Source organism: Patella vulgata, chromosome 2 (assembly GCF_932274485.2).
Source record: "Patella vulgata chromosome 2, xgPatVulg1.2, whole genome shotgun sequence".
Classification (NCBI taxonomy): Eukaryota; Metazoa; Mollusca; class Gastropoda; family Patellidae; genus Patella; species Patella vulgata.
In genome coordinates, this window is record NC_065880.2 from 43,646,482 (window position 1) to 43,790,660 (window position 144,179).

Genomic DNA, 144,179 nt, shown 5'->3' on the forward strand with positions numbered 1-144,179 from the left:
CGAGATGATACCTTAAGAAATTCGGCCTGTGGACGACAAACACATACAAGAAATCGGCGTGGCTCTGTCCCTGTGGATCGGGCATGCACCAAAAACAATAGGGATCATCCTTAGGGTATAAGGAATAAGTATGTAAAAATTCAAGATGATCACTTAAAAATTGTGGCCTGTAGGCGACACACAAAAAGAAAATGGGCGTGGGTCTGCCCCTGGGATTTGGGCATGCACCCCAAACGATGAGGATACTTAGGGTACAAAGAATAAGTATGCAAAGTTTCAAGATGATATGTTAAGAAAATGCGGCCTGTAGACAACAAACAAATACCAAAAATGGGCGTGGCTCTGCCCCTGGGAGGCGGGCATGCACCAAAAACAATAGGAATCATCCTTAGGGTATAAAAAATAAGTATGTAAAATTTCAAGATGATCACTTAAGAATTGTGGCCTGTAGGCGACACACCCACACGCACACAGACAGGAGCGATGGCAATATATGTCCACATGAATGGGGAGGTATAAAAATGATGAAATAAATCTGCTTTATAATTAGTTAGATTTGTACAGTATCACAGACACTATAGCATGTATTACGAATTAAGTAGAAAGTATACTTCCTTAATAATTATTAATGGTATAATAAGATGTTAATGGATAACAAATATTAACTAAAAGCTTTATAAAATGAAAGGACCTTCAAACAAAGAAATACTCAGAACATTCAAGCTTTAAATTATTGAAATCAACAGTCGGCAAATTACAGTGATCAATAAAAGAGGCACGAAGCAAGCCATTTATTTTAGTCGTCCATAATTATACGTTTTATGGGTTCACAAAGATCATATTTTTGTACTTTTTATTCTGTGAGCTTATGTAAGAGCTAATATATGTAAGAGCGTGTTACTCTGTCTGAAAAATGGCACCAAAAAGAATAGGTAGTAATGTCCTTCGTCACGGCCGATAACTCTTTGCTTCACATTGTGCTTCAATGCTTCTGAAAACGCTACATACTGTTCCAAGGAACTGCAAATGATAACTCTTTGCTTCACATTGTGCTTCAATGCTTCTGAAAACGCTACATACTGTTCCAAGGAACTGCAAATGATTTTAATTAGATTCTGGCTCACTGGTTTCTTTCATATTCATGATTTTTGATTATTTGATTGGTTAAATTATTTCAGAAATATGCATGGTATGCATGCCTTTTACGGAGATGGAGAGAGACTGACTAACTAAAGTACTAATAAATCTTCTACTTAGCACTTTGGTAAGAAATACAAATATCACACTATTGTATCTCAAGAAAAAGTAGACTTGTACATAGTATCTATTATTTAGAAAAAATATTGTTTCTGGTAATTATCCACACTATCATTCTTAATGCAGCACTAGAATGATACAAATTTATAAACAGTGTTGATTCAGGGTACTGTGGACAAGTCCCCCACCAACTGAGGCTTTGTCCCTGCTTCCAGGTAGCATTGGTGTCACCAAGGACCAATTCCACTTTCCCTCAAGGTCTTACTGAGCGATATAATTCTAATCCGTACTGCATTACCAAAAAAGTGCATTTTAAGAATTCTACAGATAAAAAGGAAAAAGCTTATGACTAATTAATAAATAGTTTTAATAACTGAATAGGTATAAATTACAGACATATTTCACATAAATGTAACAACACAGAATTTAGATCTGATAATGGTTCAATTTAAAAATGATGAAATAAATCTGCTTTATATTTAGCTAGATTTGTACAGTATCACAGACAATATATATATATAACAATATAAAAAACAAACTTTTATATAAAACAAATATACAACATAATATACTCTTACTTACAGGGTCCGATTTCTTCCTAAAATATTCAAGCCATATCAAGTTTTAACACTCCAAAACAAAATTAATTGGTCCAAAATTATCAATTTAATAATGTGCAAAATAATTTTGATTAACCCTTCGTTTTTCTTATCTAATTTGAAGATAATAATATAGACAGTTGTAATAAATGATTATGTTTCTTCTTCTGTGGGGACGCTACGAGTGCTTAAAGCTATAGTGACTTTACGTAATGCTGGTTGAGCATGAGGATATTCTTGATTTAATCTATCAACAATAGCATTAAGAGTATGAAGTCGGTCTACTTGTTTTTCATATTCCACATTCAAACTGGTCTCGGACTTACACATCATAGTATATTTGCCATCTTTAGCTTGATGGTAGTATTTGGTTTTCTGTTGGCGAGACAACAAATCTGTCATATTCTGAAAGATAAAAAAATTAAACAGATTTTGAGAATGTTCTAAATTTAATTAAATCTAATTTTAATAACCTATTTAAATGTAAAATATTTATTGTATTAGGAAAAGAAATTTTACCAATTCAAACTTTAATCAAGACATGTTTTTTACTTAAAAGCATACACAAAAGTTAGTTAATATTTTGTTACAAGTTTCACCTTTATGAATATTTTGCCATAAATTTTACTAAATATCTTGTAATAAATTTTATCAAATATCTTGTAATAAATTCTATTATATAACTTTTGTATATTTCGTTTTAAATTATAAATTTTTAAAATCTGTACAGATTTAATGCAATAGGATAATTTACCCAATAAAAATGTCTATATTTCCTTGCTTAATTTAGTACTTGAAATTATTTGTTTTAAAATGGTACCATTAAGGAACTTTACATATTAAAATATGTATGCAGATGTATTTAGTCCTAAAATATATAATCTCTATTTTATTTTTTTATAACGTTTTTTTTTTTCAAAGTTTTATAACTTGCAAAATATATTCTTAATTTTCATAAACTAAATAAATTTACCTATTTCATATTTATTAATTACTTTCTCAAAATTGAATTTGTAAAATGATCATTTTTCTAGTTTTTTTATGATTAACATTAACAATGGTAAAGTAATATTAAGTTTCAAACATTAAACATGCATTATGCAAGAGCAAGATCTGCTTATTACAAGTCTTTCTTTAGGCCTGAAATGTTATCTAAATTATCAATTAGACATTAATTAACTTATCCAGACCATAATAAACTCTCGATGTCAAGGCTAGCCTTCGATGTTGGCTTGATTAGATTCCTATTTGCCGCTTAACGGCCATTGATAATTAAATCAAAACAGTGGATAATCGAGACTATGCTGTTTATATTAATGATTTTAGTAATGATGACCGAGACTATGCAAAAATTTCACCCGCTTCGTTCTCGGCTCATAGTGGATCAATTTGACTGAAATTTTCAGCAAATTACCTTTACACTATCTAGTTTTTAACTATTATAGCGAGAACTGCCATCTCTTTATCTTATCTCCCATAATGTATCTTTAAAATTGTTATATTTTGTAAAAATAGATAATAATTACCCTTTGTTTCATTTCTGCCAGTCTTTCTATATCACCATCCATACTATCAGCTGAACCTTGTAGTTGTTGACAGTTAAGTTGTTTATCCTCCAGTTGATGACTCAATATCTGTTGATGTTGATGAAGTTGTCTAATTTCGTCCTCACAGGCATTTGCATCCTAATGTAGGAATGATAAAGAGAATAATATAGTATATAAGAGATTTAGAAATAAATAACAAGTGGATAAGGCAGAACACTACCTAAGAATTTCACACTGATAACAGAAACTTACCATTTAGTAAAATATTAGAAAATGCTGTCCCAAATCAAGATTTGATAATCTGAGCATAAAATGTTAATTGGTTGCCATGGAAATGGTGGCCATGTTGGATTTTTTTTTATATATTCACAGTGGGTATGTTAGGAAATCAAAACCTTTACCAATTTTATTGAAACAAACTATTTGTAATTTGGAATAACATATATAGGCCTAGACATTAAAGACACATTATGTAAGATTTAGATAAAGAACTAGCCATTCTTGCGATAATAGTTCGAAAATAAATAATGTAAAATGAATTATTTGAAAATTTCATTCAAATTACTCTATTGTGAACGAAAATATTAGCCTTTGAAGGTTAGACAAGACGTGTGCAATAATTTTAACCACCGCACTGGTTGTTCGAAGCTAAGTCTCGCTCCTCCATTTTTAGCTTAAATCAAAATATGGCTGAACTGTTCTAATATATTTAATATTTGAGAAATTTGATGGCATCAAGAGTTGATTATGGCCTGGATAAGTTAATTAATGTCTAATTAATAATTTAGATAACAGTTTTGAATTACCTATATAAATCACTATATATTATATATTATTGAAATTCAGCAAATTTTGACATTATTGGACAATTTTAGCTGATATCAAAATTTGACAGATCGATCTATACAGATTGTTTTATAAGGTCACTAGTGTCCTGCTTTGAATAGAAGATCAAAAAATATTGTCCACTTGACACAAACTAGGTCGTTTCAAGACTAACATAATATAGTTCAATTTTATTTCAAAAATTTGCATGCACTTAGGGGTATATAGTGATGGAATGAAACCGGAGAAAAGCCATGAAGTTCGGTAGGCTATCCTACTCTTTATCACATACCTTGGAATCAAACCATGCCACATGACTCAAACACCCAACCCCACTTATTCAAGAAGCCACCAAACAAAACTTTATTTTTTGGATACAATACCTGTATAGTTGTCTTAATTTTTTTCCTGGTTTCTGCCATCTGACGTTCAAATGTTCCTTTAGTTAGTGGTTTTGATTTCATTTTAGTTTGAGCATCTCCTCTTGTTACTATGGTATCACGCCTGTTGAACAGAAAAGATTAAATTGAAATGGCGAATTTTAAATTTTCATTAGATTACGGGCTGTAAAATATGTTTACAAGAAAATTACTTGAAAATTACTTAGATTTTGATCTAAAAATTAACCAAAAATGAGGCTTCTTTAGCCACCATTTTTACATACCTAGAAACAGCCTTTTCCATTTCCTGTATCATTTTTTCTTGTTGCTTCATTAGTTGTGAGTATCGAACCTGCATGCGATGTATTTCAGATTTCATAGCTGCCACCTCACCCTGACCGACCTCTGAATCGACTGCTGCTCGAGTTTCTCTAGCTAGCTGTGTTTTCTTCTCCCATAACATAATCTGACGTCTGAGATAATACAAAGAAAAATTATTGATGATTGAGAATAAAATTTGATGGTATCAATATATCAGCTGTTATTAGTAGGACAAATGGTCCAACATGTATGCTTTAGATCATCAGGTCTGTCACTGAGTCAAGTGGCCAACCTGTTATCACTTAACAGCTTGTAAGTCCAAGGAGTATCTTCGCCTGTCCAACCTCATTGGATTTTTAAGGGTACTCCGATTTCCTCCCAAATCACCTAGTTGAGTTCTCTGTATAGTTAGTAGGCCAAATTAGCAATGGGACTTCCTTATAAACAGCTGTTCTTCTTTTGTAGTTTGACATAAAACTATAACAAAAACTTGAAAAGCATATGAAGAGTAGAGAACTTACTCTGCCTCTACCAGACTATTGAGTAATCTTTCCTTCTCTTCTTTAATGGCATCAAGGCTGTCTTGCAGTTTTATAGATTCATTTTCTGCTTCCTAAAGGAAAAGAATCTAAATTATTATAAAAATAAATTTATAAAAAAGGTATATAATACAGGATTAATATTATCAAAGCAAAACAGACATTTCCAAAGTTTGTTCTATAAAGTGTGTCAGTTAGCATCAAATGTTTTTTATGGCGCTAAGTAAACAAACAGAAAAACAAAAACTTATATATCCATTTACTGTCAACTTATTTTGAAATAATAGAGAGAGAGACAGAGAGAGAGTAAGAGGGAGAGAGAGAGAGTTGGGGTTTAACCTCCACCTGACACAAACTAGGTAATTTCAGGATTAAAATATGGTTCGTTTTTAGCAGTGCGAGAGACCCGGAGAAAACCCATGAGGTTAGACAGGTGACCCTACTCCTTGTCACATTCAAGAGTGGAACTGTAACCAAGCCACTTGACTCAATGACAGACCTTTTGTTAAACCATTCAGCCACCCCCCCCCCCCTTTTGACAATAACAACTTTATTTTAAGAACTCACTCTTAGTTTAGACAGGAATTCACTCTCTTGTAATATATTAGTTTGTTCTATACTATCTGCTGCACCCTTTTGTTTAAATAACAAAGTATTCAGTTTTAACATGTCATTCTGCATGAGTTTTATATTCCTCTCAATATCATACTGTTCACGGTTATGTTGATCTATATGCTCTGTAAACAAATAAAATCAAATCATTACATAAATAAATAACACAGCATTGCAAGGCAACAGATGTATGTCCACACCAGCATTGACGTGCAATTTAAATTTTCAAACTTACAATCTGGTTAAAACACAGATCCTATTTCTTTTCGTTTTTATAGTTCAAAATTTTGTTTTACTTGTCTTTACTACACTTGGATTTGGAAGGAAGAGTTGTTATTTAACTCGTGTTCTGAATGGTGTCAGGGATAAGCCAATGAAACGGTCTGTTACGGCGAGCTTTAGGCGTGTTTTTCACAGAACTATGGGTAATCCACTAGTAACATCAATGCTGATTGGTTAATCATAGGGTCATAATTCGGTCTTTTGACCCCTGACGTGACCTATCGCTATAACTTGTCAGATCTTCATGTAGTGTAGGCCATCAAAAGTATAAAAAAACGAAACGAAATATAGATCTGTATTTTAATCAGATTGTCAAACTTAATAACCCAAGTTGATTGGAAAGTCTGAATTTTGATAATGTTCCTTAGGATTAGCCCAACAATACAAACAAGTTTGTACAAGAAATCTCAAAAACAAGAGCGAAACAGTACACTTCCACATGAAGTATGTCCATATACAAATGGGTTTTTAACTGAATAATATTTATCTTTACCATTGCAATAATTCTGAGTTTAAACAAATTGATAAGAGTTCAACAAATTTTTTGTGAATGAAATGACCTTAAAGATGCATTTTGAACCATTTAAAGAGCCGTCTGGTCTTCCTATAATAGTTAAAAAATGGGTAATGAGAAATTACTTTATTCTGAGCAAAGTTATGAGTGTTTGAAGTTTTGACAAGATATAGCATAAATAATCTTGATTGTCAAGTACCATTGCTACAACAATAAAAGTAGCAAGTATCCATTTCAACATTAAATTGTTAAATATCATGACTATTGATGCTCTAGAGTGTCGATTATTGGCTTGTCATGTGAATAAATGTCTAAATAATAATTTATAATCCAAATAGTGTGCATCTAAACACAGAGTGCTCGATGAATAAATCCAGAGCAAATATAAATAATTAAAAATAGCTTTTGCATAATGCATCTTTAGAGTAGGTGGATGTTATGACTTTTATTTACTAAATAACAATTGTATGTATGCTTTCAACAATTAAAATTTGTTACAATTGCGAATAAGAAGCTTACTTCTACACACTTACTTTCAGTTCTGATTTTTTTCTGTGAAAGAATGGTGATTTGTTTTTTAAGTTGAATAACATCCTGTGATTGTTGTGATTTTTCTCCAAGAAGTTTAACCAATTCGCTTTCTTGTCGGAGCCATTGCTGTTGTAGTTCTGCTGTTGACTGTGACTCGGCATCAATTGACTTAGACAGAGAATTGATCTGAATCTCCAATGGACCAAGTTCCACTCCCTGAAATAGACAAATAAAATCATCAAATACACAGATCATTTTCTAAGGTAAAGATAAGAAAACTATTTGATTAACTGTGGATCAAGAAATGATTATGTGATGCAAAATTGCCCATAGATAGACAAGACAATTCATTAGAATTTTCCTAACAATATATTTTGAGCGACCATTTAAAGGAATTAAATACAGTTGATTTCCTTGTTTATTGTGGCTTAATCTAGTTCAGTATTTACTGATATTGCATTTTTAGCCAGATTAACTGTAGTTATTTACATCTGGACATTTACTTTTTAATGATAGTAATATTGAAATATCTATAAAAGAGAAAAACCCATAATAAATTAGGTGTTTGCAATGTCTCTTTAAGGTAGAATTATATACAATGTAGATATCAAGTCATTTTTATGCGGCCACATTTCAAACTTTACTGATTCTGTCCCTGAAACCTTGTAAACAGTCTACTGATCAGAATTTTGAGAAAATATTTTCAACTTGATGATAAACGCTATGTTTTATTTAAACATTTGTTGTAAAAAACAAAACAAAAAAAAACAAGTGAAGGGAAAATTCTTTATTGAATGTTCTCATCAAATTAAAAAGATAAAGACTAGTTGTTGAATTGTATCTTAAAAACCGTATTAAACTTACCCCTGCTGAACTGATCATATGTTCTAATCTCTTATTATACTGATCAATCAAATTCTGTTTTCGTTCAATCAGAGCATTTCGTTTGGTTATTTCATTATTACTACGAGAAATTATATCATTCCTTGCAGCAATGTCATCATCCAGTCTTACAAGGACTTTCTTGAGGCGTTCTGTTCTAGCTTTAATATTAGATGCTTCCAGTACATCTTTGGCAATATGATTTTCTACTTCTGCCATTTGCGTTTCCTGTCATATAAAAATATAGAAAATTGAATCATTAAAATATAACAAAAACATCTGTTTTTTTCATAAAAACCAAATTAATCTATGAAGAAACAAAAGTCACATCAGGAGTGCGTATGGGTTGGAATTGAAATTTCGAAAACTACAGTTGCAACACTTGAAACATACATCATAATGGGTCCTTTAAGTATCAATTAGAGTAAACAAGTGAAATCAGGTTGTATGTGATGTGTAATGCAAATAACATGATTAATATTTATATTTTACTTTATGTTATTGTTAACAGATCTATAATACTTACCAAATGTTTAGTGGTATCTCTCATTTTATTTGTTAATTTTTTAGAATATTGAGAAGCTTTATCCATAGTAAGTTGTGTTCTCATTCTTTCCATGATTTCATCTTCTAATTTAACTTTTTCTAAATATTCTTTCTCTATCTGTTGTCTTAAGGCATTTAATTCGTTCATTCTTAAAGTCTTATCCTGAAATAGAAAATTAAAATGGGGTTAGCTCAATGAAACAAATTAATTATAAGTGGGGAAAAATTTAGAAATGGAATAAAAGATTTCTGTAAATATTATCCTGATATCATTGCCACATAAACATCCTACTCTCCTGCACCGACTGGGATAATCAAGACAGGCAAACTCCATGCAGTGTCATCCTATGAGGCAAATTTTGCCCGGACAGCAGAGCTATGACCTACTCTTATCACGAATTCCAACTGTCAAAGGTTCTTTTATGTGCATGCTAACGCGCACAGAGTACTTTGTTATTTCATCCATCTGAATGACTAGCCACTGTTCCTAGCTAGGCCGTCTGTCCTACACCACTAACAAGAGGGAAACCATGTCAGAAAATCCCAGGGAACTTTCTAGGACAGCACCAGGATCGAACCTGGACCTCCTTACACACTGAGCCACAGAAAACATAAAGCTGATGAAAACCAAGATTATAATACAAATTAGAATTTATGTGAAAAAGATTTTCAATTATTTCTGTATCATTATCAAAATGATAAGCAATGTATTAACTAAATTGTCTTTAAACTTACAGTCATAGCTCTATGTAAAGCCTGTTCTGTTTCATGTAACATACGAGTGTAAGTGGTATATTCGGATTTCAAGGCATCATGTTTAGCTTGACATATGTTTAATTGTTTTCTAACTGTTTCAATATCTCGTTCTGTTTTAGCTAATATCATACACAGTTTCTCATTCTGTTCTTGTTCTTTTGAAATGTTTTTCTTAAAGCCATCAATTTCTGTTTCTAACGATAAAATCTTCTGATGTTGTTGACTGCAAATAAAAAATATTAAATAAAGTGAATTTTTTTATTGTTCAGATTTACTAACAGTTCTTTTTACCATAGCTATAAAATGAATAAATGGTTAAATATTTCACAAACTAATCATTTTTACCTTAGTGCCTCTTGCATGGCTGAATGAGCTTCATCTCTTCTTCTCATACCAATAAGACTGCTGTTCCATTGTTGAAAAAGTTGTTTCTTTTCAAAATCTATTACCTGTGGAGAATAATTGAGAAATATAGTGTTATTAATTTTAAACCTCAAGTAATATATCTACACAATAATAATACATCTACACAAATAATTTGTGTTTTTTAAATTTTTTATTTTTTTTTTACGATAATAAAAAGGGAAATTGATCAATTATTGAAATAATATTAACTAACCTCAATTTCCATATAAGCTTCAGTTAAGGCTTCCTTGGCTGCTTTAGTTTCTTCTGATTGAGCTGTTATCTGAGCTTCATACATGGCCATTTCTTCTTTTAATTTATCAACTCGCTCAACTAATCTATCAACATACAAATCCTATAAAACAAAATTATATACATCAAATTTACATTTCACAATACAGAACGACAGATAACTATGTAAATTAATTTAATCTTTCCTCATCTATATGTTAAGTTATCACTGGAATTGTTTTCTATGCATTGCCTTGCATCCAGACTAGACTTTTTTTTTATCTTAACGAATGTTGCTTAATTGAATGAAAAGCTTGGACTTACTTGTCTCTGTTTTTCAATCTCAGCTTTAGAAACTTCAGATTCAGCCTTTTCTGCTGCTCTTCTCATCACATTAATATCAGATCGTACGTCCTCTTTAGCATTTTTCATATAGAATAATCGTAGAGCTAAATTTTCCACTTCTGCTTGTAGCTCTGATGCTAAAATATGAATTTAATAAAGTTTTAAAATATTACATTTTATAAAATAATTTATGTGTACTTAAAACTTCACCATCATATTAAAGGCAATACATAAACAGAGAAATTTAAACTTTCAATTTCTAGTTTGATAACTGAATATATATATTAATTCTTTATATATCAACACAAATTATTATAATCACTATTTCCACATTCAGCTCAAATAGATTATTCAAATAGATTATGTTTGACAAAGTATCATTTATCATACATTTTTTCTTTTCTTTGTTGACTGTAATCTGGGTATTTTTATACATATTTCTAATTTCATTCAATTCTTGTTCATTTTTCAATCGTTCTTGGTTTATTGTTGCAAAATCATCATGGTTCCTCTCCAAGATCATTTGATATCTTGCTAATTCTTGCTGGACTCCATATAATTCCACACCCAAATCTTCACGATTTCTACGTTTAGTCTTCAATGATTCTTCCTAAAATATTTATTTAGATATATCTTTATCAAAATTTTAAATATATCACCAACTATCACGCTTTTGAAAATGTTTAAAATACCTGTACATGTTTGTTTATGCTGTGTTGTTTGTTTTGTCTACATTTACATGAATTGTATATTACAACATGAGTTTTATTTATAAATTGTTTCTCATAAATAACTAACAGTATAATCAATTAAAACCGTATTTAATAATATCCAGTGAATACTTACCAGCTCTCTTAGTTCTAATGTTACGGTTTCATTCTGTTTCTCTAAATGTTTTTTCAATGCATTTTGGAATCTCCTCATCAAGGGCTGTAAATGGGTTAAAAAGAATAATAGAAAAATAAATCAAATGAACAGTTTGCACCATTTTATTAGTTAATGTAGATAAACATAATCATTTAAACATCTGTCTACAAAACATTTCTGAGTTAAAATACCAGCTTAAAAATACCAGTTGTTATATTAAAACTGCTGATGATCATTTGAGGGATTCTGAATTGTTTACAAACTATAATATAATGGAAGTTGAATCTATTATAAAAGGAATATCAGTTCAAAAATGATTCAGTTCTGTTCAGGGTATTAACAAATAGACAATGAACTGAAAATTTTGCTACATTCTGCAGACAATATAAACCAGCCAACGCCATCTTTAAATTTTGGGTAAAATCTTTCGATGGACATCTTTTTATTTCGAATGAAGTGTAATTTAGCATAGATTAGGATATTGTCCAAAAGATGCTCGGCCTGGATTGGCTACTTTAAAGCAAAACTGAATTAATGCAAAATAAACAGATAAGTTAAAAATCTTACATGATCTGGGTCTAATACAACCAAATCTGCTTCATTATCACTGTCTTCATCACTATATCCTGTTACTTCTCTGTTATAATCATCTCCATCACTATCCCCTCCATCTCCATCACTATCCCCTCCATCTCCTCCTCCTGGAGGACCTGCAGGAGGTTGTCTTGATACATCAGTTTCACCAACATATTCATTCTCATCGTAACCTCCATCATCTATAATAGATTTTAAATAATATTTATCTTGTTAACTAATTTTGAAAGTTTGTATTTTGGATTGTGATCTTTCTAGAACACACATTGAACTATAAGGAATAGACCATTTTATGGTTTCTGGCTCTTCAGTGAATGACGCAGAGAAGTGCATCTGTAACTCTTTTTTATATGTCCTACATCAATAGCCATTTTTCTATGGTTACATGTCCACTGCTAGAGAAGAGAATCTTTCCTGAACATTGGGTTTCCACCTTCTCTTCTTTGAACCCAACTATCATGGAGTCTTTATTTTATGTGTAATACCAATTTGTAAATGGTACATCACTTTTAACCATTCAATCCTAACGTCTAGACACTTTGCTTAGAAACAGGGCCTGAAAAATTCTTTCAAGATTCTTCTTGGTTTATGTCCGGTACATTTTAGTTGCGAGATCAGTGCCCATACACACTATCCGCCAAAAACATTTGAGTAACCCCTGCCTCCCCTTGATACCAGTACAAAATTCAGTAACTGTGATATAGTCAATTTATTTACAAACAGGATTTAGTAAATGGATTGAAGAAAACACTTATTACCGATTAGAAAAGTGCTTCAAAGAGTTCAATGTTCAATCTTATTGAACTTTATGTTCTGAAAAAATAAAACTATTTTGTAAATCTGTAGGACTCACCTGTTGGCATCAAAGCCATTTCAGTATTTTCTTGTGTCTCCTCCCTTTTATCTACAAAACATATTACCAGTACTTTAAATGACAATTCTTCAACATATATACAAAAGAAACCTACACTAAGTCTTTCATCATGTTTTATAAGCCTACAGTAAAGTATTATTTAACTATACCTTTGATATCTGGTGTTCCTTTTCGTGCAGATTCACCATTTACAGCAGACGTAGGCCTTTTAACTGCTGATCCTGGGCGACTTCCAGATTTTACTGCTGACACTGGTCTAGTTGCTGATGGTGGTCTTTCTTCTGCAGAGGATGGGACAACAATTGCAATATCTTTTGCTGATGGTGACCTTTGATCTTCAGCTGATGGTGATTTAGAAGCTGATGGTGATTTAGCTACTTTTGCAGATGTTGGTCTTGAGGTTTTTGATGATGGTGGCCTAGAGCTTTTACCAGATGTTGGTCTTGATTCTTTCGCTGATGGGGGCCTTCCTTTAGCCGATGCTGGTCTTGAACCACTGATAGACAATGGATTATCTTCTGTTTCCTTTTCAGCTGCTACTGGTGATGTCTTTTCACCTGCAGTTGACGTTCGTGATGATGATCTTGCTGCTGATGGAGGACGTTCACCAGAAATTGAAAGTTGGTCTGCTACAGATGCTGGTCTAGATGGGGTTTTAATAGCAGCTGAACCTGGCCGAGAAGATTTCTGAACAGCAGAAGTAGGTCTTGATCCTGCTAAAGGTAGAATTATCATAAGTAAATATACTTTAAGTTTACAAAGTAAGAAAGCCTACAGCAAGACCCTACACGAAAATACAATGTTAAAATAGCAACAAACTTTTAAAGATAGACAACAACCAGCAACAATGTCTTCCATGCCAAGAGCATGTTTAAAAGTATCTGTTTTTACTCTCTGTTAAGCTTTAAATGTAAGAATGTAAACAGAAAAATAACATGTTTAAAATTTACAATCTGAAAATTAAGAAATTCTGTAAGGTTCTGCTTTCATAAATTCAAAGGGTAGAAAATGTGAACGTAATTCGTCGTATGGGTAACCTATTATTTAAAACACATTTAAAAAATTACAATCCAAAAATTTTGAAATTTGATAAGCGTCTTATGTAAACTGAGCAATCTCACAGAGTTTAAATAGGCTCCAGGATTTGCAGCTTAAAAAATTCTAAACTTTGATAGGGTTTCTCTTTAGCCCCAAATGAACAATATTGTCAAATTTAAAACTCTTATGTATAATGCCACCAAGATTTTAAAATTTTGGTATCGCATTCACAAAAGCAAAAATTTTGAACCTTTTAAATTTAAAACCAGCGGCTGCCAGGCAGGATCGCCCACATTTTCGAGAGATGGATAGAGAACAAGCTAAAAAGAAAGTGATTTTTCGTACAATCAGGGGCCATTTTAAGTTTCAACAAAATCGGATAAAAATTTGAGAACGAGGGGCGGCCATTTTGTCTGTCAGTTTTGGGCCGATTTTCACAAAATTCGAACTCAGCCGTCCTTAGGGTGTAACAGTGATATAATAATACGTTTTTTCAAATCGGATAAAAATTATGACCTCTATAGGGTCCACAAGCTAAAAACGCAATTTTTCCTACAATCAGGGGCCATAATTCAGGAAGTTACGGTCCGATATGCGCGAACATCGAAAGGAACCACAATCTTTGGGTTTTAAACTTACATTTCAAGTTTCAACAAAATCGGATAAAAATTGTTACCTCTATAGGGTCCACAACCTTCATATACCATATTTTTACGCTATTTGAGAACGAACGGCGGCCATTTTGTATGTGAGTTTTGGGCCGATTTTCACGAAATTCACTCAGCCAATCTTAGGGTTTAAAGGTGATATAATAATACGTTTTTTTAAATCGGATAAAAATTATGACTTCTATTGGGTCCACAAGCTAAAAACACGATTTTTCGTACAATCAGGGGCCATAATTCAGGAAGTTACGTTGCGATATGCACGAATATCGAAAGGAACCGAGATCTTTGGGTTATAATCATATATTTCAAGTTTAAACTAAATCGGATAAAAATTGTGACCTCTACAGTGTTCACAAGCTAAAAACGTGATTTTGCGTACAATCAGGGGCCATAATCCATGAAGTTACAGTCCGATACATGCCAATATCGAAAGGAACTGAGATCTTAGGGTGATAAACCTATATTTGAAGTTTCATTGAAATCGGATAAAAATTGTGACCTGTAGACTGTTCACAAACAATTGTGGACGGACAGGGGCGACGACAATATACGTCCACATGAAAATGTGGGCGTATAAAAACCCAACAAGAACTATATGTGGGTTACGATTTAATTTTTTATGACTTAAAGATGCATTGGGTATTAGATAAGGAGCTGACAGTTCTTGCTATAATAATTAAAAAACAGATAATGAAATGAAAATTTCTGTCATATTACTTCTCTCTGAACAGAGTTATCGACGTACGAAGAACGTCAGTGTAGTCTTGATTGTTATTGCTACTGTACGATAATAAACAAAGTCTTAATTAAGCTTATCCATTTTTTAATTCAATCATTAACCGGCAATCGTGTTTAAATCTGATGTTGTAGAGAGTTGATTATGGGCTTGGCATGTGAATAAATGTTTAATTAATGATTTATAATTATATAATATTTGAGGCCAAACAAGAGATCTGCATTAGATAGATTTAGCTCTTACATAATGAGAGAGAGAGAAATGAAAGTACTAGAGTAGGTTAAACAGATTATAAATAAACTTTCTGTACTGGTACCTGATTTTGGAGTCGGTGGTTTTGACTCTCGACCAGTTGTAGGTTCTGGTGATGCACTGCCTGTCTGTTCGGGATCCATATCTCCAGTATCAAACTGTTACAAAGACAGACATTCATTTTAATAAAATAAATTTCATCTTAATATCAGAGACAGACTATTCCAAATTTTTATATTTTAAGCAAACGTCGTCTTACATAAATGTCAATTTTGTAATTAATTTTACTGTAGTAAAAATTTTAGAAACTTAGCCTATTTGATTTCTATAAATCTTTACAGTGCAAAACTTAGCTTTAGTAGTGGCTTGTCTTGTTACAATTATCTTATTTTTAAGATGTTATGCATTAATAAAGAAAATGAGTTTGCCACTTGGAACAAAAGGCACCCAATGACAATCATAGCTAAAACCAAGCACATCAGTTACCAGTATCAGTAATGTCTCAGTATATCTCAACGTTTTTAGCTACGTTCTCGTAGTCGTAGCTAATCAAGTTTATGAAAATTATCTGAAAACATACTAACCTGTTGAAGGGCTTTTAATGTGACTTCTGACACAACTCCTGATAACCTAGAACTACTTGGACTATATAATAAAGATATGATAATGATAATAAATTAAAGGTATATCAATCAGGCAATATTAATATCATCATCACGTAGGCCTACGTCGTAGTACGTACAAAATCTAAGCGTGCTATAACCCATGAGCTTTAGGTCTTTTCCACAAATATCGGTAATCTAAAAGTTGAATTATTCCGTAATGCATAGCATTTGAATATAATAGTAAAATTATATCATAATTTCAATACAAATTAACGTCTTTTTAGGAGGATATATCTTTTTCTTACCGTGCTTCTTTGTCGGCCATGTTGTAAATACTTTGTTGCCAAGTGAACACGATAACTCTATCGACAGGTTAATAGTAAAAATTGACCAATCAAATTTAGAATTGGCCATGGGGACACGAATAGTTCACTTTTGGATTAGTTTACTTTGAAATTAATAATTTTGGGGGATTTTTGGGTTGTTTTTTTTTGTAAATAATGATGATGGGGGAAAATAATCAAAAATGTTTATCACAACCATAAATTCAACTATGTTATCTTATGAAATGAAAATGGTGTATTAATATACTTCAAACAGGTGTCGCAAATACTAAAGACAAGCTCTGGTTATTGCAAAGAGATACTCGGGTTAATATGCACGATATTGCTAAACAAGATAATTAGTACATTTTCATTTGACACCGATAGTGGGGAGTAATTGTTTAGTTATTATTTATTAAGTATGTTTGTGTGGTATATAACACATATTTCATTTATTTTTTTAGAATTGAATTTTAAGATAAATTCGTGTTTTTAATCTTTAAAGAGAGTTATGTCCCCTAGAAAAAATATTTTATAACCATTATTCTTTTGCGCGAAGGTCAGAACAGTCCACGATATCGTGTATCATCATCGATTTTGGTGTTTACAATTTTGACCGAGGCGAAGGGTTAGTGCGTATTATTTTTCAGCCCATTTGAACTATTTTGACAATGTTCAGCTCAGTTACTAGTTGGTTGGGCGTTGGCGAAAGACCAAAAGATGATTCTGACGTATCTGATGAAAATAAGGAGAATGTTAACCACCAGGAAATAAAGTCGAAAGAAACAGACCATAACAAAACGGAGATCCCTCAAAGTGAGTCGACGTCAGCTGACAAACCGACAAAAGAGACAACCAACAGTGAAAACAAGGAAAATGATGATAGTGAAGGACCAACAGCACAGCAGACTTTAGAAGATGTGTCAGCAAAGGCTCTAAATACTGCCAAGGAATGGGGGAGTAAGTAAAACGCCATGACACCATAGTCTTAATTAATTAAAGGAGCTAAATCGCTAACATTTGGGACCTAGAAATTGACAAAAGTGGGTCGCAACGCATATATTACTGTAATATAAATGTAATATGAATGTAATATGAATGATTTACATTCAATGGTTTCCGTTTTTACTCCAATTTCAAATCAGTTATGTTCGGCGAAATAAGCCAGCAGTCTCAATCGAATGCAAATTTCTAGCGCCTGGTTATTCCAGTCTACATACGCCGTTTGGTTTGGTGCATTATGTCTAGCCTCGTTCATCGAGTCTCTTGCTAGAACTGGGGCTGAAACGCATTATGGTACACGATTCGTGTACCAATGGCAAAATGTTTATTTTGTCTTAAATATTGGATATTAAAAGCTCATATTTTTCCGGGAAAGATCACAACATCAATGTTGATTTAATTTGACAAATAAATCGTGCTTTCAATGTTGAAGATTTTGGATGATATTGAGTTAGAGACTTAGCTACTTTAATTGTTAAAATGTTTATAATACTTCATTCTAAAAATAGGCCTGACACCATCTGTAGGGACCCATGGCCACCAGATAGAAAGGGGTCTAGCATAAATTCATAAAAGCTTTAATATTAATGAAATTGTCAATATCATAATATCACAATTAGGGCTGCATGTTTTGCATTCAGTTGTGTACTGTAAAATCATAAGAAAAGGAATGGTTGATCATTTCATCTATAAATAAAATGATAACAGCTACTCAAGCCATTTTAGAGAAGAAGCTATTAGTAATTAGGCACCTTGGTAAATTTCTAAGATTACCATCAATTATACCAAGGAATGTGTCTGTGACATCATTGGTGCCACAGACATATATCAATATGTCATTTGGTAGTAGATGCCATGGTACATGTAGTTCCAACAGTAGCGAATTACAATAGTCCAATAGAGGTGTAATAATGAATGCAATCACTTTTGCACTAGATTTTCACACAGATGAAACATGATTTGTCACATCCATGGAGCTATTGAAATTTCTTACAGACTGAGCAGGATGAATTTCAATGTCGCCAACATTTACAACAAGTCAGATTGCTGACAGATACATGTACTTCAAAAGTCAGAAATGTGTACTTTTTGATGTAAACCAAGTGCCGGTAGTTTTAAAAAGCTTTCTGGAAATTTGGGTGTGGCTTGTATGAAAAGAATTATTATTACTTTGTAAAAACCAGCGTATATTTCAAATTTCCGTAAGATAACTTAAAGTGACCGATTTGAATAATTTTTGGACCAAATTGTGTTTGTTGTAGAAGTACTTTTGGTTGTGGATGTTCATTTAAAAAATTCATGGGTAAAAAAATTCATTGTTGACATTCTTTATGCCAATGATTATTCTTTATGAGTATTTCTTATCATAATCTCTTCAATATGTTGACCTATATCTGACACTTTGACCTGTTCGAATTTAGAGGATTAATTTTTTGGCAATGAAATTGCTACTTAGCTGTTACAATTAGCCTTTCAATATTTATCATATATCAGTACATACATGCAAATGTTTTTTTAAGGATAATGGAGGTCCAGTCCATCAACATAGATAAATATGTATTATGTAAATCTGCCTATTGTAGGGTCTTTATTTAGGTCTCAAATGTTATAAAACTATTATTTAGACATTTATTAACATGACAAGCCTATAATCAACTCTCTAAGGCATTGGATAGCCGAGATTTAAATGGATTAGAACAGCCATGAGATTTAAAAAAGTTGCAAAAAATTAGCTTCATAACATTAGCCTACATGTCCGTAAAACATTAGATTAAAATTATTTAAAAACATACTTAGATATTTTAATTTTGTTATTCATGTTTGTAGGTTATTTGTATAGTTTTGGGAAGATTGCTGGACAGACAGTTGCTGATACAGCCAAACAAATTAAATCGACTGTAGAAGAAAAGGTAACAACAGCCTATATTCATAAATTCTGTTTGGGCTTTGTTTTATATTCTTGAAATTTACATGTACATGTACCTTGAAGACTTATATGTATTAGTCTCTGTGAAGATAACCATTCCCTTTTCTGGTATTACATTATTGTTTTGTATAAGTTTATAAACTGTTAAACTGGTACCGGGCATGTTGTTGCTTTATGATAAGTAATTTGAATATTTTGTGAATCCTAAATCTAAACTACATGTAGCTTATAATATGATATTATTTACTTTGGAACTTTCTGGTATTTTAGACTATAATTGGTGATTTTACCAAAGAACAAAATAAGTTTGTAGCAGAAAAGAAAGAGGTTAAGAGACATCAAGAGGCAGCAGTAGCACCATGGGTTGGTTATAATGAAGAGGAGACAATGAGACAACAAATCATGGCTTTGTCACAGGTAAGCATGTTCAAAACTTTCCATAAATTTTCAGTTCCTGTGAAATTACATTTGTTTAAATTTGGGTAACCATTGGGTTAAGCATATCATATGCAATTCTGGGTATTGTTTAAAATCATCATTCTCATAAACAAATATGTTTCTGGCTCTAAAAGTCTTTCTTTGGATGCAAAATGTCTTATCTTGATCAAAAATAGAAGCATTGAATCTCTGTTATGGTTAATTAATATGAATTAAGACTTTGGATTGAAAATAATATAGAACTAAAACAACTTTTCCACCTATTTAATAAATTAAGCTTGCAAAATTTCTAAAAGTACATACCAACTGAAATGGGGTACATAACTGGATTTTTAGAAGTGTGTTTGAAATCAATATTCATCTTACCTAATAGGCCATCTGTGCATTTGTGTAACATGTTATGTGAAATATTTATTGCTATCCATTTTTATAAAATACTAATCTATATTATTAGACTTGATTTTCACAGTTTTGAATTTTTAGAATAATTGACTTTTTTAAAGAATTTATTGATTCGTTATCTGAATTGTGGTGTAAATATTATGTTGTTTATAACATTGTGTAACAAATATTCACATCAAGTTTTATAACCTGTTGTGACACTTCATTTTATGTCAAGTAAGCCATTACTGAAATGACCCGGCATAGACCTTTATTAAAAGAAATTAACCATTAACCTAAACATGACATAGATATACATGTATGATATTAAAAAAAAGCAGTTATCTGATTTACCCATCTTACCCTCAAGAAATGATCTTTTCTTTCTTTTGAAGAAAATTTATTTCACAATAACTCTGATTCCTTGATACCACTATAAATATGTAGAACTGTGTATTATATTAGTTGAAGTCTGTCATTTATTTGTATTATATAATAGATTTGTTTATGTATGTGATTTCTACAATGATGTATTTTATTATTAAACCATTATACCAGATTTTAAAAATCGCACATGACATCAATTATATGGCATTTACAAGCTAAATTGAATAAACATTGTTGCAAATTAAATATGTGCAGTTAAAGTTTACCGAATCCATACTCAAACATATTCAAATGGATTATTTAAAGGGGCATTATGTAAGATTGGATAAAGAGCTGATAGTTCTCACTATAATAGTTAGAAATTAGATAATGAAAAGGGAATATGTTGAAAATTTCAGTCAAAGAACAGTGTAACCTTGATTGTCATTGCTACAGTTGTTAAGATAATAAACAAAGTCTCAATTATCCATTAAATGGCCAAACCGTCCTACCATTCTACTTAAAATCGGAGCCACCCGATGGCATCAAGAGTAGATTATGTCTAATTAATAATCTAAGGCCTAAAGAAAGACCTGCAATAAGCAGATTTAGCTCTTGCATAATGCCTGTTTAACATTTATGTATGAAAACAAAACCAAAATTTAAATGGAAGATAATCTCCCGGCTTGGATTCATTTGGATTAGAAAGGGAGTCTGTCAACAGATTTTACTTAACGCTTATAGGTGGCGCTGGCTTGTTTATACCATTCTGAATGTTAAAATTTTTTCAGTTAATCTGATCATAACTTTATAAATTTGGCTGATGTTTCTTTTTTTAGAGATTCAACTTTTCATAATATTTTAGATTCTCATAAAAATATTTTACCATCTACCTGCTATAAAGACTAATGAACAATACTATAATATAGCACTATAAAATATACATTATAATTAAAGGTTAAGGGCATTGAGCAGTCTAAGATACGCATTAACTTTACATCACCAATCTTATTAAGACTTTGCATACTTCCATCTGTAAAATAACCCAGAGGACACATAACCAGTGATGAAAGTCTTCCGGATTTTCCCGGAATTCCGGATTTTGAGATTTTAGTGAAAATTCCGTAGGATTTTTTTTAAAAAATCAATCTTTCAAAATTAAAAAAACGGATATTCTAAAGAGAAAAATAATGCCCGAAGACGCATACTGTCAATCAAGGTTCCATAATGAGAAATGACACGTGACATCAAAAAGAAACCGATTGACAGAACATAGACGCCCCTTCAACAACAAACTGTTACCTTGTTGTAGTCGTGTGGACAATCTGACTTTTATTGTTAATTGTCAGTAGTAATAATTACAAATTTTCAAAAGAGATGTCGATGTATTTTCGATTATACATGTAGCTTCAATCCATTCAATTACCTGTATTTATTACTCAAATGGTTACTCAATTAGCAGAATGTCAAAATAAAGAAAACACAGTTACACTTACAATATGACTAACTAAGAAGTTATTCGTCGTGATTTCACGTAGTTGTTAGGATTTGGCCGGCCCCCCACCCCACCCGCTACATGTAATACCAATTTGTAACAAGTAATTGTGATTACTGTGTTACGGTAAAACTCGTGTTTGTAGGAATGTGGATTGGATTGTTCATTTTTTTTTAAATCGGTACAGACTTGAAGGTTTGCGCATGCAGAGCGTCTTATGAACAAAATGATGTTTAGTAATCGTATTTGCAGGTGACATATATTGTCAATAAAATCATTCCTTACACCGGTGGTAATTATTTTATGGTATTGTGCACTAACGTCATTCCTTAAATAGCCCCACGCCCCTTTAACAACTTATAAAGCATGATATGATAACAGTCAGACCGTTTGTTGTGTAATGATGGAGTATAGGTGGGAAAAAAAAAATATTTAAAGCAAATGAGGTTTTCCCCAACCTAGATCAGTTCTTGAATAAATTATGACGTCATGGTACATACCAGTCACGTCATCCACAGTAAACTATCCTGGCTGTCTCCAGCAACAGTTTTACTCTGACAATTAACGTCTATCTATATATGATGTCAGAAGGAATTCCGTCTAAAACGCAATTATCCATGTCTGCCATCTATCGCGACTGGAGCATGGCTGAATTTCATTTTTTGATGGTCGAAGACTATCTTTTTTGAATGTATAAAATGATTTTGAGACCGATGGAGTAGTGCATTGAAGTACTTACCTTTTACCTTTTATATCCGAATTGTTGTATTTTAAAACTTGTTGTGGACGTATTCAAAGAATTTACCGAAAATCACAAAATCTTGTTTGAAGGTAAATAATGAACAAAGATTTTAAAATACTTTGAGTAGATATTATTTTAATGTTTTTGGTGTCGAAATGTCGCTTATATTAGTTATAACCTCTACTTTTGATATTAGGGAGGGATTATCGATATCTCTTTTTAGCATGAACTTAAAGAATTTCCAAGATAATTCATCAGCTTTTGGCATTTCCATGGATACCAGACAAACCATGGTTTATACCCAAAAAGTGTCTCTTAAATTTCTTGGACTTGCATTTAGCATTGTTCATGCCAAATTTGATGAAAATCCAAGCAGGCATAACTGAGAAAATTCGACTTTTGTTGTCATCAGCACTCTTTATTATCATGCTTTTGAGTCAAGTTTGGAACATAGTTGATAAATAAAATTGGTATTTTTGTGGTGATTAATATGTAGTTTATCATCCCAAATAACACAATATGTCATATCTTATGAACAAAATTTACAGTGCTAGTTTTAAAATGTGTATTTTAATTTTAGAGTACTCAATGCTCTTAATTCAAATCAAATCAATCATTTCTGTCCTCTAAATAACTGTAAATCTTATTTCTTTATTTAATGCAGGATAAACGAAACTTCCTCAGAAATCCTCCACCAGGTGTTCAGTTCCAATTTGATTTTGAGGCCATGTATCCTATTGCCCTGGCAACTCTTCAAGAAGATTTGAATCTAAAAGAAAAAAGATTTGATTTAGTTCCCAAACAGTAAGTTATAAAACTAATGAGTGTCGATGTGAATTGAAAAAAAGATACGTTTTGCAAAATTTTGATAAATAAAAATGAATAATTTTATGATAATTGTCAAAAGCTGGATTTCTATTAATACTTCAGAATAGTAAAAGGTGATTGTGTGTTGACTGTATTCTTTGATCAAATTTTAATGTAGGCAGATAATTACTGTCATAATTTTGTATGCCCAGTGTCACAGTTTGTATCAGTACTTTGTTTGACTGGACTCGTTATTATGTTTTTAGTAAATAGAAATAGTCTTTAGGCTTTACATTCTTGCAAGTAAAATGGTATGTATATATCAAAAATACAATATAGTACTCAATAGACCAAAGTAGATCTAATTATAAGTAAAACAGAAAAAAAAACCCCTCAAAATGAAACATTTATTATACTAATTATAAACTGTTAGGTTATGGAAAAATTCTCTATCAGAATGTTTCATAAAGACAATGACAATATCGGTGCACAACAGGATTAGTAAACTTTCAATTGTAAACTGATGCTGTTTTACTCAAGTCCCATGCACAAAGAATCGAGTAAAAACATGATATTGGTTCTTTCCTACCCCAAGTATGGGATGGCATATACAAGATGACAAGTTGTAGAGATGAAATGAAAATTTAAAGTACTGTTCACAAATAGGTAGTTTAAAATTTCCTATATCAGTTAGAATATTCATTTGTGTTGCAATACATTTATATCAGTACCCAGATTAAAACTATAAACCTTTCAAATGGTATAACATTTTTTTTTTTTCTCACTATTTAGGGTATCAGAAGAAACATTCTGGAGGAATTATTTTTATCGAGTTTCATTAATCAAGCAGTCCACACAACTGACATCTCTTGCTCAACAAACAGGTTAGTTATTGCATGAATATCCAGTAATTTATAGAACAACTGATTTCTCCCAATGTCTTTGATGATGCACAAACCACATGTACATCGTCCACAATCGTGATGTAATTGTCATTTTGACATATCTCTATGGTTACCATACAGCTCATTCCTGCCACTTTCCAAACCAATTATGATGTTTTTGGTTTATTTAACTGATATAACATGTTAATTAGAATACATAATTTTGAATATCTATACATCAGTACCTCACACGAAGGGGAGTAAGTCTGTTTGGCACATTGAGATACCAAATATTGGATGAAAAACAAACAAGTCATTTCTTAATTGAGTAGCTTTGATCATTGAGGACGAATACATACATATATACATGTTTATCTCCCAATAACACATTCTCAGGAGATATATATTTTTACATGAATTTGCTGGGTCAATATAAAGGATTTTGCAATGGTTGAATTGATGTATCACTATCCCGTAATATAATCAGGTTCAGTGAAAGTGAAATCTATAGCAAAGAATTATATTTATCTATTTGTGCATGAAGGAAAGGATTGGGTGATAAATAGAATCTCCTACTCGTCTTTTTTGATATCAAAAAATATCAACACAAGTTGATAAAGTAAAAAAATGAGGCTTCGTCGAGTAGAAGACACACTGATTTGTGTATTCATGATTTGGTTAGTGATAATGCAACCTCTGTACAAGAAAAAGTACCGGTAGATATTATTATATTTGAAACATCAACAAAATCCTGGCTGGATTGAATTATATTTATTGTATCAAATTATGATTGATCAACAAGCATTTAATTTAACAACTTCTGTGTAATAAATTAAAAAGGGATTTACGAGAGAGCCATAAATTATAGTAACTATTTATATCATTGACAACTGCAACTACATGTAAGTGTGTCACTACTGAGAGCTAACCGGTTTGTTGTGTTCTATATTGAGGGAATCTTGTGCATCAAGATTATACTACAATACGTATAGGTTTGGGGCTGTTTCGTTCTCAATTATCCTAAAAGTAAATTAGTCTCTAAATCAGATGAGGTTTTTCAACATGTGTGTTTATTTCCAGGGTGAATATTGCACTCTGCTTGTAATTGAGTTCATAATATATGCATATTAATTATTAGTAACCAGGTCTGATTTAGAGAGGTTTAAGATTAGCTTATTAAACAATTAACACAATAGCTTTAATTAGACAGCTGGACCAGGTCCACACATTAATTATAATGTGGGAGTTTTCATTTTTTTGAAAATCCCTGTATCACAAAACTAGCAAACGACATGCTTCGAAACTACTTGTATATATACTCTTCAAAAAAAGTAGGGGATATTGAAATGAAAATACCTATGCAGGTTGTGATATGATAAATAGTCATGCACACTTGACATGCTTTGAGAGTATGTTCACAGATGAAAAACTTATCGCCCCAACAGAACCACTGAGCTGCAAGTGCCATACGAAATAGTGCCATACACGTGGGAGGGGTTCATTGTCAAATTTGACACTTCAAGGAAGGGTTGATGAAAACTGCTGTGTGCTGGTTTATCCTATCCATGTTTGCTTTCGTATTGGTTCTTGCATGATTTACTGTTTAGCATATCTTTGCTTTAGTGTGTTACGTTTAATTTGCAATGAGACGTCTTCAACATGATGAACGTCTACGTGCTATTGACATGCTTCAAATGGGTTCTACACAGCGAGCAGTCGCCAACATGCTTAATGTGTCACAGTCTGTGATCAGCAGACCAACAAACACACAATGTTGGTAGACCTCGTTCAGGTCGTACTAGAGCCACTACACAAGCCCAGGAACGATACATTCGTACATAGGTCCTACAAAATCGAGGACAAACGGCCAATCAGCTTTCTATAAACTTGTACCAAGTTACAGGAATTCGAGTTACAAATGATTAGAAATCGGCTACATGCAGCCCATTTGCATGCGTGACGACCGTGTGTTGTGCCTCCATTAACTCGCCAGCACATGGCAAACAGGTGTCAATGGATTTCACCGATAAGCGTGCTCGCGTTTGGAGGCGTGTAAATGAGCGTCATGCTAACGTTAACATCAGACAGCATGGTGTGGGGAGGAATCCCCATGACTGGCAGAACAGAGTTGCATATTGTTCAAGGAAGGGTCACTGGTGTGTACTACCGTGACCACATCCTGGCACAGATAGTTCTGCCCTTTCCTCAACGTGCAGGTCGACGTTTCATCTTTCAAGATGATAATGCCCATGAGTCCTGACCTTTCCCCTATAGAGCATGTCTGGAAATGATCGGAACACGTGTTCGTCAACATCAACTGACAACACTGCAAGAATTGGCCGTTGCACTGCAAGAGGAGTGGGTAGGATCGCCCCAAATTGTGATTGGGCGGTTGATTAGGAGCATGCCACGGCGAATTGCTGAATAACTGAGGATTGGTCGAGCAATTACTCATTATTAAGACAAAAATCAAAAACGTCCATTTTCACTTTTGAGGGTATATAAGCAGCCGAATTCATCACTTGTCCTTGTACCCGGCCCAAAAGCAATATAAGTATGGGAATAGTAACTATTCCGATTATTAGCCGGGAAAAGTAGCTTTTCCGCCATGCTAATAAACTATATTTAATTTTGGTTTTTATTTATCGATAATTTAAGAAGTATTTAAATGTTGTGATTCAGTTATGAATTTTAGGGGCTTATATAGTTAGCATTTAAAGTGGCTTTCTGCATTTTCAAATATTACTGCACTTTTGGTTCGATTTGTTTTGTACCCGTCGATCATTGGTGTGGACCACTCTCGCGAAGTGATTCTGCAGAGTTTTTTTTTACTTTGTGGACTTTTGTCTGCATTCAGCTGATTCGGTTTTTCATGTCATTTTTATTGTGCGGACTTAGTGCAAACCGATTCGTATGTAATGACTGCCTCCCGTCTGAATTTTTTCTTGCGTGGCGCGAAATCAAGCATTTAGGACGTGGCCTTGGAACTTGAAGCCCATTTAAGTTGTTGGGGATAAACTCCTTTATTTATTCATCTATGTATTTATTTATTTATTATACAGTTGTCAGAGGTTACAATTTGTTAAATAAAACTTTTTGAATAATAAATAAGCGTTTTGTTTTCTCTGAATTGACGTTTGGGGCAAATCATTGAGCATCCAGTATACGAATCCCTGCTTCTTCTGAACCTACATTTTTGTTTATAAGTCCCAAGACACAACTTTTTTTGTTGGGCTTGCCCTCATACTACATATTGGCGAGCCTCGTAAGATACATTTTTGCCAGACATAAGCCCCTTCTACTACAATAACATAAGAGTATAGTTTAAATGAGCTTAGATATATATCTCTAGCTAGACGTTTAGGTAATTGAAACAATGAAATTAATTTACAAGCAGTCAATCAAGCTTGAGGGTTAGTTAACGTCTATAAGTTAATAACGAATGAACATGGTGTAGTAATAATAAAATATATACTAAACTTTAAATACTTATAATTATTTCACAATTAATGTTGTATGTGCATTCGTAGAGTTATAATTTACTCTATCACACTACACATATATCTGATTATATATGTGAATATGTAACTTTTAGTCTAAGTCATTATTGACTTTTAAGTTTTGATCAATATTCAGTTCTTTATTTCTGTAAGTCTACTGACTCATCAGATAACATGCATACATATTACAGCTACATACAAACAATATATTACAAGTAAATACAAACAAACGTACAAAAGAAGGGCCAGGGGTGGGGCTGGTTGAATAAGTTATATTAAAAACATACTGTAGTCAAGGTTAGATAATAAATACAACACAAACATTGAGATGAAATGAAATGGGGTTTAACATCCTACTGTTCTGTTCTGACTGGGGTAATGAAGATGGGCATGCATACACCATACAATCTGCTATGAGGGGAATTTTGCCCAGGCACTACAACCTACTCCTATATCGAATTCCTGTTGCCAAGGGATCTTTTACATGCCAATTGCCAATCTGTACACAGGACTTTGGTTTGCCGTCCAATACGAACGACTATACGTTGTCCCATGATCAGAACCTGAACTTTCTCGGCCAACACAGGACCTCCAGTTTAGCAAGCCAACGCCTTACTCACTGAACCACCATTGGCTCAAAAAAACAGACATGACATAAAACATCAGTATACAAACATGATAATATAAATGGTATTACATGTATTATACACTTTTACGGCATTTATTATAGTAACAAGTAACATTACATTTGGTGTTACGGCTCATTTGATATAGTGGTTCTTTTCCTATATGCAGAAATGAGAAATTGTGAATACTTTGATGAAATGTTTCCCTGAATCATAAATTATCAATTAATATTATTTTGTAGGAAGTACTGGTGAGAGTCGTTCATCTAGTAGTTCAAGAAGATCATCAACTGGAAGTGAAAATAAAGGTCAGTATATTCATAGTTGAATTAAAGATCGACTCTAAATTAAAAACAGTGTTTGACATAGCGCCAGCTTGTAGACCAATAGCCAGTTGTAGAATAAAGAACACATTTCTTTCGCATTTGAGATTGTTTAATATGTGCATGCGCTAAATACAGTTGCAGAGGTGGCAAGTCGACTTCAATTTTGGCAAGAATATTGAAAGGAAATGAACAATAATTACCTAACAATGACAATGTTGTAATTTATAAGTAACTGAGTTGATAAATTCACTTCAAGTTCTTTATAATTAATACTGTGTATATAAGCAGGTGGTGATATATAAACAAATAAACTGTCTTGTGGCAATTATGAACTTCTTTTAGAACTGTATTAAATGCATTTTGTTAACATTAACATGATAAAGAGGGTGATAATACATGTGTATTGTAATTGTTAACAAATCATTATAGCATAAATGAGAACACACTGCTGTGTTGAAGGACCTGTGCTGACCATGCAAAAGACTTCTATACTTGATAGTCTAACATCATTGCTTACAGACCAGATGTTGGTTTCCAGACTAACAAGACTGATTTTACAGAGCTTGTTCCATGACAAATAAAAAAACATTGGTTCAATACAATTCAACATTTTATTTCAACCTAAATCAAATTGCTCTTTGAAATCAATTTAAAAAAAATTCTGCAATCTTTGCAATTTTAATACTATTGTTTGTTAAGATCTACAACGTTTAATTTTCTCACAATCATCAATCTGACTAGATCTTAAATTCTTCCTAGAAGTATACACAGCTTTATTCATAATAGACAAGTAGTCTTTTGAAGATATAATTATTGGAAAAATTGGAAAATACAACAATTCGACTTGTTTGCTGTCTTTACTTAAACAATATAAAATATGGCAACTCTGTTCTGAAGCAGGCCCCATTACTTTTCTTTTTCAAGAGGGATTCTTTTGCTATGTAATTTCAATATCATACAGTTAAAGGACAATATTGGTGTCAGTCATTATATAATATGTGATAGAGCTTGTTAAATACATCCCAAATTTAATTTTAACACAGAGATCATTGCTACGGGAGTTGTGTAACAAGCACGTGAAGAAACGGGAAGTGACGTAACATGACAAACACGAGTTGTCCTTCTATATAACTGACTGAAGTAACGAACGGTAACAGACAAGCGATCGAATTTCATTTCACTGATAATTCCGTTGAAGATGAAAAGTTGTTATATGAGACGATGAGAGGATATCTGACAATTCAAAAAAAGAATTGTCTGTCAGTAGATAAAAGATAACGAACAAAAATTAGAAAAAGTCTGTGCATTACCATGTTTTTTATTAAGAACAGAATGAATAAAAACGGGGGAATGCACAGGATTTTTCTACTTTTTCTCGTGTCCCTTATCTAGTGATAGCCAATTCTATTTTTGAATTGTGAGATACTCTCTCACAGTCCCATATAATAACTTTTCAACTTCAATGGAATTATCAGTGAAATGAAATTCGATCGTTTGTCTCTTACCGCTTGGTACTTCAGTCTGTTATAGAAGGACAACTCGTGTTTGTCATGTTTGGCGTCACTTCCCATTTCTTCAAGTACTTGTTACACGTCTCCCGTAGCAATGATCTCTGTGTTAAAATTATATTTGGAATGTATTTAACCAGTTCTATCACATATGTAATAATGACTGACACCAATATTGTCCTTTAAGAGTGACAGTTATGAGCTGAATCTATATAGACTGGTTTGGTTTTCATGTATATGTATGTATGAGTGTCATCCTATATGGCTGTCTAATTCTTCTGGTCTTTAATAAGCCACTTAATCTTAGCCTCTATATTCCAACTTTGTAATATTTAATTTAAGTATAGCATAAGAATTCAGTTACAAAATAAAATATTTTAAAACCATTCTATACTTACAGAAAACATAACCACATCCTTTTTGGTCATCTGTTAACTAGCAATTACCTAGTTATCAAATTTCAATACAATCTAATACAAAGTTATTTATTAAAGAGATCGGATCAAAAAAACTTTTTCACTATAATACTAATAGTTTAACAATCAACCTATTTCATTGTTGTTTTTAGGACAAAATATTAATAATCCTGCTGCATAATGTTATGTTAAAGAAGAATTATGCTAGATTTAGAGAAAGATCTGGCTGTTCTTCCTACAGTAGTTATAAAATAGATAATGAAAATTGTATTGAAAATTTCAGTCACATTACTTTATTCTGAGCGAAGTTATGAATGGCTGCTTTTATCGGGTTTCAGACAGCGAATGTAATGTAATCTGTATTACTTTCAATCCAAATAAGACTTGTAATTTATAAGAATAGAAAGCTGTGTATAACTCTTTATGTCAGGCCTTTTATTGTCTTGCGTGGTCAAACAAGTGCTTAATGCAGGTAAAGCTGACATTGTCTATTCCACTTAATAATCCAAGCCATCCGATGATCTAGAGAGTTGATCATGGTGAATAAATGTCTAACTAAATGATAATTTATATAACATTTGAAGCCAGGAAAACACTCTGTCATAGGCAAATTTAGCTCTAACATAATGCCTTTATATCTGTTTAATAGGCTGGGTAGATTTAAAAGGTAAACTATTTTGAATGCTTATAGTTGTAGTATAAGTAATGTTGGGTTTATTGGATTATTTTTATATATTTCTACAAGTTTTTATTACGTGTATTATAGACTGGCTGTTGGATATATTAAATTTATTAGAGTACTATGTTATCTATTCTATATGCTTTAATACATAGAACTGCATGCCATAAGAAGCTTGAATCTAACTATTAATCTATCTGCCTTCAGTTACTTTTGTTTTTAAGATTACTATTGTTAATAATCTTGCTTTCTAATGCAGTAGTAGTACCTTTCTTGAATTGAATGGTGAAAGGTTTGCATTGCTAAGCTGTGAGTTCAATATCACATGGCAAGGAGTAGCCTTTTCTGCTTAACCTCTCAAGTCTTTTCCTCCAAAAAGGGCCCTTTGCATATTTATCAAATAAACATATTCCATAATATGTTAGTTTAGAAATTGCCTTATTGTGTGAAGTATATTAACGCTTGTTTCCTTTTTTTTTCTTTTTTTTTTTCATTTACGAGTAAATAATTATTCATATCCCTTTTATTTAATGGATAAAAGCAATAGCTTATCCATATCATCTGAGGTTTATGGTTAGACAGTCAAAATCCATGCTATAATAATTTTCTTCAAGAAGGCTTATGGATTTTGGATAAGCTTATATATATTTATTTAACTCTACTCATTAGTGTAGGTCTGTTTGCAGTATTTCATTTTTAAATGTTTGATCTCCCATTCTTACCTTTTATCAAATAACGTAGACAAAATGTTGGAAATGAATAAAACCAAATAAATTTTTAAGAAAATAGCTAAATTATCCCCCTTTGATTGAAAAATCGTTTAGACATTTGTATCTTTTGACAGAGTATAATCCAACAAAACCATTAACATCTATCATTCATTAATTCTAATGTATAAAAACTTTCTTTATCTTGTCTGTCTTACCGTAAATATATTTTTGAATGTGTCATCTTCCATTCTTTGATGACAAAATGTTGTTGGAGATGGATAAAACTAAAATATTTTGTAAGAAAGTAACTAAATTATCTCCCTTGGATTGAAAAATCGTTGAGAAGTTTGTATCTTTTGATAGAGTAGTTAATCCAACAATATCATTTTTGATATATTATGATGTGTAAAAACATTCTTTATCTTGTCTGTAAATATATATTTTTTTAAACTTGCCTATTCATTATGCCATGGTTGTGGAATCTGTTCTCTATAAGTAGGGAGTTGGATGGCCGAATGGTTAGTGCGTGCACGTTGTATCATAAGGTCTGTCATTGAGTCTACTCATGTGGTTTGGATTACCCGGTTGTACTTTTTTAAAAATATATTTTTTCTGTTTTTTTTAAATAAATTTCTCAATGTTCTATATACTGTATTCTCTGTGAATAGGTATCTAATTGTACTGTATCTCTCTGTATTATTTGTTCTGTTATTGTATTAATGTACCGTTATCCTTCACTGTCTGCAGAATCAAGTTGGCTTTATAATACGAGACAATGATAATGTTGCTTGAAATAATCAAAAATATTAAAGTAACACAACAACTTTTATTTACCATAGAAGAAATATGAATTTATTAATTGTTTATTAATATCAATTTTAGGCCATGCAATAAAAAATATTCTGGTTCTTGTACGTCTTGGTCTACGGACATTGGCACACATTTTGTAGTTCCATCGCAAAGTCCCACAGAGTATGATTTCTTTCTCATTACAACACGTAGAATGCACTAGAAATTAAGCAGATGAATTTATAGTAGCCATTTCCTGGTAATTATGCATCTTTTTATGATTATCCAGTGTCATATCATATATATAATTGTCGATAACATTTATTGAGTTTTGTAGTTGATAACTGAGCCCACTGTATGCATGTACTTTCAACTGGAAATATTTTTATAGTGTTACTTCTGCCCTTTACTGCATGAAGTATGAACATGTGTAATTATTGAGAACGTTTATTTTTTTAGATTTTGCTATTTATTTACCCAAACATTCATGATGAGACAGCCCTTATTGTTTATTTAGCATTTGAAATATAATACATAAGAGAATGGAAGACATCCTTTAAATCTTTTGTTTTCTCAGCCATAGATCACCTTTGCTTACAATTAAACTAGAGCTAGGACACCTGATATGCACTTTTAATAACAGATAATTATCAATTACATACAGCTATAGAATATATTAAAACACTTCTATTACACATATTATTCACATTTCTTCGTTGTCTGATTCACATAGTGTACTTTTAGTAGCTTATATTATTTAAGGTGGCAATCCCTGCCGTGCATGTTTCAGATAATATCTAATTTTTCACGGGTTAATCCATGCTAAAATCTACTTAGTTTGATTATTTAACTTAGAATTTAAAAAAACAAATTATCAATGGTAGATAATCCACCAGCTTGGAATCAGTTGGATTTAAAAGAGGCCCATCAAAATATTATACCCAAAACTTATAGGTAACACTGGCTTGTTTATATTGAGTGCAGATTAATATGCCAAATGTTACCGAATTTTCAATTTATCCTGAATTTGTACATACTGAACTATTTTTGGACTGGTATACTACAATATCGGTACTCAAATTATGATCAGCAACTTTTAAGAGAGATATTGAGTCAAGAAATACTGGACAATTTGGTTTTAAAATTTAAGAGTTGTTATCTGATGCAGACATGACCTAAGACCATTAGCATCGAGGATGATTTCGGTGAACCGGGTTTTGAAGTGTTTTGTTTATTTCCAAACATTGATAGGGTATAGTGAATCTCGAAAGCAGGGGTCTATTAAAATGGGTCTTTACAGCTGTCTGTCTGTCCCTCACAATTTTTGGGAAACAATAACTCTACTTCTAATTGAGCTAGAATGTTCAAACCTGGTGTAGTTTGGAGTCAGACATATCAACTACCAAAGATGTAATTATAATTCAGAAATTTCTGTTTTGAGTTCCAATAAATATATACAATACATAATGTTTGTGTTCATGAGGCAAGTAATCCGATCATGTTAGTCGAGTGGTTAGTACACTGGACTCCCACAACAAGAATATCTCTGGTTGAATCAAGGTGTTGGTCTAGAAGATCCATGGGAAATTTTGTCAGGGGTGTGGCATGCGAGGGGTTTTCAAGAAAAGTATGTCTATTCCTTCGGATATGACGAAAATCCAAGGTCCATATATTTTAATATTGGGGTGCAAATAAAAGAACCCTTGACAGTTGGAAATGGATGAAGAAAAGACAGAAATGTTGCTCTCTGGGCAAAATTAATTTCATAGTGCACATAATATAAACATAGAAAAAAAAATATATGTTATTCACAAAATGGCCAAAGTATTGTGTCCTATCGTGTCCTGGTCTTTATAGGTTGGGCTTAGTAAATGTAATTTTATTATAATGAGTTGTCAGATTTGATTGTTAAATATATAGTTCTCCCACAGCCTCCATCTTTGCTGATTTGAAGTAGGTAGTAGGCCTACTGTTCATTTGATTTGTTGAATTTTTCACATTCTATTGGCGGGGAGATGTTATTTATGTTTGTCATTTGAAATGTCAGTAATGTCACCCGAGTTAAATAAAGCAGAATTAGACTTGTGTGTTAAATATCACGTAGTCTACCGTTAATTGAATATGCCAGTGTTCCATAGAGATCGACTGTCTATCCCCTACAAAAATCAATGATGTGAAACTGTACATGTAGTAGACCCAACTGGTTACATTTAATAATGCTGTGTTGCTGATGTAAACCTACGCACTGTGTGTATCATTACTATTTATTCAGATTGCTGATTATACACAAAATATTCCACGGTTTATACACAACAAAATATTCCACGGTTATACCCACTTTTTAAATGTCATGACAAAGAAATGCATGACATTGTTCATGTTAACTGAGCCATACTGTCAATTCAATTATAAAGTCTTGGAGCCGCTAGGAGTATAGTGTGCCTATTGGCTGACATTTAGGTGAATTAAGTCGATAAATCTATTTATATATTATAGGTCAGTAAGACATTATTTGTTGTTGTTTTGGACTTGAGAGGGTCAAGGTCACAATAAATTTATAAATTAAAAGTATCTTTGCCAGATTTTCTTACTATTATATAATGTAATCCAGCTAAGCTTATCTGACATTGATCTGTTTATATTAACATTTTTATTCATGGCTGATTATCTTCTTTCATGTTACAAAAATATTTCTGTCTATTCTGTCATTATTTATGTATCGCAGCACAACGAAAGCCTTAGTAGATTATGAAGGTGAAATACAAGTAACAATTTCTGCTGATAGTTTAAAGTTATACGTCCACATGAAAATGTGGGCGTATAGGTCTATCTCCCAAAGATCTCGGCTCATTTCGATATTGGCATGTTTTGGACCATAACTTCATGGATTATGCCCCCTGATTGTGCGAAAAATCACGTTTTTAGCTTGTGGACACTCTAGATGTCACAATTTACATCCGATTTTGATGAAACTTGAAATGCATGTTTATAACCCGAAGATCTTGGTTCCTTTTGTTATTCGTCCATATTAGATCGTAACGTCCTGAATTATGGTCCTTGATTGTATGCAAAATCAAGTTTTTTGCTTGTGGCCCCTCCAGAGGTCACAATTATTATCCGATTTAAAAAAAAAAGCATTCAAATATATCACCGTTACACGGTAGTGGTGGGTGAGTTTGAACGCAAATAGTGTAAATATATGAAATATCATGGTTGTGGATCCGATTTTGATAAAACCTTAAATTTATATCACAACTATCTTGGTTCCTTTTGATAATCGCGCATATCCGAACGTAACTTTCTGGATTATGGCCCCCGATTGTTCGAAAATCGCTTCTTTTTTTTAGCTTGTTCTCTATCCATCTCTTGCAAAATGTGGGTGTATCTTGACTGACAACTGCTGTTTAGATTTGTGTACAGCCCATGATAAGATGGGTCTGTCTGTCTGTCGGTCCGTCCGTCACACTCTTTCAGACACAATAACTCCCCTTCTAATTGAGCTAGAAGAATGCTCAAACTTGGTGTAGGTGTTAATTAGGTCAATGCCTGGATGGAGTTCGAAGATGAGCAATTTCTGCTTAGGGTAAGCAGAGATAAGCAATTTGATTGGTTGATGCTTTGGGACACGATAACTTTAGTTCTAATTAAGTGAGAGTGATGAAACCTGGTGTATAGTTTCATTACATCAATACCTTGACTAAGTTCGATAATGAGCATTTTTTGCTAAGGGTAGACAGAGCGATAAGCAATTTGAGTGGCCGAGATTTTGGAACACAATAACTCTCCTTCGAATTGAGGTAGAATGTTCAAACTTGGTGTAGGCGTTCATTAGGTGAATGCCTTGATTTAGTTTGATGATAAACATTGTCTGCTTACGGTAAGCAGAGATAAGCAATCTGATCGTTTGATGCTTTGGGGACGATAACTTTGGTTATAATTGAGTGAGAGTGATGAAACTCTGATTATAGATTCATTGCATTATTACCTTGACTAAGTTTGATGATGAGAATTTTCTGCTTAGGCTTTTAATTGGGGTAGAATGATTAAACTTGATGTAGATGTTCATTAGGTGAATGTCTTGACTGAGTTCAATGATTAACATTTCGAGCTAAAGCTAAGCAGAGCTAAGCAATTTCATTGGTCGATGCTTTAGAACAAGATAACTTTGATTCTATCTGATAGGGCGTGATGAAACTTAGTGTATAATTGATAATCTGTTTGATTGCTTGATACTTTTGAAAAAAATAAATTTGCGATAAATTAATTAGTGTCATCTATATGCATGACTGTTGGGTTGTTAGTTTAATATTTGATATGTCAGCACTGGTACATAAATACTAAGTGCAAAATCATTAGTGATACCATTTTTGCGGGGAGAAAAAACCCAATGGTTTTAACAGGACCTCTCTTTGTTGGCTTGTTGACATTACTTCTTTCGTTAAAGAAAAATCAAGAGCTGAAATGGCCATAGGAAGACCATTCCCATCTAGCCCACACTTCATACCACCTGCTCTAGAAAACACACTGACCATGATAATTTTGAGTTTTATTACAATTACTTTGAAATAGAAAGGAAACAAATGGTTGCCATGCAAGATGCACCCACATTTTACAAGAGATGGATAGAGAACAATCTAAATAAGCGATTTTTGATACAATCAGGGGCTATAATCCAGGATGTTAAGGTCTGAAATGCGTCAATATGGAAAGGAACATGATCTTTTAGACATAAACATATATTTTAACTTTAAGTTTCATCAAAAACATTTGTGACATCTAAAGGGTCTACAAGCTAAAAACATGATTTTTCGTACAATCGGGGACAATAATCCATGAAGTTGCGGTAAGATATATGCCTAAATATTGGAACCATCCAAGATCTTTTGAATATTAACATCTATTTTATGTTTTGTCAAAATCAGATAAAAATTGTGAACTGTAGATAGTCCAAAAACAACTGTAAATGGACTGTCACCCAGTTGGGGGGGGGGGGGGCGGCGTTATACGTTCACATGAAAATGTGGGCGTATAAAAATTGGTATTCATAACATATTTCTCACATCGGTTTTAAACAATCTCTTGCGGCATTTATGATTTGAAATCCATTTAAAATAGTTCTGGATAACAAAATACATAAATTCACTGGTAGTTTTGACATGTTGGCCACTTTTAGTTCAGTATGATACGTATGTACTGATCCCATAGCCAATTGAACATGGCCATGGCCAAAAGTTGAAGTACCATAAGAGTAAAGTTTCTGCTGCACAGTTTCACCAAATATAGATGTATTTTGTTTACAAGTAGATGTACATAATATGATGTATGTAATAACTTTTATTATTTGGCAAAGATCCAGGTTACCACATACAATGAGCTCTTGTGTCGTTTTTGACAGTAAATATGCATGCATTATACTTATCATATCTAGATTAGTTTTTGTCATGTACTATTATTATAATGGTCAACTTGACAATAAAATCAATGTCAAGGTTTTCTTGCCCTATAAAAATGGTTGACATTTAAAAAATTAGCCACTTTAGAAACAGTCCTGCCACTATCATGTCATTTAAAATGTAAGAGCATCTATAGATTCAGAAATTGTTGGAAAGTCACTATTTCTATATGCTGTCCTGAGAAATTCAAAACCTCAAAATTGAAAACAAATGAGAGACCCTTTGCCTAACCTAAGTATTTTCCAAGGTTATAAGTGATTAGATAGCTAGATAAACATGGTATAACTCCTAAAACGAATAAAGTATTTATCTTCTAGTTTTAAACCATTAATAAAAATCGAGTTTAGAGCCACTTGTTCATTCAGAATTCATGGAATCATATACAGTTTAACAAACAAGAACATAAAATATTTTGTGGAACATCTTTATTGCTGCTATTTTTTTAAAATGGCTAATATAGCCATTGACATTTTTTGGACAATATCTAATTTTTCATGGCATAATGCATGCTAAGATGCACTCAAATTAAGAATTTGGAATATCAATGGTAAATAATCTTATAGCTTGGATTTTATCGGATTAAAAGGAGGCCCATGAAAGATTTTAGCGAAGATTATGCATTTCAGTGTATCATGTGTTTGTAAATACAGAATTTAGAGATTGAACTTTCATTGGTTTTTGTAGGTAATTTTTACGGTTATGAACCTTGATAATCTCAAAAAATTTATTGTCACAATTATGATCTGATGCATTGTCCATTGTGTGCATTGTGCACGGGAGGGGGATGGGGTGGCAGTTCCTCCCAGTACCACTGAGTAATGTTGGGCTGTGGTTAAGCATTATGACTATGATTATAACATTGAAAACTGCATTGAAACCGCTGGGTTTTTTTTGCCATTTGCGAGGGGGTGCAAAAACTCAAGGGGGCGCAAAAACTCAGAACCATGATGCATATCATATATTGATGTTTGTGAGATAATGAGCAAGGTGATTGTTTTTGGACCAGGAATTGTTCTCTAAGCGCTCACCTTGTTCATCTTCTTCTTGGGTTTGATGTTCTCCGAAAAACCCCTAAGGCTCCACCATTAAAGTATGATAGACATGAAACATGGCAGGCTTGTTTCTTAGATACTTGCACATCGATTTACAGACTTTGATTTTTAATATGACGTCACAATTCCAAGATGGCTACGATGATATCATGATCGGTTCCCTGTCCATATAGCATGCTCGTACTGGTTATGTGTAAATGCTTCTTATTTGCATTGTTATCAAACTCTTAATCAATGTCTTCATAAAACATTAGGCAAATTTGGGACAATTAGTAGAGCAACAAGCCGTCATGGATGATGTCTCTCACCTTGTACTCTTGCAGTGTTGTCATTGAGTTAGGTAGACTGTATAATGTGGGTCAGATTGTTTTGATAGAGGTAGACTATGAATTCCATTTTAAAAAAGCTAAGTGAATTGTGGTATCTCATTATTAGAAATGTAAGAAACTGTTGTCAGTTTACCATTATCAACAAAGCAAATTCCTTATCTCTGCTTCGCCTAAGCAAACAATGCTCTCCATCAATATCAGTCAAGATATTAAACTAATGAACATGTTCACGAAGTTCGAACATTCTACGGCAGTTAGAAGCAGTTATTGTGTTCCAAAAGGTGTGATAGACAGACCGCCGGACAACCACATTACTTAATGAACATCTGCACCAAGTTTGAACTCTCTACCTCACTTACTATAGAAGGAGAGTTATTGTGTTTTAAAAAGTTTGACAGCACAGACAAATGCATTTCAAGAGTCCCTTACTTTCTGTTAAAGGGTGGGGGGGGGCAAAACTAGTTAATATCACCTGATCATCTTCTAGTTGAAGCAAGAGTATTTATGGATAATGTCCTGCCACTGGAAGCCATAGATATGTCTGTAACTTGATGATTACAAACCTGACATGAAGTCTCTACTCTAATCAGCTCAGTGTTAGATACAATTTATGGGAACAATCTGATTAAAATCTACATTTCGGTTTTTTTTTTTTTTTTAAACTTTCGATGGCCTACACTACATGAAGATCTGACCAGTTGTTTTGGGAGATCGCGTCAGACATTTGATTAACCAATCAGCATTGATGTGTCAAGTGGATTACCCTCAGTTCCATGCCCCTCACACCAAAAGCTCGCTGTAACAGACTGTTTCATTGGCTAATCCCTCACATCGTCCAGAACACGTCAATGATAAGTCTTCCAGATCCTAGTGTAGTGAAGACAAGTAAAACAAAATTTTGGACTATAAAACTCGAAACGAAATAGGATCTGTGTTTTAATCAGATTATTATGGCAAGACAGATGCCGCATTGGGCTGACCCAAAATGTCAGTTTCTTTTACAGCTTACCATAGTTGTGCAAATTACAGTGTACATACTAAATACAGTAAAATTGTATCCATTTGATGGAAATTTTAATTTCATGATTGTCAGTGTATTAATTGATATCAACTTACTAGCACCAAGACCTAGTGTTGTGTTTGTTTTTCTGTATTATATTATACATGATCTCTTGTCAGTCTCGATGATTGGTTTGGTGACATAAAATTCCTGTTGATATCCGAAATAAGAAAAAAAATCTAGTAATGAGTATTGTTATAAGGTTTCTGTCTTCTACTGTTGATGTCATTGCACTTGTCGACTTCTGATGGATTAGAAAGACAAAACTGTATGTTGAAAATAAGAAAATTATACATTTATACCATTATTCACCAGTGACTCAGTATCATAGGATAGGTTTTAATATATTGCATGACTGCTGGCAACATATTTTACAAGACTAGAAAATATCAATTTAGCTGGCCTGCTCTAGTCTGATGCATGAATAATGTATGCCTGTGAGTCATAGAATTATATTTCATGTCAAGTTGTTTTTTGTTTTTTTACTAAAACAAAAACATTCAATTAATGTTATTGATCAGAAAGTTTTCATTTTCACAGTGTGTAGCGTTGACACAATTTAGCTGAATGCACAGTTCCAGTAAATAAATACCTCGGCTTATGTATATAATACTGTTTGTTCTCTTGTCTAATCTGGTTGCTCATGTCTTTAACAGAATATAAGTGTGGGTGGATGAGCTGTGCAGCTGAAGTCTGAGACATGCTGCCAGTTAGAAACTACATTATATTGAACAAACAGTTATAGTTAATAGACTAGCAGGCAATCTAATCAAACAATGAATAGGTCCGTGATGCTTTCATAGATACTCTCTATTCAAATGGGTTTGTTTGTTGGTCTGACTGTCTGACCGTCTCACTTTTTGGGACACAATAACTCCACTTCTAATTGAGGTAGAATGTTCAAGCCTGGTGTTTGTTAGGTGAATGCCTTGATGGAGTTCAGTGATGATTATTTCAGGCTAAGCTGAAAAAAAGCATTTGATTGTTATATGCTTTTGGACACGAAGATGTTGATCTAATTAAGTGATAAAACTTGGTGTTTGATGATGAGCATTTTCTGTTCAGATTAAGCAGTTTGATTAGTCCAGACTTCAAAGAATGATAACTTTGGTTCTAGCCGAGTGAGAATTATCAAAGTTAGTTAAGTGTTGATTAGGTAAATCCCTTGACCGAGTGTGATGGGCAATTTCTGCTAAGGCTTAAGCAGAGATAAACAATTTGATTGGTTGAGATTTGGGAACACAATTACTTTGACTCCAATTGGGTGAGAGTGATGAAACTCAAAGTATAGTTTCATTACGTCAATACGTTGACTTAGTTAGATCATGAGTATTATAAAGGCTAAGTAGAGTGATAAGCAATTTGATTGGTCAAGGCTTTGGAAAACAATAGCTAATTGAGTAAGAGTAGGCAGTAGTGAAGCTTGGTTTATAAATTTGATGATGAGCATTTTTCTGCTAAGGCTAAGTAGCGATGCCGATAAACAATATGATTTGTCAAGACTTTGGAACATAACAACTCTGCTTTTAATTGAGGTTGAATGTTCAAACTTGGTGTATATGTTCATTAGGTGAATATTTTGAGTGAGTTCGATGATAAGCATTTTCTGATTGGGGTAAGCAGAGATAAGCAATTTGATTGGGCGATGCTTTGGGACACCATAACTCTTAAGTTCGACCATGAGCATTTTCTTCTTAGGCTAAGAGAAGATGTTTGTTTCATTATCTGGCAACCTATCTTAGTCTAAATCATTGCATAGAACACACAGCTTCACTAGTTTCAGTCTGATCCATCATGCAGATCAAGACTTCCCTAGTTTATTTTATGAAACACTGCTGCACTAGTTCAATTCCAACCCATTGCAAGTACTGGTTTAACTTGTTGAAGTTCATTTAAAACTATTGGTTCACTTTAATTTTTTGGATGTAACATTATTGCAGTATTTGGTTTGTTTTATTGAATACCTTTGCACTGATGTGTCGCATGAAAATATATCTCTTGTGATACTGTACATTATAGACAATAGATCCTACATGTACTTAGAACATAATATCTGGCAAGCAAGAAATCAATAATAGCATGGTCTGAAGTATATGTTGCTGTAAGCTCGGTAAAGTTCCATTCCTCCCCTAATTGCATATATTACAAAAACAGTAAACATGTTTATGTTGGCATGAGCTATTTGTGAATAAAAAACAATTATTAACAAAAATCCAGTTTTGATGACCGACAAATAGTAAAGTGTTCTATTTCTTCTAATAAACTAAGCAGATTTACTGGGGATATTGATTTTAGCTGACGGTGAGACTGTCATCTATAGTCAGCATGATCTGATTATTATGATATTGCTTACAGTAAATAAACTATAAATAAGCCTTACTTAACATGATCACGTAGCAGCAAAAATAGAGGACTATTTTTACACAGGTATGCACTGTCTGGTCTTGAAACAAAATGCTGGGGGGAAAAAATGAAAATGAGATATAATTTTCTATTCTGTTCTATATGGTTGGGTTTAGTTTTTTCAGCATAATGACTAGTATTAGTAATCTTTAACAAATATTAATTACATAACCATCTGGTGTTGGTTTACTAGAAATGTAGAATCTCAAGTAATGTCTGGATACTATGCAAACTATTGTGTTTTGAGTTCGCTTAATCCACTTTATATGTTTTTATTCTTTTTTTTATCTTAAATCATGTAATAAAAATAACATATCGCAATATTAAAAACTTTTACTAAATGGAAAAGGAAAGTTTTACAGAACTTTGCGGTCCTTCACGTTTAAGGGGAGCTTTTGCTCATGCTCCTCTCGACGCGTGTCGGCTTTCCTTCAAAGGAGTTATTAAAGACTCCTGCATATTAGCTAAATCGCTCTCCTAAATATTGAGATTAATAAACTACTTTCAGTTTTTGTTTACTTTTAAACTGCATATATTACAGAATACAGATTACAGAAATTTTTCATCCCATGCATTCAGTACAAAGAAATGATAACTTGTAAATTTTGCAAACTTCAACATCCTCTGAAATGATATAAACAGAATATGGCCAAAACAAGCCAGAGCTATCTATATCTTCAATAAAATCTTTTGATGAGCCTCTTTTTAATCTGATTGAATCCAAGACAGGAGATTATCAACCATTGACATCATTTTGTTTTCTCAATTAAATGTAATATAATGAATTTGATTAAGCCATGAAATAATTAGTTATTGTTTGAAAAATGAAATGATCATATATGTGTGTGGTAAAATATTCATACAAACTCAATATAAGCATGATGATCTTTTAATAGCAGGATCTTATCAGTAAGGGACCAAGATGTTCAGGATGTATTGCTGGTGTATTTATATTTCCTAATGAACCAGTACTTCTTATTAAAGTAAAGATATATCTTTAGATCTGATGTTACCTTATCTGACTAAAATGCATTACATAGATTATGTAGGTGCACCTAGATGTAGCAAACCAGTATGTTAAAATTTCTCAGAATTTTGCACACTTAACAGAACTTTTTATCAAACCAACAAATATTTGTGTGTTATCAAAATCAGAAAAGCAATAAAAAAATCCAGATATTTTGAATGACATTCATTTATGTAATGACAAAATTAGAGTAAGTGAAAATCGATAAATAATGACAAATATGCAAAACATTATGAAAACAAATTCTGAATTAGTATTGGGCTAAAGTAAATTTCTCACTGCTTAATCCATGCGAATACTCAGGTTGGTTATTTAACATTTAATTAAGAAAACCAAATCATAATACCAATGCTAGATAAAATCCTGGCTTCGATTCAATCAGATTTAAAACAAGCCTATTATTTCTGTTCACCCAGGACAAAATTGTGGCAGGCTTATTACATAGCATAGATCGATGAAATATCATTTTAACAGATCTTTGTAAATACTGAATGGAATTGAACTGATAAATTCCTATTAGAGATTCATCTTTTACAATATTGTAGTTTGCAAGGTATTCCTATTGTGCTAAAATGATGTAATGAGACTTCAACAAAACAAGCATGAAAATTTTTTAAAAAAGCTTGAACTATAAAGAATGAAATAGGATCTGTTGGGATGTTCCCATAAGGAATCACAGGAAAACACCAATATTTATTTTCCCAGTTAGTTCTCAAATTAATAAACTAATTTACATCATCCTATTTAAATTCTTTTAGCTTTAATATAATGGTTTCTCAAATTATTATTTTAATTATATATAAAATAAAAAGCTCTATATAAAACAAACTTTTATAGAATGTGTTATATATGATTAGGAAATAACAAACACCATAAGAAACCTTGGATGAGGTCTGATGTTTCCATTTTTATACGCCCACATTGAAATGTGGTCGTATATTGTTGTCGGTCCGGCGTCCACAATTGCTTGTGGACGCTCTATAGGCTAAAGTTAATATCCGATTGACTTTAAATTTATACACAGTGTTTAGGGTCATGAGATGAAGTCTATTGATTTTCAGTGATTTTCGATATTTACTGCCAGAGTTATGGCCCTTGATCACTTTGAAAAATCTTGTGGACGCACTAGAGGCCAAAGTCAATATCTGGTTGACTTTAAATTTATACACAGTGTTTAAGGTCATGACACAAAGAAGTCTATTCATTTTCAGTGATTTTCGATAATTACTGTCGCAGTTATGGCCCTTGATCACTTTGAAAAATCTTGTGACGCTCTAGAGGCTAAAGTTATCATCCGATTGACTTCAGATTGATACACAGAGTTTAAGAGCTTGAGACAAACAAGTATATTGATTTTCAATGAATTTTTATGACTTGAACAGCTAAATCCATGATATTAAAAACCAAACAAATTCTAATGGTTTTCTGATAATTACTTCATGAGTGTATTATAAATGTTTCATTACCGAAAGAAGTAAAAATATGCGACAACACTTGTTGACTGCCCGGACGATTTAGCTGCTGTGGGCGTATGTTTTGTTGCCTGGCAACCTATCTTTACTTTTGACAGTGTATCTCTTACGAGTGAAATGGGGCCGTCAGATAAGCCGCCCATATGAACTGTTTATGTTCATGTATAGGCAATTGGCCTGTTATTAACATACACTGGTTACCTCTAATAAAAACAGCAGTTTTGTATTGTTTCTGAATATCCCCTACTTTTTTGGAAGAGTATATATATATATATATATAACAAGTCATAACTTACCACCTCACATTTATAGTCCCTAAATAAATGGCTGTGTTCTATTTAACAAGTTATAAGCATTTCAAATAATTAAAAAATTAGACTGAAAAAGTTGTCAAGCTGCAGCCATTAAATCCGGATATTTTTTGGTGCAAAATAGGTTATCTGCCCTTGATATGAAATTGGTCCCTCTTAACCATTGACAGGTCGGGATAATCAAAACTATTTTCTATGAAAGCTATATATTAGATCAATAAATCTAATTTAGAAACACGTACCTTAGGCAACTCAATGATTGTTTTGAGAACCTTGTAAAAACAAAAGGTAGATACTGCTAGTATGCTATTCTTCCCTAACGAAGGAGCTTCGGAGATATTAATTTTACTAAACCAAAAGATGCCGGTCCTAACGGTGTAGTTCATAATGTAGCAAATTAAAAAACAAAACGAACGTAATTTTCCAGAGCTGCTGTAACAATGAATCAGAAATATTATTGTTATTCGGAATCGTTAACAATAGATTTTTACGGCTTTAATAATCAATAGATGTGTTTAAAATTTCACGTGCGATGGCTATTTATAGCATCATTGACTATACCGCCTAATATTATTGCACTGCGTGACTAGCCAGAAATCAGTTTGGGACTAGTCACTGAAGCGTGCACATTCGCTGTGGCGTGTACAACTTTTAATAGAGAAAATTTTGGTTGTGTGGGGCACCCTAATTGTGTGTTTCGGCTTTTAGCAAGAAGGTAACACTAAAACAATACCTGATATTTTTAATCCAGATATGTTGCCAGGCAACAAAAGAAATGCTGACAGCAGCTAAGTCATCAGATGATAACTTTAGTCTGTAGAGTGTCCATAGTGTCGGCATATAAAAACGATAATTTCAATGAAAAGATTTTTTATTGTGCCATAAATTTGAAACAATACAAAAAAACACTACTGTAAGTCTGTCTGAAACACCTGTGGTTTCAGACAAATCTGCTTTGAATAGAACAAATCTACTTCGAAAGATACTTCAACTAGTCTGATACTACTGAGCCATAATCTGATTGAGGAGTTTGTACTTATTTCTTTGATCATGATTACGTTATCTATAAATCTTCTTGTCAATGACCGTCTCTTTGTTATAACATTAAATACTTAATATGTTTGGCAATATAAACCAACCTGCAACATTTTAAAGGGTGGCTTTTAAGTTAGCAGGGGCAATAACTATGGATATGGCAAGTCTGAATTTGGATAGGGTTCCTCCCTCCTCATACATTATTAGACAAGCAAGTTTGAAAAAAAAAACCAGCGGCTGCCAGGCAGGATACGCCCACATTTTCCAGAGATGGATAGAGAACAAGCTAACAAGAAAGAGATTTTTCCCTACTATCAAGGGCCATAATTCAGGAAATTACAATTCAATATGCGCGAATATCGAAAGGAACTGAGATCTTTGTGTTATAAACTTACATTTCAAGTTTCAACAAAATTGGATAAAAATTGTGACCTCTATAGGGTCCACAACCTTGATATACCATATTTTTACGCTATTTGAGAATGAACGGTGGCCATTTCGTCTGTCAATTTTGGGTTGATTTTCATGAAATTCGAATTCAGTCGTCCTTAGGGTGTAACAGTGATATAATAATACAGTTTTTTAAATTGGATAAAAATTATGACTTCTATAGGGTCCACAAGCTAAAAACGTGATATTTTCCGTACAATCAGGGGCCATAATTCAGGAAGTTATGGTCCGATATGCGTGAATATCGAAAGGAACCGAGATCTTTGGGTTATAAACTTACATTTCAAGTTTCAATAAAATCGGATAAAAATTGTGACCTCTATAGGGTCCACAAGCTAAAAACGTGATTTTTCGTACAAACAGGGGCCATAATCCATGAAGTTTCGATCCGATACATGCCAATATCGAAAGCAGCCGAGATCTTTTGGAGATAAACCTATATTTCAAGTTTCCTCAAAATCGGATAAGAATTGTGACCTCTAGAGTGTCCACAAACAAATTGTGGACGGACGGACAGGGGCGACGGCATAATACGTCCACATGAAAATGTGGGCGTATAAAAATGCATTTCAATAACTCTCACCAGTAGCGCATTTACTAGTGTTTTGTAATAGGGACAGTTGGCATGACTCTAGATTTTGATAGGGTTCCTCCTTAATTAGGACTAGCCAAACTAACCCAGTGAAATCTAGCTTTTACAAGTTCCTTCTAGACTGGCCTCGATTGTGATGCTGTACTAATTTGATCGGGTTAGACCAAACAGAGGAAGCAGAAATCAGATCCATTATGGAATGTTCCTCAATTATTGACATATAAAATGTGTCACTGACACAACCTACCGATTCAAGCCAGTTGCAATAGCTTGCCTTTTGTAGGTGATACTAAATCAACCAACCAAATTCTTTTGACCAAACAATAAATCCAACCATTGCGCAAAATGTGTTACTAATACTATCTGAAATATTTAATGCCTGATAAAAATGTTACAAAAATAAGAAATCGATAACATATTTTTATCAGTGGGTTCCTATTACTAAAAGAGCATCATGAAAATGATTATATTGTGTTTGTCTGAGAGGTGTGGGCTTGGTAACAAACAATAAATATGAATATTTTATTACAATGACTTATATTAATATTATTGTTAACATTAAGTGGACGGAAGTTGCATTATATTATTTCTGTTTTTAATTGTAATAGAAGTAGGTTGACATTCATGTTTATTGCGATATTATTTAAGGGCAAAAAAACTAACAATATGTAGGCATATTTGAACATAAATCAGTGTTGAATCATAAATATGAATACTGTGTTTAATTAAAGAGGCATACTTTTCCCAACTGATAGGAATCGATTTTAATATCTAATCAACACTAAACACAATGTATTAGCAGTTTTGACACTAACATTTGGATATTTTATGTGATCGGGTCTGCTAAACTAGGGAGAAAATTTTGACCTTACAGTGGCATTTATGACTCCTCTTCATCACATTCCAACTTTAAGGGGTTCTATTTGCATGCCAATGTGTACACTTTTGGGTCTTATATTTCAGAACTATCCAAATGACTAAGTGCTACCGTAACAGACTCAACACATTCAATTGTATTGACAATATACACAAGTCAATAGAATACAAAATAAATATACATGATGAAAGAAATTTTAAATATTGAAGTTAATACAAAACTTTTATGTACAAAAAGTAATCCTTACACAGATGAGCCTATGATAGGTATTATTACAAGAAAGCATACTCTTAGTTGTGTACAGCACTTGTAAAATCTTATTGCCATTATGCCATGAGACTAAATAAAACTGGACACAGTACCCATATCTGATTACATTTTACAAAATACAATACTAGCATAAGGAATAATATGATTTATGGTACATGTTTACAAGATAAGTGATTAGTAGACATGTTTTCTCAATAACAGTAGGTTGTGGTTATTCCTGAAGTGAATACCCAATGTCAAGGTAACCCACTGATAAGATCAAGTTTTATAGGATTAATCATACAAGTAATTAAAATGAATAGAATGAACAGTTGAAAGTTGTTTCTGACAATTTAGATCAGTTTTACATAGGGCTGGCAATCGATACCGATTTCAAATATTGATATCGGCAACCATTTAAGCGATATTGATAAATGTGAAAATTTGAAGTTGAAAGAAATGACTGTTTGTATGCTAATAATGCATTTAAATGTGTTATTGTTCAAATATAAAATAACTATAATCCTCAAACTATGTTTTCTAAATGTTTGTTTCGTTCACAGCTTATCTGATGGTGTTATTAAGAAATAGCGTGTTTTGAATGATGTGTTTTGAATGATATGACGGTGATTATTTGACACCAAACATTCTGTTAATTTCATTTAATAGAAGCTGCTTTATTTTTTAGACGAGTATCAATATCAAGAACTGAATATCAATATCAATATTTTGCCGTAGTTGCCGACGATTATCGGCTATATCGATATTTTTCACCAGTCCTAATTTCCCCCCATCCCCCTAAAAGTGAACAGCAAAAGAAAAAAAACCCAGCTTGGTTTAATACAGACATGAAAGTTTGAATTGAGCACTAATAGATGTAGAGTGTCTTTGATTTTCTGTTATTTATTCTAGTGGTTCTAGTGTGTTAAAATATATTTTGTAAAATTCTTGATCCTTGACTTAATTAATATAAAATGTTTTTTGAAAGCAGGAAATATTTTCAGTTAGTGACAAATTGTTATGCCCCAACCACCAGGCATTTTATGATTCATTAGAAAATATATTAATTTGGATGAGATGTTTCTGCCAGGCAGCATTCTTTAATGGGAATGTTAGGAATTATTATGATTCGTGTAAGCAGTCCAAGGTTTTTATGATGAAACACAAATAATGGTTTACAGATATTCCCATAGGCATAATTGGATAATTTGTTTATCCTTTGAGACTGATATATATCTGGATTCACAGCATGTGAATGCGTAATATTTTTAATGACAAAAAGTATAGACACAAATTGCTTAATAAGCCCAAAACAAATTATACAAATTACTTACTTAAATTTGTAGGTTGTCAAGAAAGCTTCCCTGAAAGTATCTTAAAGAGATGCAATGGTTTTTGGTAACAAATATATTTTTCTAGGTAGTTTTTGATATTTTTCAATGAAATGTAGAGGGAATATTTGGAAGAAACTTAATCCAACGCCGTTGTTTCTTCAGTTTATTTGATTTATTACAGGAGAAGTAACCAGCGCTAAAGCTGTACCTGCTGTAGATAAAGAACTGGAATCCCAACAACCTGACAGTCCTAATGAAAATGAGTTTGTAAGTGATGCTTTCTCTGAGAACCAGATGGATGAAGAAGCTCTGAAGAAAGAAATGGAACAATTAGCTGTAAGAGAAGGTAAATAAATGTGAAGTTTTAGCTCTTGTCTCCATCAGGAGAGTAGAACTTAGAAGCTCTGAGCACCATTTGGATGTCTCATTCTCCAAGGAAGTTTGTTTCATCACATTTTTTTCGTCTCCAGAGAGATATAAATTGACACTATTGGCATTGTTAGAAATGAAAGGGGTTTAATGTCCTACTATACTGCACCAACAAGACTAACGAAAGCTGAGGCAATGGTAGAAAGTAATTGAACTTTGAAGAACATAATACCAATTATTTGTTCCTTTTAGTTTTTAAAACTGTCAGTTTTGAAAGTAAAAATAAGGATTTTATATGGACAGAAGAGCATGGAGCACACAGTGTTACATGAAATAATATAAGCTTACTATTTAGAAACTTAAAACAGGGATAAAACAGTCTTCAAAGGATTATGAAGACAATCAGTCCCAACCAGCATATTTAACTGCTGTGAACTCCCAAGTTCTCCACCTTTCATTAGAACTCCTGGCGCAAGGATATGGACACTATAAACTGGTTGTTTTATGTGATCAGTTCGATTATTTCATTACTTTAACCACAAAAGTTGGTCTAGACTTCACCAATTTAATGGATTTTCTAATAATTAAGTGAAATCGATTTTGAATTATTCCTTTATTGTTATAACTATAACCAAACGATCCCAGATCTGTATGTAATAACACTTGACCCAAAACAAAAATGTCCTTATTTATAGTGTGATTGAAAAGCTATTGGCAAAATAACTAACAACATACATAGCAAATTAAATACGTTTTTGGGTGGGATATTTATGGGAATATTAGAATCTATGCGTACATATACAATGCATTTAAATAAAGGTTTAAGAAAAAATAAACATGTATCTCCATTCTCCAAAATAGAGGATGATGATGATGATAACACATCTGAGGAATGGGAAAAGGAACTTTTGGATGAATTGATGGAATTAGAGGACTAGGTAAGATGAGGGATACACTCAGGTGTGGTGATGGCTTCAAAAGTGGTGTCAAAAGATTTTATTGGGTTTTTATGAATTGTGTTTTAATAAAGTTAAATTTGCTGATCATCATTTGTATTTTTCAGACTATATGATATCTGATTTTTCACAAGTAATTTATCATTTAATGAAAAAAATAAAATAAAATAATATTGTAAGTTTGCAAAGGATTAAAAATCTCCCCCAGTGATGATCGAAGACTTTAATTAGAGTAGCTCACACCAAACAATAAAATCTCTTCAAATAAAAGCATCATAAACAAGATATTTATAGCAAATCGAGACATTTAATAAAATAAATGTTATGGATTTTGAAAATATTTCACATTCAAAATAATCTTCCCTGAAAACATGTTTATCTTAAATTTTGCATTCAGGCTTATTATCTGAACATACCATATTCCCAGTGTTATTTTATATTCAAATTACATCACACATACTCAAGTCACTTAGAGATTTGTAGTTCTGAACACTAGGAGTTAGTTTCAGAGATCAACGACAACATAAGCAAGTAATGAGGGAATGTTGCTAAATCCAGTTCAGTTTATTGAATAAAATATTGTTTAAGCAAGTAATGAGGGAATTTGCTTCTGATAATTAAAGAGTGGAATATACTGATGTTTTGTCGACAGTGGTTTTTAATTCTAACTCTAACCTTTTCACTAACTCTAATCAGTAACCTTATATTAGCACTAGTTTGCACCTATTTAACCTATTCATCGAAAAATAAAATCTCAAACAGATCTGTGTATAATAATTAGTGTAAAAATATAATAATACAGAATTTTAAAAATAGGGTATTTAAGTACATTCAATATATTCATTTATTCACGAACTATTATAGCAAGAACGTCCAGTTCTTTATCTTAATCTTACATAATGCATCTTTAATGTGGTGTAACTTTAAATTTTATCCTTCCCTTCCACCTGTAGTAGTACTGCTCTGAAAACTCACTATGACGCAGTTCGTATTATAAGGCAGGGTTCAAAGTCGTCACCGCCAACAACATTATAGTGGAACACTTCAGTCTAATAAACAAAGAAAATAATTAAACACCCCTGCGTATATTTTACAATGACCAGTTATTCAAGGGTTGGAATTGAAACCCTGATAACATAACCACAGGAAAATGAAAAGGAATGTGGTTTGCATGCAGAAGCCTTTAAGGTATTTATCATAATTTTGACTAAAACTCAATGGCACCGTTTTGTTCAAAGACGGTAGCCACAATAAGTATGGTGGTGCATAGTCAGGAACGCAATTTTCAGCCCAAAGATGAAATCAATAACGTGTAAGTCTGATGACAGCTTCCAACCTTAGTCTCTTCCATCAGTATATTGTCTGAATTGCTGAAATGGTCAACTGTAGGCATTCCCAAAAAGAGCTTCTTCCAATTATTCTAAAGTCTCTATAGGTGAGTCCAGTCCAGTGCCTGTAACAGACTCCCAAAGATGTCCCAAATATCCTTCATCAGGTTTATATGAGGAGTCGTGGGAGGTGAAAGCAGTGGCGTCATACTGGGGAAAAGCTGTCAAAGGTGTCACCTTGTAAACCACATTCATTTTCATTTGGATATGTTATCAGGGTTTCAATACAAAAACCAGTATTGGGGACTGCATTGGGGACTATTCAAATGGGTATGTCTGTCTGTCTATCACACATTTTGGGACACTATAACTCTTCTTATAACCCATCTATACATGTACTTCAGATGCCAGTTGTTATGACATAAATTAAACATGCATTATGCAAGAGCTAAATCTGCCTATTTCAGGTCTTTCTTTAGGCCTGAAATGTTATTTAAATTATTAATTAGACATTAATTAACCTATCCAGGCCATAATCAACTCTAGATGGCTGCGCTAGCCTGCGATCTTTAGTGGATTGTAAGCCGATTTACTGCATAACTTTCCTTCTCATTCAACGATTAAATGGATGATCGAGACTATGTAAATTAGACATTAATTAACCTATCCAGGCCATAATCAACTCTAGATGGCTGCGCTAGCCTGCGATCTTTAGTGGATTGTAAGCCGATTTACTGCATAACTTTCCTTCTCATTCAACGATTAAATGGATGATCGAGACTATGCTGTTTATCGTACTGACTTTAGTAATGATGACCGAGGCTTATGGGAATCTCAGTCGCTTAGTTCTCGTTTCATAGTGAATCAATTTGAATGAAATTTTCACCAAATTGCCTTCTACCTTATCTAGTTTTTAACTATTATAGTGAGAACTGCCAACTCGTTACCGAATCTCCCATAATGTATCTTTAATGTTCAAACACCTTGGATAATATAACAGCTGGTTTGCATATATTTCATTGCCTGGCACCCCATCTTTGTCTAAGTCTGTCAAAGTGTATTAAAAATAGTTATTAGTGGTATAGAAAGTTTTAATGGTGACTGGTAAAGTGCCAGTTGTTGGGTTGGTTGTCTAGGTGATAAGATGTAAACTAAACAAAATATAAACCTTGATATAATGTTAATTCCAGTCTACCCCTTTAACTTTAAACTGTAATAATAGAACATCAAAGTTTTAATACAAATAGCAAAAGTTTTACTTTATGACAACACTATTGATATTTATTTACTTATTACATATTCAGATATTTTTTTTGATATTTGGGATTTGATCAAAAAGTACCTCAGTCCTACTTGATTTGATATAAAAAGAAATGTTGTTTGTCTTGTCCACAGGTTTATATTGTTGGTTTTGTTTTGTGTGTAGTGCTGTTGTTTATATCTACACTGCATATCATTAAATACACAGGAAGAGAAGAAATGGAGTTGAACATGTTGTCAGCACAACAACAAAAGCGTTTCCAATTACTATTCATCAAATTGCTTCTGTGAAGGGTTCTTTTACTTACACAGCAATTATAGGCCTATATCCAAGTCAGAATGAAACAGAGATCTGATTTTAATTAGATTGGCCATGAAAGGAAGGTTTTAACTTTTTCATTTAAATCAATATTTTCAGAAGATGCATGGGAGAAGGAATTACAACAAGAATTACAGGATTATGAAATGGTTGATGAGGGTCCAGAACTTGAAGATGATTTAGAACAAGAAATCTTAAAACAAATAGAGCAAGAGGCCAATCTTATTTCATGAGACTAATGTACATTCTCATCATTTTAATCTAATTTCTTTGATAGCTCTATGTAAATATTAATATTCTGACATATAAATTAATAAACTAAGGTTATTTCAATTTTCTTTTGGTTTCAAGGCTCGTTTATTATCAATGAACAGTTTGTAGAATTGTATTATTGTTAATTCAATTGTTAAAATTTTTATGTACAAAGTATAAGTTGTTGTATTAATCTATGGTCTTCTGTATAATGTGGTGTATTTTGTGATTTTGCATCTTTTATTTTATTGTTTGAAGAAACGAGTGCACCAATTATACAGAGTCCGTTCCATTTTGTTTGTGTGCACATTGTTGCTTTCTTGATGTATTTTTGTTAAGTTCCACATATTATACTATTGTCAGTCAGGTATTTTATAAAAATATAATGCTGAGTCATCTAACATGGTCACTTGAGATCAAGTCTGCCTTGTTCGTGGCAAGGAGTAGGGTAGCCTGCTTAAACTTTAGGCTTCTTGCTGGGTCCTCTGGTTTCCTATCACTGCTAAAGACCCTTGTACAAGCAATTTATTGAAATGAAGACATACCACGTGTTAGTCCCAAAAATATCTGAATTTGGGCTTAGTGAACTTTTAATCTTATTTCTCTCCATCTTATGAAAATAACTAACTATGGGAATATCATAGTATTATTAAATATGGTTAATAGTTAGTACAGTATATATATGTTTGTAATAATCAGAAAACTGCTTATATCATTTTGTAAAGGTGTATATTTTCCTTTTGAAATCTGTTCTTATATTGTAATATAGAGATGTGTATTATTAGTGTAAATATTTTGTATATAGTGGAAATTTTGTCAGGCTGCAATATAAGCTTATATAATAATTGTTATAAATCTTTATGTTATATATATGCACCTGTGTTTTACTTTTTACAATACTAAAGGTTCTTAGTTTATTTACTCATGGCAAAAATTCTGGTTATTTAACATGTGTGGGAAAATACTTGGGCTTTTCTTTCCTTGATTATATTATTTATAGATATTTCACATTAATAATTTGTTAATTTTGATAACTTGCAGAAAAAGTAGCCATTATTTATAATTTGTCCATCTTAATACATGTATTGTGATATTTTCTTAATAATAATTGATGAATTTTGCTGAAGGACTAATTGATTTCAGAAAAGTTAGTGATGCAGGCTACACAATTATTATTAGAAGAGGAGAAATAAATAGATATTTAATTGACAATTGGAATATTCTTTTTTTATATGCCCACATATTCATGTGGACGTATTATGCCATCGCCCCTGTCCGTCCGTCCACCATTTGTTTGTGGACACTCTACAGGTCACAATTTTTATCCGATGATTTTGACGAAACTTAAAATATAGGTCTATCTCCCAAAGATCTTGGTTACCTTCGATATTGGCATGTATTGTGATACATAACTTCATGGATTATGACCCCTGATTATACGAAAAATCACGTTTTAGCTTGTGGGCATGCTAGAGGTCACAATTTTCTCCTGATTTTGATGTAACCTGAAATGCATGATTATAACCCAAAGATCTTGGATCCTTTCGATATTCGTGCATATCAGATCATAACTTCGTGAATTATGGCCCCCGAGTGTACGAAAAATCGCGTGTTTAGCTTGTGGTCCCTCAAGAGGTCACAATTATTATCCGATTTAAAAAAAAACACGTGTGAATATATCACCGTTACACACTAAGATCTTGGTTCCTTTTGATAATCGCGCATATGCGAACGTAACTTCCTGGATTATGGCCCCTGATTGTTCAAAAAATCGCATTTTTAGCTTGCGGATTCTCTAGAGGTCACATTTTTGTTTTCTGATTTTAAAAACCATTTAAATATACCATCATTCCACCATAATGAAGGTTGACTTTGAATTTCGGGAAAATTGAAATGAAACTGCCCAACAAAATGGCCGCTGTTTGTACACAAATTGTGTAAAAGTATGTAATACAAAGGTTGTGGACCCTCTAGAGGGCACAATTTTTATCCGATTTTGATGAAACTCAAAACATATCTTTATATCCCAAATATCTCAGTCCCTTTAGATATTTGTGCTTTCAGACCATAACTTTCTGGATTATTGCCCCTGATTGTACACAAAATCGAGTTTGTTGTTATCTTGTTCTCTATCCATGTCTTGCAAAATGTGAGCGTATCCTGCCTGGCAGCGGCAGGTTTTGTATTTTTCTAGCATTAACTGTCTGTTAATAATCACTGATCCAGGATTATTCGTTTGAAGAATTAAGAAAATGCACTTGTGTTTGCGGCTGAGCATAGTGAAATGAACCATGACAGATTTTTGGTAAATACTTGATCATTTTATTGCTAAGTTGCCTTTGTTTTTCTCAGAGTGGATAAAATGATTGCACAAAACATGAGTTCTAACTAGTGCACATGACAAGTTACAACATAAACTATTATTGCTGCTAATCAGGCAAATATATTTATCTAATTATATATGTTACAATACCTAGTAAAATAAATGTACACATAACCATTTATGAATAAAATTGACACCATGCCCATTTTTCTCAAGAGAACGTCATTATACATAATTAACAGTATTTGTATTTTTGGCATATGGTCCATTTAGTAGCAGTCGTCTAGAAATCTATTTACCACTTCATTAAATAGGCATTATGTAAGAGCTAAATCTGCCTATTGCAGGTCTTTTTTGGGGCCTTAAATGTTATATAAATTATTAATTAGACATTTATTAACATGACCAGACCATAATCAACTCTCAATGTCATCGAATGCCTCAGATTTTAAGTAGATTAGAATGGTTTGGCCATTTAATGATTTAATTTAAAATGGATAAGCCAGACTAAGACCCGAATGACCAGTACGGTAGTTATGACCAATGCACACACATGTCAAAACTACAACCATTGATAAATTTGCTAAAAAAAAAAGTAATTTCAATGAAATTCTCAATATATTCGTTTTGCATTAACTATTTTTGAGCCATTTTTGTTTGCCAGAGATTCTTTTCGGTGGATCTACAATATTATTATAGGTAGAGCCACACCAAAACATTGAGGATTCCTAATTTGCACACCCAAATAATGGTCCAATATAAAGCACAAAAACAATCAAATTCATAGTGAAGATATTTGGCATTAGAATTTAAACTTCTAAGTTAATATATAATTAAAACATGATACAGCTTCTACATTTAAAGACACTTTCCCACAAAAGTATTTATAAGGTGGTTATTTTGGCATATATGGAAAGTAGAGACACCCAATCTTACTAGAAAAATACTGGATTCCTTGAAAAACAACCACAGGGCAAACATGAGAGGGTGTTACTAATAATTGGCAGCGTGAAGATTAAGGGCTGTCTGCTAGAGTGACGTCAAGGTTGAACGCGTAGATTGTCCAACATCATGACTTTTAGGGAGCGCTTGATGGTGAGCGGACGTGGAAAAGTGAGAGACTGAAACGTACAACTGTTTATGAAATAAAAACCACAGAAAAAGACATGGTCAGGGGATAATCTGAGAATTTACTTAGGCTTTAAAATTTATGATAAATGGACAGCGATTAAAGACAACATCAGTGTCTGATAAGAGACCGTTCCTAAAGGAATTATCAGAGTTTGACTTCGAACTGTCCATAACAAGAATGCAACAGACACTGTAGGTAACGGAAAACAATAAGTGGTGAGTGATGAATACCACAGAAATTTCAAGGTCACAGCGAATCTACTATTTTTTATGAATATTTTACCTAAATATGCTACCTCTCCTCTCTCAAATAATACCAAAGGTGTGTGATTTTCGCTTCACAACGACCATCAGTATTTCCCCACTGCTTCTCTACTTTCTTACAAAGCAGTGGGTCAATTTTTATCAGAAGTGGTGCATTTGCCCACTACTTAACTTTATTTAAAAATTCCCTGGCTCATAAGTGTTTTCAGCACTAACAATTTTGAAGTGCATACACAACATTAGACAATACGATTTAAATTATAGAAAATTTGTTTTAGTCAACATGAAAGCAGTTCTTGAAATCTTTTCTCTGCACTGGAACTTCAGGTTTATCAATTCAACCGTTTAGTTAACTATATCAACCGATCTTTGCTTTACATCTGTTTAATGCTTTTAAAATGAAATTACATTTGAAAATATTTTCAAAATTATGAGAAATGCTGTCACACTTTGAAAGACACCCTACCAAAATGAACACAAGACATTTATTTTCTTAAGATATAGACGTTTTTGTTCAACATGTGGCAGTTTCAATGTAAGAGACATAACTTTTCAGTTGGGAATAAATGGCGAGGGGGTCCTTACTGGGGATATTAACAAAAGGAGACCCCATGGGTCGGTATGCTATTATAAAAGTGCAGGAATCTCATAACAAATATGTAGGGATCTGTTATTATCATCTCCAACAACAATATGATTTAAACTTAGAAAAAAATATGAGCAGGTTGGATGTGAGGGTCTTTTGTGGCGGTAGTTTGTGGCAATATTAAGGCAGCATGGGGCTGCCTAAATTTATTTTCAAATGGTGATAGTCACACAAAGCTTCCCCTGTAAAAAGTTCCACCCCCCCCCCCCCCCCCCCCTGTGGAAAAAAATTTTAGACCATAAAAAAAAAGATATACTTGTCCGTCAATATTTCAGCACCCCCCAGCTGTATTGGATTATTAATCACTGATTAGTAATATACTGATATGCCACTTCTCAGACAAAATTGACACCAAGATTAAATTGATTTGAGCAATTTGGAATGGCAGTTATGTTAGTCTATAGCCCGGTTCACTTAAATCTGATCTATTGTTTCTGGTTCATCGTCTTGTTTGTAAAACCTGTGCACAGTTCGCCAGTGATCTTGACCTTACGGAATATGCCGACATACCGTGCGGCATGTGTGATGTTTATAATATCAAATATAATTGAGTCTTGCCAACCTCGTATTTGATCATTTCTGTGAAAGAACGCCGCTGAAAATATTCCAAAACGAAAGGCGCTTAGCCACGATTAATCTTTAAATAAATAATGGATGTTTTAAATTATGTTCAATGGGAATAATACAACAGTTTCACTTCAACTTCCTTTGTGTGTCTTTATTTTATGGGCCAATGTCAGCAAAAACGACCTTGACATTGTTCAACAAGTCGAGGTATTTCTGTTATCGACTAAAATGTAGTACTTGTTGTAAACAGCTTTATAAACAGGTATGGAATATGGCTCTTTTGTCTGACCTGTGTTCTGCTAAATGAACTTTTGGACAATTTATTGTAATCATCGTATAGAGAAAATTGATGTTCAAATTAAACTAGAGTCACAGCACCTTACCCTGCAGGCTTAATAAAATACATTATAACCGTTTTTTTTAAAAAAAAAAATAGAACACATAATAAATTATTTAGGCCTACTATACCCTGTACATGTTATGATATTGAAAACGATCCTATACCCATATTATGTCCAAAAAAATCTCCATTCAGGTTGATATATATATATATATATTACAAAGCAGACGGTTGCCTGGGTTGGTCTAATATATTATTGCATTGAAAAAAGTTGTTTTCTGTCAGGGCATCGCAGAATAAAACACGGCGCTTGACACAGTTGTATCTTTCCACGAAAACATTACTGCTTGAAATTTCCGACAGTGGCAATGATTGTAGTATGGGGTTGAATTGTTCATGCCAAAGGGGGGGGGGGGGGTACACCCAATTAGGACCCCAAGCTAGAGCGCTAAAAAAAATTATCGTAGTAACGTATCATTCTAACACCAACTGTAAAGCCTATTAGAATTTTCAAGAGGTTTAGTCATTGCACTGTATATAGACCGAGTTTCACGTCGATACATGGTTATTTTCAAACGCCCACATGTCATGGGTGGGATATATCTATTTTGTCGCCATCCCGGTCCTTCCATAATTATTATTCGCCACAGAGATACCGAGAATGCTTTTTAACTCGGTTGGGGATCGGGGGAGGGGACCTCTTTTGAGTAACTGCGCTTGTCACCCTTACCCTGTAAGGGCTCGGCAAATCAGAGATTTTGATATATTTTTATCCAAACACAATTGCTATAAATATATGTATGAATAAGAAGTGCGCTTCCTTATTTTTCAAATACAGTTTTTCTAAAGAAATTAAAGCAGATATAATGTTGTTTTTTTTAAATTTTATTTTCCTTGTAAACTAACAAACAAGTAAAAATCTTATATCGTTGTTTACGTTTAACGGAAAAAAACAAACGTGTGTGTATGCACTTTGCGTTGTTTACAAAGATTTATTGCGTGACTGGCTACATGGTTGTAGGATATACTACCCCTAGATATTACATAGTTTTATTTGTTCCGTGCTATTTATAGCATATAATATGTAATAATACTCTTAAATACATATTATTGTGATAAACTTCTTGTTATAAAGTAATTCAATAACACAGTATTACACGGCTGAACTAAGTTCTATAAGACCCGAAGTTTCTATATCTATAAATAATGCATTCGGATCTATTTATAGATATGAAAATTCAGGTCGATGTTGAATAATAGGTACATATTGCATTCACATTTCATAGATTATTTTTTATGGGATCGTGTGGCCCAGAGTGTTGGGAACTAGCTCACTATAACCAGGGGGTCTGGGGTTCAATCACATTGTTAGCCGAGAAAGTTCCTAGGCTTTACAGCGTTCTTTTCCCCTGGCCAGTATGGTGCAATGCGAATTTTTTTAAGGGTCTGGCAGTGAACAGCGTCTTGTCGTTCGGATTGTACGCAAAATCAAGGTCGCGTGTACACATTGGCGCGAACGTAAAAGAACCTTTGATAGTTGGACAGGCCTGACGAGAGGGGGGGGGGCAGCCGGTGCGCCGCGCCAGGGCCCATAAGAGTCTATGGGGCCCATGAATATCAAAGTTTAAAATTGAAATGGGCAATTATGGTCCACAATTGCTTTTAAATAGACCTTTGATACCTCAAAACTGAATCATCTAGATATGACTAGTGTTGGAAAGGAGGGGGGGGGGCAAAAAAGGTCTCGCCCCAGCACATTTTATTCCCTCTTAAGGGCCCTGAGTTGGAATTCAATTGCTGTCCGCTCACCATATTATTATGACGCATGCCTGTACAGAAAAGCAGTCACATAGCAGGCGTATGCAACTTTCGGGAGAAATCGGTCAACCCATCATTGACATATTTACGTTTTAACTATACTATAAATGGTATAAATGTACGAGTGCAAATTAATTAGTATTTTTAGGCACTGTTCTGCTCCAACCGGGCTAATCTTATTCCATTATATGGCGTCTGACAGAATGGGCTATAAAACGTCTTCAGGAAACAGAGCAGGTGCTCGATCATAATTGACTTCATATCTTGACGAACTCAGTTATCAGAATGATTGAAAAAAAATAGGCTAGAATATCAACCGGGTTTTGTTTTCAAAGAACTGAGTGAAGAGAAATGGACTCTCTCTCTCTCTTTTCAAGCAATAAAATAATATAAAAAGATATTACTGTTGAAGTTTGAAAAAAAAAGTAACAAAAAAACAAAAAAAACTCCACCCCAAAACGAGTAGGCCCGGGCTCCCGTGTCGGAGCGGCCCCCTTTTGAAAAATGAACCCCAAATATGCGATTTGGTGGCATATCTGATTATAATCTCTGTCAAATAATATATCTCATAAATCGATTAATTTAGGCCAAAACCCCGACCTGCAAGTAATTTACAACCACCAGGATTCCGAATTCCGGCCCACACTTAGCACACCCGGCCCAGAAAGTCTATTATACCAGCCCATTCCAGATTCCAGTGATGGCGTGGCGGCCCGTTAAAGCCATCGGCCACATACAACATGATCATCGTCGCTCCATGGCCGGTCCAATACCCCCATATAATGTTTAGCAGAAAAAAGGTTTTTTAGGCGAATAGGACAAAGTTATTTTTTTCATTTTTTGTCCGACCGGCCCCTCGGGCGATCGCAGAAAAAGGTTTTTTAGGCGAATTGGACAAAGTTATTTTTTTCATTTTTTGTCCGACCGGCCCCTCGGGCGATCGCCCGATGGCCCAATCCGCCCCTGTACTAGTTCAAACATAGATAATAAAAAATGAATATACTGAAATGTCCATTCAAATTACTTTATTCTGAGCGAAGTTAAGACTGAAGATATAGCGTAGATAGTTCATTATCGTAGCAATGGTACCGAGACTATGCCTCGATTGTCCATTTTATCGTTAAATTTTTAAATCTCGCCATCCGATGTTCTAGAGAGTTGATTATAGGCTTCTCATGTTAATAAATGTTTAAATTATAAATTATATAACATCTGAAGCCAAATAAAGACATGCAATAGGCAGAATTAGCTCTTACATAACACATTATGAATTTTTACTATACTAAACAGCAAAAAAAAACGAACACCCAAAAACGTCAGTACAATTTTAAAATCAGAGAGGCACTTTAATCAATTCATTCTAGAAAACGACTTACTAAATAGATCAAAGCAATTTTTTGTGAACAGTATGTTGACACGTTAGTGATTAATTCATCACAATTTCAAGACATTACGAGAAGGTTTAGAGTGTATACACATCCTATACATCCGTATCTGGTGTGTCCACCGCGAGTGTCAATAACAGCAGCACAGCGTCTGTACATGGAGTGGATCAGACGATTGATGAACGCCATTGGCACCTGGAACCACACTCTCAGAAAAGCCTGGCACAATCCATCGGCTGTGTATGGTCTCGGTACGACGTTATTAAGTCTCCTCTGAATTTCATCCCAAAGATGTTCAATCGGGTTTAAGTCCGGACTAAGGGCGTTGTCATGCTAGAAAACGTTGTTTCGATGACGTGCGAAATGTGGTATGACGTGGGGTCTGGGAGCTTGATCGATTTAGCGAACTGCTGTGATGCCGCCTCCTCTCCCTGGACCAAGATTTTGGAACACCACAGGACCCACTCTCTGGTTCAGGCCTATTTCACCCCAAACAATTATGCTTGGACCTCCCCATGAGTCTGGTTCCATGACAGATTGGTCAGAATAACTCTGGCCACGTTGACGCCATATTCTGGTCCTGCCATCTGCAATTGATACGCAATACCGACTCCGTGAATAGAACAGTTCTCCATTGCCTGTGTCGCCAGTTCTGGTGTTGTTGGGCAAACTATAGACGTTCACGTCAATGGCGAGGAGTGAGGATCGGTCCACGGTAAGGTCTCCGACAATGGATGTTCTCCCTGATAAGACGTCGGCGCACTGTATCGGTACTGATGGGTCTTCCGTGTGTTCCCACTGTCTGACGTACTGTCTCAGATGCCTGTGTGAAGGGATTCTGCACGTGCTGTCGTACAACATGTGGTCTACCAGTTCGGGGCGATCATCAGTGGCGGCGCCAGCCGTCGGTGATTGGAGGGGCAAAGGTACGAACTTCAAATTGCTCCCCAAGAAAATTTTGAAAAACAGTATTTCAGGCACTGATCGTTGAGCTAAAGTGTCAAACGAACGGACTTGCGAATCTCGACGAAGCCCACTCACGAGCGTCAAAGTAGGGAGTTCTTACGGAGGGTATGGGGGGCCTCCCCCAGAAAATTTTGAAAAAAAGACTGCCGGAAATGCTGTCTGTCCGTCGCCTGATCACTAGTTTATCCTACCAGAGAACAAAATGCCAAACAAACGGACTTGCGAACCTCAACGACTTCCCCTTGTGAGCGCCAAAGTTGCGAGTCCATTGGGGACCTTCCCAAGAAAATTGTGAAAAATAGACTGTCGGAAATGCTCTACAACATGCAAGTTTATGAGTGGGGATGTGGGATTTATTCACCGTAGAAGGTATTGATTACCGAAACGTAACACAAATTTTCTAAAATTATTGGGGGGGGGGGGCAAACAGAGGGCAGTTTTAAGTAGTTCGCTTACTTTGTTATAGCATCTGATATCACTTCTCGTTTGAGGATGTCACGTAGGCTAACCATTGGTACCGGTAGTAATTTTGTATCATAATTATCGTTTATGATAATTTTAACGTTATACAATAGGTTTTAGAGAAACTCTTCTTTACATGCACTTTACATGTATTTTAAATGCACTTAGGTTTTCAAAGTATGAGCTGCCTATAGCTCTATGTAATGGTACCAATTATGTAGTGATGATAATTTAAAAACGGCACAACAAATGTATGGTCAGTTCTATGCTGTATATTCAATGACATATAACTGACATACAACTGTTATCTATTGCCAGACATAGCATCAGCAAAATTACAAATGTTCCAGCAGCTTTCGCCTACGTGTAGATATTTTTATCCTTTGTCGAATGGCAAATTATACAGGAGACACAGATTCTTGAAAGAATTTTAAAAATGGTAAGATTTAACATGAACAAAGCCCACATAATATATTAACTGTCAGCTGCTCCTGTCGTGCCTTCTATTACCTTCACTGCGTATTTTCTTTTACGTATATATTATTATGTCTTTGTGTTTATATTGAATTTTAAATGCGTATGACAAATATAAATCCCCATTAATAATTACTGGAAGCACTCAATGTCCTTCCATATTTGAAACAATATCCACTACGTGTACTTTTATTTACAAGAATTTCAATTTTCAAAGACATTCTGGGTTTTTTTTTTAAATGGTCTCAGGCCATGTTTTATATAATAATGGCAACGGCAACTTTTCCGATAGATGAATATGCCCGGGCTACTAAAAGCACGCCAGGTGTACATCGGTGGACTTCGATTCTTTTTCTAAGCAAATCTTTCCGTTGTGAATCCCCCCCTCCCCCTCGAAATGCTTTTTTTCATTCTACACATTTTTTCAACTTTTACAATATCATGGGCCAAATAAAAGTTGACAGGTAACATTTTTGCTCTGATCATGTTCTGGTGGACGCAGTAATCAATTTTTATTCTTCGTTCTTCTGTTTGAACTATGGTCGAGAGCGAGACAGTAATATTGATACTGCACGAGGCGTTAGCCGAGTGTTGTTTCAATATATTACGCAATGCCTTTAGCTCGAGACCATTAAACAACTTAAAATACAGACACTATCCCACACGTGCTTTTCAATGAAATACGTCACGCTAGTCCAATATTTCATCTATACTATTCAAAAAAAGTAGGGGATATTTGATTTTGGGGGCATAATACTAAAATATACAAATGACTACGAAAAAAGTCACTATAGAACCTAACAGAAGAAACATTTCCAGTTACATGTGACGCCCAAACGCACCAATAGCTACCGCATGGAATGCAGGTGATGCTTGGGATCATCATGGGGGTCCAACCCAAGATTTGCACGACTCTAACTTTGAATGTTACAGTCATTGTGGCATTGAATTTCAGGGTGGAAACATCACTTTAATTGTTTTAGTGACCAGAAAACAAATTTTGATATGCGTCGGCTTACCCAAAATGAAAGGTTACGTGCCCTTGGCATGCTACAGATCGGCACAACACAGGCGGTTGTGGCGCGGACGATGAATGTTTCTCAGTCTGTCATAAGCAGGCTATGGTCCAGATACCGTGATACACAATCTGTACAGGACAGACCACGCTCAGGTCGACCAAGGGCGACAACTCAAGCCCAGGATCGATTTATCCGTACCTTGGCCTTGAGAAATCGTGTCATCACAGCAAATCAGATCAGCGCTTGTCTTCAAACAGACACTGGTGTGAGAGTGAGTGGCCAGACGATTCGGAATCGACTGCATAGGGGTCACCTTCGCGCCCGACGTCCTCGCGTGATCCCTTGTTTGAGAGATCATCACATTCAGGCAAGACGTCGTTGGTGTAGGGATCGTCAACACTGGGATAATCGACGCTGGAGCAATGTGATGTTTTCAGATGAGTCAAGGTTCACTGTTGATTTTTTGGACAGACGTAGGAGGGTGTGGCGTCGTCGAAACGAGCGCTTCCAAGACGTTAACGTCATCAGACATGATCGATTTGGGGGTGGTTCTGTTATGGTGTGGGGAGGCATCACTGTTGCTGGAAGAACGGCTTTACATGTTGTTGCAGGGCGTGTTACAGGCCAGTACTACCGGGACAACATCTTGGCCGTCCATGTTGTGCCGTTCGCACGACGTCATGGCCGCCGTTTCATCTTCCAGGATGACAACGCAAGATGTCACAGGGCCAGGATCGTTACAGGTTACCTCCAACAACAGAACATCACCACATTACCTTGGCCAGCACTGAGTCCCGACCTCTCCCCCATCGAGCATGTCTGGGACATGCTTGGACAGAGGTTACGTCAACGTCAACAACGTCCTGCCAATGTCCAAGAACTTGCTGCTGCGTTGCAACAGGAATGGGACAATCTGGACCAAAATGACCTTAGACGTCTCATTAGGAGTATGCCACGTCGGATCAATGCTTGTTTGGCAAACAGAGGAGGATTTACCCGTTACTGACTTGGTTGTGATGCTGTGGTAACTTTGCTGTTTGACCCCGGGTATCATTGTACCCTTATAATGGTCAGTCTGTGCCTTACTTAGTCTAACGATCATTTGGAATAAATCGATGAATGTGAACTTCATTTCATTTTGTCATTTGTTTCTTCGTCAGTTTCATTAGGTGACTTTAATAACACTTAAAAATCAAATATCCCCTACTTTTTTTGAATAGTATAGTATAGATAATGTACGATTGGCAAGTTGCCCGTTCATTATTGGAAATAATGGTACGCCAACATTAAAGGATGACGTCACATCTGTATTTTAAATGGGGACTGTCGATGTAATTACATATAGCTGCTCCAGCTAGGGACTGGCTTTACCAACTGATATATTATGGTTTTCTATATGTATGCATTTATTACGGTTTATGTAGGAAACCGGTCCGATGAAACGAACAAATTTTACTCGTAGCAAACTGCATGGCGTATGCCCGTATTAATTATTCCGGTTGCAGCAGAAAAGTAGGACGTTAAACCCCATTTCACTCATTTTTTTATGTAGTTCTTCCATTAACTTGCAAAAATGCCATGGCAGATAATACAAGGTTCCATATTTTATAACTAACAACGACACCGGGCTTCTATTATAACCTGGTAATCAAAGGGCTGGGGATGATCTGCTGTACGTTTTCTGTAATATTTAATATAATATAGTGATCGAAAGAAATTTGGGGTCTATTATTTCTTTCATCTTTTTGAATTATGTTTTAAATGTATTAATTTAGCTTTTTTATTTTATAAGATATCAATGTGTTTGGAACATTTGGAAGTGTCACATTCTCTAAATCAATGGTTCTCAACCTTTGTTTTGCCAACGACACACCTTAGAACACATAAAGAAATAGCAGCACACCTGGCTAAATATATATGAAAAATGTTTGAATTTTACAAAATAAAACATGGCAAGTCATAGACGGTATACAACTCGTCATAGAATGACTCCAACTAAATAAAGAAAAAAACAGTATGAACTGAATTTATTGCATTGTTTCGAATTTGATCAGTCAAGGTTGCTTCTTTAGTGAGAAATTTTCTTAGTGTGCCGTGCAAAATTTCGCGGCACACTTAGGAAGATCTCGCGACACACCGGTGTGCCGCGGCACACTGGTTGAAATGAAATGAAATTAAATGGGGTTTAACGTCCTTCTGTTCTGCTCCGAACTGGGCTAATGAAGACGGGCATACGCCATACAGTGTGCTATGAGGGAAATTTTGCCCGGACAGCGGCACTACGGCCTAAACTTATATCGAATTCCAACTGTCAAGGGATCTTTTACGAGCACGCCAATTTGTACACGGGACCTCGGTTTTTCGTCCCATCCGAACGACTAGACAGCTCTCCTTGTCAGGCCCTCTGTCCTGCATCACTGACAAGGGGGAACCACGCCGGAAAATCTGGATGAACTTTCTCGGCCAATGCAGGGATCGAACACCCGACCTCCAGGCTAGCGAACCAGCGTCTTACGATTCTCTAAATACTATTCAGTTTGTGAACATATTTTAAAATCGGTCCAACGGGCGGTTGATTTAACTATCAATAAATCATAGAGCATATATAATTTACCTGTTACCACTGTTTGTCGTGTATTTTGTACACGGTGAACAGTCCATTTGCTGATTACACTATTTTGCCTATACCGTTTTTTTAGGACTTCGAATTTTGTCTGGTTTGGATTGTTCGTACTTGTTCGTTTTATTTTATTTATTCACACACTAGTATATCAGCAGTGAGTATTCGCTAGGCCCCTACTCCCTACAATATAAGAAGACTTTTCGCAATACTTCTATTAAACGGATTGATAATTGCATGCACGTGTTGCATGGTTTCCACGAGTAGCATCCCGTCGCGCTATTCTGAACTTTCTGTAATACTGATGGCTTTATTATCAGGACCTATAGTGACCGCTTGGTGAACCCCTCTTGAAATGTACACTGTCAGGACAATTAAAACTATTTTCTGTTTATAACATTCAAATATCCAAGTCATTGTTGCTAAAGGAGGTGTACAACAATAGGAACGACAGAAGTGAGGGTGGGCTATAAAATGATTAACTTCACATTTTAACAGATCTGTAACAAAATCATGGAGATTTTAAAATATACATATAAAAATTGCAATTCTTCAAAAAGATAGCAGATTCTGTTGTGTCTTCGCTTTAACGTAAATTCAGTGACCTGAACTTCAAGCAAAAACATTTTTTTTTTATCTTCTTGTAATGGGTAAAGTCGGGTCAAATTAACCCGAGGTGATCTTTACACTTGTTGTTCATGTAAACAAAACTGACTAGCGGCACGTATAATAATTCTTTACTACTTATTATATCCACAGTAAATATTTCTTCTGAATACCTTTGAATTCAGTTGTCAAATAGACAAAGATTAGGCTTTGGTGAGATATAAGCCAAGTCCTAATCAAACATTTGCAAGTACTGATATAAAATAATGAATCCCTGCGATAGACGTCAAGGTTGTCGAAATCGGACTCAAAAACGTCTAGAACGCCCCAAAACATTTTTCAGGTTGATAAATCAATTAATTACCAGGCTTCTTCGTCTCATATAGAATACACCAAGCACAAATTCCAAGTCACAATGTTTTTTTGTTTAAATTGGTCAAAAGCAAACCTATAAATATTTGAAAATCAATAGGATTCTTTGAGGCATGGATTTAAATGAAATGGGGGTTTAACGTCCTACTGTTCTGCTCCGACTGAGCTAATGAAGACGGGCATATGCCATACAGTGAGCTGTGAGGGAAATTTTGCCCGGGCAGCGGCACTATGGCCTACTCTTATAAATATCGAATTCCTGCTGTCAAGGGTTCTTTATTAACGTACACGCCGACTAGACGCTGTTATCACCAGGCTCTCGTCCTGCACATGACAATCCCCGAGACATTATATTTTCATATTGAAATTAATCGTGGGCTTTCTGTCGTAAAAAGGACTAGAGTGTCAACACGACCCTGCACCAACCACTGCCCTGGCAAAATATTTTTTCCATTACAAACGAAAAGCTTTCAGTCAGTGTAGAAAGAAATTGCAGAAAAAATGATTTAGTATCAGAGAAACTAGCTAACGTTACACTATGATAAATTGAGATGTAGCGTTGGACTACAATAAATAAGCCTAGTTGAGTAATCAATTCCAGGCCGGGAAATTTATTATTAAGCCGAAACGTAACCGATATTTTGTCAATTTATTCAGCGCTGTGCAGCATGCATCGCTATGCCTTGTCCCCAAAACATAAAGAAATATAGCAAAGATTCCCCATATTTTAAACCAGTATGAAAAATATGTTAAACGATCTTATACGGATAAAGCATGATACGCTATAAGTTAACCTACAAGACCGAACATTCAAGAAAATGTATGTTGACAATAATTTGGTAAAGTCCTTGACCTTACTTCAACGATGTAAACACATCGGCCCTGGATAAGAATGAATCACTTCTCAAGGCTAGTTTTAAGAGTTATCCAATCAAAACATCGATCAATTTCATCCGTAACCAATCAAGTAGCTTTATGCTTATTCGGCAACCAGCAAGCTGGCGTGGTCACGCCTCCTGTTACAAACCAAAACAGACCGGCTAAATTGTGTTGTATTGTTGAGAATCCATATGTGTATTCTAAATGTTTGACATTAAAACTGTGTGACAGTTGGAAAAAGATAGAAATTTGGACTGAGTTAAACTAATCTAAGATGCCACAACATAAAGCTGCAAAGAATCATCGTCACAAAGAGGATGATAGACACAACAACAACGTTGTACAACATGTTCAGAATCATAACAATCATGGCGGCGGTGAGAGGGCTGGAAATAACCAACGCGCCGAACATCGTATGGCAAAATGTTGCATTCCAACAGGGTGCAAGGAAATGAATGATACAATAGACCCAGAGGAACCTTTCGACGCAATGAAAGTTGTTTGTAATAATGAAAATTGCACGATTGGAAACTGGATGCACCGGGGATGCTTTGATGAATGGGAAGAATCTGTTCTGTCTTTCTTGCGTTCGTGTGGACGAGCCAGGAGCTGGAGTGAAAAGCAGCGGCTTCAAAATCTGTGGACCAAGAAAGGTTATGATTTGGCGTTCAAGGCATGTGATTGTAAATGTGGACGGGGACATATGAGAAAGGATTTAGATTACTTTCCTAAAGCCGCCTCTACAGATAACACTAAACTGAAAAAGAAGACCAAAAAGAAAAACGATAAACCGCTTCCAGTCGTGAGTACTAACCACAAAATTCCCCATAACCAGAACCACACTAATAATCCCACGCCATTAAGCGGTAGTAATTCACATGGACATGATGCCAACGGCAATAACCAAACCACACACTCTGTTAAAACACCTTCAACACCTCATGCTATCACAAATAATTTTGCCCAGCTGCGCCTTCGTACAGATAGTGTCAGTAGTACTGGGAGCAGCCCCCCAAATTCTGCGTCATCTGGATCACCACCAATGTCATCCTCGCCTGTAAATGCCAATATATTTTTGAAAGGAAGAAGACTGGATAACGGACTGGTCGCTGAGCAGGGAAGCATTGCCTCGTCAGGAAATATATTTCGAAGGCGTCAAGATCTCTCTGCTTTTAGTATGTTACCAAAATTTAAACAGAATCCGTATTACATCAAGATGGAAGATGAGGGTCCCCATGGTAATGATGACACACGAAGCTTTGTTTTGTCTAACCTAAGTTCACATAAGATGACCTCGTTGAAATGTGTTTTGTGTAAAGATACATTGCCAGTATTCGATCGCTATCCGTTGATTGATGGAACTTTGTTTCTTTCTCCTCAAGCTTACGATGAGGCGGTAGTTCAAGTTATTTATGAAGGAAGAATTCAGTTCTTAAACGCATGCTGTGTACGATGTCTCGATGGTCATTCCGATGTAAGATGTGCCTCGTGTAAGAGACGTTGGGATGGAAGTACCTTTCTATTGGGCACCATGTATACATATGATATATTTGCAGCCATGCCATGCTGTCAGATGAGGCTTACCTGTAAATATTGCCGACGGGCAGTCGTAGATCTACATACAGGGCTAAATTTCTACAGTCAATATAGTCACATGACTATATGTCCGTATTGTAAAGCCAATGATTACCACTTCATCCGACCCATGATGGACACATTTACTGTGAAAGCTCCTATATGTGGTTTTCGTTTTTAGATGTCCTTAAAATCCTACTAGTCCAGGGGTTCGATTGACGGAGTATTTCTCTTTCGACTTTTATAACCATTTTTGATGATACCAAGATGCTTGTATTTTTCACGTTCGTTTCTACACGGACTTTTCCTGGCTTTGCGGACCATTTTCTTCTTTTCCTGGATACGGAAAAGCTTGTAAAGGCAGCTATAATCGCAGACCATATTGTAATGTATTTGTGTATTTAACTGTGTACTCATTTTGCTGTTTTCTGTGGCTTACCAGGTCGTCTATGTTGTGCAGTGAAAGCTAATATTGACAACGTATGTTTAAGGTTTATGGGAGACTTGTATCTTGGGTGTTTTAGAAAATGTTGATGGCTCGGAAAATTCCAGGAATGTATTGACAGTGTATTAAACATGAAGTAGAAGGAAATAAATTAACAATACATTGAAATGTCTATATGCGTACGGTACTACAAGCTGGAAATAACATGTTAAGAGGTTTTTTTTACGTTTTGGATATACACACTTATATTAATTTTATAACGTTTGTATCTTCATTCAAGTTATTGTACTGATTTATTATATCATTTCGTGGGATTCTTCTGTCTTATAGTAAATTACTGCGGAGATTTCTTTATGCATTGTATATTTCCCCCCGTCTTTATTTAAGTTAAATCGTTTACTGTGTGAGAATGGGTCAGTACAGAGTTACCTCCCCTTTCGTGCTCGATAAAGAGCATACTGAATGGTGCTCGAATTTTTCTTGAGTTGTTAATTATTTATATATGCTAAATAAAGAGAAATAACTAAACTATTTTGTTTATTCCTAAACCGTTGGCTACGTATTCGTAAATTGTAAGATCAGTTTTCTTTATCCATTTCACTGAAAATAACATTTAGCAATCTATGTATGTTCCTGGCATATTCTGACAATATGAATAGATATTTAATTAAGATATTGTTGTCATCGTGGGAAGTGGACTTTTTTTTTGGGGGGGGGGGGTGAAAATTGGACGGCCGCACGCAAACTCGTTTTCCCGGCCAAAAAATCGTTCTCTAGCGAACTCTGAACATTTTCTGTTTTGGTCTAGGTTAGCCGTTAGGTCTGGGACAGCCCGTTAAGCCTGGCACTGCCTCCCTGAGCCTGAACAGAGATGTGCAGGGGTGGACTGCGTGGTTGAAGCCAGGGGCTCAGAGATGTGCAGGGATGGACTGTATGGTTGAGGGCCCACCTGCCAGGGGATCAAAGAGAGCATTTTTCCCTGTAGTAGCATTTTTTATACGCCCACATTGAAATGTGGTCGTATATTGTCGTCGCCTCCGTCCGTCCGTCCGTCCGGCGTCCATAATATCCGATTGACTTTAAATTTATACACAATGTTTAAGGTCATGAGACGAAGACGCCTATTGATTTTCAGCGATTTCCCATAATTACTGCCAGAGTTATGGCCCTTGATCACTTCAAAAACTCTTGTGGACGCTCTAGAGGCTAAAGTTAATATCCGATTGACTTTAAATTTATACACAGTGTTTAAGGTCATGAGGCGAAGGTTCCTATTGATTTTAAATTTATACACAATGTTTAAGGTCATGAGACGAAGACGCCTATTGATTTTCAGCGATTTCCCATAATTACTGCCAGAGTTATGGCCCTTGATCACTTCAAAAACTCTTGTGGACGCTCTAGAGGCTAAAGTTAATATCCGATTGACTTTAAATTTATACACAGTGTTTAAGGTCATGAGGCGAAGGTTCCTATTGATTTCCAGCAATTTTCGATAATTACTGCCAGAGTTCTGGCTCTTGATAACTTCAAAATATCTTGTGGATGCTCTAGAAACTAAAGTTCACTGTAACTGTGAATATGATAGTGATGAGATAGTATAAAACAGAGAAGGAGTTGAAGAATGATGGCATAATGGAATTGAGCGCCGATATGTAACTGAGCTTTTAATTTTTGAGGACTGGGCCTGAGGGTACTTTACCGCAATGGGGCACTTACTTGGTCTCTGAAATGCCCTGGACTTTGGGGAGAGATTTTGCAGAATTCTGATGGCCAGAAAACACCCCATTAATTCATTTAGTCTGAGACCGACTGCTGTGAGCACTTTTTTTTTGAGACCGACTATTTTTTTGCCATGGGGTGAAAAACATTTTTTTCAAACATGATCAGTTGACAAGGTTATTTTATACTAAAGTTTTGCGTGAGTAGAGTGACGTGTGCAGTGAGCACTTATTTTGATACCGCCTGCTCATATCTTACCGACTAGTATTTGGGATCTATTCTGGCATTATTTGTTTACCTCATTATTTCATTAAAACGGCGATGCATAATTTTGAGACCGACTGCAGTGACTGCACTTATTTTGAGACCGACTATTTTCCTACCTGGGGGAAATTTTGTTCTTAGACCTACATACTCATAACAGAATAAGAGTGAAACACGTCATTTTTTCAAACATGATAAGTTGACAAGGTTTTTTTATACTAAAGTTTTGCGTGAGTAGCGTGACGTGTGCAGTGAGCACTTATTTTAATACCGACTGCTCTTATTTTGCGACCGACTGCACTGATTTTGCCACCCACATTTACGCCCCTGCACTAGAGGTCACAATTTTTAGCCCATTTTGATGAAACTGAACACGTGTGTTTATAACCCAAAGATCTCGATTCCTTGCGATATTGGCGCAAATTGGACCGTAACTTCCTGGATTATGAACCCTGATTGAACAAAAAAACGTGTTTTGAGCCTGTGGAACCTCTACAGGTCACAATTTTTATCCGATTTTAAAATTCGTTCAAATATATCACCGTTACACCATAATGACAGTTGAGTTCGAATTTCCTTAAATGGTTTGTGCCTTTGACAGTGCCGGATTAACCATTAGACAAATAAGGCACATGCCTTAGGGCCAGCCAAGAGTCCAGACCACAAAAAATGAATCTAGCTACTGTAATCTTATAGTAACTACAGTATTGTCAAAAAAAATTGGTTTTGAATTTTTTTTTGTAATAAACTTTCTGCTGTTAAATTTAACTTTCATCCTTTAATCGGTGAACCCAAAATATCTGTATTTTCAGGCCACCGATCAAAATGTGCCTTAGGACCAGCAGAGCCAAATTAATCCGGCACTGGCCTTTGATCCTGTGTCCTGTCACTTATATCAGAGTATATATTAACTTTCAAATCAAAATTTGGACGGCTAGTACCCTCCACAGTACTGAGAATATTATTAATGTCTAAATCATTTTCGCGAGCAGCCGTTCCATCACACTTTGACGGCTATTATCCCCCATAACAAGAACATCACAACTTTTACGGCTATTATCTTCCATATTGAGTACATTACCAAATGTAATCCGTATCGAAATGCTTATCACGTATTAATATTTGTTTTCGACTGTGTTATAAACATGTCGCCTCCATGTCGAATATTTTGGACTGTCTGTATATGCTTGCATTGTATGACTGGAGTGTTTTGTCACATGCATTCATGAGCATGTTGTTTTAAGAACATATCCATTATTTTGTGACTTGTTCTTTTAGAAAACTATCCATTATTTGTATCTCTATGGTGCTATGTTTTAAGTTTGATAATAGCCTCAGACTGTCCATTATGTAAATACAAAGAAAAACCTTTCTATTTACATAATGGACAGTCTTCGGCCATTATCCATCACTTAACCCTAAGCAGAAAAGGCCCATCTTCGAACTCCCATCAAGGCATTGACCTAATAAATACATACACCATGTTTGAACATTCTAGCCCAGTTAGGAGAGTTATTGTGTTCCAATCAAATTGCTTATCGCTCTGCTTACCCTGAGCAGAAAATGCTCATTATCGAACTTAGTCAAGGTATTGATGTAATGAAACTATATACCAAGTTTATCTCTCTCACTTAATTAGAACTAAAGTCATCATGTTCCAAAGCATTAACCAATCAAATTGCTTATCTATGCTTACCCTACTCCATCAAGGCAATGACCTAATAAATTACTACACCAAGTTTGAACATTCTAGTTCAATTAGAGAGTTATTGTGTCCCAAAAATGTGACGGACCGACATATAGACGGACGAACCCATTTTAATAGTCCCGTGATTTCTTCGCAAGGCGGGGGACAATAAAAAACAACCATAAGCGGTTGGCATATACGGTCACAACTCCAAGTGGTGGACGAAGAACAATGAAAATCAATTGGGTTCATCCCATCATAGTCTCAATGGTTCATTTCAATTTCGACCAAAATTGTTCAAGAACTCTAGCCTCCATCACATTTACAGGAAATTTTGGACAGGCCAAGTGTGATGAAAATCGATGGGGTTCATGCTCCACACCAAATTTGCCATATAAAATTTGCCAAACTTATCACATTAACAGAATATTGTGACAGACCTTGCTGGAAATGGAAAGGGTTCACCCTCACAAATAGTCAACCAAGGACCCAAACCCAGGAAATTGCTGTCCAAACTCATATAATCATTTTGACCCTTCCTTAACATTCATTTTAAATAGGAACAAAAATTGTGGCCTATTGTGCGTAGAGTCAGGGGCCATAACCCAGGAAGTGAGGGTCAGATCATTTGATCTTTAACATATATTTAAAGTTTTATCTAAATCGGACAAAATTGTCATTTCAAAGGGGTGCATAAAACTGTATATATTTCATAATATGTCCACTAGAAATGTGGACATATAAAAACGACCAAGAATAGTAACAAGAAATTATAGTAGTTTAGAAATCTGGCCAGTAAGGTTGTGGTGCCTGATCTAGTGGGTCTTATTTCCACTGCAAACATACTGCACAAATTGAAACAATTTAATCTTGCAATTCTGAATGTAACAACTTCAGATCACGATGGTAATGTTTTCTGATAGTGTAAATGCACCAGAGAGCAATTCTCTCAAACACATTGAAATTGAATTGGACAGAATTGGAATGTTGAAAATAAAGATTTTATGCTGCATGCACATTGTACAGGGTTTAAACTTTGGCTTTTAAAAGGCTGGCATCAGTACAACTAGTTCTGTGAATGTCATGATATTATGCGCTTAGAAACACTTCACGTGTAATGAAGCGCTATATAAATCGAACAATAATAATAATAATAATAATATGACAAGACTGACACCTGAACACTGAAAATGTGCCAGTGTTAATTCAACAGTGCCTTAGTATCAGAGCCACTGGGAGCAGCATTGTAATGCCAGTGCAGAAGGATACCATAAACAGCCTTTTTGAGGTTATCTTCATGCATGGTGTGTGGGGCTGACTTTTGATTATTACCCTTTGTGCTAATGTTTCACTGTAAAATAAAATTGTTATGACCTCCTGGTGGCGGGGGTTATTGTTTTTCTACTATAGGTAAATGTCCAGCCTACATACAACCATATCAAATACCACATTTCAGCTGTATTGTCTCGCTATTCAAATCGGGGATGTATCTTCATTGCATCTCGGCATATTAAGAGTTATTATATATCTGTAGTGGCTAGTACATAATCAGATAAATACTACACACTTATTGTTCAAAACTTTATTTTTCTCTATGCAAAAAAGACAATATCACACTCCTTGCGTCACCACACTGAGGAATGAAGGGGCTGGTTAAGGGAATATCTACAAGTTGGAGATGATGGGTGTGCCTATCTCTCCTCTACAAGATACAACATTCTCACCATGTTATTGATATGATACAACAATCAAAATAAACTACAAGAAAAGAATCTTATACATACCGGTAACTTAAAACATAGACCATACAGATGACTTGTAAATATGACATACACTAAAGAAGCACTATCTTCTTTCAAAATTATGCAGGCAGTAATAACTTTTTATAAGCTTTAAACAAGCTTTCACTCAATATACATAGCATGGCACTTTAATCATAAATAATTGTTCTGACAAAAGCTAGATAATTATTATTAACTTAACATTTCATTATGAATTATTAAATTAAATTAAGACAAGAATGGAAAATACAGCAATGACTAATCATCATGTAGTTTTAAAATAAACTGAAAACTAAGAAAAGAATTATTGAAAAATAAAGTGAAATATAAGGGTTAGTCGACTTCATTCATAGCATTTACTGCCGAATCTAGACCATCATCAGCAGGTTTTTCTTCTGGTTGTGAAATGCCTCCCGTTGTTGAAGTTACCTCCCCTTCCCCTGAATCTGCATGGATGTGTGAATTTGAAGATTCTTCTGTGTTTGTGGTATCAGAACTGGAAGGTGTTTCATCTGCATTTGTTCCATTCACAAGTTTTTGAATAACTGGTGTGGTTTCTGTAGAATCGACACTAGGACTCGAAGATTCCTCTTGGGTATTCAACGGTGTAGAATTTTCTACTGAAAAATAAAATAATACCAATGGTCAAAGTCATATTTTATTTATCAAGAGGCTAAAACACTGAGGGCAAATAGAATAGCTATAAAGAAGGTGAACATTCATATGCTTAATTCAAGTGACAATTTTCAAACATTTTCTATCCCTGGATTATAAACCAAATACTTACCAATTTCTTTAACTTCACCTCCTTTCTTCCCATGGAGTTCATTTTGTAAAGCTCGACACAGAGATTCTAACTTATTATTTTTTGTTTGTAATTTTGTTCTTTCTTGGTCATTCTTTTGTTTCTAGAACGAAATAAAAAGATTATAGTTTCTGTTTTCCATGCATAGGCATACGAACGGGGATGAGGAGGCACAGCTAGCCCTCTAAATTTCAGGCAATCTGACTTCTGGCAGACAGGTAAAGTGAAAACAAGACTTACTATTTTATCTAGTTGGCAAAATAAAGTGTCCGAAATTTAATAACACACTAATTTTACTTTTCTTTTAATTGAATACTAGAATTTGTACTGAACAAATATGGATTAAAGCACTTTGTGCAGCATTTTGGGGGCATTGATTATTATTTGTGAATGTAGTTGCAACAGTCTGATTGAATGGTTAGAATCAGGTCGGCATAGAGTTGGATTTTGGTTGCAAACCGATTTGAAAGTGTTAAGTTGCTTAATTCACAGGCTAAAATTGCAAAAACACCGCGGTTAAATTTTCAAAATTTTGCTTCAAATCCTCAAAATATTGTTTTTGCGAGGCAATACCCCTGCTATAAAAATCTATTAAAAGAGGTCATGTTTGTATCACATGACCTGGTTGATGGGAAGCTGGAGAATTCATTGCATATACAAGACGATGTAGTCTTTAATCGTTGTCCATTTATCATAAATTCTCGGATTATCTACTGCCCACGTCTTTTTCCTTGGTTTTTATTTCTTAAAAGCTCACAATCAAGTTTATCAACATATACATCAAGCTCTCACTAGTTTTAGTTTAATTGTTTTTTTTTGTTTTTTCTTTTAACATTCATGTCATTGACGGTGCCTCATATTTTTTAGTCCTATCCAAACAAATATGCCGTAGACAAGTCAATGGCACAGGCAGTTGTTCTTGCAAAAAATTCAAATTCAATAACGAGTGTTTCCATACACAAACAAGAGAATATTTCAAATGATTAAGATATCTTACTTCATCCACCATATCTAACAGTGCTTTATTACATCCCTGCCACTTAGCTTTCCACGAGGCTCCTTCTTTCTCTAGTTTCTTTATACGTTTACCCATCTACACACAAAAATAATAACATTTATACATAATATTTCTTCACTTCCATTAGGAATGGATAAATGATACACGCGGTTGCCATGCAAGATAAGTCCACATTTCCAGGTGATAGACAGAACACAGTGAAAATCAATGGGGTATCCTGGCATGTTCCCAATGCTTTACAAAATTGTTAAAAAAATCTAGCCTCCATCACATTACAAACCAGCGGCTGCCAAGCAAGATAGGCCCACATTTTGCAAAAGAGAACAAACTAAAAACGAAAGCGATTTTTTTTTGTACTATCAGGGGCCATAATCCAGAAGGTTATAGTCTGACATCACAGAGATTGAATTGTCTGACAATGGAGAAACCACTAATCACGTAGATTAAGTTTATAATCACTCTTACTCTTATTGGATTTATACATAGTTCGACAAAGGAGAACCAATCTCTTTGGTTCAGGATTGGATTGATGAATTGTCCGATAATGGATTAAGTCAGCCAATCAAGGCAGATTAAGTAGTAAAACAAGGTAGGTGTATAGACGGTATAACACGATAAATACATTGATCACTTAATTAACTAACCAATCTAGCCTATTATCAACGATAATTGGATTGAGTGGTAGATATAAACACAGTACACTATATTAATTTTAGAATTTTGAATATTATTCACCATATCTTGATGTCCGATTGAGCATATTCCTGGTTGAATGTTTTCAGACGTTTGGAAAATGGCATAGGACATGTCCAGAACACTGGTTCACGCAATGCAGAGGTCAAAAACCGGGAAGTTACTGTCCGATATGCACTGAACTAATCTAGGATCCTTTGATTCTTAAAATATATTTTAAGTTTTATGTAAATCAGAAAAAAAAAATCGTGCCCTCTATAACGTCCACAAACTGTGTTATACATTTTGAGAAAAAGGCAGAGGCCATAACCTAGGAAGTTATGGTCCGATGCACACCAAAATCAAAGTCAGTTACACTAATATACATACAGGTAATTACTAATTATCACAATCTCATTTACCTTATCCATTTCTGATTTAAATTTCTGGAACATTTCATTACTTTTATTTATTGTTGTTTGAAACTCTTCATATCTGTCTTTGTACATGGTTAGCTATTTAAAAAAATATAACAGACTTTGTATTTGATGTTGATCCAGTTACAGGGTCAAATAATACTACAGGTACATTCTTACATTCTTGTAAGTCCAAAAATTATCAAACGCAGTCTAGATAAATGTTATTGACAATCATAAATGAAAATACATGTACACAATCATACATTCAAAAATATCGTGAGATAAATTAGTGCCTTTATTGAGCTTATTAGAGATCCTTTGTCAAAATAAAAAAACAAACAGCGGCTGCCAGGCAGGATACGCCTACATTTTGCAAGAGATGGATAGAGTACAAGCTAAAAACAAAAACGATTTTTTGTACAATCAGTGGCCATAATCCAGAAAGTTATGGTCTGCAATGCGCAAATATCAAAAGGGACAAAGAGAGGCCATTTTGCCGAGCAGTTTCATTTCGATTTTCCATAAATTCCAATTCAACCTTCATTATGGTGGAATAGTATATCTAAACGTTTTTTAAAATCTGAAAAAAAAATTGTGACCTCTAGTGAATCCACAAGCTAAAAATGCGATTTTTCGACCAATCAGGGGTCATAATCCAGGAAGTTACGGTTGGATATGTGTGATAAAATCATATATTTCACCCAAAGCGGATAAAAACTGTGGCCTCTAGAGGGTCCACAACCTTGATATACCATATTTTTAGATTATTTGCGTACAAGGGGCGTCCATTTTGTCCGCACAAAGAGCGGCCATTATGTCCGTACAATGGGCGGCCATTCTGTCTGTTAGTTTTTGTCGGATTTTCACTAAATTCTAACTCAACCATCATTAGTGTATAACTGTGATATATTCACACATTTTTTTTTTAAATCAGATAAAAATTGTCACCTCTATAGGAACCACAAGATCAAAACGCGATTTTTCGTACAATCAGGGGCCATAATTCAGGAAGTTACGACCCGATGTGCGCGAATATCGAAAGGAACCAAGAGCTTTAGGTTATAAACATGCATTTCAGTTTCATCAAAATCGGATCAAAATTCTTACCTCTAGAGTGGCCACAAGCTAAAAATGTGATTTTTTGTACAATCAGGGGTCATAATCCATGAAATCCATGAAATTATGGTCCGCTAATGCCAATATCGAAAGGAACCGAGATCTTGGGGAGATAGACCTATATTTCAAGTCTCGTCAAAATCGGATAAAAATTGTGACTTGTAGTGTGTCCACAAACAAATTGTGGACGGACGGACGGACAGGGGTGACAACAACACAAGTCCACATAAAAACCAAAACCACCTTCTTGCATCAGATTTTTAGGAAGAATTGTCTGAGAACCAGATTAGTTATTTTTGCATGGTTTTATATTACAATTGCTAACCATACCTGAGCTTCTAAAATGCTGGCTTTTTTCACAGATTCTTCGGTTTGAGTAAGTAACTGTAAAGCAAACAATTTAATACTATTGTGGTGGGTTAATATAATTATGCATATTTAACAATGTGCCCTACTGATATTTTGTTGTTTTACCACAAGGACTTGTTCTGCTTAACATAGTTTCATAGACAAATGATTTCAACATAAGAGACTGAATAAAAGGAAAGTAAAAATAGTCGAAACAAGGATTTACTGGCCAGGGAGGACTACTACTGTTAAACAATTGACGCTTTAGATGAAGATGACATCTAACCCTTTCTTTTTTTAATAAATAGCGTCTGCATGTATGGGTATATGGCTGAAAAATGCATTGCATTATGAAAATGAATGCGCACAAAATGAATTCAAGCTACCACATGCTATGGTTTGTAAAAATACAAATCCATGGCTTCTTGTAAGTTTACTAGATATTTAAACATTATTATATCAATGACGCTGATTAACAGTGTTAATCAACGTTGACTTTCATAACGTTTTGGCTGGTATCAAGTTTTATGAATCTGCAGATTAAAGATGTAACAGAACTTAAGTGCATATTGAAATTAATGGGGTTGATGATAAGAGTCACATTTAACTCATTAATTTCTTCTTTTACAGATAATAAAACTTACAAGTTCCTTTTCTTTTGATCCTCGTTCCTGTTCTTGTTTTAGTATAAGATTAGCTTGTTGTAGTTTAGCATCAGCCAATTGTTGTTCTACCTCTCTATGTTTCATTAACTTCTCTAATTGCTGAAATTATTGACCAAACAATTTGTATATACTTTTATTTAAGATAAATTTTTATGAGCTCCAAGCTGAACATGAAAACATACAAAATTTATAGGGTTAAAGGTGATAACCAAGGCCACTCTCAAGTTTGGAGTCGTAAATGAAATTTACATGCTAGCTATGTCCTAGAAGTTGTTGATTACAAGTACCACAAACACTCAAGAAACCATAGCCTTTTATTCCATCCAAAGACAATATTATTTTCTGGTACTGCATGACTTAACTAAGTTGTAATATGCCCTGAGATTCTACAGAACTAACTGGTTGTTAATTGATTACAGTACCACAAACAGTACTACTGGCTCATGTAGACAGTTAAACGGCCAATTATAATTACAGTAGAAACTATCGCATTCAGCTTCCGAATACTACAGCATTTTGTGAAATCTGTCATCATTTTCAAGTTCCGATTTTTTTCGTTCTTAATGCAATTAATGATGATCTGATATTGCACCTATCAGTTTTACCGATATCAGATATTGGATCATCCTCGGTTACCCAGTGTACTCATTCCGTTCTACTCCACTATACCCTGGGTTAATCTATGGGGGAGACACGTTTTCAAGTTATCCGCCCTTGATGATTGTGCTATTTTTATCGACCAATCCCATAAATTGTTATTTGAAAAGGAAGTTGGCAAAGGTAAGTAACTGTCATCGGACAATGTTAGGAGTTGGCCTATTCTATATGCGTAATTATTAACAACCAATTATATATTATGTTAATGAAGACCAGCCGTTCATATAACAATCATATAACAATGTCGGGTCATTTGTTTTATTTAGAATCGCTCGTTCGTTCCGAGAATTTTATGTCCACGAGATATCGTAGACAAGTTATTGTGAATCAAATTGCCAAGTATAAGTTCAATAATAATAAATATAACAGAATGACATATTTCAGACAAAGAACGAATAGTAATAATAATAACAAGAGTCAAACATATAGATGTTATACATATTTGAAATCAACAAGACATACTACAAATTTTGATAATACAATTAAATATAAATAAATTATAAATATATACATTATTTACATAAATCATTCAGTAAATGGACATGAATATGGTTATCTACCCTTATAAAAACGAAGGCGAAACGATTGGTTTGTAAACTGTTTTCTGATTGGTTCGTAGACTGCAGCTACATTCTAGGCCAGGGCAGATAATTTGAAATCGTGGAAACCCTATGGATTAACCCAGGGTATAGTGGAGTAGAACGGAATGAGTACACTGGGTAACCTCGAATGTCATAATAATCGACGTACAGTGGACTCTGTCACTTCCGACATCTGAATACTACAGCATTCTGTGAAATCTGTCATCATTTTCATGTCCCGATTTATTTCCTTATTACTTCAACCAAAAAAGTTTTGAGTAATCCGACATCAATCAGCGGTCCAGTCACAAGATTTGGGTACAATTAACATTGGATAATCCGGCCTTCAATCAGTGGGTGGTAACCGACAAGCAATCACCAATCAATTACAATGTGTTCATAATGTGTCATCATCCTGCAAAGCGTGCACATACGGATTTGACATTGTATAATGTCAAGCAGCAAAATATAGCAGATTTTGAGAAAGTTCCACAACCTACACAGAAGAAATTCGCCGTTAAGTATTCAATTGGCCATACTACAGTATCCAACATTTTTAAAGCGAAAAGATGAATTCAAACAGAGATGTTTAAGGGCGTGGACAAACACAACCTGTCAGTGAACTTGTCGGCTTGGATGACAAGTGCTATTTAGTCAACTTTAGATGATTATATATATTCAAAGTAAATTGTTATGTTATTGTTTCTTGTTATGCAATTGTTTGATATAATGTAATGAAATTTACAGAAAGCGTTATCATATTTTAAGTTCTGGGTATTCGAGGATGCATTAAAATAAAACTTCTGGTATTCGAAGGTACAATAATACTTCTGGTCCAATTGAGTATTCCGAAACGCTGTCTAATCCAGCATATTGTATTGATCCCATACGATGTTGGAACTGACAGAGTCCACGGTAGATATATGTCATTGTTAGTCGGGAAGTGCATCGTACTATTTACCTTGGGGATCAAACATGAACACAGTGTTTTTGAAGTAATTGTAGGGTCACACTTCCTATGCAATCAAAAATACACACCATCTATTATGAAGTTAATTATTTGCTGTATCATCAATTAATAAAGTTGAGATTTTCATATTTTAAGTGTTAATTACGATAGAATTCACTAATAAGATCGGCACCTGTATGTCTATATAATAGGTGTCAGAATGGTTCGTGCGATAATGCGAAAGCTTCCTGACCTGTCTGTCATCAGTGGCACTCATGTGACATTCTCCCGCCATTTCTAAAACTGTAGTTAAAAATAAAACTATCTAATGGGAACTTATCTGCTGGTAATATTATTAATTAATAAAGTTCACATTATGGACTTGTGTCGATATTTTCCGAAATCAGTCATAGAAAGGACATTGATCCAGTATTGAGTATTCCGTCATGATGTATAATACGGCATATTCAACGATCCTGTATGTCAGAAGTGACAGATTCTACTGTAAATTATTTATCTTACCTCTTCCCGGATTTCATATTTTTCAATAAAACCTTTCAGTTTTCCTGCTAAATCTGCATTTTCTTCACGAAGTTTAGAATTTCTGTCATGGTTATCTTGCATTTGTTGCTGAATTTCTCCAATGGTTGTCTGAAATATAAAGAACAAATTATAATAAAATACCATTCCGTGCACACTACCAATGCGCGGTGAGGGTCATTTCTTCCTCTCAACCCACCATAAAATGTACTGAATCTCTATAAAATACATAGACCATTGACAATTTGGGTTAGAAATGAAATGAAATGGGAATTAACGTCCTATTATTCTGCTCCGACTGGGCTAATGAAGACTGGTATACGCCATACAGTATCCTATGAGGGAAATTTTGTCCAGACAGTGACACTATGGCCCTACTCTTACATCAAATTCCAACTGAAAAGGATCACTAATGTATACACTGGACCTCAGTTTTTCGTACCATCCAAACGACTATACATTGTCCCTTGTCAGGCTCTCTGTCTTGCACAAGGGGGAACCACGCAGGAAAATCCAGATGAACCTTTGAGGCCAATACAGGGATCGAACACAGGATCTCCAGGTTAGCGAGCTAATGTCTTACTCACTTAGCCACCGTGGCCCCAAATTTGGGTTAGTTGGATCAAGACTAGAGTATTCATTGTATAACTGTCCAAGGAACAAGCACATCAAGTTTTATGTTGATCATGTTTGAAATGGCAGTGACATACATTAATATCATATAAAAAAGTCCCCAAGAACAACAAGATGAATAGTGCTTATATAAAATCTACTTTATCAGTCAGAGTGTAATAAGGGATAGCCCTAGAACAAGATGACGACACCCCTGAAATTAACTTAAGAATTGCCATTTCAGACAAATCGATTTGCATTGCCTAATCAATATCCAACACTCCAAAATTTCTCTCGAGGATCGGATCTATGGTTTTTATTAATCCTATGTCATGTTTGTTTATAATAATGCATGAATTATAGGATTTATTTCGGGTAAGGACGCTACTCTTTCTTGACCTTAGCTAAAAAGTTCAATTGCCCATGCTTAACTGGGAGTTTGTTTTTTTATGTGGCTGATTATCAAGTAAAATTTTGTTAAATGTGGACGACTGACCCAGGCTCTCCCTACGTTGAAGACTCGAACGCTCTAGGTGTCCGAGACTAGATAAGATGTGCGATAATGCATTTAAGGACAATTTATCAAAATAATTATCCAGAACAATACCTGAAATTTAGCAGAAATTTCTTTTCTTTTTTCGTCTTCTTCTTTAGCACGCTGTATACTTTCTTCCTGTAATAAAACAGCATTTATCATGGAACTTGTATGAATTCCTGTTTACAATATAATATTAACAAGCTACAATATATTTCAAATTCCAATTAACTTTTGACTAAATCCAACATCCCATAACTTGTTCCCATTTCTATTCAGCAAATTTGGCTTACCATAATGAAATGAAATGAAATGGGGTTTAATGTCCTACTGTCCTGCTCGAACTGGGCTAATAAAGACAGGCATACGCCATATAGTGTCCTCTGAGGGAAATTTGAAAGTGTATATTATTCATTAACTTAAAAATAGTTGGTTTACTTCATTTTTTGCATATTATGTATAAACTTTGGCTTCTTTTCTAAATACTAACCTTGATAATTTTATTGTGTTTCTGTAATTCTCGACACAGACTCTCTAGTTTACTTTTACCCATAACTGCCTTAGTATGTTCAGATTGAATTTGATCTTTTTCTCGACTTATCTGACAATACAATGAAAAAATACATGTGAAAGCTTAATAGACATTTCTATAGCATTTTATACAATCTTCGTTGTTTTTCGGTAATTTTCAATAAGGTACCCATCACAGATATTGTCAGGCACAAATCCAGGCTGTCAGGCACAAATCCAGGCTGTCAGGCACAATCTCTCTAGAGTATGTCATTTGTCTAGCACAGAATTGTCATTTCTGTGTTTATATGTAATAATTATTAAATTGCTCAGGTTCATTTAATCATAATAAATATACATACCACAGCCATACGTCTCTGTGCTTGTTTAAAAGAGACCTGTAATACCCGATGTTCTTCATGTATATCAGCATATTTTTTACACAGAGCTGCAAGTTTTTCTTCTGTAGTATCCAAGCTACTTAAGGCACGTAGAATATGATCTGGAAAGAAAATATTATGTCAGTATTCAATTCAAATATTTAAAGCTTAATTATTTATTTAAAACATGCATCTTTAATTCAATAAACATTTACATTTAAACTGTTTTATGGTATGTCCACCATTAGACATGTCACTATATTACACTTTGGTTTCAGGGTCAATCAGTCGACCCCTGGAGTTCCCAATATTTTATGAGCAAGGGCATAACAGGCCACAAACCCCACTTTATATGGTGAACCATGTTATAGTCTCAGTGTATTGAAATCATTACAATATTCCTAGACTGGCCTCCAATCTATAGAAATACTAATTAATAGTTTACATAACATTTCAGATTTACCTCTTGCATAATGCATGTTTATGGATGTAGAATTTTCAAGCTAGCAGCAAGTGCTAATAACGTATACAAAACATCGAGCAGAAATTTGAAGGCGTATGTGATATTTATACAAGTGCTATATTAAATTGTTTCCCTGTTTCTCTGCCACACAAAATGTTCTACCATGCTATAATAATACTATCATGTCCGAGGTTGGTGTACTTTTTACTTATAATCTTAATTAGTCAAAATAACCCTTTACTGTGAAGGTACATGTAAAAGACAAAGATAAAGTTATTAAAATATGAAATAACCATACTTTGATTGAGTTAATTCACAGTCAATTTTATAACAACCTATATTTAGGCCTAGGTTTATTTTCATTTATTTATTTTCATTTGTTTAACTCTAGTGTATAGCATTATGAAGTATTTAGTATGTACACATAATATCTAAATGAGAGAGAGAGAGAGAGAAATGGGATTTAACATCCACTCGACACAAACTAAGTCATTTCGGGACTAACATATGGTTTTTTTAATTTTATTTACATAATTCGCTAGCGCGTAGGGGTCTTTAGCAGTGGGAGGAAACCAGAGGACCCTGAGAAAACCCACGAGGTTGGACAGGCGACCTTACTCCTTGCCACGTACAACCGGTGATTCGAAACCACGCCAGTCGATTCAATGACAGACTTTATGATACAGCGCGCGCACGCTAACCATTCAGCCATCCAACCCCCCCAATATCTAAATGAATTAGACACCTATCCTGTCACATTAATGTGACCTATTTTACTAACGGCACGACAATAAATATTGTGGCTTGAATTGAAAGGTGCAAAACTTTTTGTATTGTGTATTTCAACATTAAAAAAAAATAACGTTTTCGAAAAATAAAGTTTATTTATAATGTACTGGAAAATTTAACAAAATTAATTAAATTTGTCAATAGAGAATTTTATAAATATATTTTTAGCGTAGGCCTAATAGTGGGAATGTGATAATAATTGTGATAATAATTCTGTTAATAACAGAATGAGTGTCAGAGGTAATAGGTGCGAATCAACGTCGTGTTTCGTTATTCAATTACGAACATTTTAGAATCTGAAATCAACACATTTCTCAATGTCTTTATTTTAAATTTAAAGTATTGGATTTGGCTACCTGTTTTACATGGAAGAACCCACATGAATGTGTGTTATGAATCGTCTAGTCGCTGACAGCCAAAGCAGATTCGGAATTTGTGCGAATTTCTAGTCATACCGATGTCAAAGATATAAAACTGTTTATCATCACGATATTTATATGGATCTAAATAAGGACCAAAACAATTTAAGAGAATTGTGTACTGTGACGTGGATAAATAGGAGTGATAGATTAGTTGCTGAAGCGAAAAGTATTGAAGAATGCAACATCTCTAGCCATTTTGTAAATCGTGCATAATTCAGTACCGGTACATCAGACATGATTGGACAATACATGAATAATAATGAAAAATATGATTACTAATGCACCTGTCTATATGCTTTCGTATAACATTATTTTAGCAATTTTTAATGGGTTTCTTGGTTGTTTGTTTGTAAAAGGCAAGCGCACGCAGGAGAAACAATAAACCAACAGGACCACATAGGTCTTTTTGCCAAAGTGGTAACTTTTTAACAATAATCATTGCCACAGATGATGGAAAATTGCCACTGGTGAAGTGGCAATCGGCTAGCGCTCACACTGACTGTATACATACAGTCTACAATATTCCATGCAATTTCCATGCATTAAAGGAGACTTAAAAAAGTTGTTAATACTAAACCTTGGCATGCATTAAACACTCTCCCTTTTCTATGAGAACATCTAGATTGAAATGCTTACCAATACCTTTATCTTCTTTCCTTTTACTTTTTAAAACAGAACCAGATTTTACTTTCTGGTTTTCATCTGTTTTCTGGGCTGATTTATCGTTCTCATTTACAGCTAAACCATTGTCAATTGTTGGAGCCATTTTGTTATCTTGTTCCTCTGAATCACCACTCAAATCATTAATAATATCTTCAATATTAGTGGTTTCTGGAAGACTAAGTGGGGCTTCTGTTTCCTAAAATTGAAAACATTTTATACATTTAAAAAAATACAGCCATATTAATTCTATGAAAGCATAAAAAACATGTCTCTCTACCTTTTGAGAAGAATCTGTAACACACTATCTTAACATCCTCAAAAACATGTCTCTCTACCTTATGAGAAGAATTTGTAACACACTATCTTAGAATCCTCAAAAGCAGTTGGTCACAAGATATCAAGCTAATAATTAAGCAGTTCCTAGATGCAGTAAACCCAAACAGGTTTTACAACATTTCAATAGGGAGTGTTGATATCAGTTTGTAGTAATTTATAACAGCTTAAATCCTTTGGTCTTAACCCTGTGTCTTTCTTTGAAAGTATGATAGACTACAAAGGTATGAAAAACCTGTTTATCTCATTATATTTATAGTTAGTATAACTTAGTCATCAGGTAATACAAACAAATATATATACTGATTTAGCTTAACAAATTTCCTTCTTCTATAAGTTCTCTCACAATTACATTTAAAGGAGCTAAATCGCTAATATTATTTTGGACCTAGAAATTGACCCAAATGGGTAGCAACGCATATAATAATGTAATCTGATTGTATATAAACTGATTTACATTCAATTGTTTCCGTTTGGGCTCTTTATTTCAAATCAGTTATGTCCAGCGAAATACGGCATGTGTCTCAACCCTACAGCAATTTCTAGCGTCTGGTTATTCCAGTCTATTGAGCAGGGTCTCCAGTTGAATATGTCTAGCCTCGTTCTTTCTGGTCACTTGTTGCAAATGACGCTAAAACGCACTATGGTACACGATTCGTGTACCAATGGTGAAGCCTGTCTTTTCCTGGTAAGATCACAACATCAATGTTGATTTGAATTGACAAATAATTTGTATTTTTAACGTGTAAGACTTTGGATGATATTGAGTTAGAGACTTAGCTACTTTAAGGAATTAAAACATATCAAAAAGATAGGATACCAGACAATGAAACATACACCCACAACAGCCAAGTTGTCTGAGGAATCTCCAAAGGTTATCACATATATTTATTCTTTTGTATCTAGCCACAATGTGGGCAAATTAAAACATATTATTAAACACAAAAAACAAGAGAAAACTTTTGTTTACAATTTTTTTTCTTTGCTGATCATCAATTATGCAATTTACGACCAATGTGTTTCCAATTAAATTAGATTTTTAATCAATTATAATCAAATGTAAATTTACCTTAATATCAACAGAGTTATCCAAAATAGCTACTTCTTGACTCACTGGTAACTCCTGAACAGGAATGAGAGTTTCAGCTTCTGTTGCCATGGAAATTGTTGACTCCTCAATGGTAGTATTATCTACCAAATAAGGTGGGTCTATGATTGTAAGTATGGGTAATTCAAGTGTTAATGGTTTCTCTAACTGGTTTTCTAACAAACCTTGTTCTTCTAACTCGTTTATGTGAACTTGCTGTTGATCAACACTGCTACTTGTTGTACTTTCGATTAATTTACAGTTTTCGTTAGAATCGTTTTTGTATTTACAAACTGTCAAGTCCTCGCTCTCACTTTCACTTGCTTTCTGTAATAGAAGTAGTTACATAAATGTAGACTATTGAGCGGACAAACTTTGATATTTGGGTACCGTTGAATCTGATATTACTACAGCTTAAATTTGTAAAAACTGGCACAACCTAAATAGTAAGCATACATGTATATTTTTACAACCATACATACTACACGCCTCTCAACATAAATAATTACATTATTTCAATCTCCTAAATAATTGGCTGAAGTTTTTGATTGTTGCCATTGTGGAGTTTTATCACTGGTGGTACAAGACTATACATAGTAAAAGTTAACCAGGCTAGTCCTACTTTGTAATTCATTGGAATATTATATGAAACACAACTTTTATGATTGAAATAATTGAATATATTTCGATTTCCGCAAATATGCATTTCAGACTACCAAATCATTGTTTTATATATGATGAGAATACCATAGAATAGAAAGCTATTGAAGTAGTTGGTAAACTAACTGAATGTGATATTCAAAATGTAGAATTTATTCACTATCTTCAAAATAGCTCTGTTTATATATAATTTAGCTCTTGAGATGATCACATTTACTTGAATGAACACCTAAGCATCCATGGACCACTCTATCATTTATGTGTATTGTATAATATAAGTAAGTGTAGGGGTGGAGGGGCCCCGACTTAAAACAACTAAACATTTACTGGTATGTAAATTTACATGTACATTTATATGTCTGTTACTGTTAGTATTTTTTTTTTGTGCTTTTAAGCGACATCTTTCGATTAAGTAGAATTTATATCTCCATGGTTGGCAAGAATAGAAAACTAGACATGCATGCATCTTAAAACATTTGTTAACTTGCCAACTTGCTATCTTCTGAATTATGTACCTGTCTAGAATGTTTTGTATGAAAATTATCTTCGTAACCCAAGACTGTTAATCAGTCGATGAATGGTTAGAAGGCTGGTTTAGCTTGACAAATTTTAGTAATTTCCAAACAAGGGCACGCAAAACCAATGACACAGAAAAATTCTGAACATCATGCTGTGCAACATTAATGTAAACAGTCTATTTTAACGGTTATTCAAATGCTTTCTTTGAAAAAAATACAGTACGAAGGGACATTCTTTGATCATTAATGAGGGGGAATTATGTTGGGGCATTGTATAAACATTGGGCTATATATATAATTATCAATTGTTTGATATATTTTTCAGTGTGTAGCACCCGCACCCTAACAGTGTATGCTATGAAATTAAAACCATGTAGTAGTAGTAGTATAGTGCATCTAAAAATTTGAATAGAAATTCACACAAACAAGACCTTACTAACTTCTCTACAACCAGTGATTGTTAAAAATGTTGAAACTGCTGATCCCATAATTGCATTCACATTTTACCATTTTATCTATCACATAAATTCACACAGTTAATAAAGCTCCAAATGCCATGCCCATATTCTATCACTTTCTAAATCTAATACACTAAAACTTGTGATGTGTGAACACCATCATCATGTGCCAAATTTCTGAATACATAGTACATGTAGACAAAAAGTACATGTGTGCACCATTCTATTCTGTAATTTATTCCTACCCAGAACACTCCACCTATTTTTCTCACTGCGTCTAATAATGACATCTTCTGTCTGTTGAAGAATTTACAGTTATTTGATACCCTAAGACTTACACCTGTGTATAACTAAGAGTAACCTGAAGTAATAGGGGCCTATTCCTACTGCTATAATAATTCATTCAGATTTCTGGGCTACTATATATGCCCATACATGTCTATAGTCTACAGTAAAAGCAGTGGAAAATTAGTTCAAAGGGAGGGTGATCAACAATGTAAAGGAATTACATATAATTATTAGCAGATTAATTATGACACAGTAATCCAATAAATGTAGATTACGATATATACACCATGTTTGATATCGGGTTACCAAGTTACCACGTGCTTCTTCCAAAAACGGGCACGCGATGACACAGTTATTTCTTTCAGTCAGCATTGCCATTGCAAACTGAAACTCGTCAATCGGGCATGATGAAGTTCATTAGCAAAATGGAACTACGATTACGAACAAAACCCGTGAACACAGTTATAGATAGTTCACTGAAAAGTATTACTTTATTTATAATCCTTACCAAAGAGTTTCATTAGCACAAATTTGGCACTTTCAAGGTTGCCATAACTTACCAAAGTGGTCCGAAAAAATATGTTGCTACAATCAAGCAATGGCCGCTGCCATGTTATGACGTCAGAAAGAAAAATTCCAGTGCGTGTAAACAGGAGTTTTCTCCCTTACAACGTCTATCGAGAAATTTCCACAAACTTGCTGGGAGATGTGGGCTTAATAAAATAAAACACGGAGTCATTAATCCACGATTCATAATTTTAACGTTTAGTTTATGGAAAGTATTTCGGATAAAAGACGTTAGTCACGGAAAAATATATTCACAATTCCGCCTTGGGCTACTATAATTTAACACTTTCCATATTAAAATTTAATATGTGTGGCCAAATCACCAGAAATGAAATGAAATGGGGTTTAACGTCCTTCTGGTCCAAACTGGGCTAATGAAGACGGACATACGCAATACAGTGGGCTATGAGGGAAATTTTGCACTACGGCCTACTCTTATATCGAATTCCAACTGTCAAGAGATCTTTTACGTGCACGCCAATGTGTACATGGAACCTCGGTTTTTCGTCCCATCCGAACGATTAGACATTGTAGGCCTACTTGTCAGGCCCCCGTCCTGCATCACTGACAAGGGGGAACAACGCCGGAAAATCTGGATGAACTTTCTCGGCCAATGCAGGGATCTAACACCCGACCTCCAGGCTAGCGAGCCAAAATATTAAAAGACCGACTAAGTATGAAAATAAGATCAATTATATAGTAATGTTTCCGATGTCGTGGAAAACTATAAATTTATTTTATAAGCCATGACTTGTAAATTGCAAATCAGACTGAATTAAAGCCAAGGTCGAAGATTTTTCAAAATAGTAATAGCTAAACCTGGGTCAATCTTATAAATTTAGGACAAGTTATTAGCATTTGCTCGCCTAAAATATTTCGCCTGTTTCAGAAGAACCCGATTCGTGATTTTTCAAGCCCGAGTCTCTGGGCTGATATGTAAAGTGTGTCTGTAGTCGTTCAAATGGGACGAAAAACCGTATGCGTATATTGGCGCACATGTAAAGTGGCTGTAGCGTTTTGAATTTGACAACTAACAATTAACACTAGATGTCCCCTTCTGTTAAAGGGCGTATGACTATTCTTTGGGAAATCGACGTAATACGAATGTATACTGAGCGCCATGGAAAACGCATCACTTAGTTTTTCGTATAACAAAATGATCCTGTAAACATATCTTATTTATTTTGCTTCTTATTGTGAACAATATTCAAATGGGAACACATCAATAACAACACATTTGTACACTTATGGATGTTTAATCTGTAATCAACCTTACAAAGTCAGAGGGGTCAAAACCAAAAGTACGACACAGATGTCAGTAGCGCGTGTGTCCTCCACGGGCTATTAGTCTGGTCGGGATAGAAAATTTGTGGGAAGAAATTCCTACCCAAATGATTTCTTCATTTTCTGAAACAACTATGTCCCTAGTGTTCCAGAAAAATTTTCCCCGCCGATCGGAGTTGAGCAAAATTTTTTACACCATATTGAAATTTTGACCCCCTGGGTCAACATAATGAAACTGAAAACCATTTATTACTTCAAAAATATCAATTTTACAGCCTAGAAATGTATTATCAACATATAGGAAAGTGATACCAAGGAATCCAGAAATGGCGTCAAAAATAACGTACGACGTCACCGTGACGCCAGAATACAAAATGGCGGAACTATGACGTCACTTTGATGTCCAAAATTCAAAATGGCGGAGACGTGTTGTGAATAAAGCAACAACAGCAAACAGATAGACAAGAGGAACATTCTGGACATCATAAAATATTCATTCGGATCATCATCAATAAAATCATCAAAATATTCTTCAGTTCTGATTTGTTCTACCCCGTGCCAAATTCATCTTCTAAATCAATGCTGATTTGTTCGCTATTCAGACAACCCTCCCCGTGGCATCCTCCACACGCTTCAACACATTTCAAACCATTCTGAATACAAGAACATGACGAGCATTGGTTTTTCAACGATTTACATTTACACCGGATGAAATTCAGAACGTTGTCTGGTGCTGATGGAAGAATCGTCGCGATGGGAACGTATCTATGCTCTATCACTTGCCAACCCCAATTCACAGGATCGACGCCATCGTCTAGTTCATCCCAAATTCTAACCTGAACATGAACGCGGTGAGCATGCTGCTCGGCCGCGGCAGCTGTTGGAGGAAGTCTATTGATTTGAATGGAAATTTTTTCAGCGATCATAGCTTTGTAACTTAGGTACCGGACTTTAGTCAGAGATATCTCATTTTTGTGACCATACATTACACAGAATAACCTTTCTCCAGCTTCAGATACTTCGGACTGGGAACTTCCAGGTGAAGCTATTGTCTTGCTAGCTTCTCGAAAGATGTCACTGTTCGTATGTTTAAGAAGTCCCAATTTACCGAATCCGAAACAACCAGAAGTGGTATCACACCCAGACCAGGCGTGAATGAACAATAAATTGTCTAATACAGTTTTATCCATTGCGCTGCAGACTGATTTTATGTCATAGGTGTTCCGCTTTTTGTCCAAGTGGCGAAGATGAATTGTCGCCATTTCTGCTTTCGCGTGGTGCAGTAATAAGACCAAAATATCTGTGTCATTGGCAACTACCGTAACAGGTTGACAATTTCTAGCGTAGTCAATACACGTCTTAGTAATAGTGACATCTGCATCACCATTGCACCATTTTGTCGGGACTCCATGGGATTCAAGATCGTTGACTACCTGATTGATTAGACGGATTTTGTTTTCAGTGTTGGCCAGAAACTGGGCTTGACTATAGATAACTGTGGTGTCCGATTTCAGAGAAATGTCACTGCTCCTATATTTAGACGTAGCAGCTCGGCGCTCGTGCTCATGATCCTTAATATTTGGTTCATAGCCGTCGAACACGACGATTGGCGAGGGAAATCTTTTTACAAATGACCGATAGTTTTCTAAGATGTTGGAGATATTCGTACCCTTATTCCACCTTACAAAATTAATTAGCAGACCTCCATCAATGACAGTTATTTCACTGGTGAGCGAAGTGTTCGAAACGGGTGAAACGTTCTTGAGCAAATGCTGAGCGAGATCGGACTTGGTTACATGTCGCATGAAAGCTCCTGCAAACAGTGAGGACGGGAAGGCACTCAACTCATATTTGAAGAACTGTTGAATATCTGTATCTGTCCGCTGTGCCACCGTAATACATCTTTGAAAAAGAACTTCTGGTTGCACTCGCACTGTCTTGCCTTGAACTTTAACACCTGGCTTCAGGTCATCCAGAGTCTTCACGACACTAGATCGTCTGATCTTTGCTTCCGAAAAAATAACGTTGTTAAGAGATTCTTGGATCTTGTATCCGATAGTTACGGCGTCATCACAATTTATCCCGTCACCGGATTTGGACGTCAACCCAGTCGAGAGTGACCGCAAGTCGGAGACTTCGCAATCGAACGGATTGTTTGTATCAAACCAATCGATCAATTTAATTAGATGATCGGTGTCTGTTCCTCGACGCGAAATACCACATTCAACATGCTGTTCAGATGTGTGTAGGTCTTTACCGGTCAAATTTGACATGGCCATGTGCATCGCGATTATAAAAGGTTTACAATAGACGAATTGTTGTCTCACACTTTCAGTGAACCCGCGACCATGAGTCAGTCCACTGCGAATTTTCATCGATCGCATGGCGGTTTGTTCAATACAGAGATCGTTTGGTAAGCCATTGAACGGATGACCCGACCGTTGTATTACATGCATACCTTTTTGCGCGTAGAGTTCATGTAAATTTGGATGAGTGTGGGGAAGTTCACGCATTTGCTGCAGATATAGTCGAGCAGACTTGGCATAATGCCCATGTCCCGCTGCAGCGAACAATGGAAGAAGTTCATTCGTGATGTTGAGATGCCCATCCCAAAATTTAAGTCTGTCACAAGCTATGAAATATTCAACAGTTTTGATTTGCTCTAAAAAGTTTATCCATAGTTTACAAGTTCTAGACTTACTTTTCAAGTTGTCTTTCAGCAAAGATAGTTTGACGTCCAAACCACATCGGTGGATGGCATCTACAATGTCTTCAAGTTTACATTCCTCGAGCATAAGGCATTTTTTTGTGAATTCTAGGAGCTCTTCTTCGGAAAAGATTGGTTCCATCATTGATATCAATTTGTAGGATAATGCGGCGTCCAACAAATGGAGAGCCCGGATCGCTCTAGCTATTGCTTTCCCACTTATAATCTGTGGTATGCTGTTTTCTGCATATACTACCTTCAAGGCATCTTCCACACCCGAACCTTTCATAAAATGGAACAAACTTCCAATTGCACTCATTAGCATATGGAATTGGCCCATTCTAACACAAACATTATTGATGCATTTGGATAAAGTGATTTCGACCGCCTTGATATATAACGGTTGGTCAAATGTAACAGAAGTAGAATCGACGGCCGACTTGCTCACCTCTTTGGATATGTAACTGAGGCAGGAGAATAGTGTTGTTTCATCGCTGGGGTTCAAGTCTATCAACGGTAAGATTGCAATGCTATCAAGGTCAGTTTCATCAGTACCTTTGAATATGTAAGTCATAAAACCAGACCAATTTAACCACGATTCATTTGATTCCCGACAACGAATGAACAAAGTTGAAGACCAAATGATGTTGGAATAATAAATCCACGGCATCTCGACATAAGGGACTTGCAGCTGAACTAATGGTTTCAATTTGACCCCACTTAGTGCAGGTGGTCCTAGTTGTACGTAATTCAAAATGTGTATACCTCTATTTTCTGTGATCTCGGAAACTTTTACCCTGGCACGTCGTCGAACTGACTTGTTATCATATCGTTTTAGCCTCTGTTTTGTGGCGCATATAATAGCAAGGCCGTGAAATGTCCCTTTACCATCTATGGTTTTAATATTGGCGTCAGCGTTGTCAGCAACAAAACTAACAGGTGTTGACTTTTCTATTGAAAAGTTATTGATATCAGCATCTTGCACCAGCGAGTTTTTGAAAAGTTGAATCTCATCATACGATGTGCAAAACCCCAATGACCATAGTTCTTCTATCATCCACTTTGAACCGATCATATGATCTGTTTCAAGACCAAGACCAAACAGCAATGGAGCAATCACCGACCAAGGCCTAGTGGCTTGAGTTAGGGCTTGGCCGATTGCCGCAGATTTCAGGGTCTCTCCAATCAGCTCTTTCAAAAATACACGCATACTGTTCACTAGAAACGATTGACAAGTGTCAACATCTTTAACATCGTTTTGGTTAGGATAAGTTTCTTTTTCATAATGTCGTTCCTTTATCTCTGCTTTGATGAGTCGCGCAGCCGTTTTCATGATTCTACGTGATTCAGACTCTACATCATTTTCTTGATTTTCACACCATGACTGGTTAACTATGTAACCCGCCATATTTTTAAAACACACAACGTCTTTTCTCGTCCCACATGCTTGAGCGAAGAATATATGATCCCCGTACCGTTGTTTTAGCCTTTCTCTCATCCACTTTTCAGAACATACGTTGTCAGGATCACCACTCAAATCAATCATTTTTTCATAGAGTTCTGTAAGTGAGTAAGGTTCAACTTCTTTTTCCAACCAATCACATAATAGCTCAAAATTAACAGCATGGGTTTTATTAACTGGACGTCCGGGTACGTCTGAAACGGGGATTTCTGACAATTTAAATTCATGGTAGCATCGCTTATGATAGCGGCTGTTTGGAGAAACTAAATCATTGCATGACAATAATCGCGGTTTAACATCCTCGGTCCATCGATGGGCTTTTGCATCACAGTCTCTAAGAAGTGATTGCTTCAATTCCAGGGTTCGCACAATCACGATGGGGTCGCGATTTGGGTTTTTTGTGTCTTGTATGGCTGGGGCTGAGCAGAATAGGCAGTGTATATTCCAATCAAACGTGGACAAACTCGATCGTAATTTCTTCGCGGTATCATCATCACCCGAACATCCGGCATCATTCGCCCGTTTGCGATAATTCTCATTGATATTTCTACGACAATATTCATGAATATAGCATAAATCTACCTGTTGGAATTTCCATTTCAAGTTTTCATGCACATGAGCCTCGCATGATTTCATCAACGTTTCTCGTCCAGTTTTGCCGACTTTGGTCAAATGTCCATTTTTCACACCTTCCCCGCATTCGATACAAACTCTGTCAACGGTCGGAAGCAATGTCTGAGCCATTAATGACCTCGACGATGAACCAGCAATTTGTTGAGAAGTCGTAAACGTGCCTCGTGCGTAAAACTACTTTCAGTTTGATCCACGGCCAGCTTCAGGGCTGGATACAAGTCAGACCAGCTTCAGGGTTGGATACAAGTCAGAATAAGCAGAGTGGCTAGTTAGAATAAGAAATTACAACTTGCGTATATTTGACAAAGGAGAAAAGAATTCTGACGTCACAGTGACGTAATAGTTCCGCCATTTTGTATTCTGGCGTCACGGTGACGTCGCGCGTTACTTTTGGCGTCATTTCTGGATTCCTTGGTATCACTTTCCTATATGTTGATAATACATTTCTAGGCTGTAAAATTGATATTTTTGAAGTTATAAATGGTTTTCATTTTCATTATGTTGGCCTAGGGGGTCAAAAGTTCAAAGTGCTGTAAAAAATTTTGCTCAACTCCGATCGGCGGGGAAAATTTTTCTGGAACACTAGGGACATAGTTGTTTCAGAAAATGAAGAAATCATTTGGGTAGGAATTTCTTCCCACTAAGCTGGATTTGTCACCTTCTCCAACCAGCCTATATACGCACGCTGTGCAGCGACGTCGCATGGAATTTACCAATGTTTGAAAGAAGACCTGGGGCAAATTGTTCCATTCTTGGACAAGAGCAGCTTCTAAAGCAGCAATGGTGTGCATCTGTGGTCTCCGATACAGACGGCGTCCAATCTCATCCCAGACATGTTCTATCGGTGCCAGTCCAAGACATTGATGTTGTTAGCAGCCAGGTAGTCCATACGGTGATGAAATGTGAAGCCTCCCCACACCATTACAATTCCCCACCCCATCGATTCGTTTCGAAGACGCAGCTTCATTCCGTTTATTTTCAGTGAGTCTCGGCATCTCTAGCTCGATTCCTTCACACGTCCAACAACAAATTACGACAGATTGACGTTTCACAGTTCATGTATTGCACATTTTTTTTTTTTTTTTTTTTTTTTTTAAGCAATATTTTATTCAGATTTGTATCTGAATAGGGATTGGTGAACAGGCATAGCCTATATTAAACCCCTCTCCCTGTCAGATATAGATACATGTATTTACATTTTAGGAATAAATAATCAATGTACACGTGAAAATATGATTACCGTGGTTGTGTTACAGCTGTCTATGGAACGGAATTGCATTTTAGTGGACAATTTTAAAAATATTGAGTGAGGTTTCTATGTCGCCAATTCCGTGCAGTAAGACAGTAGTGTTTTGATGGATAGTCGGTAGGTTATTAATTGTATTATTTCGGGCATTTGAATATAAGGAGCAATTCAATAAAAAATATGTGTACTGCACATTAAGTTGAAAACATACTTTTAAAGGGCTCACACACAATGCTGCACGTGAATATTCGGTTTTTCATGTGCATCTCGTGCAATTTTTTTTTTTGCACACGGGCCGATATTTTTTGCGTTTGGGAGCATTGTGTGAAACAACAGTTCATAGTATTGCATAATATTATACATACAAAACCACCTGGTAATAAAATATTTGGGGAAAAAAGTGATGCGTTTTCCATGGCGCTCAGTATATATATATAATTGATTTATACTCCATTTTTTAAAAAAAATAATTGTAATTTCTAATCAATCATGTTCGGTGAAATATGTGAACTGTCCAAATAATAATAATGATATTAATTACTTTATTTCAAAAGGGTTAAAAATTAGGCCAATGACCTTTCTTACATTTTGCCCTTGAGAACATATACATTAATAAGATAGAAAGATAGAAATTTATACATTAGAATATATATGTAAAGTTTTTTTTAAAAATTATTACTTTGTTGTTTGTGAAGCAACCATTACTAATTAATTTCGCATTGTATTGTAGGGTAGGATTTTCCTTGTTTATTACAAATGGCACCTGAAACCCTACACGTCTTATTTACTGATTTTAAAATGTTTACTGTATCTTAAATATTGTGTATTCTATTAGGATCCCCCGGTAAGACAAAAACAACAATTTTGATTGAAATGGGCCAATATTGATTTCTAATTTGTGTTTTTAATTTCAAATATTGTGGAAAATATTGAGTTTAGAGGTTTTGATCCTTTAAATGCGGATTTTACGGTTTACCCCCCCCCCCCCCAAAAAAAAAATGCCAATTTTATGCATGCGACTTTTACTGTTAGTCAATTACGGTAATTGGTGTGGTTTTCTAAGACCCCTGAAAATCTCGATGGACTTCCTCGGCTAACATTGGGTGCGAATCCGTGGCTTATTCACTGAGTCGCGCCCCCCTTGCGCCTCTTCGGAGCGATCTTAGTATAAATATTTTAACTAAAGATGCATTCTGCACGATTTAGATAAAGTGCTGAACGTTCTTGCTATAATATTAGTTCAAAATTAGATAATACAAAATGAATACATTAAATCATTAAATGGCAACCGTCTTTCAATGACAATCCGTTTACTCTCCGACATCTGTTGGTCTCGAGCGTTAAACTGATTGGACATTGCGGAATGGATTGTCATGTGAATAAATGTTTAAATAATATTTATTTTATAACTTTTGAAGCCAAAAATAAAGGTTTTTGGTGAGATATTATTTAGACTGTTCTCACATTTTTAAGCTGAGCGTTTTCTTTTCATTTAATCATAATAGCCAATTTATGACCACCGTCTGTGTGAACAGGACTTATGTACGCCCATCACCATTAACTGATTGGATCAAAGCCGTAACAGTCAACCACGTGGTTTTGTTTACACCGGATATTTACTGCCCCCAAAGTCGTCTTTCCGCGGCAAGTAAATAATAACATTTTTATTTGTTTACACAATATAAAATATTAATTGGAATATTTTTGATTATTTTATGTCTTTGTTTCACTTTTGATGGCAATATTCTTCAAGACAAAAGGATCAAAGAATTTTATAACATTTCATTTATTATTGTACTGCGGCTCACTTCCTTAGTAACACAACAACTATGGCCTCCGACAACATTCAGGTTTGTATGCCTTCTGTCAGTTTTTAATATCCTATGTACAACGGGACATTTCTCTTTGTAAATTTACCCGAAGCTTTACCAAGAAGAATGATACAAGATTAGATATACATGGAACACGTCGGCATTTCAAACCATTAATTAGTTCTCTAGATAAAAGTGTAGGTCAGTAGTCAACTAGTCATTACTCATGGTCTTGTGTGAATTAAAAAAAAGGCTAAAGAAAACCCCCAACTTTTTTGGTGACATTACCATGCCATAGTTATTATCTGTTAGAATATATAATACCGTAATAATTATTTATGGTTTTACAAATAAGCCTACAAAAAAAAAACGAATTCAAACTTCAAAATAGGAAAGGTGGAAAACCTATAATATGGACAATGTTGGTAAACGATTGTCAATGCAATCAATGTATTATTTAACTTGTAACTTGTTTGTGCATGGTCAAGGAGTCAGACTCAAGTGACACCAGTCAGTAATAGAGCCAGGATGTGGATTAGAATTTGGAAAGATATTAGCCTTAAGTATTATTATGCCTTAGAACTTACTACAATTAGCGTGTTCAAATTCAACTGTCATTTTTGAGTTTCGAGAGTGTACGTGTAATGCCAATCCATTACTAAGATATTAATAAGGGGTGTATTAGACCAACCATTGTGAGTCAAATCCATGTTGTACACGACTGTAATTGTATGCCCTATATAGGCCTATTATAGTGACTTTCAATATGTTTGGACGTGTAGGCCCCTACTCTCATACAAATTGCTTTGATCTTATAAGCAGGCTGGTGATTGGAATTTCAATAATTAAGCAAATAAGAAGTTATGGTTATATGATTATTTTAAATAAGCTTATTATAAAGAAATATTGAGTGTAATCTAATAAAAACAATTTTTTTATAATTATAGGAGCCGGCCATGGCAGAATCAGAAGTAGCACCAACAATGGAGTATGTGAGTGTTGTTGATCCTTCACAGCATACAGCTGATACAGAAGCTCTCATCAAGTCTTTACACATGGATCCGTATGATGAAGATGAAGTAAGTACTCCTAACGCGACTTAACAAACCATTAACAACCTTTTAAATTTTCAATCTAATATGTTGATGATGATTATTGTTAGTATGTAACTGAATAAATTTTGAATCAAACTCTGAAAAATGTGTTCTGGTAATGAATATGAAATGTTATATTTTGCCTTATATTCTTTATAATAACAGACTGAGTTGAGATTTCTACATTCTAAACCAACATGTTTTATACTGATTGGTAAACCTGGAAGTGGTAAAACAACTCTAGCTAGAAGATTAGCCATGGAATGGAAGTGTGAATTTATAAATGGTTAGTACCGTCCTGTAAAAGATTTCTGTGAATTCTTTAAATGTTTTCAAAACCCATTTCTGATTTTTCAAGGGTAATGCTTGTGGGGTTGTCAAGAAGGGAAACTGTTGTCTTGATATTGCATTTGAAAAATTAAGTTAATTGTAACATGGAATTCAAAGAGAAGTAGAGAGGGATTCAACTGTCTAGATTAAATTCTTCTTCTTACCACTGGTATAAGAGCGGATTCTTAATGGGTAATATTATTAATTATCCTCATAAGATTTATAAAGGATTATTTAGTTTTTATGACATTAAATAAAGTAATGTATTTTTGTTTTCTCTCTCCATTTAGCAACTGATTTAATTCTGCAAAATTTGGAACTACAGACAGAGGTTGGTTTAAAATTTAATGAAATATTAACTCGTGGGGAAGCTATACCAGAAGAAATGGTTATAAAAATGATTGAAGATAAAATAAATTCACCTGAAGTTGCTCATCATGGTGAGTATATTGTTTTTGACCCTTCATCAGTCATTTGTATCATAATATAAATCTAATTAATAACTAGAACTGCGAAGCAGTAATGACGGGTTTCACCGGTGCCACGTTACCCTTGAACTTATGTCACTTCCGGTACCAATGAAACCGTTAAACAGGTTTCCACATAAGCATTGCACACATGAAATAAAATGGACGCAGAAACAACCAAATCCAGCAATCAATTCATTTGCTACATGTCAGTGATCCTGTCAAAATTACATTACTTCCGGTGATAATGAAAATGTTAAATTGGTTTATGAAATCAGAAATAGCATCATCACATGTTGAAAATTTTATGTAAATCCTATAATAATTGCCACCTTTATAGACCAAAAACCTTGAAAAATGACTTGTAGAAAATCGCCTATTTCTCTGCAACCGTACAAGTTAGAAACCATTTTGAGGTATCTGTATAATCGAATGAGTTCATTCTATTTGTTGATTGGAATCAAATATCATAATTTTAAAAACATTACAAATCTGATTCATTTGAATAAAATATCTGTTTTGAAGGCTAAAAATACAGTTTTTGCCAAAATGACGTTACTTCCGGTGATAATGAAAATCTTAAATTACTTGTATGATATCGTAAATGGCATTATGTATCACACAGTGAAAATTTCATGAAAATCGAATAATAATTGACACTTTTATTGACAAAAAAACCTTAAAAAGTGACCTGTTGAAAATTGCCTATTTCTCCGCAACTGAACAAGTTAGAAACCATTTTGTGATATCTATATGATCGTAAGGGTTCATTGTATTAGTTGATTTGAATCAAATATCAAAATTTTAAACAAATAACAAATATGACTCATTTGAATAAATTACTGGTTTCGAAGGCTATAAATACAATTTTTGCCCAAATTACGTCATTTCCGGTGATATTGAAAATGTTAAATTGGTTTGACCTAGTTAAAATTGACATTACACATCAAATGGTGTCACTTTTATGAAAATCGAATAATAATTGACTCTTTTACAGGCAAACTAGCGTAAAAAGTGACTCATGCAAAATTGCCCATTTCTCGGCAACTGCGCATATTACAAATTAATTTTCACATACATTCTCTCCGTATAGATTATTGCTACGAGTTTATGAAAGTTACGAAGTAATATTTTAAAATATGAAAACGCTGGATGGGTTGTAAATAGCTTAATTTTACACCTTTTTTCACCTTTTAATCGAAATAGCCCGAAAACGGAATCGAAATTAAAAAAAATGGTCCCAACATTTTGTGCGCCTTTAAAGGGCGCACAATTTCAGTTATACCAGATTTGAAAAAAATAATATTTGCTTTCGAAAAATGGTACCTAACTGTCAAAATTGTAGTTTTTTGTCAATTTACGCCACTTCCGGTGCCGACAGATAACACTATTGGTAACAAAAAAAATGACAATTGAGACAACGGGGCATATGAACTTTGTTTTATACAAATCGAACAATAAATAATTAATCTAGGACTGAAAAACTGAATTAGCCAATGGGGGCCAAGGAAAATTACCGAGACAAAAAATTTTCACATTTTTGCCCAAGTCAGAGGACTCGTTATATTTGTGTAAAACACGATTAAAAAATATTCATAAATAAAAAAGTTTTTTGTAAAAATTTAAATTTTCTAAATTTAGCGCCTAATATCTGCGAAGATTTGCCGAAAATCAAAAATCAAAAGTAGCGTAGCTATGTGCCCCGTCTCCGGCTATGCCAAAATGCATCGAAAGTTAAAATCCAATGATTATTGTTAAAATTACTGCAATATTTCTAAAAACGATAGCTTCGGTGATTTCGGACATTTCGCATTGTCGCAGAACGTTCAAAATAGCTTTATCCTCTAAGTCACACCCACTTTTCCGATAAAACCGAAGAAATCGTAACGATCCGACAATCAGTTGCTGAGATCTACTCAAAACAAAAGAAGAAGAATAATAATAACTAGAACTGCGAAGCAGTAATGACGGGTTTCACCGGTGCCACGTTACCCTTGAACTTATGTCACTTCCGGTACCAAAATTACATTACTTCCGGTGATAATGAAAATGTTAAATTGGTTTATGAAATCAGAAATAGCATCATCACATGGTGAAAATTTTATGTAAATCCTATAATAGTTGCCACCTTTATAGACCAAAAACCTTGAAAAATGACTTGTAGAAAATCGCCTATTTCTCTGCAACCGTACAAGTTAGAAACCATTTTGAGGTATCTGTATGATCGAATGAGTTCATTCTATTTGTTGATTGGAATCAAATATCATAATTTTAAAAACATTACAAATCTGATTCATTTGAATAAAATATCTGTTTTGAAGGCTAAAAATACAGTTTTTGCCAAAATGACGTTACTTCCGGTGATAATGAAAATCTTAAATTACTTGTATGAAATCGTAAATGGCATTAGGTATCACACAATGAAAATTTCATGAAAATCGAATAATAATTGACACTTTTATTGACAAAAAACCTTAAAAAGTGACCTGTTGAAAATTGCCTATTTCTCCGCAACTGAACAAGTTAGAAACCATTTTGTGATATCTATATGATCGTAAGGGTTCATTGTATTAGTTCATTTGAATCAAATATCAAAATTTTAAACAAATAACAAATATGACTCATTTGAATAAATTACTGGTTTCGAAGGCTATAAATACAATTTTTGCCCAAATTACGTCATTTCCGGTGATATTGAAAATGTTAAATTGGTTTGACCTAGTTAAAATTGACATTACACATCAAATGGTGTCACTTTTATGAAATTCGAATAATAATTGACTCTTTTACAGGCAAACTAGCGTAAAAAGTGAATCATGCAAAATTGCCCATTTCTCGGCAACTGCGCATATTACAAATTAATTTTCACATACATTCTCTCCGTATAGATTATTGCTACGAGTTTATGAAAGTTACGAAGTAATATTTTAAAATATGAAAACGCTGGATGGGTTGTAAATAGCTTAATTTTACACCTTTTTTCACCTTTTAATCGAAATAGCCCGAAAACGGAATCGAAATTAAAAAACATGGTCCCAACATTTTGTGCGCCTTTAAAAGGCGCACAATTTCAGTTATACCAGATTTGAAAAAAATAATATTTGCTTTCGAAAAATGGTACCTAACTGTCAAAATTGTAGTTTTTTGTCAATTTACGCCACTTCCGGTGCCGACAGATAACACTATTGGTAACAAAAAAAATGACAATTGAGACAACGGGGCATATGAACTTTGTTTTATACAAATCGAACAATAAATAATTAATCTAGGACTGAAAAACTGAATTAGCCAATGGGGGCCAAGGAAAATTACCGAGACAAAAAATTTTCACATTTTTGCCCAAGTCAGAGGACTCGTTATATTTGTGTAAAACACGATTAAAAAATATTCATAAATAAAAAAGTTTTTTGTAAAAATTTAAATTTTCTAAATTTAGCGCCTAATATCTGCGAAGATTTGCCGAAAATCAAAAATCAAAAGTAGCGTAGCTATGTGCCCCGTCTCCGGCTATGCCAAAATGCATCGAAAGTTAAAATCCAATGATTATTGTTAAAATTACTGCAATATTTCTAAAAACGATAGCTTCGGTGATTTCGGACATTTCGCATTGTCGCAGAACGTTCAAAATAGCTTTATCCTCTAAGTCACACCCACTTTTCCGATAAAACCGAAGAAATCGTAACGATCCGACAATCAGTTGCTGAGATCTACTCAAAACAAAAGAAGAATAATAATAATAAGAATAATAATTTTAACAAAAACAATAGTGTTTCACACAAGCTACGCAGTGTGAAACCCTAATAATAATTTTAACAAAAACAATAGTGTTTCACACAAGCTACGCAGTGTGAAACCCTAATAATTTTAACAAAAACAATAGTGTTTCACACAAGCTACGCAGTGTGAAACCCTAATAAATGGTTTGGTAATATTCCTATTTTTTGTCATAGTTTAATAAATAGATGCTGCAAATGGAACTAGTTATATGCACATAGAAAGCCATTTACATTTCATACTTTTAAATATTTCTTATTTCTTCAAATTTATTTTTTTAGGGTATGTATTGGATGATTTTCCCTGTTTATCGGAATCGTTTATAACAATACAAGATCAACTGGAACTGGTTAAAAACTGGAAGCTAAGACCTGATTTTATAATTAATCTGAAGGTACTGAGCTGTTTAATGCTATTTTCATATTATGTAAATAAGTTTTTCATTTAGATAAGTGGTGTTTTTAGAATTTGCATTTAAAAACACATCTAATTTAAAATCTGATATTGCTTGAATCTTTCATTATCTATCTGATCAAGATTAGAACAGCATCATTATATAAAAATTCAAGGCAATTTGCATGATATAATGTTATCTCTTCTTAATTTTGTTGTAATGATTTATTTCACATAGATTCCTGATAATGATATAGAGAAGAGACGTTTAGGTCAGAAGATTGATCCCATCACAGGAGAAATTTATACTAAAGATGTTTATGATCCAGAAAAAGTACAAAAAACGGTAAAAAAACACAGACTATAGATTTTACATTGTACCATATTACCATTTTAGTATTAATCATAAAGGCATCGGAGGGCCTGACAAGGACAGCTGTCTAGTCCTTCGGATGAGACGAAAAACCGAGGTCCCGTGTAAACATTGGAATGCACGTAAAAGATCCCGTGGCAGTTGGAATTCGATATAAGAGTAGGAGATAGTGCCGCTGCCCGGGCAAAATTTCCCTTATAGCACACTGTATGGCGTATGCCCGTCTTCATTAGCCCAGTATAGGAGCAGAACAGTAGGACGTTAAACCCCATTTCATTTCATAAAGGCATGTATTGTTAGTTATTAATCGTCAGTTGATTTGTGTTAGCTGTGTTATCAGATCTTCTAGAAAGTAAGCTTGGGGCATGACATCCAGCAATTGATCTTTGATGTTAGTGTAATATCTAATCTGAAAATATATCAATCAATGTCTGGTCCAATTCATTTAAACATACATTATGCAAGAGCAAAATCGGCCTATTGCAGGTCTTTCTTTAGGCCTGAAATGTTATAAAAACCATTAATTAGACATTAATTAACTTATCCAGACCATAATCAGCTCTCGATGTCAAGGCTTGCCTGCGATATTTGTTGGATTGCAGTCCGATTTGCTGCAAAACTTTCCTTCGTGATTAACGATTAAATGGATAATCAAAACTATTAGTTTTGTCTTATCGACTTCAGTAATGATGATCGAGGCTAAGCGGAACTTTCATCCGCTTGGTTCTCGGTTCATATAATGAGAACTGCCAACTCGTTATCTAATCTCCCATAATGTATTTAAATGATTATATATTAAATGAATATATTCTTAGGCAATGGAAAGAGAAGGTGAAGAAGAAGAAGAGGAGGAGGAAGAAGATGATGATGAAGGAGGGGAAGAAGTGAGCTTTACAAATTAAATATGAATTAAATAGCTTAAAATTTACAGCCAGATTTTCAAAATGTAACAATGCCTGAATGATAAATTATAATCAAATAATCAAATAAAGTAGAAAAGTTTTACATATGAAGTTGTTTGGTGATGTTTTATGTTTTTGTAGGAAACTGAAGAAGAAACTTTACCACAAGAATTATTAGAAAGATTAATTCGAAGACCAGAAGATATAGAACAACAAGTAGAAGATAATATTCTAAAGTATAAAAATAATATGTTGAGAATATTAGAGGTAAAAAACTCATACATTATACATAATATTACATTTCCCAAAAAATTATGTCTTCATATGGTTGATTTATGTTATGTTCTTTGAAATAGATTGTAATGTTCATTACAATTATTGGTTTGAAATTGCAGGATTATATGGCTGATCATGATCAACAGTATTTAATAGAAGTAGATGCTAACCAAACAATTACAGTTTTATTTAAGGTATTTTATTATTTGTCTACTGAGGATATCAGGCAAATCCCATGTCCACATGAGTAGTTTCAAAATATATTTGCAGTCTAACCATGTCGTTTATATCTGGATATTGTTCTGCTAATCCAAAGGAGGAACACTATTACAATTTTTTTTAGATACATGTAGATAACATGTGATTACTGTTGCTAACCCAAGAGCATTAAACTTACTATTCAGAAGCTTCATGTTCAAAGATTTAATCAAAAATAAATGAAAGAGCAATTCCTAATAAAGTAATATATTTTTTTTCTTCTAGCAATTGTTAGCACGTTTGAGTTGTTTTGTGTTACGACCAGCAGCAGTACCCATCAGGTTATGGGATCCTGAAGATGAAGAAATTCCTGAAGACACAGACACAGATGAACTCATGAGGCTGTTGGCACCAAAACAAATGGTGGCACCAAGATATCGATGGAGAAGAAGTCGATGGCTGAGATATTGTCCTGTGGCTTTATTTGAAGGAAATATGACACAAGGCAAGCCGGAATATGCTGTTAGGTATGGATTGAAAAATATGCTATTGAAGAGTTATCTCCCTTTAGTTTTCAAACAATCTCCAAAAATACCCCCAACCCCCCCAAAAAATCATAAATACTACAGTGGACTCGGTCACTTCCGACATTTCAATACTACGGCATTCTGTGAAATCTGTCATCCTTACATGTCCAGATTTATTTCTTTATTACTTCGACCAAAAAAGTTTTGTGTAGTCTGTATTATGAATATTCCGAATTACGACATCAATCGGCAGTCCTGTCACACGATTTGTGTTGAATTAACATTGGATAATCTGGCCTTCAATCAGTAGGTGTTATCCGACAAGCAATCACCAATCAATGATCGGTGAGCTTAAAACACGTCTTACTTTGAATGTACAGAAAGGTTTATCATATTTTAAGTTCTGGGTATTTGAAGGTGCATTAAAATAATACTTCGGGTATTTGAGGTACATGTACAATAATACTTGTGGTATTGAGAAATTGAGTATTCAGTCATGCTGTATAATCCGGCGTATTGTATTGATCCCGTACGATGTCGGAAGCAACAGAGTCCACTGTACATGTAATATTGCACAATTTTTTTTTTTAAATACTTTTTTTTGTTTGTTTTTTTTTTTATATATCTTGATAATTACTATGGATTTTTTTAAAAGTTTTTTTTAAAAAGAAAATTGGTTAAATTTAATATCCATAGTAATTATCAAGATATAAAAAAAATCCCAGTATCCAGTATTTATTAAAAAAAAAATTATGATCATTCTGTCTCAAAAATCTATCATGTACAAATTTAGACCTGTAAACTTATGTCCTTTCTAGTTTTTTGGATAAAATCTACTGTTTGTCAAGTGCTGAAGCCATGGAGAAGTTTTTGAAAAATCCTAGACCCTACCTGTTGCCACCACAGCCAAGACCACCATGCAAACTCGCAGTTCTTGGAGCTCCATTATCAGGAAAAACAACAGTTTGCCATCTGCTGGCAAACAAATATGATGCAAAGGTAGTTTTAGAAAAAGAACTCAATATTTTGAATAATAGAAACGGAAAGAAGCAATTAAGAAAGATATGTTTTTTTTAAGCTTTGATCCTGATTAAAACACTAAAGGTAACACCATGGGTTCCACGTCGGCCGCATATGCCGGTCGAGACCTGCGGCTATGGCAAATGACCGTTCCTAGATCTGACCTAACGGTCATTTTGCACGCCGGAAAGAGTCTTTTTTTCCAAAACCCAATTTTCAAACATGGCTACTATCGACCTCCACTATGTAACTATACAAGAATGCACACGTATAGAAGCCAATCTCGTGATTGGTGTTATAGAGTTGTATAAATACAATAGTCGTCAACAGATTATACTGAGTGATGTGTTGATAATTAATGATGAGTGCCTGGTAGAGAACAATAAAAGTTAATTGATAAGTGGGAATCTAATCAACGGCGTGAAGCGGTCCATTGTTAATCATTCACATATTGTCCACGTGTCAGAAGGATTTTCAACATCAAAGCCGTTTACCGCTATTACGGTCAGGCACGATGTAAACAAGGTTATTATGAGCTTCTAAAAAAGGCAATTGATATAAAATACTGCTCTTCGCATCCAACTAACTGTCATATAAAATAAAAACAGCATAGAAATTACGGAAGTCCTCAACAACGTACATGTACGTGTTGGGAGGAAAATGCATTGATAAATTTTTATAGCGGCATTATGGCCTTGTGGAAATTGTAGAAATTAAATTTAGAGAATAGTTAACTTGCTTACCGAAAAATTAAGAAAATTACGTATCCCAGTTCTATTGTGCAGCGATATTGATAATTCCATGTGTAGAAAATATGTCGTTTATATACGGTTACTCTTACACACGACGATATTCTAGGGGGCGCTAGTGTCGTTAGCTGGGAAGTTAGTTATCCGTTAGTCATTTAGTTATACATTATTAGGATTTACGTCACAATTCTGCGACCCGTAATTCCGTAATAGATGGTCTTAAAACCAATAAATGTGAGAAATATGCCGTGGATAATATATATTTATCTTCATATCGAAGTTATTGTGTTACAACTCAAAATTATCCAGGTCAGTGTATTTACTATGGAGCACGTGGTAATTACGTGTGAGCTACTGAAATGGTTTTTCTACGGCCAATTCAACTATTTCGTTATTTAAGTAGCCAAAATGGAATATTTAATTAATTAATAAATAATTATCATAAGCCTTACTAATATTTCATTTTTAAGTCAAATATATTTTTTTTTGTGTACCCCATGGTGACAAAGTGGTATAGACACGTGAATTCACAATACCATACCATGAATAAAAAACATGAAATATGAATTTACTTTGAAAAGTTTTCGTGCGTTATCAAAAATGACCGGTAGTGAAAATTTTGAAGTGGAAGCCCTGGGTAACACTACCTAAGACCACTTCTACTTTGAGGAATTCACATAGTTAACAAAATCTCTGCTAATTTGTAGGTTTATTATAGTTATGTAAAAACTAAAATACTTTTTTCTGATCATCATGCAAGGGAATAAATTTATGTATTTTTGGTATTTAGGTAATAGATGTGGAAGAACTTATTAAACCGAAATTAAGTGAAGAGAGAAAAAATGTCATACAAAAAATTCGAGATGAAACTACAGAAACTGCCATTCTTACTGTTAAAACAAAACTAAAGGAACAAATGGAAGCTGCTAGAGAAGGTAAGAAAATCACATACAATACAAATAAAGAAAATAAAATGTTTATCTCTACTCCATTGTGTCCTCAATTGAAGAATGGCCTTGTGCTTATTTTAATTCATTATTGCATACATTGTAATGCCTAAAATTATGCACAAATGCATTCTAATTATTCTGAATAATGTGGTGCAATATTAGCAAGCTTGAAGCTGATGTTCCATAAAACTCCATTTCATTCATTCATTCTGAATAATAGAAAACATGTAGTAATATTATATTGTATGATATCGATAGCTGAACTTGAGGCAATGGCTGCTGAATCAGAGGAACAAGAAGAAGGTAGTACAATAGAAATACTAAACGCTCTAATCTGCTTTCTCTAAAACTAAAACTAAAACTTTTTGTACCTATTAGATAGTTTTCTATACGTGTGTCTTTTATAATTAATATGTCTGCTGTTTGTGAAGTGTATGTTAATCTCTTATCTTAACTGCCCTTGGTAAGGATAAAACTATTGCATAAGGTAATCATATATTATGATATGATTTGATCTAATAATGTTTCCAATATGATATTCTTACCAAGGGCAAATAGTACCAGTAATAACAAACCAAGTGAAAAGTGAAAGATCAAGATGGTTTATAAATTTTTTGTGAGCTTTGTGGCAGAGAATTTAACATTATTTAACAATAACAAAACATTTTGCTAATGAAAAGTCCATTGGATAAGCTTTTCACTTATAAAAATAAATTTGAAGTCTTGTCAATTGACAAAGCTTTAATGTACATTAAGTTAAATTTTCTAATGTAATATCTTTTGTATAGCTGAATCAAAAATTACAAATAATATGTGACCCTACAACTATAATTTCTGCTTTTACTTGTCAAAACATTTAAATCATCTTTTTTTAATTCATTTATACATGCATATTAATATTATGTCAATAATCATTTTGAATATATTTTTGCACTTTTGATCATTATTGAAACTACTGGAAATATAAAGATTGTGAAAGGGTTTAGATATTTATATAGTGGGAATAATAAATAGCTTTTTGATAGAATAAGCTTTTATTTTTTGTATTTTTGTATAAATGTTGCTTGTGTAGGTTCCACAAATAAGAGTTTATATAAATATCCATGTTTATTTTTTCCCTTTAAAATAGAAGAGGAGAGTGAAGAAAAAGAAGAAGAAACAGGTATATAGTTACTTGAATATTAAAACCTTTTTAAAGATGGGTTCCCAGAAAAGTATTTATCGGGTGGTTATTTCCAATAAAAGTATGGCAATTTTGGTATATGTGGAAAGTAGAGATATCCAATCTTACTAGAAAAATACTGGATTCCCCAAAAAACATTCATGGAGCGTATACAGGACAAAAATGTAAGGGTTCCCCTAATCAACAGCCTGTCGATTAGGAACTTCTGCACGCGTGATGTCAAAGGTCACGAGCGAACATTGAGCTCTTGATGTACAAGTTGATAAACTTTATGAAGAGTTAGACGTACAATACTTTCTGAGATAAAAATGACGGAAAAAGACGCGGGTAGTGGATAATCCGAGAATTTAATTAGGATTCAATATTTGTAATAAATAGTAAGCGATTAAAGACAACATCGTCTTATGTATGCAATGAATTCTCCTCTGACTCCCAAGACGTGACGTAAACATGACCTGGTTTGATCAAATTTTAATAGCAGGGCATTCTTTCGCAATTACAATGTTTGAGAAGGATTTGAAGCATAATTATGACAAATTAATTAGTTTGAATATGTTTTTGGTCCATATATACCATTAAATCACCAAGTTTGTACGCGGGAACCCATCTTTAACAACTGATATATATATACTTAAATTTATTCTGAAAATACTTAAAAGCATAATTTTGATAAAATTCTAATATGAAAATCCAAAGGAAAATGAATGACTTATGTGTGTCCTTTTCAAGAACTTTAAATGTGATAGGCTACATGAAAAGTGAGCCACTGTGGGTCAGTGAGTAAGACGTTTGCTCACTCTGGGTATTGGCCAAGAAAGTTAATCAGGATTTTCTGTCGTGGTACCCCTTTGTCAGTGGTGCAGGACAGAGGGCCTGGCAAGGGACAACCTACAATGTCCTGTGTACACAGTGGCGTGCACATCAAAGAACCCTTGGTAGTTGGAATTCGATATAAGAGTAGGCCGTAGTGCCGCTGTCCAGGCAAAATTTACCTGATAGCACACTGTATATGGCGTATGCCCGTCTTCATTAGCCCAGTCGAAGCAGAACAGTAGGACGTTAAACCTTATTTCATTTCATTTCCTGCATGAACAAAAATTCTGTGTATTTGTAGTGAGCTTTTTAAAATTATTTTACCTTTCAATTCAATCAAACTGTAGGTCATTACAACCTACATCAGACTAACATGATATACTAAATAATATATGTATGTACTTACATGTAATATCATTATGATTGATTTGATGTCGGTTATTGATAAGAAAATATGATTCTTATCAAAAGATCATTTCCATTTAAGCGCTACTCCAACGTCCAAGACTGGCGACACCTAGCTTATTGTATTCTATTGTTGCATGTATTGTATTAATTAGAATAGTTCCAATCCATTGTTTTACATAATTGATGAATTAAAATTAGCTGTAGTTAGAATAGAAGTTCATTAATATTTTATTGGTAACTATAGTTACCGTCAATAGTGGGTGTTAAATAATATACTGAAATGTATTACAATGTCTAGATAGGTTTCTTACTATCTTTAAGTAAGGTACATGGACTCTTGTCAAATATATAGAAACATTTTAACATGAGATGCCCTTTACATTACCAATACCCGGTATTCAAAACTCCATTATATTATAAGCATTATTCATATTGAAAAGATTTTTAATCATTTGTTTTCCGTCTGATACCATTGCTACTAATATTTCACAGATAAGATTTATCATGGTCTTGATTTGTGACCTTTCTGATGTACATGATTTAGCAGATATAAAAACAAAATTAAAGGTATAATGAGGTTTATCCTAGTATTAAAATATCATAGCAAATATTTTTAGTAGTGTATAACTTATTTCCTGAGTTAGTTACTATGGGATACAAGACTCTATTATAAATTAATATTAGGACAATTGTACATGCAATCTATAATCTAACAATTATCAATAAGGTTCACCTAAAGATGAAACTCCTAGAGAAACACAAGAACAGACAGATTCACCAAAGGAAGAAGGAAAAGTTGAAACCCCAGGTTAACTATTATTATACCTTATTTACAAACAAACTTAATATTTAATATTTTTATTAATTAGTAATGATTAATAATAAATTTTATTAATATGTTTAACTTATCATAAATATCTGTATGTAGCTGTTGGGGCATATCCTCTCTCTGGCCATTGCTGGATTGACTTCTGATACTTGAGCTTTTGAGGGAGTGTGTCTATTCTTCCTGTTCAATCAAATATCTCCTAAGTACAGTAACATGACAGCCCTTCGATTAATCTGGGGTCTTCCCTAAAACTTTGGACAGTCATTTAAGGTGTTAAAAACAACGAAAGTATTGTTCGTCTCCAAGCAATATTGTTTACATTGTTTGCCGTTTTGATAGCCTTGTTTGTCACAAAAGTAGTTTTTCTGCAATATTCTGCTTCTGCTATGCACTGGTTAATTGGGCATAATAAATTTCGTGAGTCATGATGTAACGTTATGTAAACATATCTGGAGCTCTGTTTAAAGCTGAATGATATTGATGCACAGTTAGGTATTGGTTGTTAATCGGACTATGAACCAGTCATAATTTGAAACAGAAATTTGCTTTCGTTACAGCAGTTTTTAAGTGGGATTAGGTCTAATCAAACGTAACAATGCGAGGAGTATGCTGTTGGGGTTATAGTGTAATTGTTGAAGATGATTATTGGACCAGAGCTGTAGTGTCATTCCACTTGGTACATCATTCTAAATAGTAGTTCAAAGTCAAACCATGATGGATAGTGGATAGGATCAGTTGTGGCCAAATTTATCTTTTTGAAATAAACCATGTTTGTCTTAAAGTAATATGTAATTAAAATTTTTACAAGATTTTAATTGTTAAACATTATTTACATTGTGTACTCATCTCACTATATAGAACTAATACACAGTTTATATCCCAACCTAGATTTTATTTTTGATCAACAGATACGTAGGTGATTCCCATTATTTCATATGTGTTCGAGTAATAAGCATTTACAATTATTTATTTAATTAAGAAATAGCAAAACCTGAATCTGCCAAAATTGAATCTGTTCCTGAACCTGAAGTTGATGCTACTCATCCAGAAGTTATTGCTATAGTAGACGCTGCAGTGAGGGAAGCTGAAAAACAAGAAGTCCAGTTACCAGCAGATGTCTATATAGAAGTTATGGAGGCAGCCATTAAGGATGCAGAGAGAGAATTACAGAAAAAGAAACCAAATGGACCCATGTATGTTCATTTAAATCTGATGACAAACTTATAAATTAAATAATGAGAAAAATATTAATCAGGTTATTATAAAGCATCCATCTTCTATTATTATGTATTTATTTACAAGTATCTCGAATCTGCATATTGTTTTATTGAAATAAAGTGGGGTTTTTTTTAAAATTTAATTATCGGCTTGTTTTTGTGTTGTAGGAGTGGTGGCTGGATATTAGATAATTTCCCCAACACACGAGATCAGTGGGCTGTGTGTATTGAGAAAAACATTACTCCAGATGATGTGATTATATTAAAAGATAATAGTGATAATGGAAGCTGTTTAATGGAAAGATATTATCAATTAAATAAAGAAGAGGTCGACCAAAAGATGAATATACGATTAGCACAAGAAAGCGAAGAAAAGGCTAAGAAAGAAGCTGAAAAGAAGTAAGATATCATGAATTATTTAATGATTTAGAATGACAAAATGATATGCATAGGGTTCTGTTGATTTCAGATGATGAAATGTTCTTTTGATTGTTTTAGACGTCAGGAAGAAGAAGCCAAGAAGGCTGCAGAAGAAGCCAAAAGACAAGCTGCTGAAGAAGAAAAACAGAGACGATTAGAAGAAGGGGAAGAAGTTACTGAAGGTTAGTGTTAATGTTTAAAATTATTTTCTCTTTTAGTATAATGAGTATATATGAAATACACTACAACTGTTCCATATGTCAAAGGCCTCTATCCAAATTCACATCATGTTGTCTATCACATTATCACCCGTGTCTACAAATGTAACTCAGATTGAGATTCTCAATTTACAACAAATCCAAGCAAAAGAAAGTATTAAAAGGAAAACTGGGCACACAGTACATCTATGATGTTAAGATGTATCCAAAGCTATTAAACAAAACACAAAGATCCCTCTCACAGATGTGACAAATGATATCTGTGCATGAGGCTACTAAAACCTTTTACCCAAGTTTTACACCTAAAATACAACACCTTAAACCCTGTTTTTATCAAAGGCAGAATATTGATACCCTTTTGATTTTAATATGCTTGTAGCGCTAACAATGGGTGACTGAAAAAATTTGAGTAAAACTTGAGGTGAAAAAGTTTCTGGTGTCCAAAAAGAATAAGAAATCCCTGCCTATACATAACACTTTTTATCATATAAATAATATATTTATAGGTGACGGTGAAACAACAGATCATCAGTCTGTAGATGGTGATGAAGAAAGAGAATCACAAACAGAAGATACACCAAAAGGTATAGATATATTATCATACCATTCCGCAATACCAGTTTCATGGAAGTAGATATAAAATAAATTTAATTCATATAGTCTTTTATATTCAATTTATTTATACTCACAGAAATAAAAGAAAAATTCAGCTGTTTTAGATTTTAGTCCTACCAACTTTTTATATGGATATTTCAATGTAAGAAATAATCTTGAAATCTGTTATAATTTATGAAATCTGTTATAATTTATGAAATCTATACTTTATGAATATTTACAGATGAATTAGAAATGGGTGACAAGCCAGAAATTCCTCCAGCAGGTATGTTGTCAAGTGTTTCCCCCATTCAGTTTAAAGTAGCTAAGTCTCTAACTCAATATCATCCAAAACCTTCAACATAGAAAACATGATTTATTTGTCAAATTAAATCAACATTCATGTTGTGATCTTACCGGAAAAAGATGGGCTTTTGATATCTAATATTTAAGACAAAATAAACATTTTACCATCGGTACACGAATCGTGTACCATAATGTGCTTCAGCCCCAGTTGTATCAAGAGACTCGAGGGACGAGTCTAGACACATTGCACCAAATCAAACGGCGTATGTAGACAGGAATAACCAGACGCTAGAAATTTGCACTCGCTTGAGACTGCTAGCTTATTTCGCCGAACATAACTGATTTGAAATTGGAGTAAAAACGGAAACCATTGAATGTAAATCAGTTTATATACATTCATACTACATTATTATATGCGTTGCGACCCACTTTTGTCAATTTCTAGGTCCCAAATGTTAGCGATTTAGCTCCTTTAAATTTCAATGAATAGTTAATGGCAATAATTAAAGTTAATGATCTCTTTTAAAAATTTGTTTATACTAACAGTTGTAATTTTTTTATTTTTTTTTAAGGGGAAGGTGATGAAGATTCCCTACCTGCTGAATCAGAAAAGGTAATGATGGTTTTGAAATATAAACAGCCAAATTTTGAAAATGATGTTTCTATTGGGAACAGTTTTACCCGTATTATTTGAAAGTATAAAAAATCCTTCTAATTTAAAATAGGTCATTTGACATTTAGTGTCTTGAGTTGTCTAATGTATGCACTTTACTCTTTAGATCATAAGGTCTGTGATTGTGTAAAATGACGTAGTTTCAATCCTAGACTTGTTTGTATGTAACATTGGATAGGATTGTTTGCTGTACCTTACAGGTTTTCTCTAGGTTCTCCAGTCTCCTCCTACTGCTAAAGATCTCTGCATGCAGGCAATTATTCAAATAAAATTGACTTGAATTGTGTTGAGTGATGTCAAATCCATTCTGTAGATTACAGAATCATATAGATATTAGCATGGCCAGCTAATTTTACAAAGTTTATGTTGTAGTCGAAAATTCCTGATGGTCCGGAAATGGATATATTTAGAGAGAAAAAGAAAGAGTTTGAGAAAGAATTTCCATCTGTACATTCTACTATTAGTGGTAATACGTCTATAGAGCCACAGACAGTTGATATAGAAGATCAAACTATAGAAAAAGTTGTACAGAATGCTGTTGATAAAATAGAAAGTAAGTTTTTATATCCTTGTATTTTCATGATAACTGAGTGCTTTACTCAATTTCTTTGGTGCGAAGACAATTCCAAATCAGATTTTAAACTAGACTTATCTCAAAATATGACTTTTGGGAGACTGTTCTGATAGAATTGATTATTGCCCATGGTGTCTATTGGTTTATAGCCCATGATATCTATTGCCCATGGTGTCGATTGGTTTATCAAGTGAAGAATAAATATTTTGTTTTGGTAGAATGCATAAGACAAAATGCATAATTTTCAGCAAAAGAACAATTTATGATGAAAACCAGAAATGCAAGAAGTTAAATCATTTAGAATTGACAGATAATCATTCAGTCATGTGATGAATATAAATGATTATTTATTGTAATTGATTATTAATAGAACCAATTAGATATCAAGCGTGGGAAAGATCTGGTATAGATATTGATGAAGAAGAAGAAGATATAGAGAATGATATACCTGAAGAAGAGGAAGAAGAACCAGAAGAGGTATGTTTATATTTTATAAACGACATCAACTGAGGAGTTCTAACTTAATGACCTTTTGGATTATGAAATTGATCATGGACAACAACACCCATGCCCCCCAAACCTCTCCAACCCGATAACACTGACCCATGTGAAAATGATCTTAATCCTGGTGACTATGGCAATAATTCAGTATCCGATTCTGTACAAAAGCACTTTGTACAATTTTTTGTAGTTTGGAAATGGGATAAAATCGTAACAAAAAGTTAAAGTTACAATTTCATATTTTTAAGTTATATTTTTAAAATGTATTAAAATAAAGCCCTAAAATAGATGGTATCTATAAACAGTCCTACCTTGTTAAAGAATAATCCCATTAATCCTATAATTCACTATTGCCAGTTGAGAAATTGGCAAAAATATTTTCAAATTCAAATTCAAATGTTTGAAGATAGCTGTTTCATGGTGGGGAATAGGAAAACAAGGGAGGTAATTGTGTTATTATTTCCGGTGTGAAGATTTTTAAGTGTGAGAAAGATAACCTATGATCGTATAATAGTGAGTTGACAACCTATTGAGCAAAACACATAGAAATAATTATGTTTTGACTTTCTTAGAAAATATAAAACTGTAACTTTAAGATATTAAATTTGAATGAATCGAGTATTTTATTTTTATTTGTACATACACTAATTTTAAATAGGCAAGTATTTAAGATTGCCCCCATTGCTCTGTCTTGAATTATGAAATAATGGATGGAATCGGTTATGTTATTATGGTAAAAAATAGATATTTTTCATGTGTATGTTCAGGAAGAAGATCCCAATCGTAGCAGAAAGAAACACCTAGGAGAAACCAATCATTTCTGCCCAGTTACTCTAAAAGAGAATAATGTTTTAGCACCAGGAAATCCTGAAATAGCTGCTATATTCAGAGAAAGGATATATTATTTTACTACATTAGACAGTAAAGATAAATTCTTAGAAAATCCTGTAGAATTTTTACCTACGACCAAAACACCACAGGTATAGTATTTTATTTGATAAATAGGAAAGATTAAACTAAGGTAACCATAGGTTGATTAGAATCGGAAAAATAAACATTGAGTTTATGAGATATAAATTACTGGTACACTTTCTTATAATAAAAGGCTAAATCAATGTGCTACGATATTTTCTTAAGTTTAAGACACTCGTCTTTTCAAATTTTGATGTACCGGTAATCTAGAAGTCATGCATATGATCTGTTATATGAAACATTAATACAAAATTTTGAATATATATCAAGCCTGGATTAAACCCATCTATATATGTGACTGATTCAGGCTTTGTCAAGTATGATTTATTTTGTGTCAGGCACAGATTTGTCTTTTTACCTGACATTTTGTCGGGTACAACCGAGGATGGAATAATGAGATTGTGTGAACGCAGACTTTAAATATCACTGTGTTTATATGTTGACATCATATTGAATAAATCAGTATTTATTGTTTAAATTTAGACACCACCAACAAGATTATTGATATTAGGTCAGAAAGGAGCAGGTAAAACACTACATGGACGTAATTTGGCTCGTAAACTAGGTTTATTTCACATATCATTCAATGAAAGACTACAGGAACTGATTATAGCTAAAACTAAGCGTAAAATAGGACCAGAATACGAAGAAGAACCATTTCCTGTTTTAGAAGAACAAGAAGAAGAGTAAGTTCAAGTATTTTTAAAATTTAATAATAGCACTATATTGGTATTTTGAGCAATTTGAGCAAATCTGAAAATAAGACCAAGTTCAAACTATGACTCCATTATGATGGATGTCATCTATTAGGCAGAGTATGTGTGTCATATTTAAAACATCTTATTCCACTTCTCGTATGTTTTAGAAGTTGATATACCTAACCACCTTCTTTCGTATACAAACGCATACAATATATAAACAAATGCTAACTCCATGAAGCAAGAGGGATAAAGTTATTCTGTTTTTATATTTGTAGAAATGAAGATGGAGCTATAATAGGACCTGATGGTGAACCTGTTAATACTGATAAAGATTTAGAAACCAAAGAATCAGGTGTAGTTGAACCTGAGGTTTGTTGAAATTCTCTTTACATTATGTTCTGATAAAGATATGAATGTAAATAAATAAATGTATAAGAATATATGACTAATTCTTATTGATTTTCGTTTGCATTTTTCAGACAATATGTAATTTTTCAAAGGTTAATACCTTTGATTAAAAAATGAATTGTCAACAGTAGATAATCTGGCATCGATCAATTGGATTAAAAAAAGGCCATCAACAGACTATAATAAGTAGTGCTGGCTATATTAGTTCATGTTATCTACAGAGGATGCTGAATGTTGTGAAATTGACAATTCATCCTATTTTTGTAAATGCTGACGGATCAGTTTCCATTGGAAGTCAGATCATTTGATTTAACACCAACACATTACTAATTATACTATCAACTGTAGCAGTTTTACTAGTAAAGAAATGTAGAATATTAATTTGTGTTCTAGGAAGAAGAAATTGAGATAGAGTTTACAGAAGATGAGGAAGCTATTAAAGCTAATCTTGAATCTGATGAACCACTTCCATCGGAAGTCATGGATAATATTCTAACACAATGGTGGCATAAAGAACCATTCAAGTAAGTTGTAGTGTAGTGAAACATTAGAATTGTTCAGAGATTTCCCCAAGAGATTGATCTTAATTTAACGGTATCCTGACCTAATAAATCAAGCATGAAATTGGATATTGTCTATACATTTTGGTAGACATGAATAGGTGTGTTCATGATGTCAAGCAATAGAAAAAAACTGAACCAAGTTCAGCATGGGAGTGGATTAAAAAAAAAAAAAAATTGCTCTAGAGTTGTGACAGATTTTTGATCCTTGAAGTCTATTTTCTAAAAATATGTCTTATCATATTTCTAACTTTCAGGTCAACAGGTTTTATTTTGGAAGGATTTCCTAGAACAGCAGATGAAGTACGATATTTAGCCGAGATGGGTTTGTTTACTGATGCTGCTCTCATTCTGTCAGTAACTGATGCTGATGTCATAGGACGTCTGCTACCACCAAAACTAGACATATGGAAAATCAAACGAGATAAACGTGTGGCAATCAAAGAAAAACGCAAAGAAAAGGCTAAAAAAAAAAGGGTAAGCTAGTATACAGAACTGCTCTAAAGCATTTCCAGTGGGATTATTAAGGATTATTTCTGGGGGGATAGATTTCATCTTTATATTTGTTTCATTTTCATTGATCAGTGTGATAAAGTGGTATAGGTTCACTTACCTCAACCAGCCACTCCTCAAGAGATCGGCTCACAAGTTAAGTATTAAGACTCAAAATGACGAAAGTAAATAATTTTTTATACCTTATTTGCAGGAAGCAACTATACAGAAAAGAAGAGAAGAATTGATTAAAGAAAAAAAAGAAAGACAGGTAAGTTATGTGGTTTTGTTAAATCATATAGTATACACTTTCTTTTCATACCGTCTATACACTTTCTCGTATCTCTCTCTCTTTATTAAAACTGCGGGGTTGGAATGCCGAATGTTTAGCATGTGCGCACTGTAATAAGGTCTGTCATTGAATCAACAGTCGTGGTTTCGATTCCCCGGTAGTACGTGACAAGGAGTAGGGTCGCCTGTCCAACCTCCTGGGTTTTCTCAGGGTCCTCTGATTTCCTGTTAGTCCCGAAATGACCTAGTTTGTGTCTAGTGGATGTTAACCCCTCTCTTTCTCTCTCTCTCTCTGTTTAATTTGTTCTTCTTTTCTATATCTATTCTCTTCTGTTCTCTAAAGTTAAAAGTGGGAGAAAAAGATGGAGCCAATGAATTGAAGGTCAGTAAGACATAATATTATCTATTCTGTCTTTGCTTCTGTTATCTTTATTATTCATTTTTTGTATTCATTATTATTGACTTAGTATTTTGTATAAATGCTTCAGTAAGTTATAATTTACATCTCTCATGTCCTTTCAGTTGTCTATCTCCCATGTTTTGGGAGATAGGCTCCCTTTGGAGGATGCGCAGGGCACAATTCTTTGGAATACAATTTACTGTTTATTACTCAGTAATGTTTCAAATAGTCTTCTCTTGTCTTTAGCAAGCAATATATATGCCAGTGGAATTAGCTATGATTTTTTTTTTACAAAATTATGTGTTACCTGAAATATGTAGTAAAAATATAGTTAGATGTTGAATGACTTTCTACCACTAGGCTGAGAAAGCAGCTGAGCGTGAGGGGGATGATTCTGAAGAAGAAGAAATAGAGGAGGAAGAAGAAGCTGAAGAAGAAGAAGAAGATGACATTGAAGCTATTCTAGCTGAGGAATTTGAGGTATGTTATCTAAGATTTACGATTTGCTTTTTACCAGATAAGATTTCTTACTGTTTAATTTAATTTAGTTAGGGTTTAAGTATATTATTTTATTTCAGAAACTCACATCAGATTATATTTTGATGAAAATTCATAACGTCTTGAACAATATTTATGTTATCCACAGAAAATATAGATGACAAATAGTTGCTAGTGTTGTGAAAGTTAAGATTGACATGATTGATGTGGTGGGCCATAGTAATTTGGTGTCTTGTCGTTCAAATAGGACAACAAAAAAAAAAAAGAGCCATCATGCAAATTGTCATACACATAAAAGTTTCACTGAAGTATTGTGTTAACAAGGTGTTAAACCCCATACCATTACATTAGAGTTGTTATAAGGTATTCTTGTAAAAGTAAGTTTTATGGAATACAAACTATAAGTTGTAATGTATAATTGTAGGAGGAAGAAGAAGAGGAGGAAGAAGAAGAAGAATTAGAAGAAGATGCTATAGATAGAATTAGAAATGATTTAAATGAAGTTTATGATATTGATACAAATAAATTAGATAGTGTACAGGTAAAATACAGTATATCAGATCAAAATGTTTTTAATCGACTTTAAAGAATACTAGGAATAATTTATATGTTTTGGTTAATCATCTCCTTTTCTTGTATTGTTCTTTTGATTTTGAGAGTCCAGGTGTTTAAAGGATTGCATTCAGTGGAGTTGTGGGATTATTTTAAAGATATGATTTCTCTTGAATGATTAGATCATCAATTTGACCATGCATAAAAGATAATTATTCCTGAAAGTATTATATTTCTAATGACCAGGACAAAATATAGACTCAATACCATAATAAACCCCCCAAATTAAATCTGTTAATTATTTTAGAGTGTCAGCTTCTGTTTTGCAATTTTTTATCGCAGCACATTGCATGGGCTCTTGTTAAAATTTGTGGTAACAACTATGATTTTTCAAGTTGTTTGAATGTATCTGATGGTTAGATTCAACTTTGTGGGTTTTCTCCCCTCAGGTTTCCTTTTACTGCTAAACATCCCTATGTGCAAGCAAATTATTGAAATAAAATTTAACCATATGTTACTCCCAAAATGACCTAGTTTGTTTTGAGTGGACATTAAACCCCATTTCTCTCTTTCTCTCTGATGGTTAAATATGTTTAGGAACTTGGCTCTCGAGGAAGTATTTCTTTTGGTAAACCTAACAATATGACTTTCAATAATCCTAAAACTTGTATTGGAAAGAATATTAACTTTTATACATATATATGTGAGCTGCACTCACAAAACCAGACTCTTGATCATTTTTATAAAAATAGAGCTGGCACCATCTTTACATAGTCCACAACCTATAAGCTTTCCAAAAATGCAGTTCAGCTCATTCACAGCAACAAGAAGGCATACAGTTTATGCTTTTGTACCTGTAGGCAGGGGCGTAAATGTGGGGGGGTGTGGGGGGGTGGTACACCCCCCCAGGAAAAAAAATAGTCGGTCGCAAAATCAGTGCAGTCGGTCGCAAAATAAGAGCAGTCGCAAAATCAGTGCAGTCGGTCGCAAAATAAGAGCAGTCGGTATCAAAATAAGTGCTCACTGCACACGTCACGCTACTCACGCAAAACTTTAGTATAAAATAACCTTGTCAACTTAATGTGTTTCACTCTTATTCTGTTGTGAGTATGTAGGTCTAAGAACAAAATTTCCCCCAGGGAGAAAAATAGTCGGTCTCAAAATAAGTGCAGTCACTGCAGTCGGTCTCAAAATATGCATCGCCGTCTTAATGAATTAATGAGGTAAACAAATAATGCCAGAATAGATCCCAAATACTAGTCGGTCGCAAATTCAGTGCAGTCGGTCGTAAGATATGAGCAGTCGGTATTAAAATAAGTGCTCACTGCACACGTCACTCTACTCACGCAAAACTTTAGTATAAAATAACCTTGTCGACTTATCATGTTTGAAAAAAATGTTTTTCACCCCATGGCAAAAAAATAGTCGGTCTCAAAAAAAAGTGCTCACCGCAGTCGGTCTCAGACTAAATGAATTAATGGGGTGTTTTCTGGCCATCAGAATTCTGCAAAATCTCTCCCCAAAGTCCAGGGCATTTCAGAGACCAAGTAAGCGCCCCATTGAGGTAAAGTGCCCTCAGGCCCAGTCCTCAAAAATTAAAAGCTCAGTTACATATCAGCGCTCAATTCCATTATGCCATCATTCTTCGACTCCTTCTCTGTCTTATACTATCTCAACACTATCATATTCACAGTTACAGTGAAACGCCCAGTTAGTAGTACCACTAGTGAGTCGTGGGTCAAAAGACTGTAGAATTGTTAGTTCTACTCTCACAAAACAGGCGACATTGACAGATAGGCCTCAAGATTCTGTCCCATTTCTTATCCTCTCGTTAACAAGAATTTTGATCCATTTGCCATGACATTGACTAAAATTGTCAGACCCAGTCCCAAAAATTAAAAGCTCGGTTACACATCTCAAATTTTTTCGCGCCTGCGGCGCTCGATTCCATTATAACATCATTCTTCCACTCCTCTGTTGTTTTATACTGTCTCAGCACTATCATATTCACGGTTATACTGAACTGCCTAGTTATGTTAGTAGTACCATTGGCACTGGTGTGTGGGTCGTGGGGCGTCAGACTATACAAAAGTTCTGTCAACTCTTGCAAAACAGGTGGAATTGACAGGGGCAGATCTTGAGATTTTGTCCAATTGACTCACATTTCTGGTCCTCTCGTCCACAAGAATTTCTCCCAGCAATGACCTCAAATGCCAAGATATTGACTCAATTTTTCAAAAATTTCTCAGGTTGCTCAGTGTTATAGGCACAATCATATATGACATAAACTTTATGCCAACTTCAATAAAACTGCTTTCCAGCGAGACAACGATCGGCAAACAACTATATAATTATACAATACCACCTATGTTCTACCGGGACGCTTAATGTTATAGCCAGTATTTTGTTGACATTCATTGTGGGGTGGGATTGTGGCTGGGGTGGCGCCCTAGATTTGGACCCCCCCACCCCATCTAGATCCGCTACTGCACATGGCCCCCTACAAAACTCGCACCTGTGGTGCTCGGTTCCTGACTGCGTCACTCGTACTAGGGGTATGGGCATCAGTCGGTCGCATTTTGGCTAAACATCCCCCCCAAACAAAATCGCTATGTACGCCCCTGCCTGTAGGACAAAATGAAGATGTGCGACAAGCTCCTGGTTTCGTGAGAGTGGGTCACATATATAAATTGTAGTGTGCATATTTTAATGATATTATTACTTTACAGGAAGCTTTAACAGAAGTTTTAATCCCAAGATTAGAAGTTGATGGTGGTAGAAAACCTCATATAGTTCGCTATATGATGACCAAAAAACTAAAACCATATGTTGAATTCCGACATAGTTTATTTGAACGTGTTTATCCTGTTGGTGAAAAGTTAGCTAAACGTATGTTACAGTGTGGTTTTAAGCAACCCAGTAGATTTGGACGATGGTGTCCTGTCCAGGTAAACTGTCATATTAGTATTAACCAATATAAATAATTTTGTTAGTAAAACTAATATTTTACCTGCTAAATCTACTATGGTAATCTCATATATTTTTCTTTTTCCTGAAAGCAATTTAAATTTCATTCTATCCAGTGAATCTATGATATGTTATTGTACTATACTAGTGTGAATCACAGAAAAAAAATTGTATCTATTACACAGTTTAAGTAATCTTAATAAATCATCAGGACTTTTCCCTTAAATCTAGATATTTAAAGATACCTTCCTGCATATAAACTGTGTGATTTGATGATATATTTGGACTAAAAACATATTCAAATTAATCTATCTATCAAAACTTTGCTTCAAATCCTTCTCAAAACATTTTATTCGCGAGGGAATATCCATGCTATAAAAAATCTATTTAAAGAAGCCATTTTTGTGTCACGTGACTTGACTGACGTGGTACCTAGCACATACAAGATGATGTCTTTAATTGCTGTCTATTTATCATAAATATTGAATCCTAATTAATTCTGTTTATCCACTGCCCATGTCTTTTGCCATGGTTTTTATCTCAGAAACTGTTGTACGTTTAAGCTCACCATCAAGTTTATCAACATATACATCAAGCGCTCACTAACGCTGAGAGATCAGACAATCCTCGCATGCAACCTTTGATGTTACTCGAGCAGACATTCCTAATTGTTGAGTTGCCGGTTAAGAATACTCTTACATTTTTGTCCTGTATGAGCTCCATGGGTGCTTTTTCGGGGAATCCAATATTTTTCTAATAAGATTGGATGTTTATACTTTTCATATATACCAAAATTGCCATACTTTTATTGGACATAACGACCCGATAAATACTTTTGTGGGAAAGTATCTTTAAGTAAAATATGTTAGCATTGAAAAATAGAATTGAGACATGAGCTGGAAAATCTTTGTGAGATTTTTTAGATAACAGAATGTATAAACACAGTATAAAGAAATATGAGAAAAATGTTTTTCTGTTTTAGTTAAAAGATGGTGATTGTATACAACCAATGAGTGGACCAGGTTTTTCTACCTACCCCTGTATATATAGACAACATATCTATTATCTATCTTCACTAGAGGCTAGAGAGAGTTTTATACAGGATCCTATGACATACTTAAAACAAGCCTCTCCTAAACCAGTTGTTCCTGTTAGATTAGCTATTGTTGGACCACCAAAATCTGGTAAAACTACCTGTAAGTAATCGGACTATTGCAAAAATTATTTATTATTTTAATTTATACTTTTGAAAGTAAAACTTCTTTTTTACTGATAATTTGTTCAGCCTGTTCCTCTTAAAAGACAAAAACTTTTTTGAACGTCAATAATAGAGATTGAATCAAACATTTAGATACAACAGTTACTTCTTTTCTTATTGCCTTTTTTGGGCATCAAGAGTATTGTCTGAAATTGGAAGAATCTGACATTAGCCTCCTGGAAGCTTTCTAACAGAATAAGCCAATTACTGTTTTAGTAAATATTATTTGCCATCTATTCTATTACAACACCATTTGTTGTCTTGTAAATGATACATTTGAATATGAAGAAATTTTTATTCATATTGATATATATCTTCTATGACAGTATCAAAAAGATTTGCTGAAGAGTATGGTTTATTGCGATTATCTGTTGGTGAAGCAATGAGAAATATTTTATCTACACAACCTAAATGTGATCTAGCTGTTAAAATAAATGAACATCTAAAAACAGGAACAATAGTACCAGATGAATTAGCTGTACAAGCTTTAGAGATTTGTTTATTAGACATGAAATGTCAAACGAGAGGGTAAGTCTTATATATTATCAAATTTAATTTCTGTGGGTAACAATATCTATGATATCATTTTAAATGGCTTAAAATCATATCTCTTTGGACCTTCAGGAATGTAAACTGGTCAGTATTGCTTTTTAATTAATTTCTCTTTATTTTGGCACAATACAAAAATTGTTTTATACATCTATCAGTTCCAATACTGGAGACTAAATGGAGATAACTGATAAATGTGCAACCATATGGCTATGAGATTGTTCTTTAAAGTCTAAATGGAGATGATTCAAAAAAGTGTTTGGAAATCTTCATTTAAATCTCTAATTTTTAGTGGGTATATTATTCAAATTTTGAAAGATACTCAAAGGGAGATACTAAAAATTAGAATAGAAAAGTTCATGTGTATCTCTTTAATTGTATCCATTCAAAATAATGTTACTGTTGAAGACTAAGGGGAGGTAATCCGGTTTTCTTGGAATAAGTCTACTTTATTATGTTCAATTTCTGATTGTCATTGATATTTACGAAATGAATTTTTTATTTCAGGTATGTTTTGGATGGTTATCCTTTAACAAAGAAGCAAGTTGATTTATTAACAGAGAGAAGTATTATACCTGTACGTGTTATAGAGTTAGATCTGGATCGTAGGGATGTCATGATTAGAGGTACTAAAGATAGAGTCTCGGAAAACAGGTAAAAAAAACTTTCAAAAACCTAAAAAGTAATAATAAGCCTAAGTACATAATCTTTGTTGAGAAAACTGCTAAAACAGTTATTCAAATCAGATCCGAAGACTGGATTGTAAAACACACTTTCAAAAATCTAATAATGATAAGTACATATGCATTATAGAGAAAACTGATAAAAAAGTTTTTCAAATCAGATCTGGAGACGGATTATTGTAAAATAAATTTTCACATAAAACCTGTTGAATCTGCTGAAACAGAGCTAAACATATTATTTTTTTATTTTTTTTGTACAGACTTCTACCATTACATGATAGTGTTCAGATATTAGCTACTAAACTAGCAGCATATCAGAATAATGTAGAAGAAGTAAGAAAATGGTATAAAGAGCAACATATGAATTTTGTTAATTTATCAGCGGATCAGTCTAAATGGTGGGTGTGGCATTCAGTATTAGACGTAGCTAAAGCCAGTGTTGTACAGATACAAGTCTATTTACAGAGGATATCAGATGGTTTGTTTATTTTTCTTTAATATTCATTTTACTTTCTGTCCATTAAGAAACAAATAGAAAGGTTTCTCAGCTCCGGTAATAAGGCATGGCAATCAGGATTCAGGAATAATTATAATGATGAAGTCAGTTGGGATGGCTGTAATCTCATTTTATTTGTAAAGATAGGTTCCCAGAAAAGTATTTATCTGGTGGTTATTTCCAGTAAAAGTAGAGATATCCAATCTTACTAGAAAAATACTGGATTCCCTGAAAAACACCCATGGAGCGTATACAGGACAAAAATGTCAGGGTTCCCCTAATCAACAGCCCGATGATAAGGAATATCTGCACGCGTGACGTCAAAGGTTGCATGTGGAGATTGGGCGCTTGATGTACAAGTTGATAAACTTTATGAAGAGTTAAACGTACAACATTTTCGGAGATAAAAATCACGGAAAAAGAGGTGGGCAGTTGATAATCTGAGAATTTAATTAGGATTCGATATTTGTAATAAATGGGCAATGAATTCACGTGAAACAAACATGACCTCTTTTGATTGATTTTTTATAGCAAGGGTATTCCTTGACACTTACAATGTTTTGAGAAGGATTTGAAGCAAATTTATGATAAATTAATTTGTTTGAATATGTTTTTAGGCCAAATATATCATCAAATGACCCAGTTTGTACGCGGGAATGTATCTTTAATCATTTTTATACAGAATTGAATTGAGATTTCAAATAAAAGTTTAATGGTTAAAATAAGAGCAAGATTTTAAGTCAAATTTTGATGGTTAAAATAAGAGTGAGATTTTAAATCAATATTTTTCATTTTGAATTTTAAATTTTAAATCAGGTTCTGTTTATGTTTTTTTATCAGGTTTAGCAGCATCTATCAGTGATATGTGTATAACACCAACAGAGTTTTTACAGAGATTGGGTGATTTTGAACAGTATTGTCCCGTTAGTCTGGCTTTACGTAGTGAATTAGTTGACTGTTCAACTAACATCACACTTAAATATGCAGCAGAATTCAGAGGTAAATGAATATATCTTGAAATGTTTTGAAAAGTTTTGATGTTATTGGCGGATCATATATCGAAAATTGCACTGTGGATCATAGATCGGCCATCTATTCAACCGGAGTTCCTTTCCATTGCCTACTTTACCTTGTGTGATAATGGTTGATAAAGACTAGAGAGGTCTAGGTGAAACTGCCACTCGATTATATATTTATACAGTAATACTAATTATAGCAGTAATTGTATTCCATAGAATTGTGACCTGTCTATTCCAGTTCAATTACTAAATGCCATTGAAACAATTTCTCAGACCTTGTGTGATATTTCTGGCTTTTTTTTTTTAGTTTCATCTCAATCCTAATTTAAAATATACTCTTGTGTTACTCTTAAAATGACCGGTTTGTTTGGGGGTGCATTTTAAGCTCCATTTTTATTTCTCCCTAAATAAGATGTTATTTATAATCACTGCAGAAAATAATATTCAGTATTTGTATATACTTCAGGCCACTATTACAAAATGGCTTCTCAAAAAGAGTTGGACCAATTTTTAGCCGAACCTGAGAAATATGTTCCACCATTAGCACCAAATAAATTACCTCCTGCTGAATTATTACCCAGACGTAGAAAACCTGGCGACATCCCTGCAACAACTCTTGTAGAATTGCAAGGATATTGTCCCGTTAGTTATCTTAAAGGAAAATGCAGGTAAGAAATTAACAAAATTCTGACATGTGGTGTGCCGACATACATGTATTAACACTTTGTCCATCGATATCAGATCAAAATTTGGAATACATATTTGACTGAATTGACTTTGATGTGAAATAAACAACACATATAATCTTAAACTGATTTCAGTCTCTTCTGAACTATTCTATGTCAATAATTTAAAATATTTGATAGAATAGGCCTGATTTAGTTTAAGATCCATTATGTTACATTTTTATTAAGAGCTGGCCGTTCTTGCTATAATAGTTCACAAATAGATAAAGAAAAATGAATTGAAAATTTCATTCAAATTACTTTATTCTAAGCGAAATTATCTGTGTTTGAAGATTGTTCATTATAGACTGTCCAGATTATCCATTTTTAAATTAAATTATTAAATGGCGATCGTGTTTCAATCCATTTAAATCTCGGCCATACAGTGGTCTATACAGTTGATTGATTGATTAATGTAATTTAATAGAGTAAAGAATTAATGTTGAGAATTTATATTACTCTATATGCAATTATTAGTGGGCTTTTATAGGTTGTTCTTCTTATGAATAAGATGATTGTATTTTATTATATTTAACAGATATGAGTCTATTATACCTGGTAATCCAGAGTTCATTGTGGAATACAGAGGCAAATTTTATTATTGTGAAACAGAAGACAAATTACTACAATTTATGAAGTAAGATGGTTTGTTTTATTTAAAGATCAAATTGTATGTTTATTCTATACTGATAAAATTAACTGATAATTGATAGAATGCCTACCCTTCTAGGTGCACATTATTTATTAATCATTTAGATCTTTGACTTGTCATTTATGTAATTGCGAGTTTAGTCCCAGGTATTTTTTTATTTGATATTAATGGGGGGTTGCCTTCATTTTGCCTGGGCACTAGTGTTCCTGTAGACATGTTAGAGAATTAATGAGATTATCTGTGCTGAGTGAACAGTAAACCCCATTTCTTTCTTCCATTACCCGTGTTATCAGTTATCACTGTAGTCAATATTAATAAAATTATTTAATTTTTATTTTTAATACTTTAATATTTTTGTTTATTTGTATTTTTTTCAAGATTACCTGAAAAATACTGGGATTTAAAATTACCACATAAATTACCACCAAAAGTTGAAAGTTTACCAGTAACTAGTTTACCTATGTTAGGTTACATGGAACAAACTGTAGCATCAGCTATAATAACATCTCTTACATCAGTTGGCAATCTTAAACCTAAATATCCATTCTTAACATCTAGTAAATCAGCTACTATTTATGTTGCTTACCATCTGAAAGGTAAGTACAATTTTAAATTAATGCTTTCAGTCAATTTTTGTAATGATTTAAGCTAGGTGCTCACATTGTAGGTACATGCACCTCATTTTCTTAGTATTGGGGGACCGTGATAGCTCATTAATGCAGTGGCTTGATAACCTGGAGGTCCTGGGTACGATCCCAGTGGTCGACGAGAAAATTCCTCAGGATTTTACGGCGTGGTTCCACCTTGTCAGTGGTGCTGGAAGAACTGATTTCCCATGTACAGATTTGTGCGTACTTAAAAGAAAAGTAGTCAAGTGCCATAAACGCCATTTTATTTAATTTTAAGTCTTTGTATTATTACCCTATCCTCTTGAAATATCGACAGAGGATCATCTTACCTTAATTCTGGCTATAATTGTCCACACACCCATTTTCAAATCCATTCTTTATATTTTTCAGCATTTAATCCTAAAAGTTCAGAATATGTGCGAAAGAAGTATAAACAGAAATTACAGAAGTTTGAAGAAACATGTCATTTAATTAAATATCTGGGTAATAATATGACAGTTCGGTACAGAGATCCTAATGATAGACCATCAGATTTTGATAATAAACTAGAAACTTTCTTTGCGCTGAAAGGAATAGAGCCAACATCAACCTGGATTGCCTAAATTATGTAGGGGTCATCAGATATGTTTAATGTCTCTAGAGAATGTGGATGAATATTAATTTTTATATTTTATTTCAAAAATGGATTCCATTGTATTTCCATCCAAATATTTTAAAACTTTCTGCTTATTTTATTATATGAGTGTAAGTTTAATCTTCAATTGTCTGTGATCTTTCGTTTAAGCCAAAACTAAGTATTAAAGTTTTATTGTAAATATTAAATCAGCATTATAAAAGGATATTGTTGTATAAAACTACTGTGATAATATTTATATGTAACATGTATATATAGTGCCTATATTATATTTTATTATTTATTATCCAATATGGTGTCAACCTTTGTAAATTTTTTCTTCCTTCAGTCAAAAAGCATTAAAATATTGTCATATCATTGTTTCATTATATTAAATTTGTAGATTTGAAGTAATATAAGTTATCATAACAAAATAATGGTATAAATAAACATCTCTGAAATTATACTTTACAGTACATTTATTAATGTTAAGTGTCTCTGTGTTGAGGGTTTGAGCCAAGGAATTTTAGGAAATACATTTCTTTGGTCTTCATATAATTAAATATTATGTTACATAATTAGTATCCAAATGTTTTGCTAAATTTGATTGGTCAGATGTTGCTTTCCCTTTAAAGCAAGCGAGTGGTGGGGGCACACATGTTCCCTTTACCATAAAGGAGTACATACAAGTTAAAGTAGCTAAGTCTCTAACTCAATATCATCCAAAATCTTCAACATTGAAAAAACAAATTATTTGTCAATTTAAATCAACATTGATGCTGTGATCTTACCGGAAAAAGATGGGCTTCTGATATCCAATATTTAAGACAAAATAAACATTTTGCCATTGGTACACGAATCGTGTACCATAATGCGTTTCAGCCCCAGTTCTAGCAAGAGACTCGAGGAACGAGGCTAGACATATTGCACCAAACCAAACGGCGTATGTAGACTGGAATAACTAGACGCTAGAAATTTGCATTCGATTGAGACTGCAGGCTTATTTCGCAGAACATAACTGATTTGAAATTAGTATAAAAACGGAAACCATTGAATGTATATCAGTTTATATACATTGATATTACAGTATTATATGAGTTGCGACCCGCTTGTGTCAATTTCTAGGTCCCAAATGTTAGCGATTTAGCTCCTTTAAAAGTAACCATCATAGATTCATTGGCAGCACATTTCTTTTCATAGAACTGCTAATCATCACTATAATCTCAATGGTTTGAATAATATTGAAGGTAGAGAAGAACCATTAAGATTTTTTTAACCCACTTGCCTCTTGTCATAGATAACAGGCTAACAGTCTTTCTAGTCATCTCAGATTGGAATATAAAACAAGGTCCTGTTTTTAAATTGGTAGGGCATGCATCAGAAATACTGCTGTCTAAGCAATATCATCAAATGTTTGTCCCAAACTGATCAAAGGAATATAAAAGTCTTAATGAGACTGTTCAAGTCTGTAAAAGTACTGTGAAACTTGGGCAAGATTTTACATACAAGTAATGTGCATAAATATGGCTCTCTCCTATTATTCAATATTATCGGCTTAGATTTTTTCGGTTATTTTTCAATGTGTATTCATTCTGTTTTAAAGTTGCAATTGCATATTTTCTAAGAAAGTCAATTAATAATTATTTCTATATCTATTGCTTGTCAAATCACTATTGTACAATCATAGGAATTACTTTTTTTTTTTTTACCTAGGACAGAGTACCCTGTGGGAATTTCCAAAATACATATATATTTGCCAATTTCTCAACTTAATAGGACCATTCTGTAGGACTGTGTATAGATTCTACGTGTTTTAAGGCTTTATTTTAACATATTTTAAACATATGACTTTTAAGAGGAAATACAAAGAACAGGAAATTTTGTCCATTTTTAAATGTATTTTAATAACAATTTTTTTATATAACAAATAAAATCAAAAGAAACAAATATTAGATTTATTTTGCAAAATAAAGTTAAAGATTGTATTAAATTTGCTTATCCTCTGCAAGTTGTAGTTAGGTCTTATCACCAATATATTTTATAGGAACATTTATCAACTTTGGAAAATTCTGAAATGGATAACTTATTAAATATCACAGAAATAATACCTCAAATATGACCATTATTAACAAATTACTTGACATAAAGAACATTATGCATATAAAATCGAAATTTCATTTTTAAAAAAAACAACAAAAATACAAAATATATTTACATTTAGGGATTTACCGGAAGCCCCCAATTGTATATCTACAAGTGGCAAAAAGGTCCATAATAAACAACCACCTCAGTGAGCATAAATAAGAGAGAAGTAGAAAAAGTCCATGCATTACCCTGTTTTTATTAAGTATAGAATGAATAAAAACAAAAAAATGTACGGACTATTTCTATTTTTCTCGTTTTCGTTCATCTAGTGACATTCAATTACTTTTTAAAATTATCAGATATCCTCTCACAGCCTCACAAAACAACTTTGGTCTTCGAAGGAATTATTAGTGAGCAGAGATTCGCCTGTGTATCCCTTATCACTTCAGTCAGTTATATAGAAGAATAACTCATGTTTTGCTTTTGCATTTGGAATGTGTTTAACCAGTTCTATCACACGTGATAATGACTAACACCCATATTGTCCTTTAAATACAATTCAACCATGTAGAAATATCTGAACTGAACACAGTTCAAATGTAAATTTATAACACATTTCAAAAGGATTGTTGAAGTAATTATTCAAGTGTTTCACTTCACTTTAAGAAGTAAGTATGAATTTTTATGAAAGTACAAAATTGAAGGCAAAAATTGAGTCTCACTAAACAGCGTAAAAGTTTATATTATAGTTATATAAAATTGTATGTACCTCTAGTTGTGGTCAACGATGGCGTAATTCAAAACACATTGTTATAAGTAAATGATGTACTATATCTATGACTGCACATAAAAGGCTACCAAATATTTATAAGTTGTTGTTTGTCCGAACAACGAGGACAATCTAATCATCCTACCGTTAGAGAAATGAAATGGGGTTCTACATCCTACTGTTCTGCTTCGACTGGGCTAATATAGACATATGTCATACAGTGTGATATGTGGGAAATTTTACTTGGACAGCGGTACTACGGCCTAGTCTTATTTCGAATTCCAACCTCGTTTTTTGTCCCATCCAAATGACTAGGTTGTCCCTTGCCAGACCCTTCATCCTGCACCACTGACAAGGGGGAACCATGCCAGAAAATCCTGGTGAACTTTCTCAGGCAACACAGGAATCAAAAACAGGTCCTCCAAGTTAACGAGCCAACGTCCTACACACTTAGCCACTGTGGCTACCCTACAGTTAAAGTCAATCCGCAGATGTTGGTACATACAGTAAATATAAGAATGACAATTACGTTGTTTAATATGTAATACAAGCTGCAAGTTTTTCAATTAAAACTGTCCTCTGAATCTGATAATAATGGCACTTGGGCTTCATTCTGTAAAAGTGTAGAAAATTTAATTCCATCAGGTACAGACGACAGAACCAATTGCCGATTTTGTTTCAATTTACGATTTTGTCGACATGCAGCAATCATAAATACACCAGCGATAAAAGCAATTAACACAGAAGTAGCTATATCTGAAAAAAAAAAAAATAATAATAATACATGTTTTACATTAGTTATTTGTTTATTAGCCAAGTTTTATTGTTTTGCTGGCCCAAGTTAACTTACTCTACACCACTTGACTACACTGTGTAGCATATATGAAGTAGAACTTTTTGGGGAGTGGTAGGATTTGGGTCCAAAGGTTCCAGACCTCCATGTGAACACAACAGACTAATCTACCTGAACACTAATCCTGACAATGTGAATGCAATTTAGATCTGTATCACTTTGATTCTGGTGAATTGCTGCAGGCAAAAGCTACATTCACACAAGTTAATTTGCATATCTGTAAGACATGACATTAATCCTTGAAAAATCTCTTAATTGAAATGAAATGGAGTTTAACGTCCTACTGTTCTGCTTCAACTGGGCTGATGAAGACAGGCATACTCTACAGTGTGCCATGAGGGAAATTTTGCCCGGCCTTCTATAGCGAATTCCAACTGCCAAGTTTTTTGGGTTTTTTACATTCATGCCAATGTGCACATGAGACCTTGGTTTTTCATCCCATCCAAATGAATATACATTGTCCCTTGCCAGGCCCTCTGTCCTGCACCACTGACATAGGGCAGCCATGCCAGAAAATCCTGATGAAGTTTCTTGATCAAAAGGGACCTCCAGGTTAGTGATCCATCGTCTAACTCACTTAAAGATGCATTATGTAAGAGCTAAATCTGCCTAATGCAGATCTTTTGTTTTGACTCAAATATTATATAAATCCTCAATTAGACATTTATTCACATGCCAAGCTCATAATCAACTCTCTAGAACATCGGATTCTTTTGATTTTCAAACGATTTAAACACGATTGGCAGTTAATAATGTAATTAACCAGTGGTTGCCATGCAAGAGATGGATAGAAAACAAGCTAAAAAAAACCCCATGATTTTTCATACAATCAGGGGCCATAATCCAGGAAGTTAAGGTCTGAAATGCACAAATATTGAAAGGACCTGAGATCTTTGGGATTTAATCATATATTTTAAGTTTCAACAAATAGAGCCACAATCTTGATATTACATATTTTGTCCGCCAATATCATGAAATTTGATATCAACCATCAACGTTTTTTTTAATTGGATAAAAAAGGTGACTTTTCGTACAATCAGGAGTCATAATGTGCAAATATCGAAAGGAACCGAGACCTTTGGAATATAAATATACATTTCAAGTTTCATCATAATCAGATAAAAATTGTGACCTCTAGAGTGTCCACAAGCTAAAAACATGTTTTTTGGTACAATCAGGGGCCATAATCTATGAAGTTACGGTCTGATACATGCCAATAATGAAAGGAACCAAAACATATATTTCAATTTTCGTCAAAATCAGATAAAGATAGGTTGCCAGGAAACAAAACATATGCCAACAGCAGCTAAATCGTCCGGGTAGTCAACAAGAGTTGTCACATATTTTTACTTTTTTCAGTAATGAAACATTTATAATACACTAAAATCTGATTAAGAGTAACAACTCTTTAAGTAATTATCAGAAAATCATTAGAATTTGTTTGGTTTTTATAAAGTTCTGCCCCATGCTAATGTTTAGTATATGAAACATTTAATATCATGGATTTAGCTGTTCAATTTATCAAAATTCATTGAAAATCGATATACTTGTTCGTCTCAAGACCTTAAACTCTGTGTATCAATCTGAAGTCAATCGAATATTAACTTTAGCCTTAATTTATAAAGTCAATCGAATATTAACTTTAGCCTTTAGAGCGTCCACAAGATTTTTTGAAGTGATCAAGAGCCATAACTCAGGCAGTAATTATCCAAAATCGCTGAAAATCAATACGCTTCTTCGTCTCATGACCTTAAACACTGTATAAATTTAAATATTATCTTTAGCCCTAGAGCATCCACAAGATATTTTGAAGTGATCAAGGCCATAACTCTGGCAGTAATTACCGGAAATCGTTGAAAATCAATAGGCTTCTCTGTCTCATGACCTTAAACACCGTGTATAAATTTAAAGTCAATCGGATATTAACTTTGGTCTCTAGAGTGTCCACAAGATTTTTTGAAGTGATAAAGGGCCATAACTCGGGCAGTAATTATCGGAAATCGCTGAAAATCAATAGGCTTCTTCGTTTTATGACCTTAAACACTGTGTATAAGTTTAAAGTCAATCGGATATTAACTTTAGCCTCTAGAGCGTCCACAAGATTTTTCAAAAGGATCAAGGGTCATAATTCTGGCAGTTATTACCGGAAATCGTTGAAAATCAATAGGCTTCTTCATCTCATGACCTTATAAATTTAAAGTCAATAGGATATTAACTTTGGTCTCTAGAGTGCCCACAAGATTTTATGAACTGATAAAGGGCCATAACTCTAGCAGTAATTATCGGAAATCGCTGAAAATCAATAGGCTTTTTCGTCTCATGACCTTAAACACTGTGTATACCGTATATTTAAAGTCAATCGGATATTAACATTAGCCTCTAGAGTGTCCACAAGATTTTTTTGAAGTAATCAAGGGCCATAACTCTGGCAGTAATTATCGGAAATCGCTGAAAATCAATAGGCTTTTTCGTCTCATGACCTTAAACACTGTGTATAAATTTAAAGTCATTTAACTTTAGCCTCTAGAGTTTGTGGGAGCTGGACCTATAGGTAGAGTGTCCACAAATAAATTATGCTATAGCTAAATCTTCCTATTTCAGGTCTTTCTTTAGGCCTGAAATGTTATCTAAATTATTAATTAGACATTAATTAACTTATCCAGACCATGATCAACTCTTGATGTCATCGCTAGCCTGTGATATTTACTAGATTGGGATCCAATCTACTGTTCTATGCTCATTAATGATTAAATCAAGAAATGGATAATTGAGACTATGTATTTTATTGTACCGACTTTAGTAATGATGATCAAGGCTAGGCCCAAAATTCAGTTGTTAAATTCAGAGTAGATCAATTTGACTTAAATTTTCAGCAAATCCCCTTTACATTATTTATTTTTTAACTATTATAATGAGAACTGCCAGCTCTTTATCTAATCTCCCATAATGTATTTTTAATAAATCAAAACAAGCCAACAGTGAGGCTGATGTCCCCCGCCGAAATTGCAAAATAAATAGATGACACATATTAATTAATCGCACATTTATTTTTTTCACTAAGTTTCATCACTCTCTATCAGATAGAATCAAGATTATCTTGTCCCAAACCATCGACAAATGAAATCGATTAGCTCTGCTTAGCTTCAGCTCGAAATGTTAATTATTGAACTCAGTCAAGACATTCACCTAATGAACATCTACATATACATCAAGTTTAAACATTCACCTAATAGACACCTATGCCAAGTTTGAACATTCTACCTCAATTAGAAGGAGAGTTATTGTGTTCCAAAGTTTCTATCAATCAAATTGCTTATCACTCTGCTTACCCTCAGCAAAAAATGTTCATTATCGAACTTAGTTAAGGTATTCATATAATAAATCTATACACCAAGTTTCATCAATCTCACTTAATTAGAAC

General features: G+C 34.0%; 6 protein-coding genes across 10 annotated transcripts in view; 3 read left to right on the forward strand and 3 right to left on the reverse strand.

The window, feature by feature from the left end:
- Window positions 1–1,607: 1,607 nt before the first annotated feature.
- LOC126810480 (coiled-coil domain-containing protein 40) lies at window positions 1,608–16,568 on the reverse strand. Of its 2 annotated transcripts, none has more exons than XM_050535568.2 (21): window positions 16,512–16,568; window positions 16,186–16,246; window positions 15,666–15,759; window positions 13,057–13,623; window positions 12,887–12,937; window positions 12,007–12,215; window positions 11,419–11,502; window positions 10,963–11,182; window positions 10,552–10,709; window positions 10,211–10,351; window positions 9,937–10,040; window positions 9,571–9,814; window positions 8,816–8,998; window positions 8,272–8,517; window positions 7,410–7,623; window positions 6,036–6,205; window positions 5,451–5,542; window positions 4,893–5,081; window positions 4,612–4,732; window positions 3,383–3,541; window positions 1,608–2,261 (listed from the first exon to the last, which is right to left on the reverse strand). In XM_050535568.2, exons 1-21 carry the CDS (start codon window positions 16,529–16,531, stop codon window positions 2,010–2,012), a joined length of 3,579 nt encoding a protein of 1,192 aa, XP_050391525.1. In that variant the 5' UTR covers window positions 16,532–16,568; the 3' UTR covers window positions 1,608–2,009. The 2 variants fall into 2 exon arrangements, with proteins under 2 accessions (XP_050391525.1, XP_050391526.1); XM_050535569.2 differs by having other exon boundaries at window positions 13,057–13,620; window positions 16,512–16,539.
- Window positions 16,569–17,067: 499 nt separating this feature from the next.
- LOC126810498 (synapse-associated protein 1) lies at window positions 17,068–56,465 on the forward strand. Of its 3 annotated transcripts, XM_050535597.2 has the most exons (10): window positions 17,068–17,489; window positions 19,359–19,441; window positions 19,729–19,875; window positions 23,545–23,684; window positions 24,480–24,571; window positions 28,940–29,005; window positions 31,597–31,614; window positions 50,951–51,115; window positions 52,000–52,076; window positions 55,101–55,239. In XM_050535597.2, the coding sequence occupies exons 1-9, from the start codon at window positions 17,201–17,203 to the stop codon at window positions 52,074–52,076; spliced, it is 1,077 nt and encodes a 358-aa protein (XP_050391554.1). In that variant the 5' UTR covers window positions 17,068–17,200; the 3' UTR covers window positions 55,101–55,239. The 3 variants fall into 3 exon arrangements, with proteins under 3 accessions (XP_050391554.1, XP_050391552.1, XP_050391553.1); XM_050535595.2 differs by lacking the exon at window positions 52,000–52,076 and having other exon boundaries at window positions 17,070–17,489; window positions 55,101–56,465; XM_050535596.2 differs by lacking the exons at window positions 31,597–31,614; window positions 52,000–52,076 and having other exon boundaries at window positions 17,071–17,489; window positions 55,101–56,465.
- A 14,786-nt stretch (window positions 56,466–71,251) lies between these two features.
- Window positions 71,252–73,673, forward strand: LOC126810492 (headcase protein). Its single transcript, XM_050535585.2, has one exon. The coding sequence runs from the start codon at window positions 71,400–71,402 to the stop codon at window positions 72,879–72,881; it is 1,482 nt and encodes a 493-aa protein (XP_050391542.1). The 5' UTR covers window positions 71,252–71,399; the 3' UTR covers window positions 72,882–73,673.
- A 4,712-nt stretch (window positions 73,674–78,385) lies between these two features.
- Window positions 78,386–94,743, reverse strand: LOC126810490 (beta-taxilin). 2 transcript variants are annotated; one of them, XM_050535582.1, is made up of 13 exons: window positions 94,648–94,743; window positions 92,146–92,490; window positions 90,723–90,939; window positions 88,389–88,528; window positions 88,007–88,117; window positions 87,589–87,654; window positions 86,352–86,480; window positions 83,622–83,741; window positions 82,960–83,013; window positions 81,517–81,609; window positions 80,402–80,497; window positions 79,387–79,507; window positions 78,386–79,219 (listed from the first exon to the last, which is right to left on the reverse strand). In XM_050535582.1, exons 2-13 carry the CDS (start codon window positions 92,233–92,235, stop codon window positions 78,933–78,935), a joined length of 1,524 nt encoding a protein of 507 aa, XP_050391539.1. In that variant the 5' UTR covers window positions 92,236–92,490; window positions 94,648–94,743; the 3' UTR covers window positions 78,386–78,932. The 2 variants fall into 2 exon arrangements, with proteins under 2 accessions (XP_050391539.1, XP_050391538.1); XM_050535581.1 differs by having other exon boundaries at window positions 90,717–90,939.
- A 9,063-nt stretch (window positions 94,744–103,806) lies between these two features.
- LOC126810479 (adenylate kinase 9) lies at window positions 103,807–125,713 on the forward strand. Its single transcript, XM_050535566.2, has 28 exons — window positions 103,807–103,836; window positions 104,745–104,876; window positions 105,057–105,177; window positions 105,512–105,661; window positions 109,744–109,856; window positions 110,094–110,201; window positions 111,044–111,112; window positions 111,272–111,397; window positions 111,526–111,600; window positions 111,890–112,131; window positions 112,950–113,130; window positions 114,691–114,835; window positions 115,109–115,153; window positions 115,980–116,012; window positions 117,982–118,062; window positions 119,063–119,276; window positions 119,469–119,699; window positions 119,799–119,902; window positions 120,445–120,522; window positions 120,777–120,818; window positions 121,411–121,451; window positions 121,884–122,064; window positions 122,456–122,562; window positions 123,354–123,566; window positions 124,042–124,244; window positions 124,535–124,628; window positions 125,061–125,191; window positions 125,485–125,713. The coding sequence occupies exons 1-28, from the start codon at window positions 103,816–103,818 to the stop codon at window positions 125,711–125,713; spliced, it is 3,510 nt and encodes a 1,169-aa protein (XP_050391523.2). The 5' UTR covers window positions 103,807–103,815.
- Window positions 125,714–138,983: 13,270 nt separating this feature from the next.
- The window catches only part of LOC126810494 (ectonucleotide pyrophosphatase/phosphodiesterase family member 5), an 8,392-nt gene continuing 3,196 nt past the window's right edge, over window positions 138,984–144,179 (reverse strand). Inside the window, exon 4 of the mRNA XM_050535590.2 lies at window positions 138,984–140,661. Coding sequence (XP_050391547.1) covers window positions 140,468–140,661 — 194 coding nt within the window. The 3' untranslated portion in view covers window positions 138,984–140,467. The remainder of the gene's footprint in view (window positions 140,662–144,179) is intronic.

Excerpts from the sequence above, each read along its gene's own strand:
- LOC126810492 (XM_050535585.2), top strand. The coding sequence starts at position 71,400 with ATGCCACAACATAAAGCTGCAAAGAATCATCGTCACAAAGAGGATGAT.
- LOC126810480 (XM_050535568.2), bottom strand. The coding sequence starts at position 16,531 with ATGGCCGACAAAGAAGCACG. Across the intron at positions 13,624-15,665 it reads ACCACCGACTCCAAAATCAG|CAGGATCAAGACCTACTTCT; the intron begins GTACCAGTACAG and ends TTCTACCTTTAG. Across the intron at positions 2,262-3,382 it reads TGGCAGAAATGAAACAAAGG|AATATGACAGATTTGTTGTC; the intron begins GTAATTATTATC and ends TTTATCTTTCAG.
- LOC126810498 (XM_050535595.2), top strand. The coding sequence starts at position 17,201 with ATGTTCAGCTCAGTTACTAGTTGGTTGGGCGTTGGCGAAAGACCAAAA. Across the intron at positions 17,490-19,358 it reads TACTGCCAAGGAATGGGGGA|GTTATTTGTATAGTTTTGGG; the intron begins GTAAGTAAAACG and ends TCATGTTTGTAG. Across the intron at positions 19,876-23,544 it reads AAATCATGGCTTTGTCACAG|GATAAACGAAACTTCCTCAG; the intron begins GTAAGCATGTTC and ends TATTTAATGCAG.
- LOC126810479 (XM_050535566.2), top strand. The coding sequence starts at position 103,816 with ATGGCCTCCGACAACATTCAG. Across the intron at positions 115,154-115,979 it reads ATCAGAGGAACAAGAAGAAG|AAGAGGAGAGTGAAGAAAAA; the intron begins GTAGTACAATAG and ends CCTTTAAAATAG. Across the intron at positions 122,065-122,455 it reads TGCTGTTGATAAAATAGAAA|AACCAATTAGATATCAAGCG; the intron begins GTAAGTTTTTAT and ends GATTATTAATAG.
- LOC126810490 (XM_050535581.1), bottom strand. The coding sequence starts at position 92,235 with ATGGCAACAGAAGCTGAAACTCTCATTCCTGTTCAGGAGTTACCAGTG. Across the intron at positions 83,742-86,351 it reads AATATGAAATCCGGGAAGAG|CAATTAGAGAAGTTAATGAA; the intron begins GTAAGATAAATA and ends CAATAATTTCAG. Across the intron at positions 81,610-82,959 it reads CCAGCATTTTAGAAGCTCAG|CTAACCATGTACAAAGACAG; the intron begins GTATGGTTAGCA and ends TTTTTTAAATAG.